This window comes from Leptosomus discolor, chromosome 2, assembly GCF_034619465.1.
Source record: "Leptosomus discolor isolate bLepDis1 chromosome 2, bLepDis1.hap2, whole genome shotgun sequence".
Taxonomy (NCBI): Eukaryota; Metazoa; Chordata; class Aves; order Leptosomiformes; family Leptosomidae; genus Leptosomus; species Leptosomus discolor.
Genome location: NC_141392.1, coordinates 36,320,908 through 36,463,200, shown reverse-complemented (window position 1 = coordinate 36,463,200; position 142,293 = coordinate 36,320,908). Strand labels below are relative to the sequence as shown.

Below are 142,293 nucleotides of genomic sequence, written 5' to 3'. Positions count from 1 at the left end.
GTTGCAGAACTTTGGATGTCCCCAGATGTCTGCCCTGTGCTGGGCTCAGTCACCTGTTGGAGCAGAGACAGCTGACTCGCTCCTGAATCAATTCAGGACCATATCTGTTTTGGCCTGGCTTTGCTTCCTGTTGCAGGCCAAAACCAGATGTGTGGCTCCCCAAAACAGGGCCTTTGTTTAGGGGGCTGTGGTTTGCTGCTCTCTGGCCTGAAGCTGATCATATCCCTCTCCCCGACAGGAAACACGTGAGGATGCTGGGCAGAGAGAAGGTGGAGGAGCTGGCCGAAATAGCGGAGTTAACAGCATCGGTAAGAAGCCATTAACACTAATGGAAGGCTCTTGGTTAAAGGATTTAGGAGGTTAAAGGATTTAGGAGGACAAAAGCTGCATGTGCTTATAGAGGAGAATGGGAATGTTTGCAACAAACATTGAAACCCAGTCTTGCTTTGAAGAACCAGCTTCATTTAATAGCTTGTCAAGTAGGGACAATTTGTGTGACAAAAGCCAGTGAAGGTCTTACAGAAGGGAAAGCGTTACTACAAAATCCCTAATGAGGTTGACTTTACCTACTTGTATTCTTTCTCCCTCCCAGTCTCAAACCCACATGCCCACAAGCCCTTGGACATGTGTGCACACAAGGTCTGGCTGGGACTGCTTGCGTGCAACATGGATGAGGGTTGCAGGCTGTTTGTTCCTCACCCTGTTCCTGGGATTCCTCATGACTGGGAACCAAAACCTGTTTTTTGGACATGCCTTTTGTACTCTTCAGGGCAATCAGCCACAGCAGGGTGGCCTTTGCTGACCCTTGCTGGCTTCAGCTTCTATTAACCTTCAGCCACAAACCTGCTGCCTGATGTCTGCTTTTCTTCTGTTGGAGGAAAGCTGTGTTGGTTGGCCATTTTCATGGGAGGCTGGCAGAGGAATGGGATGTGGGGTGTGTTGCCATCCTGCTGTTAGATGCATGCTTTCTGCTGATGTGCTATCTGTGCTGTGGTCTGGTCAGGGGATGGGCCAGAAGCTTCACCTTGCTCAGCATGACTGCTGGGAACGGTGTCCTAGGAGCACCGTCTGGGGGATGGCGCTCTTTAGTGTCAATGCAGGCTGCTCTTGTAGCCCTTACTCTGCTCTGTCGTCTGTTACTTCCACATGTGCACAAGGACACTTTTCCATTTGTACTGTATTCTTACCAATCTTAATATTTCTGCTACATGTCTGTACAATTGCTCACTGCTCCCCCTGCCCCTCCTAGTGACCTCCTCCAGGGTTGCCATCCGTGTGCGTCTTCTTACCTGGGAATGCTGTGCTTTAACTCAGCCTCTGGGCTTTGGTCAGGCTGGGAAATGAGGGCACTTGTCCTGAGTGCCCGCAAGGCCCTGCGGTGACAGTGGTGTTCCTGAGTGGGAATCCGGCAGGGACAGCGCAGGACAAGTTAAGTCACTTGCCTCTCTTTCCACCCCAAGCCTCTGTGCATGAATTGATGGGGGTTTTTTTCTCAACCTTTTCCAGAGTGACAAGAGCAAGGGGGAGGTCTCCAACGTGAATGTCAACATGCGTCAGCTGGGCCATGAACTCACTGAGCACAAGGCCAGCCACAGCGCTGGCCCTCGCATTTTGCAGCTGCAGAGTGAGAGGCTTGTGGAGGCTGACTGGCTACAAGGAGCAGAGCTGGCCACAAGGCTGGAGTACCACCAGCAGCATGCAGCATGTTGGATGGAGATGGAGCTGCTTCAGCAGCAGCTCAAGACCTCACAGAAGAAGGTGGGTGTCAGTTCAGTTGGTGGCAGGGTGGCAGGCTGCTGAGTGGTCCCTGTGATACTGTTACTGCCCTGCTCAGGGCTGTATTGGACACCTTCCCCAGGCAGAGAAGCCTGTCCTGTCCTCTTCCTCTTTGTGGGGGCCAAAGGACTTGCCCTCCCATTCAGATAGGTCTGAAGCCAGTTCAGGTGCAGCTTGACAGGTCCTTGCTCACAGCTGCCCCTGCAGGATCCCCTTTGTCCTTGTGTGCAGGCTTGGCTGGGCAGAGGAGATGCAGGCTGAGTGGAGGTGGCTCACACAGGAGTGCCAGGAGCTGTGGTTCCCCATGGCTCAGCTGACAGAGGAGCTGGAGGAGTGGTGGGATCAGGTAGGGGCTGGATAGGGAGGACAGGGCCCAGGCAGGCCACATCTGAGGGGAGGGAAACAAGGTGATCAGACCAGGGGAGCAAGGACCACTAGGATAGAGGAAAGCCAATGTGAGAAACCTCAAAATGCGTTAATATCCCTCTCCTGCCTTCTGCCCTGGGGACAGGCTCAGGGACTGGCTTTCCAGAGTACAGCTTGCCCATGCCAGCCACCCCTAGGTAGCCCTAGGGCAAAGCTGGACCAGACCTGCTTCCCAGTACCAGGTTTGCACTTTGCTGGCAGCAGGAAGCAGGGGACATGTAGTCCAAGCACAGGTTGAAGCCCAGCTTGCCTGGGATGTATCTGAGAGCAAACCCAGGTCAGCAGCCCCCTCTGCCTCCTGCCGTTGCAGCCCTTGGTGCTAGGACTCCCTCCCAGAGGATCCCTCCGGCAACTCTTGCTCCTCGCTGCTCAGCAAGGGGAGCATCTCTCAGCGAGGGGGCCCTGTTTCTTCTGCAGCTCTCAGTGCTGTCCACCTCTGGCTTTGTAGGCTACCCAGCAAGCACCACTCTCATGGTCTTGCTGCTCTGCTGTGGCCATGCTGGTGTGAGAGCCAAGGCAGGGGCTGAGGGTGCTTCCTAACATCTCCCCTCACCTGCAGCACACCCTGAGCCTGTCCCACTGCTGGCACAAAGCTGTAACTGGCTATTGGTCCTTCTGTGTTACAGCTCTTAGAAGCCAAAGCAAGCCTGAGCCTGGCCCAGACTTGGCATGCTCTGCAGTTGCAGCAGGCCAAGGCCCAGATGAACAACATGGTGCCAAAGATACAGTTTGAGCAGCTGCAAACCAGCTTAAGAGAGGAACAGTGCAAGGCTCAGCAGCTCCAAGACGACCTCCACCGGCAGGCTGAGCAGACATGCAGGCAGCTGGTCAGGACCCGGGTAAGCAGGGAATTGTGGGAACTCAGTCAAGGGTTCCAGGGAGGAAGCACTGCCAGCCTGGAAGGCAGCTGTGGTCAAAGCCACCAGAGGTTTGGGTGGAAGATGCTATATATCAAAAGCCCATGTGGAAAATGCACTTCATCTTTAAATTTAGCTGCAATTTTCATTCCACATGAACCCAGTCATCACCCTGCACTCATGCAGGAGCCCTCCCCACTCTAATCCAGCTACCGCAGACCAGACACCTTGTGCCTAGAGGAGCAGGAGTTACCCAGGGAGGCACTCTGTGTTGGCTTAGGATGGAAGAAGACAGTTTGAACCCTCTACGTGGAGATGCAGCCTGCACAGAGTGGAGTAGTGTTACATCTACAGCACTGGGCAACAGGGTATTTGGTTTTTGTAGGTTTGTCCTTTGTTTCAGGTCACTGTGATTCAACTGAACTAACCTGGGCAAAGATGGAGCAAATTACAACCTAAGGAATTAAAATGAGCAGTCACAAAAACTGCATCCAAGGAGACTATGTCTCACCCTGGACTTTTCTGGGCACAGCTGAGAGAGGGGAGGCCATTGGCTTGTTTTTATAGAAAACATTGCTGCGAAATCTGTGCCTTGTCTTAGAACTAGTTGGTGCTGACCTAGGGAAGGTTATACTGCTCTAAACATTTGTCCCGCTGCTCTTTGCATCCTGCACCACCTCCACTGATCCCCACACGCTCTCCTTCAGGGAGCGTGAAGGTCTGTGAGTGGGGTCCTGTGGAAATGCATGGTCCGGGATTGCCGGGGCCAGGTGAGCACTGGGACAACCCAATGTTAGGCTTTGTTGCCCACTACAGGAGGAACATGAGTGTCTGCTGCACGCAGCTGTGGAGCAAGCAGAGGGACTGGAGCACAGTCTGAGGAGTGCTGAAGCTGTGCTGGCAGAGAGGGCGGCTCAGCTCAAAGATGCCCAAGTAAGTGCAGGCGGGATTAGTGCTGCGCGTCCCTGTGTGGCAAGGACCCCTGTGTGAGGATGCTGAACCTTAAGCCTCCTGTCCCTGCTGTAGGCCCAGCTCTCCAGGAACAAACTGCTGATCAAAGACCTCCGTGAGGAGAACAGGGGGTTTGCAACGGCCCTTCAGGCGGCTGAGCTGAAGCAGAAGAGCACCGAGGAGAAGAACCAGCTGTTGGAGGAACAAGCCTCAGCTCTGAAGCAGCTCATTGGAAAAATCGTGCCAGCATCTCTGAGTGGGTGATGGCACACCTGCTGTGGCAGCCCTGCCCCTAGTCCTTGCTGGGGTTTGTCAGGTACGGAAGGGGAGGGATGGCAGAGTTGGGAAATCAGCCTTGTCCTCCCTGGTCTTGCCAGGATTTTCCTGGCTAGAAAGTAGAAAATGGAGAAATGAGTCCTTTAAGGAAATTGGTCCTCTGGATAGATGGATTTTCCTACTGAAAGCACCAGATTTGGTCCTTTCTCAGTAGCAGAGTGTGCTGTCATGTCAGGTCTGTCTCGGGGCAGCCAGCCCACAGGAGCTGCCTGCACTCTGGCAGTGTGTTTGGTGGTGGTGCGGATGCTCGCTCTCTGTGGAGAGTTGCTGTTGGGGCTGCACCATTAGAGCTGGGAAGCAAGGGCAGGAAGGCTTGCGGGTTCCTGTGTCTGGCTCACTGAGTGGGAAAGCTGTGTTGTGGCATTGTTTGCAATATTACAGCACTTCCTGCCATCTCCAGTCTGCTCTGTATTTCAGTAAGCCTCCCCCATGTGTTGCTGAACTTTTATTCCCTACAGCTCCTCTTGGGCTCTAGGAGACTCTGGCCCTCCTAAAGCCTGAGCCTAGGATCCAAACCAACCTGTTGTTGGATTGTTGCCTCTGTGGTGAGCAGGACCTTCTTTCAGTTTGAGCCTCCAAGGCTTGGGGCAGGGTTGGTGACCCCTACTAAGCATGCACATCTTCAGAGATCAGGAGACATGGTAAGTGAACTGCATCATCTCACCTTCCTTGTTGGCCTTCGCACACTGGCAGTGAGTAGTGCTCTTGCCAAAAGTTGTCCAAAAGGCCACAAAGCCAAGCATTCACATCAGCAAATACCAAGTTTATTGATCTGCCCAGGGTGTTGCCCTCTGCATAGAGGATACATCATTGTCATGGTGCCCCTGCCTTGCTCCATGCGGAGCAGAGAGTGTTTATGTGGGGGCTGTGGTTCCACTAGCTGTGAATGGACTCCGAGGATTTTGGGGCTATGGAGACTACTGTATGTGAGAGACTAGGCAAGCCTGAGTGGATCAGGGTAGCAAAGCAGAGGCTGGACAAAGTCAATACAAGGAAGAGGGCTTAGAAATAGCTCTAGGTGTCATTGCTTCAAGAATGAAAGGGGATAAATTGGCTGCAAGCTGATTCTTTTAAGTCCCAGCCTGCCAGGGTGGAGGGGTTCCTCAGCCCTGGGCCAGTGCCAGGAGATGGCTGGAGGCTGTGCCTGAGGGGGCTTCCTTGATCTGGGCGTGCTTTTTCTGCCCTGGTGGATGATGGCTGAGACTTCTCTTTCTTTGCCTCGGGGGCAGCCCTGATTACAAGGGCCGTGAGGGGAGCTGGGCTATTACAAGGAGGGAAGCCCCATGGAGGGTGCGGGCTAGCTCAGGGAGGTTCCTTGGCTGGGACTGGGAGAGCAATCCAGTCCCACCCCAGGCATTTACCCTATTCCTGTATTCTTTTCTTAGTAATTTGGGTTTTGGCTTCTGAGATGGGGGCTAGGCAAACCTGTAGTCTTACCCAGGGCTTATGTTTTTGGAAGTATCCTCTCTTGGCCACTACTCAAGAGAGAGCAGCTCCATTAGGAAAACCAGACAGGGAGAGCAAATCTTCAGCCTTGCTCTGGCTTTGTGCTAACTGAAATCCTTAAAACCTTCTGTTCCCTTTCCCACTCCTACTCCAAATAGCCCCTAGGCCCTGCCAGACCAGTGCTCTGGGGAAGGAGACTCTTCACAGAGGGACAGAGGTACAGCCCAAGTGTGCTGGGAGAAACCTTGGCCAGGCCCATGACCCAGACTGCAGTGCTTATTCACTCAGCACCTTAAGAAACATTTCCAGGCCTCCGATGGGAGACAAGGCTAATCCTAGAAAGAAGCTCATGTAGCCTCATCTGGCACTTACAACTGAGACACCTAAAAACCAGTTGAGCATCACCCTGCAGGATCAAGATGGGTTGGGCCAGAGCGCCAAGTCACGTGTTTAATGAACACAGTGTTAACTCTTGAAAAACACTACATTGAAGGCTGAAGCAGTTCTTTATTTTGCAACCATGGAGCTCGCCTGGCTTCTGAAGCCCAGCTGGTCAGTGTCTTACTCCCACATGCAGAGGGTGAACATAGAACTGCTCCAATCAAAAATGCATTCACAAAACCTGCTTGTAGCTGTGGGGCTTGGATAACATCCTCCCCGCCCCAATGTCACCACCCACTATGCTGGATTCCCAGGATCGCTACATTACTAGTATGCACCCTTTGGTCATAAAGAGTTGGCCAGTGTGGTTTGCATACTTTATAAACTCAGAGGTGATCTTCTTGTCAGGTATCAAAGGCTGTTAAGAGGAGTGGCAGGGTGCCCACTGCAGAAATGCTGAGGTGTCTGAGGTCCTGCACACCCCAGAGTTCAGTCCCCGTTGTGGGCAGGCCACCAAGCAAGGGTTGTCCCTCCTGTCCTGCACACTTATGACAGAATGTGCTCGAGGACTCCTTGTCTGATTAATTGCTCGCATTTCCAGCGGGGTAAAAAGTGCTGCACAGAAACAGACAAACTTTTCTTAAAACTCAGGCAGACTGAATTTGTTGTTACTTGTGGTGCTGTATGCGTGCTGCATCATGGTACTGGATCAGGCAGAGCTGAACCACAGTCCTGAGCCACACAGACAGCTTGCAGCATGTGCAAGGCATTGTGTGTGCAGGAACTGTGTGACGTGCCTCGAAGCTGGGATAAGCAGGGGGATGTCATGGGAATGAAAGGGAAGAAAGAGAATGGACCACGCTCTCTTGTTACAGGTACCTGGCTATTCTTCTTCAACAGGACAGTGGTACCATCATCGATCTCAAATTCTCCATAGTCTTTTAAACACCGCACCTGCAAAGCGGAAACAGCTCTCGGATCATCAGATCTTCCACAGAAATCACTAGACCTCCCTGCTGACTTACAGCACACATCCCAGAGCTTTACATATGGACCCATTCCTACCCGTCTGCTGAAGCCTCGATATAGAACAGACCTGGAAATGCAGAGCTGGACTGATCCCATGCTCTGTGGGCTCTGCCTGATGTTCTCTTCCTGCCTCTGCCTGGAGCAAGAAGCACACAGCGAGCAGCCCAGCCCTCCACAGAGGCTAGAGGAAGAGTGGCACAAGAGACAAGGTCTGGGGAACAGCAGCAGCATTTCCAGGAGAAACTCCCCTCACACAGACCAGAAAATGCCAATCTGTTGACAGTGAAACTGTCTTATTAAGGAGCAGGTTGATTGTCACTACGTGCTCTTTCGAAAAGAACATGAGAACAGAGCACTTCAGCTACTGCCTCTAATTTTTCATGTGCTCTTGCTTTGTGGTATCAATTGTGTAAAACGATTTGTGGTGTCATCTATCAGTCATAAATAACAACAAAGAAAACTAGTTAATGATCCTTAACAGGGGAACAAGGTTTCTAGTTGATCTCAGAGCTGGTTAAGTTTCTGCAAAATGCTGCAAAACCTTCTCACTGGGATTCAGACCACTCATCCCACCACACCAATACCCTACAGACTAGAAATGCCCTTTTTCAACATACTTTGAGCCCTCAGTAGATGAGGGAGTAAAACACTGGCAGACAGAGTGTAAAGAGTAAAATATAGAAGCTTGTGGAAGCTTCAGTGCTCTCGAAGGCTTTGCTCAATGACCTAACTTGGGATGTGGGTGAAATTCTCTAAAAGATGGTTGGGCAAAATGTTTGTTCAAAGACAGAAACCACCAATCTTGCACTTACTTCGATATACAGGCTTTTAGGAGGTTTTATGTCCTGCGTAAGGTCCAGCCCCTCCTCTCCTCCTACTGACCTCATGTAGGTAGCCAGAGACTTTTTGTACCGATTGAACCACTCCACCTGTGGACATTAACAGTGATCCCTCAGGCAAAGCCAAACAGCTAATGCTGAAAAGACAGGTCCCTGATGAATAAGATCTAGTTTTATTTATTTCAATTTAGTTTTTATTTTTATGTTCATGCCAGTCAAAGGTGAACACAAGCTCTTCTGAAGGGAAAAACTGTCCCGGAGGCAGAGCAATCTGGATTCAGAGTAGGAGGTGTGCTGCTGATGTTAGCGGCTGTGTACACTGGTCTAGAGATGGCACTTGAGAGCAGCATGTGAAGACCTAGTTCAGCTGGCTGTGAGTCTGATTTAGTGAAGACCACCTGATCCTTAAAAGTGCCAAGAATTACCTGCACTTGGTATCCATTTGGGATTGTACTCACAGACAGTGAATAAACAAATCAGTATTTACAGAAAGGCATGTTAAGTGTCATGTTTACAGCAGGGGGAGAGAAGTTTCCCCTATTTTGACTCAGAAGTAGATAATCCACCAGGACGAGTGAGTGGAAAGACGGGAAGAGTTTAAGACAAGGCTGACTTACTTCCTCAGCTGACATGTGAAACTGGACGGTGTTTGGTAGGACACTGCCATACTCCCACCTTAGTGCTCGGATCCGCAGCAACCGGTCATACCTGGGGGAAGAAATGAGGGGCAAAACCAGCATCTTTGCTGAGGCAAAAGGCTGGTGATATCCCCAAGCAACACTGATGCCCCAGGCTGCCCTCAAAGGAGAGAGCAAGAACTTGGGTCATTCCAGTCACTTTCCTTTAAAGGATGTGATTTTTGGCCTAACCAGTAACTAAAACTTTTGAAGAGCAGGAGGAAACAGGGCGTCCTTCTCTTTGAGTGTTCCGTGGTACCAGTGAGGAACACAAAGAGGGCCAACCCCGCAGCTGCCCTGCTATCGCCCCTCGCAGAGGGGGCCCAGAGCCCCAGCACCCAGCGGCTGGGGACCCTGTCTTTTGAGGCTGTCCCCCTGGGCCGGCGGGAAGGAACCGACGCCCCGTGGCCCCGGCGGGCCGCGGTATCCCGCCTCCCCCTTCCCCCGCCGCACTCACAGGTAAGCCAGGATGCAGCGCTGGTTCCGGAGCAGGCAGCAGTGCCGAAAACGGATGAGGAGAATCAGGTCCGTTCGTCCCGCCTTCGCTTCGGACCTGGAGAAGAAAAAGCCGCGTTGCAGAGCTGCGGGAGGGGGTGAGGGCGCACCGCCGAGCCTCCGCGGGACGCGCCGCTCACTCACACGTCCGCCTGGTTCCGCTCGTACAGCGCCCGCATTTCCTCCAGCGCCTGCCGCAGGCCCTCCGCCTGCAACACCGGACACAGTCAGTGACAGCGGGCCGCCACGGGGCCCCGGCCCGCCCCGCTGCGCCCTGCTCACACGGAAAGGCGGCAGGTGCCCGCCGGCGGCGCGGTGCAGCTCCTGCACCAGCTCCGCCGCCCGCTCTCCCGCCATGCCGCCGCGCTGCACCGCGCGCGCGGGAAGCCCGGCCGCTCCGCAGCCAATGGAAGGCCGGGGCGGGCCCTCGCGACGCGCCCTTCCCGCGGGCCCTACCATGGCGGATGCTGAGGGGCGCTTCCTCCCAGCACTGCCCCAGCCCTTCCCGGTGCATATCTGCCTCCCGCCAGCAGCATCCTTCAGACCTGGAGCTTGCCAAAACTAAAGGGAGAAAGAGATTAAAAAAAAAAAAAAAAAAAAAAAAAAAGAGAGGTGCGTTTCTGGATGGGACAGGAAATTTAGCACTCGAAGCCGTGGAAAGGGAATGAAAACCTCAGGACCACGGTTTGTCCTGCTCCAGGAATTCACTTCCCTGACCGTGTGTTTCTATGGTTACTAGACATAAAAAATGACCTACGAGCGGCACTCAAAACCCGGAGGAATGGGGAGAGCACAGTGGCGCTTTTACATCATGATTGAAACACCTCAGTGTGGTTTTGTAAAGGATCACAGAATGGTTTAGATTTAAGGAAGGGACCTTAAAGCTCATCTAGTTCCAACCCCCTGCCATGGGCAGGGCCACCTTCCACTAGACCAGGTTGCTCAAAGCCCCATCCAGCCTGGCCTTGAACAATGCCAGGGAGGGGGCAGCCACAGCTTCTCTGGGCAGCCTGTGCTAGTGTCTCACCACCCTCACAGTGAAGAATTTCTTCCTAATATCTAATATTAATATATCCCCTTTCAGTTTGAAACTGTTACCCCTCGTCCTATTACGGTGCTCCCTGACAAAGAGCCCCTCCCCACCTTTCCTGTAGGCCCCCTTCAAGTCCTGGAAGGCTGCTAGAGCCTTCTCCCCAGAACTTTTTCTTCTCCAGGCTGAACAACCCCAACCTGTCCTCACAGGGGAGGTGCTCCAGCCCCCTGATCATCTTCATGACCCTCCTCTGGACCTGTTCAAGTAGGTCCACATCTTTCTTGTGCTGGAGGCCCCAGAGCTTGGACATAGCACTGCAGGTGGGGTCTCACTGGAGTAGAGTAGAGGGGCAGAATCACCCCCCCTTGACCTGCTGGCCACTCTTCTTTCGATGCAGCCCAGGATGCGATTGGCTTTTCTGGGCTGCAAGCACACATTGCTGGCTCATATTCAGTTTTTCATCCACCAGCACCCCCAAGTCCTTCTCTGCAGGGCTGCTCTCGATCCACTCATTGCCCAGCCTGTATCTGTGCTTGGTATTGCCCTGACCCAGGTGCAGGATCTTGCACTTGGCCTTGTTGAACTTCATGTGTTTGGCTTGGGCCCACCTCTCCAGCCTGTCAAGGTCCCTCTGGATGGCATCCCTTCATTCTAGAGTATCCACCGCTTAGCTTGGTGTTGTCAGCAAACTTGCTGAGGGTGCGCTCAATCCCACTGTCCATGCCACCGACAAAGATGTTAAACAGCACTGGTCCCAATACCGACCCTTGAGGAACGCCCCTTGCCACTGGTCTCCACTTGGACATCGAGCTGTTGACCATGGCTCTTTGAGTGCGACCGTTCAGCCAATTCCTGATCCACCGAGCAGTCCATCCATCAAATCCATGTCCCTCCAGTTTATAGACAAGGATGTCATGCGGGACAGTGTCAAACACATTACACAAGTCCAAGTAGATGATGTCAGTTGCTTTTCCCTTATCCACCATCGCTGTAACCCCATCATAGAAGGCCACCAAATTTGTCAGGCATGATTTGTCCTTGGTGAAGCCATGTTGACTGTCACCAATCACCTCCTTATTTTCCATGTGCCGCAGTATAGTTTCCAGGAGAGTGCACTCAATGATCTTGCCGGGCATAGAGGTGAGACTGACTAGCCTGTAATTCCTCAAATTTTCCTTTTTTCCCTTTTTAAATATGCGGGTTATGTTTCCCCTTTTCCGGTCGGCGGGAATTGCCAGACTGCTGTGACTTCTCAAATATGATGGATGGTGGCTTAGCAAATTGATCCACCAGTTCCCTCAAGACCCCCACATGCATCTCATCAGGTCCCATGGACTTGTGCACCTTCAGGTTCCTTAGTTGATCTCAAACCTGATTGTCTCCCGCAGCAGGCGGTTCTTCATTCTCCCAGCCCCTGCCTTTGCCCTTGTTGACTTGGGCGGTGTGGCTGGAGCACTGGCCAGTGAAGACTGAGGCAAAAAAGTCATTGAGTACCTCATCCTTCTCCGTATCCCCGGTAGCCAGGTCTCCCATTTCCTTCTGGAGAGGGCCTACATTATCCCTAGTCTGTCTTCTGTCACTGATGTACCTATCAAAGCTTTTCTTGTTGCCCTTGACATCCCTGGCCAGGTTTAATTCCATCAGGGCCTTGGCTTTCCTGACCCGATCCCTGGCTGCTCAGGCGATTTCTCTGTATTTCTCCCAGGCTACCTGTCTTTGTTTCCACCCTCTGTAGACTTCCTTTTTTTGTTTGAGTTTGTCCAGGAGCTCCTTGTTCATCCACACAGGCCTCCTGGCATTTTTGCTTGACTTCGTCTTCCTTGGGATGCATTGCTCATGTGCTTGGAGGAGGTGATTCTTAAATATTGACCAGCTTTCTTGGGCCCCTCTTCCCTCTAGGGCTCTGTCCCACGATACTCTGCCAAGCAGTTCCCTGAAAAGTCAAAAATCTGCTCTCCTGAAGTAGGGTAGTGAGCTTGCTGTGCATCCTCCTCACTGCCCTAAGAATCTTGAAATCCACCATCTCATGGTCACTGCAGCCAAGGCTGCCCTTGAGCTTCACATTCCCCACCAGCCCCTCCTTGTTGGTGAGAACAAGGTCCACCGTGGCGTCTCTCCTCGTTGGCTCCTCTACCACTCGGAGAAGGAAGTTGTCATCAATGCATTCCAGACACCTCCTGGATTGCTTGTGCCCTGCTGTGTTGTCCCTCTAACGGATATCAGGGTGGTTGAAGTCCCCCATGAGGACCAGGGCTTGGAAATATCAGGCTGCTCCTATCTGTCTATCGAGGGCCTCGTCCGCTTGGTCCTCCTGGTCAGATGGCCTGTAGCAGACCCCCACTATGATATCACCTTCCCCTGCCTTTCCTCTAACCTTGGCCCATAAGCTCTTGGTTGGCTCCTCATCCGTCCCCAGGCAGTGCTCCGTGGACTTCAGGTGATCATTGACATAGAAGGCGACACCTCCTCCTCATCTCCCCTGCCTGTCCTTCCTGAAGAGCCTGTACCCTTCCATCCCAGCACTCCAGTCATAGGAGCCATCCCACCATGTTTCCGTGATGCTGATGGGAACACAGCCCCACAGGCGCACGCATGTCTCCAACTCCTCTGGTTTATTCCCCATGCTATGTGCATTTGCAAAGAGGCATTTAAGTTGGGCCCTCGATGAAGCTGACTTACAGGCTGGAATACCATGCCTGAAACATTTATGCTGCTTGTGTTTAGGATGATGTGGCACCTGTACAATGAGCAGGGACCGTGGCTGGCTCTGACAAGAGTGTTTTAATGCTCTCAACAACTGTTTTCTTTGGTGTTTTAGGCATAGAGGGAAAATGCCCAGAAATACTCCGGTCAGCTCAGAGTGGAGATGGACTTCTGGGGGTCTGTTACCCAAGCAGACCTGTTTCTTGGCCTCACAGTGCTGCAGCCAAGAAACACAGCCGTTATGTCTGGGGCAGGAGGGACAAGAGGGGTGACCTGGCAGACCTGGCATACCCCACTGTGGGGGGTATTGGGCCATCTCTTATCCTTGTGCTACCACTGAAACAGATTCGTGCCTACCTTGTACCGCTTCCTTCAACAGCACAGCTTGTTTTCCAAAGGATCTGACCTGTATGTGGTACGCTGGTGTCTCGATGGGGTGCACATTGCTGTTAGCCAGCTGTGGAGTAACGTGATCCCATTGCTGGAAACAAAAGCTAGGGAAAAAACCCCACGCATGGCATCAGCAGACACTGTAGGAGCCACCGTTGTGGGGGATTTTGTACGACGCAGTGTCAGGACGCCATGTTGGTCTTCAGAGACGTGCTGCAGCTGTGGGGCTAATGAAAGGACAAGATGCAGTTTTCTGGCTGGGGTCTTATGCAGGAGGGCAGATGGCACTATCTTGGGGTGCCTTGTGTAAGGAGAAAAAGCGCCTTGGAGCCAGGATTAGTAAGCAGCATCTCTCCCCTCTCTCCTCCCAGCTCTCTCGCTGTGGCAGGGACATCTACCCTCTCCCTTCCCACTCAGGCTGCGGCACAGCAGAGGTGTGGGGCCTGAAGAAGCCGCTGTAAAGCGCCTGGTCTCCAGAAGGCTGTCACTACAGAAGCATCATGTGTGGTTTGTCGTTAATCATTGTGTTCTGCTGTGATAATGGCCCGTCTGAGCCAGAAAAGGTAATAGTGATAAACATACGTCCCTAATTCCAGTTGTAGCTACTGAAAATTGGTTGTTTTGTCTTACTGAGGGATAGAAATGTAACTGAGCATTGATTGAAAAATTCAGGGGAAGCTGCCTTATCTGACTCCTTTGCCAGATTAAAAAAGCCTCGTACATAAAAATAGACAAAATGAATGAAGAATTTACAAACATCTATATTTTGTGTTAGGAAATGTGGTAAAATTATGAAAACAGCTGAAGACACTGATTTGTACAACTGACTATTTCAGGCAATGAGAGGTTTACATATCACAGTTAACAAGATAAAAGGTCTCTCACAAAATACATAGATGACAGACAACTAATCTGAATTTGACATAACATAGCATCAAGTACACATGTAATGTTATGAACAGTGCCAGGTCATTCCCCAGTTAGGTAACATACAACCTCTTGAATAAGGCAATTCAAATATACCTCTTAATTCAAATCACAACATACCCAGGCAGCATGCAGGGAAAAGTAGTTTATTTTGTACATTGGAATGACACAACTTGCAACATGGTTCCATTTTATCTAGTTAGAGCAACAGGATATAAACCATTCAAATGATATATATATATCTATCTATATATATATATCTCTATATCTCTATCTATCTCAAGTCAGCAGTTGTCTTTACTGGAATAAAGATTATCTGGTTTTGGTAAAAATAAAACTATTTTAATTCACTAATTAACAAAATGCACAGTGATCAGAAACCAAATTCTTCTCACAATTGTCTTCCCTGGCTCACTTGTATTTCCCTGTGATGCAGCAGCTGTGTAACCCCGGATTCAGAGAGCTTGTCGCACAGAGGAACTAAAAATCACGTAGCTGCAGACTGTGCCGTGTGTTTTACCGTGTGGTCGTGCGGTGCCCACACCTGATGGACACTGGTGCTCCCGTCACACCCATGTGCACCCCACAGCTCAAAAACTGCATTTCACGGCTCTGTTTCTGGGCGCCTGTCCAATAAAGCACTTTTACACATGTGCCTGGCCTTTGGTGAGTCAAAACTTGAATTGCATGTGGAAACCCATTCACTGGAACAGGGCCCTCATTTCTTTGTTACCAGTTAATTCCTCTGGACCTTTACAACCAAGAAATTTAAGAAACTGCAAATCTGCTCAGAAGCGAAAAAAAACGACGAGCCAAAAATCTGTCTGATATGGTGGAGCTTAACAGACATGGCTGAGGATGTATGTCCACTGCAATGGACCTGGGGATTGTGAAACATAATGAAGGCTTTTCCTAGCATTGAAAATTTCTTTCAAGAGGAAGAAATGAAGAAGGGAAATAAGATTGTTCCCTATTAAAAAAAAAAAAAAATTGCAATTTCTGAGCAGACTAATCTGGGCAGCTTCTCCCTGGTGAAGAGCCGTACATTCTCCTCTTTAACAGCGTACCTCCAGGGACAGTTGCTCTTGCTAAGGTATCATGTTCTGTGGTGGCCACGTTTCTCCTGCCCCTGTCCCCACGCAGGGAAGGGGACAGATCTGGGCATCAGCAGGATTAGTTCTGCCCCTGGGCTGGGGCTGCTGCTGGCACCAGACGTGTTGTGGGAATGGCTTTGGTGGGGATCAAACTCATCAGGCTGAAAAGCCCCGACGAAGGGTTATCCATGTGCCACAGGGCCTATTAAGGGCTAATAAAGGTATCATGCTCATAAATGGTGAAGAGGCAGGTTTCCTGCAATGGAGTCCAAATGCCCCGAGGCTACAAATGGGTGGTTGAGAGATTTCTCTCCTTCAGCTGAGCTACACAGCAGCAACAGCAGCTGCAGCTGAGACCTTCCTGCTAGAGAACCATCCCTGGCTTCAAAACCCATCTGTCCACAAGAGGAACTACAGGAGAAACTGGATTTTCAGAGTGATTATTATGGGATCCCGTATATCACCTTTATAAAGTTGTCTCGTGCCTCCCTACTACTCTATTTACTGCTTCAGTAAAAAAATCATTGGCATATTTCTCTGCCCTTAAAGATACAAAAAAGCAAATCTTCAAAAGATGAAGGGGAGAAAGGTGCTTTCACAATGACATTCAGAGCAAAAAGAGAGAAACAACATTTTACAGATCATTAGAGAGCTATCTTTGGCAGAATATTTAAAATAAATTATTTTTACAAATATTTCTGCAGTCGTATATTTATTTTGAATAGTTCACTTTCAGCTATAGGGTTACTGGTTCACTACTTTCTATTAATAGGAAAACATCACAAATATAAAAATATATGAGATCAGCACAATTTTTAGGCTACCACAACTGTCTCCAATTATTTCAAAAGTTGTAGATCGATACCACAGAAAATATGAAACAGATTCTCTAACAGTGTGTGTCAGGTTAGAAGATCACCGCTCGCTGCTGTTGCAGACCACGCCAGGGAGGGTGGCTGGTGCCATCGCATGGGATTAGCGTGGAAAAGAGTTGGAGGAGCCGGATGCTCAGAGCCAGTCTCTGCTGCCACCGGCCATCTCCCCCTGGGGAATCGTCTCTCTCTGACCATAAGGCTTAGAGATGTTGCGCTGGGTGGCGGCCGAAGGGTTTCCATCCTGGGCAGGAGAGGAGGAAAGTGGGTGGGGAATGCTGGGCTTGCTGCTCTGAGTTTCTGATGAACAAAGCTGTACTCGGTCCTCTGCTTTACCCCCAGAAGGGAGATCAAGTGTGGCCTCTTGCCCTCGCAAAGTTGCCTCCTTTCATCTTCGCATGGGGAAAAGCACCCAGGGAGCCGCAGGCTTTGCCCTTACACTGTGGACAGATCCTGCCCCAGGCTTTGGCTAGGACCCCACTGGGATGGTGACTCTGCCAAGGACCCTGAGCCTGAGTTGTGGTGGCCCAAGGAGGGGGCTTGCCTGGTCCCAACCTCCCCCCCAGCATGTGCCACCAAGTCCACCGAACATTTATATTTAAATATTTCACTTTGTTTATACAGCATGTACAGAATATACAGCATCGGATAATTATTTCCCAGTAGACTACAAGTGTCTCCCAAGATGACCTCTTTTATCAACAAATATATATAAATCGACAGTAATAAAAGAGTCGTACCAACAAATATTATGGCTTTTCAAATAGTGTAGCTGCATTGTGCCATTGAACTTATGAGGAACCACGAGAGAGACAGAGAGATTGGGAGGCTTCAGCCGCTAAGCCCAGGGGTGACCCTCAGCTTTGACCCACCAGCTGCCAGGGCAGCACTGGCTCACAGTGCCAGGAGTGGTGCAGGTGACGGAGGGAAAGTGGGGTTGAATTTATGACCTACACTCTGGTTTCTGTCTCCAGGCAAGCCAGTTCTTCTGCAAACTCTCCTTTCAGCCCTGCTTTGGAAAAATTTGGCTCTGCCCAGCTGGGGTCTACCTGCCTGTCAGGCTTTCGGATCTCTCTCCCTCCTTCCGTCTCTCCCTCTCTCTCTCAAGGTTTGTGCAAGACCTATGTCTGCCTTCGAGTGCCCTGCGGCTGTGAGGGGAAGGATGCACAGGATGACAGGTGACACAGAATGTCGAGGGGTGACTGTGGTGGGTGGCTGGGCTGACTGGTGCTTTGGGTGCTTCAGGAAGGGTGGTCGCAGCCTTCTCCCTGCCTGCCTCCCCTGTGCTACTCTCAGGGTGACGGCGAGCTTCCCTTGGACTGCTGAGCAGGGGGACAGTGGCTGCTGTCAGAGGACAGCAGGAAAAGTGTGAGCTATCATTTCTGGGGCACATCATTGAGGTGTCCCAGCACATCAAAAAATACCGGAGGGCAACCTTGCCTCGGCAGTGCCGTCCCCAGCCATCACCCTGTCACGGGGTGCCTGTGAGGCGGGTTGCCTGTGCCCCAGCACTGCATGCCTGCTGCCTGCCATGCCTCATGAGATGCATCTAGCCACTAGCCGTCCCCCTCACTTTTTAGGACCAGTGAGCCATTTTGAGCTCTTTCTCTCCTGCATCCTGCCATTACAGGGGGCCCTGGCTGCCTCACCTGTGGGGAGCATCCAGGGCACCCTGCCCGAGTGTCCCTCCATTCCTGAGTGGGACAGTGGAAGAAGCTGCTGATTTGAATTACACCTCTGCCCAGACAGATGCGTTTCTGTATCCTCTCCAAGCTCATAGCAACAGCCTGTTTTCTAGTCTAGAAAGAGGAGCAGATGCTTTGCCCGCGTTTCAAGAGTGAGGAAGTGGCTTTTGAGAACTGGAGCAGTCACTCAAGCATTGAGGTAACTGGACCACTTAATTACACTAGAAAATCAGTAACGGATCTAGATTACTGCTGATGTCATTTTTTGACTAATTCCCATCTCATTTCTCTTTTCTTCAGAAAATTATGGCCATTCCCTGCAGGCATCTCTGGCTGAAATCAAGGCTGATGCTCACATGAACAAGCATGGGCAGCCCCGGCCTCTTCTTCGGCTCTGCCTGCAGGATGCTGAGCTATGAGCGGCTCTGCCTGCTGCAGTAGCAATGCAGAGAGCAGTGCAGAGAGTCCCACGGGGAACCTGCTGCCTTTGAGACATGTGAGCTTTCCTGGCGACAGCTTTGCTCCCTGTGGCAGTCTGACTGCTTCTTGCTGGGAATATCCCGTGGGCTTGTTTGTTGGGATCAGGGGAGGGGGGGAGCAGGAACATGGTGTCCTTTGTGTCCTCTTCTTGCTTGATTAATGGTGGTGTTCGCACCTGGTGACCACCAGGTGTACCAGAGACCTCTCTGGATAGCCTATGGACAGTGGTAAGTATAAAGATGCCCATCACTGCTGACTGGTCTTCAGGAAGTCATGGTTTTTATTTTACAACCTCATGCCGCGTTTTTTTGGCACAGTGATCCCGGGTACAGAGGGCTGCATTGCACCAAACTCAGCATTTTGTGGCTTTTACCACCATGTATGTGTTTCTTCCAGCAGGAGCTAGGAAGCTTAGGCAAATCACCAACTTCTCCCCTGCATCCACATATAAAACCATTTTGTTGGATTGCTGAGCAACATCCCAAGCTAGTCTTGAAAGCTGGGCTATTTGCAGAGCTGTGCCTCCTAATGCTTAATGCATTACAGAAAAAAGAAGCTGGACAAGTGTTGTCAGAAGTTGAGTTGTCATCAGGGAAAAAATAAATAACATTTTCTTTCTCGCTAACGTAGCGACTGTGATATTAAAGGCATTACCGCAATCTTTTGCTCTCTAGAGCTCCTAGAAGTAGTGCATGTTTCCTGATTAAGAGCAAGACAAGCAGGTCTCCTGCATGGCTCACTGTGTGAGCGTGTTTTCTCAAGAGCTCAGAAGGTGGAGGAAGAAACATGGGGCAAACAAATGAAGACACAACAGGCATTGGTTCATTTTCATCTGCACAGGGGGAGTTCAGCCAAGGGGCATCTAATCACAGCTCTTACTGCAAGGTAAGACCAGGGCAATGCACAGGGCTATAGCTGAAAGCGAGGGGCAAGGGAGCCACCTCAGCATTACACTGAGCAAGGAGATATCTGGTTGTGCACCTCCCTACATCCCTAGGAGTCACGAAGCCACTAGTTTACAAAAGCTTTCATTGACATGCTCCCAAATAGCAAAGCCCAATAGCAACCTGGGAAACATTTATACCACCACGATCCAATCTGTCCTGTGCTAGTGCAGCAGTTTTGCAGTGACTCAGCAACTCTCCATGTTTCGAAGCATCTCTGCAAAGAAGCTAATTTGTCAGAAACTCATGTTTCTGTAAGTGAGGAGCTTGCCAGGGGCTGTGGGCTGGGGCAGAGGGGCACACACTTGTGGTGATGACAGTGCCATGGACTGCCATGGCAATTTTCGTCAAGAAAACAGAGCAAGGCTGTACTCCACGCAGGTCTTTCCCTGCTGTCATCTGTAAGGGACTCCTGAGTTACAAATAAAGAAGAAAGAAATCCAACCTCCACGGGGAGGGCAGGGTGGGCAGGCAGAGAGCCCTGTGGCAGTCCTCCATGTCCTGCAAGGGTTTAGGAGCTCTAAGTGTGAATAAGCATCCCAAGCCATTGCAGCTTGCTTTACTTAAACTCTACCCATTTTAAGTGTAGGCAGGAAAGTTTTTAGGCAGGTAGATCAGTTTTAGAATGTTTAGAGCACTGAGAACAGATTCCATTTTGAAAGAAAGTAGTTCAGGTGGATCTTGAACCCCCAGTTAAAGCAATTAGTTTGCTCTGAAAGCTTAGAGAGAGGGTTGGGGGTGTGTGTAGGGTGTGTGTGTGCAGCTGAAGCATCTGTGGGACTTGGTAGTAGAAATTCAGCAGAAATGTTTAATCTTCCAAAAACTCATGAGTGAAGGACAGCAGCACAATAAAAACAGTGCCTGTGGGTAGTGGCTGTAAGGGTGCCTGGGTGATGAGCAGGAAGAGCTCAGCGTGCTGAAGTTTGCCTCTGCTGCATGGAAACTTGCATGGTCCTTTTCTTGCAGGGGTGGAAGTCCAAGACATCTTTTGGAGTGGTTAATCTTTGCCCTGAGATACAGACAGCAAGCCTGAGCTAGCAAGAACTGCTGTTCAGTCAAGTGAGAGAGGAGACTCGTCCCACATGGGAAGCCCCTAGTTGTGAGGCAGGAGAGACACAGAAGGCTCCTCTGTGGGGAGCCTGAAGGAAGAGGGCATGTGAAGAGTCTCCACAGGGGGCACCAGCACAGAGCAAGCCCCGAGATGGGTTATCACCGTGCACAGACGACCATTTTGGGGCCTTGAGATGGCTCAAGGTGGATGCTGGAGGACCCCAACGTCAGGAAGCCTATGGTCCTCGTGCATTGCTAAAGCTCCTTCCCACCACTACCTGGAACTGCACACTGCTGGGGTGGGGTGTGTGTGCTGGGAGAGGCAGAGAGCTGTTGTAGTGCAATACAACAGATCAAGGGATGTTTTGAATCAAATAGATAAATATACTGCCTGCTCATAGCCAAAAAAGCTAGAGGCTGTGCTATAGCTGTGCAGAAATCAAGATGCATGTCCATAGCCACGGCAGCTGGGGCAGGGGTGTATTCTGTGGCAGTGCCTGAAATGGGGTTTCCAGGTCTGGGTGGGACCACACAGCACTTCTCCCTTCCCTTATGCCCTCTGATGCTGGATATTCCACTGGCAGCAACCAGCTCCACTACCCAGCAGCGCTCCACAGCATCCACTTTGGGAACTGTGTGCACTCCAGTGCCCTCTTTTACACTTCTAGAGAGGGGAACCCCAAGCTGGTGTTCACTTTGGGAGGGTGGGAAGGAGCCAAGGGAGGGTGCGGGGCGTGGGGGCACTGCTCAGAGGCAGGGCTGACCATTCTCAAGATGCTCCAGAGAGACAACAAGACCCTGCAGAGACACCTTGGATGCTCTTAGGGCCGTGCTGTAGACAGCAAATCCTGCTAGTAACAGCTATCTTCTGTCTATCTTTGCTGGTAACAGCTCCTGCTTGGCCAGACAGGCCCCTTTCCTTTGCATCATCCCTTACCTCTGCATGAGGGGTGTTGCTTGCTGGTGAGAGGCTCTCGGCACCTCTAGTTCCAATAGGAGGACGGCTCAAGTCCTTAAAAGGTGAGGAATCTCATTGTATTTATTGTCCCTCCGCACTTTTTACAAGAATACAGATGCCTCTGGATGCTTTCCTGCGCAAGTCAATTTTTAACAAGATAATCAGGCTTTTCTGCAGCTGGGCATGTGTATGTGTGTGTGTGGTTGGTCATCGCACGCTCAGAGAGGCCAGAGGGATTCCCAGTGGTCTGCAAACATGCTTCCCCAGAAAGGCCCTAAGAAGCCTACAGAAAAATAAAGCTGGGGTTTCTTTGAGAATAACACCCCCCGGCATTAAGTTTTCCCTCTTTTCTCTCTGTCACTTTCTGGCTATGCCCAGCTCTGCCCCTCTGGCAGTGCAGCTGAGCTTCCTCCTTAGGTATGTATATGGCCCCCAGTACCGTTGCACTTGATTCTTACCCAAGCATTTAAAAATAGCTGTTAACAATAACACATGGGCTCTGGTTCTCCCTTCCCTGCCCATAGCAGAAATAGCATGGTAAGTTTAGAGACTGCATCCAGCCTCACGACCAGAAAGGGCTCAAAGCCTCCCTTTTCCCTTTTGTCCTTTATGGAAGCAATGAAAGTGGGGAGAAAGATGCACAAATGACTCTTACAATCTCCCCTCGCCCCAAAGCTGCCACAGGCTGCCTGGGAATGAGTGACACATGGGCGGGTGCATTGTTTGGAGACAAGGGATTCGCATCTCTGGAGTGAGCAGTTCCCCTGCTGCCCTGGCACCGGTGCAGGTGCAGGCGGGTGGTAGCAGTTGGGTAGGCTCAGCCATGAGACGCTGCAGGTTTGTGGCTCCTGCAGGCACCAGGGACCTGCAGAATCCCCGATTTTTTTGCACCTTTTCTGTGTGTTCGTGGCTGGGATTTGCCTCTGCTCCTGTTGGCCCCTCAAGAGGTGGGGATACGGTTTTCCTAAGATGCTCAGGGCTGTCACTGCTCTGTGCGCTGCTTCCATTTGTCCCCAAGCACTTTGCACTAGCCTGTTGAGTTATTTAGACGTCCAGCTCTGAATGTCCTTTGTACCATGCTGCAACCTTTTCTGTGGTAAGGTTTCACTTGGCCTAGTGGGGTGATGAGAAGGAGCGAGAGCAGCTGGGGCAGGAGGATGGACAGAGGCCAAGGGTTTGAAGTGCTGTTTCTGGCAACCTCCCTGAGCGTGGAGCTTTACCAGAGGTGCTCGATGCCCTTCCCTTGTGAGGGAGGGTGGGGAGGCTGACAGGGATGAGGAGGAGGTGGGAGAACACTGGCATCAGACAGGGGACCCAGGGAGCTGGGCTGTGCCCCACAGGGCAGGTGGGTGCGAGGGCAGGACACTCCTGCGCTGGGGGCTATGCTCCCTCCTGCCACCCCCTGGCAGTGTGCTGCCAGGTGCGGGTGTCTCGTGGAGGAGGGTGGGTTGCTTTTGCCTTTGGAAGGTTTGTTTTAAAGGCAAGGCTGGTGCAGAAGGGCAGGCATTATACCCTTGCCAACACACACAGGTGACTGGGGCTCGGTGGAGCTGTCCTTCCCCTCCTCAGCATGGCAAGGCCACAGCCAAGTAAAAGGCTCGCTAGTCATCTGTGGCTCCTCCAGGAGCAACTGGGCAAAATACACCCTGCACTTTGCATAAGCTTGTTAAAGATGCCAAAAAGCATGCGGATGGCAGAGAATAATTGCATGAACAAGGCTGGTGTTTACTGTGTGATTTAAGCCTTGTCCTAAGCAAGAAATGCTCCATCATTTCCTTTGGAAAGCTCTGTGGGCAGAACAGTTATTTACTACCTGTTAAACCAAGCTGCTCCACAAGTCCCGTTCGACTTGTTAATGACTTCAGCGACTGCAATTCATTCTGAAGAAACAAATGATGAGAGTAAAATACCAACATCACCTTTCGGTAGATGTAATTACTGGGTCAGGAGAGCTGCTTCGCTTTCATAATTCACTGCCTGGAAAAAGCACACGGACGTGACCGGCTGCATTCGCCTGGGGTTTGACAAGCATTGAAGCTTGACCCGCACTCATCCTGGAGGGTGCTGAGCACCCGCAGGGAGAGTGGGGCCAGTGGCACTGCTGGCAAAAAGCAGCAGAGGGTGTGGGGAAGGGCCAGGTTTGTGTGAGAGCAGCTCAGAGATCATGTTAAATCCTCTGGCTGCCAGAGTGTGTTAGTTACCTGCTCTGCCACACATCCCCTCACATCAGCAGATGGGAATTTTACTGCCTCTGGGCCTCTACAGACATGATCATGCTGCAACAAAATCAACCACCTCCTCCCCTCTTTTTTTGCCTGGTGGCACGTTTCTAGCCTGGAGCTCAGGAATCAGATGCTGCTGTTGGTGCCAGTCTGAATGGCTGTGCAGCCCATCCTGACCCTACGCAGCAGACAGGCAGGAATGTGGGCAAGAGTGTGGGCAGGAGCATGGGCAGGACCCCAGGAGCGTGCCCTTCACCAGCAGGAGCAGGCAGAGCCCCACCAGATGAAGGCAGCACTTGCCTGGGACCTGTCTCTGGAACTGGTACTTCAGTTCAGCTGTCAGAGAAGGACCTTGGAAGCATCGCAGGGAGGGTTTATTTGGGGACAGCTCAACAGATGCTGGATGAAACACAGGGAGAAGCAAAATCCCTGGGCATTTTGAAACTTCTCTCCCTCAGCGCTGGCTGAGCTCTGTCGAGCCACCGTGGGTCGGAAACAGCCCACGGCACCTGGACTGGGGCACGGGCAGGCAGCTGTCCAGAGCAGCCCAAGCTCCTGGTTTGCTCAGCGACCTCGTGGGGTGTCTCAGATCTGCTTTTGCACCCATGGACCCTGCCTTGGTAACACATCTCTTGCATTCCCACTTATCGTTAGCTAGTGGCTTAACCTAGTGCAAGTCACCATGAGGCTGGAACAAGAGCAGGAGCGGTTCTATACAACTAGAGTACACAAGCAGAAATTTCTGCTAAGTACCTTGGGGGCATATGCATGGGGATCCCGGAGTCTAGGGCAAGCCAGCACTGATGCAGGGGACCCAGCACAGGAGCAGCTTCTGGCCCCAGAATGGGTTGCACCGCAGCTTTGTCCCTCGGCAGTTTCCTGCATCCACCTGAGAGCTGGGCAGGCTGCGAGCCCTGGCTCTACCGAAGCACAGCGAGCCTGAGACACAATGGAGATGGAGCAGGAGGGAACCTGTGAAATGGGGCAAGAACAGGTGTGTGGAGGCACTGTTGCCCCCTGTCAGCGGCAAAAACAGAGTGAAGGCAAACCAATGAGTAATGAAGAGATGGGTACAACATAAGGGGAGACAACAGGAGGGGAGGGAAGGGTTTGCCATAGAGAATATGCAGGAGCACTACTGGATCCATCAGGAATCATTACAAACTTTATTTGTCTGTGCATTGTGTACCATTGATAAGGATCATCACAATTAGTGGACTCACTGCCTATAGTGGTGGGCAATACACACAAAGAAAAATCAATGAAGCTGACCAGATGAAAATGAAATCATTTTACATAAAGGTAATCATAAACCTGAACAACCTGCACCTGTGTTTGATTCTTCCCCCAAAACGATGAGAAACAAAAGAAAATCCCCCCAACCCATGCAAAGTGAAAAAAAAAAGGCTTGAGAAGAAAAATAACCCCCCACAACTTCATATTCCTACAGAAAATCTTACAGTGGGTTAATTAAAATTTCCACAGATTGTTCAAAATGAGTACAAATACCTCCAGCCAATCAGTTACGACACAAGTGTCAGACGTGGTTTTCAGCTGGGCAGGAAGAGCTCACCAGCGGAGGTGCAGGCTAGGCATTTGCCTGGCTGGGACACCACGAAGCCCAGTAAAGGGTGTAGGGTAAGAAGACATCTCTCAACACCAGTGTGCAATGGCATTCCTGTACTGTGCCCAGGGCAGCTCCAGATCCACACCTTACTGGGCTTGCCTTGCTACTCCAGCCCACGCTGCTGGAGCTGGGGATTGATGCTGAGTTACACCTCCCTGTCTCATTCTTCCCATTGATTTCAGATTTGGACAGTGCAAAATGTGGCCTTTTTCCTTGGGGGGGGTGCTTCTTCCCGGTTGCGCCCAGCGGCACGGGAGATCTTGTTATGGCCCTTCAGCCCTTACACTGAATTATTCTGTCTCCAAATGGCTGTGGGAAAGGACCAGCTTTGGGGACCTATCCTGATGGCTTAACGCTCAGAAACAGGGGCTGTCACTAGACCTCTGGGGACACAGGGAATAGCAGGGGGCCACGGGGTTCTGAGGCAGCCACCTGCTATAAAGGAAGAGGCAGGCAAGGTGCTGGGAGCCAGCCATGCTCATCCTCCTTGGGCTCAGACGCTGCTCATCCCACTCGGGCTCTGTGGGACCTTGTGTAAAACCTCTTGCGGATGGTGGAGGCCTTCACACCAGCTTCAGCATGTCCTGGACTGGCCAGTGCAGGGGAGACTCTGGCCACGCGGGGGAATAGATCCTGCAGTCTCTGGGGTGTGGGTTTTCCTCCCCTGAAAACCTACATCTGCGTGGCTGTTACTGATCCTTGTGGATCCATGAACGGAGCAATAAATGGGGACAACTTTCCCTCCTTTTACCCCCACTAAGAGGAAACAAACAAACAAACAAAAACCCATGGCAAAACAAAATAAATAAAACACAGTGAAAAGAAAACACTTGTAGCTGCAATGCTCAACCCACACGGCTGGAAGGACTATCACTATAGGATGCTATATACAGATAGGGTTAATTTCATTCATGCAAATGTTACAAGTACCACGACGGCATGCCCGAGGAGGCAGAGGAGGCAGGAGGAAAGCCCCTACTGCTCTGTGCAGCCTCGGCTTAGGACACCAGCCACGAGGTTGCGGCTGCACATCCCCAAAGCATGGAGGGGAAAAGTGAGGGGCATGTCAGGGGTGGGGGGGGAAATGCTAGTTTTACACACGCCAAAACAAAACAAAAAACCCCCTCAACCCTAAATCAGTGACAAAAACGGTTTGCATTCTATCCTTAGAAAGCTCCCAATTTCCCCTTGTCTCTGGTCCGGTCTCTCTCTTCTCTCCAACAGGGCCAGAAGGGATGTTCCCGAGTGGCAAAGGCAGGTGGATCGTGGTTGGAGATCAGGACCCGCGCTCTCCTCTCTTTCCCTTGCCCGCTGATCTGTTTCTCACCAGCTACTCTGGCCTTCCCCGTACCGACACACCCTGGACGCCTTCGCATCCATCCTCCTGGGGGGGGCCAGTGCCAGGGGAGAGCGATGGGAAAGGGCTCGGTGGCTATCAGCTGCTCTTGTTAGTAGAGTTGTAGAGAGGGCCCTGCTGCTGGGCTCCTGGCCGGGGCTGCTGCCCAGGGAGAGGTCCTGCTGGCTTTGGGGTCCTGCCTAGTTCAAAGGATGCTCCAAAGCCGCTTTCTGTCAGCAGGTGTGTGAACATGGCAAATCTCTTTTATTCTTTCTCTGTTCATTATACACAGCGTTATATCTATATCTATACCTATATATCACTCTATATAGATACATATAGATATATATATATATTTACTACCTCTTATTGTCCCTTTAGAAGCCCTTTATGTGGCAGTAGGCTTCCAGAGATGAGAAGAATATGTACAAGAGCCAGAGGAGGATAAAGAGTGAGGATGTGAGCAGCTTGGAAGTCCGCGGCCCGCCCAGCTCACCTCCAATCTCGGGTCTCCGCCGGTAGAGCAGCACACCCACACTGATAAAAGCAAAAATGGTGAAGAGGGTGACGGAGAAGGCCAGGGTGCCAGGTGAGACTTGGAAGGCTTGTCCGTGTGCTGCATGGTAGATGGCTGCAATTGACCAGGCCACTCCAATGCCCAGGAAAACATTCACGGCATTGCTCCCAGTGACATTCCCAATGGAAGCATCTGCATATTGGTCCTGCGTCGCTGCTACTTTGCTGGCGAACGTGTCTGCAAAGGGAAGGTGGAGAGAAACCCTCAGGATACAACCAGTTAAGGAGGGACAGCAGCAGGCAGCTTGGGGAAAAATGTCCCCAAGGTTGTGGAGTCTCCTTCTCTGGAGATATTCAAAACTCATCTAGATGCATTCCTGTGTGACCTGCACTAGGCGAACCTGCTTTGGTGGGGGAGTTGATCTGGTGGACCAGATGATCTCCAGAGATCCTTTCCAACTCCTACCATTCTGTGTTTCTGTGATTCTGTGATTCTGTCAATGGCATCACTTAGGGAATGAAGATAGTGGGTAAGGGGACAGGGTACAGCCCTGTCTATGGGCAGTCCCAAGGAAGAGCAAATCTGGCCAGAGCCAGAGTGACAGTCAGGATCCAGAAATGCCCAGGAAGGAAATCTCAATGTTCAGAAATACAGGGCTTCCTCCAGTATGGCCCCAGATGCCCCACAGTGCTTCAAGCAAGAGACAACACTTCCCAGTACTAGACTGCATTGGTCCCTTCTCCCACATCCATTAATTTGTTGACTTGAAAAAGAACTGAAGAGGTTGGAAAAGCTTCGTGGGAGCCACAGTGTTTTGCATCTATCCTTCAGGTCCCCTCAAATTTTGTCTTTGTGTTTCTGTGTTTGCTTTAATGATGTTTCCCCAAAACATTTTGCCTCACTAAACTCCAGTGTCTTGTGCAGACCCTGACACTTTGGTAAACAAGTGATCATCTTTCACCCCTTAGGGATTAAAACCATGCAGGTGGAGGCACGCTTGCCCAGGCGCTCCACCAGCTTTAGTACCGGTGGCAAAAAAGCTGCGATGAAACTCAGCTGGTGTTTTATATGGCAGATCTTGCATCAAGTAGACCAGCATGAAGCTGCTATGCACCATAGGGAAGTGCTGATTTTACATCCAAACCCACTCTGGATCTGCAGGGTGGGTAAGCATGAGGGGAGATTAACATCTGGGTTTTGTCCAGGTGAGCACTCTCAGCTAACATTGAGAAGATGAATCCTTAACACATCTGCACTTCCACATCACCTTGGGTACAGGCAGCAGAGTGTGGCTCAGAAAAAGAAAATGGTGAGGTCAGATTTCATGGTTTTTAATTCTACGGAGTTTCCTTTACGCTCCTTCCCAGTGGTGCTCCAAGCTGAGATGGCGAAGCGCAGCCTGTCGTGAAGACCCAATTTCATGAAGACCCCCCAGGAGGGGCTGGGCATCTATAAGCACAGTGAGAGGGGCCATTTGCAGGAAAGAAATCAAAAGGCCGATTAATATTTTTTTAAAAAAAAACACCCATGGAAATTTATCTGACTGCTGAGGGAAGGAAAAGGCATTTCCCCTTGGTCACGCAGTAATGGGTTTGTGTGGGACAGTGCTGATGCCTCTGTGCCTCTCCAGCTGCCACCATGGCAGGAGGGATAGAGCACATCCGGGGTATGCTTCCAGTGTCAGCCAAAGTTTGGAAAGAACTTCTGCAAGCTTGAGCAGGGCTTTTAATGCAGGGAAGGTCCCTGTCAGTCTTGATTTCACCACAAGTTCATCTGATGCGCGCCTGCCTCCTGGAAGGCAGGTGTGGAGGACCCCAACTAGCACCCAGCTAACATGGTACAGGCCTGGGAGCATCTGCTAGTTTGAAGAACAGTAGCCAAATGTATTCTGAAAAGAACTTCTTAAATGCCACTTTTTGTCGACAAAAGCAGGAGGGAAGATTTTCACTGTCAAGGGCTGGAACAGTCCTGCAAACCCCATGCCTAAAAGCTGTCGTGCCAGAGGTCTAAAAAATTGCTGCTTCTTCCGTTCCTTGGCCAAATCTTATTCCTTTTGGTTCTGCTGCTTATTTTTTGGGCTCTGATAGCATTAGGACAATTTCAAGTTCTTTGAGCACCCGAGTGCTGATCACTGGAAGACGGGGTGGCAAGGGAAGGTGTGACCAATGCGAGGGGTGGGCAGGTTGGGTTAGAGCCTCTTGTCCAGGAACCAGGCTCTGCCTGGCCAGCACAGCCCATGGAAGAAGGTGACTGAAAGGCACAGGCCCTCTCACAAAAGCTGACACAGGACTTCCCAGGGCACCCATGTGACTGGGCCCATCCTCTCCAGTGCATCAGTTCAGCCCTAAGAGTGGCCATTTGCTGAGCCAGCAGAAAAAGAGGCTGGGTTGCAGTAAGACAATGTGCTTTGAGAAGACAAAGTGGCATGTAGGTATGGAAACATGTGTTTTTGTCTCTCCCTGATCAGTCCTTAGTCTCTGCTGTCTTCTGAGGCTGGGTGACCACTCGATCAGAGACACGTCTCGAAGCATTTGTGGGGCTGGGGCCTTCTAGGGGCTTCACAAGTCACATTTGGAGCTGCTCCCCCAGCTCAGCAACCTCTCCTTGATCCATCTGAACCAAAGCTGAACCTGGTCTCACACAAAGGTGTCCATGCTGGGCAGTGAACTCTGAGTATAGACTAGCACCTAACTCACCTGGAAGGCAAGATTAAAGGAGCAGATGCTGAGAAAGAAAGTGGAGGACTGCCAACACAGGCAGCATTTTAATCAAAGCCAAATTTCCTGCTCTGAGAGTGGATGCTGTGGAGGCTGTTCACAAAAGTAGATACTTCACAGTCTTTTCAAGGGGAAGGTCCTTGAAATAATTTCCAGGTGACTAAATCCACACCCTGGTTCAGTCCTCCTGGCCCATTTGAGACTGAAAAACAACTTCCTCAAATTGGTCCTTGGGGGTCCTGCAGAGCACAGTTGGGGACCTTGCTGTGCCCAGCTTTCCCAGCCCAAACCCAAACCCAGACTGGGCAGAGATGGACCTTTCCAACAAACCCTGCTGTTGTCCTTACCTGGCACTGATGTCCCCAGTGCGACAAACACGACTGCGGTGACCGAGTCCTTCAATCCAATGGTGCAGCCGAAGTGGGATGCCAGGTCGCCGATGAAAGCTGTCAGGAGGCCGATCATGAGGATGGAGACGACAAAGCAAGCCCAGCCATTCCAGTAGTCTGTTGGGGGCACGAAGGCAAAAAGGACCTTCCAGAAGACGGTCAGAAAGTGCATCACGTAGTCAAAGCAGGAGGGCAGCTTCTCCTCCCCACATTCATCGTCATCGTCATCTTCCCCTGGAGAAAACCACCAGTGCCTGATTAGACTCATCCATCCTGGGGGAGGTTGGGCAAAGATCCTGTGTATACTGCAGCCCCTCAAATGCCATCTCTCATGATTTTGGCCCTAAAAGGCCTTGACTTTCAAATATTTTATTTTCTGGACAATCATCAGAGGGGCTCGATGGCTTTTCCTGGCCCCTTCCCAAGGCACAGAGAGACCCGCCAAAGCCATTGGTCTCAAAAACCAAACTGCACTTCAGAAAATGCATAGCCTCACGTCAGCACCTCTGCCTGAGTTTAGCCACCAGATGCTTTCTGGGACTCAGCCCCTGCTCAGGAGACCTTTCTGCAGAAGACGTGAGGAAACGACAGGCTTCATGCTGGTTGGAGCTGATTGGGGCAGGTGAACCCACCGAGACCAACATATGCCTCATGGAGACTCCCCTAAGGATGCCCTAAGTAAGCTCTGGCGCTTCTTCATCTTTTGAGCAAACTGGGATCCAGCCATGTAGAATACCTGCCCTAAAACCTCCCTGACCTATCACTGCTAACTGTCCTTCCCAGTTGCATTTCCCTGCCCCTTCATGTGCCTCCCTATGAGCCCTGGCTGCCCATTCCTTTCTGTCTGGTCTGATCCAGGTCAGTGGGCACCCTCTGCACAAGAAAACACTTTCCCATTTGCACCCCTTCCAGGTAGCTGTCAAGCACCCCAGGTCATGAGCCAGCTACGGGGCATCGTTTGTCATAGCAAAAATGTACCTTCCTTCTCTTTATTTTCTGTCCCTGACCAAGGTCAGTGCTTCACTTCTCACCAATCCGTTGTTAATGACTTGCAGGTGTCATTTTCCTGGCATGAGCCTGTCAGCAGTCCTGGCACCATCTCTGCTCACCAGGCACATTGTGCTGGTCAGACCCTGGCTCTCCTGGTGCTGTGCTGAGCATTTGGCCCTGCAAAGTGCACCACTGCTCACAGTTAGTGTCCCCTGCAGCACTTGCACGACCTGGGTCTCCAGCACAGACAAGGAGCTGGGGATGTGAGTCCTCATGCCCATCCTGCCTGATGTCCCAGGGGTCCCGGCGGCTCTCAGACCCTGAATGGCAGCTGCTGCATGCCCCCAAAGGCTCTTGGAGAGTTATGCATCCACAGCCACGCCCCCTGGATGTGTAGACTGGCTCGTGCCCAGAAGCTCTTCTGTGGGTTGCAGGGAAAATGCTCAGCAGATGTTGGAGTTTCCTGGCCCCCTCCCCTGGTTCCTCGGCCCTTTCACCCCAGCACTGGCCCAGCACATCTTCATCTTGTTAGTCCTGGCAGGACCATGGGGATCCAGGCAGGTGTCTGGGATTCTCCCTTCCCAGATCCAGGTGTCAGCACCTCGCCTGCCTCTCCAAAGCCACTTGGCATCCAGCCTCCAGGGAGTCCCCATTGTGTGGGGCTGACTCTGCCAGTGACCCCCTTAGAGCTGGTGACCTTTTGCCTTACTGTAGCAGCTCTGATGGGGCATCTCGTGAGCCTGCTGGCCAGCCTGTCCTTTGGGTGGGCTGCATGGGCAACTGTGGAGCTCCCCCAGCCTGGCACAGTGCACAACGTCAGAGTGGTGGCACAGTCAAAAAACAACTCCTTCTCCTGCTGGAACCACCCCTGGGCATGAAGGGGAGGTAATGCTTTCCCAATGAAATCAGTGGGAGCCTTCCTGCTGCCCTCAAGGAACAAGGATATGTTCCTAAGTCACAGATGTCAGGGATCCCAAGGCCATTGCGAGCTGTTTTAAAGACATCCCTTGCACTCAGGTTGGTGATTTGTCATTGTTTTTGATGCATTTTTGTCCCTTCAAGGATGTGGACCACCGGATCTCCCTGCCTGGCTGTTGGCAGAAGCTCCTTACCAACAGGAGGACACTGTGCTGTCCATCCCCATCAGATGGCACGAGTGAGCCTAGCTCTCCTTCTTGGGAGGACACCTTGGAACGGCAGAAAAAAGGGGCCAAGTCCCACAGTAGCTGAGAGCACCATGAGCCTCTGCTCTGCTCCACCACAGTGGGCGAGGGGACAAGGTCCCACCTTGCCAGACACTGGGTTTAAGGGGATAATGGCTCTGTGCCTGGGAAAAGCCGCTTCTCCCAGCAGCCACAGTACTGATCAGCCTGGCATAAGCTTTTGAATGAGACCGTGCTGTTTTTATCTGCCTCATTGCTGGCTGGGGTGAATGTTCCTCCTTTCACATCTTCCTCCACAGTGCTGATGTTGGACTGAATAACAAAATGTATAAAGCCTGCCACAGGGAGAATAAAATGGTCTTGCTGTACGTTGTGTACCAATATGCGGGTATCAGTTAACCCCATGTTCAAGTGGGGGCTTTGTGCCGTGACAACAGAGTTACTGGGGGAAGCTGCTGGTGAGCTGCTTGCTCTGTTGCTGCTCATAACTACTGCTTTCTGCCTCATCACAGAAGCGGCGATGAAAAGCCAATTGGGGGATCAAGACATGGCACTCATCCTGGGAAAGTGGAGGCCAAACCCTGTGCACTTAAGTTTCACCTCTTGGCTATTCCCCTTTGTGGTCCTGCAGACAGTGCACGCAGCACACAGGAGCAAGAAGAGGAAAAGGCCCAGGGATAACCCAGATTCTGACCACCCTCAAGAGATTTGGTAAGCTGTAAGGGGAGCCTTGGGTTGGCCCAGCTCCAGTAAACCTTGCATTCTGCTGGCATTCTTGGGACTTTCAGCAGAGATGCAGCTGCAGGGCAGAGGGTAGTGATGGAACCAGTTAGAGCAAGGCAGGAGGGAACCTCTAATGCAGATATCTATCTGTACACAGGCAATATGGCATCCCACATGAGGGCTGGCCTGAAGCCAGAGGGATTCAGTGGGGCCACTGAGATGATTGGAGCCTGAAGGATGTTGCCTGTAGGGAGAGGTGGAAGGAGCTGGCTTGGTGAATCAGGAAGAGAGCAGGTTGGAGGGGAGCGAGCAATAGCCTACAGTGACTTGGAGGGCATGTACAGAGAGGATGGAGCAAAACTCCCCTCCGCACTGACAAGCAATACAACAAAGGGCAACGACCACAAACTGCAGCTTGGATGGCAGCATCAAGAGAAATGTCTCATCCAGGAGGGTGGTGCAGCCCTGCGACGCATACCCTGGCTGACGGACATCATCTTTGGAGGTTTTCAATATTCGGTTAAAGAAATCCATGATCAACCAGGGAAAAGTCCTACTCAGCACCATGTTGGGGTGCAACTTTGCATACATTGTTTGTCTTCAAAGTGCCTTTGCACATCAAGACCAACACCTAAGATAGAGGCAGTGGGAAACTTGGTGTCTCTACAATAACTTGACAGAAGATTATGTGTCACTTGGCTTTAAAGCTTCAAACTCACTGTGGCAGAAACAGTAGCTAATCAGTGGCATGGTGTTATTATTTTGGCAGATATAAATACCCTATTCCTGTGCATAGTTGTGAAGATGATGAACAGTTTTTCAGCCTGAGAAGCCTGTGCTGGCCTGGTTTTTTGCCTGTTGCACAAAGGCTGGTACTGGCAGGATATGCTGTAATTTTGCAGCAGGTATTTTAATCCTCTCCTAAGCTACATGGCAGCAGGACTGTCATGGATCTGAATCTTTATGGAGATGATAAAACAGACTGAAAAATGAACATGAGTACCACTGTCATAACACTCATCCAGATCTGTCTATCATTTTGTTAAGTAGCAGTAACGTCTCTCTTTGGAAGAGCTGCCCAGATCCTGTGAAGGTGACTTGAAACATGCAGTGAGGTCTGGTGACCTGGGGGGTGCATTCAGGAACAGGCTCACAAACCCCAGCACATTTTTGCTGTGGAAGAAACTTGAAGGGCTGTTGGGTGCACACTGAAGGCAGCTATGGGTGAGAGGGTCCAGCTCAGCCCTGTGGACAGTACGGGATGACATGGCACGGTGTGGCACCTGCACTGCCCTTCCACAGACCTGACCTCCTGCTGCTCCATCACTCAGCCTCCCTGCCAACATTGCTGCCAGTTGCTCATTGGGTGGGAAATGGAGTTTTAATGTTTCTTTTTTCAGCTGAGACATTACATTTTGAAGTGGGAATGTATGACTTTCACCTGATCTCCATGGTGGGCTGCAGGAAAAAACTCAGGCTCAGACTCCAGTGTTTGAGGCATTTTAACCTGCTTGGCACAAAGCTTGAGGAGGTAAATGCTGGCAAAAAAAGTAGGTTCAGAGCTCAGAGACAAACTGCTGTTGTCCAGCTGCAAGGGACAGCTCATGTCCACCAAAACATGCCACATTTATTAAGTGTTTGTTGATCATCCTGTTAGCATAGATGGTGGCTGTATATTCAAGACACGGTGGCAATGGAGCTTTCATTAACTGCAGTCTTTGCATGTGTCACAGAGATGGGATCCAAGTACCAGTGATTACCTTTGCTTAAATATGGGATGCAATTAATTAATTGATTCTGGCATAGACTAGTTTAGCTGTATTAGCTACAAAACCTGCAGCAAGGATTGTCTTGCATGATACGTTCATGCTGTATCCGAAATAATGGGAGTCTCATGGCTGGAGGCTCTAAGAATAACTATGCTACAAGAGGGGGATCGCAATCTGAGGAGATAGCTGCTGCACAATGTCCTGTCCTCGTTTTCAGAGTCAGAGGGTAAATGGTATGGCCATCACTTTTAATTATTTTGTGCTGAGCAGAGGTTACCCTGTACAGCAGAGCTAGAGGTAGGAAGTGTGAATGTTTCCCCATGCATTTCAATGCACAATTAGCCAGATGAGCTCAAATTGCCTTCCCCAGTGATTTAATTTAAGCTGGTTGATTTTGCCCAAATGCGTGCATACACGCAGCCTGGGCTGGGCTGTAAGGTTGTAACACCTGGCCAGTGAGTTATAGTGTCTCCAGCTGTTAAAACCACATCTGGAGGAGACCTTCTTTCTTTCATCTTCCACAGATGGGGGAATGTTAATATATCTTATACTGGGCATATTGGTAAACATGGCGCTGGTGCCTGGGAGAACAGTGCAACAGGGCATTTCTGAAGGAAAGGCAATTCTTCAAGAGAGGGAAGATATGATTAGATATGATCTGATATGACCACAGCTATCACATGCTGATGCAGATATCGGGCTCCTGAGCCATAACCTCCAGCCACAGCTGGCTGGAGCAACAGGAGTTCCTGAAAGCAGGGGGTCAAGGGCAAATTTTGGCCCACAGAGAGGAGGACTCAGTGGCTGTCTTCAGGGCTTGGTACCCTCCCTACCACGTTGTCCTCACTGCAGCAGTATGGGGAGCACCAGGGATGGGGAGCACTGCTGCTTCGCACCAGCATCATTTATATCACTCTGAATTTAAACACTGCATTTGCCTCCCAAAACTCTCTCACTGAAGTGGCTTTTCCCCTCTGCCATCTGGTAATGGCCAGGGTGTTTCTCTGCCTGGTGCTACAGACACTTAATGCAGGAGGTTTCCTACACATCAGGCAAGGTGCTCTCACGAAAGATTTTAATCATCAGTCTTATTTATGCAGATGCTGTAAATAACCCTGCCACCTGGTTTGCCTCCTGCTGCTCCACTGTGGTCTGTGTTTCTGATACAGCCAAGCTGAGACGTGAGCGAGGTTGGTCGTAATTCATGTGGAGCTGTGGTCCAGACTCACCTGCGCTGACAGTAATAGCCTCAATAAACTGCTCCCTCCAGCTGTTTGTGCCCACCACCAGGGCCAGGTTCGTCTTCTTAATGAGCTTGTCCACTGTGTTCTGTGGATGAAGATGCAGAGGAGAGAATTGGGGGCTATCAGACTGGAGATGCTGGGCTAAAACCCACCAGGCGCTAGTGCTTACAGCCGTGCACTTACGGAAAAAGCTTACCAGATTTTAAGCTCAGGTCAAGAGCCCCAGCAGCAAAAGCAAATGTAAGTACTTGCAATTCCCCTCACTGCCACTCAAATAGACCTTTTGTAATCTGCTCATGGTAGGAGTTTGAACCATCTCAGCTGAGGTTTAACAGCAAATAGTGCTGAGGTGCCACAGCTCTTATTGTTCCCAACGCCTTGGGAATAATTTTTACTGGGCCGCTTCAAAGCACTGACTGGATCAAGGCTCATTTGCAGAGCTGGGCTCTACCTCTCTGTGCTGCTCAGGAGCTGGAGCTCAGCACTGGCAGTGAGGGTGCTGTGGCAGCAGTGGGTAGGAGATGCTCTTGGGCAGGCGGCCTGAGGTCTGCCTCAGAAGCTATGAAGCCTCACATGCACACTGATGGTGGGCAGCAAAGCCATGGGAGAGAGGCAGCCACTGCTGTGACACAGTAAGGGTGGTCTGTTATTTTTTATACTACAGAAAAACAGAAATGATAATGAAATGGCCAGGTTTTAGCTCTTGGTCTTGCACACGCATTCATGGCAGCTTAGCTTCACAATCACTACTTGCTTTTAGGATTTCAGCCCTTTGTGCTGGGAGTCCCAGGCTCGGGGCTCACTCAAGACCGCCTGTAAGTAGAACCTGGGTATAGCACATCACTGTGAGAATGAGGTTATATTTTAAAGCAACCTGCAACATTTTGGAGCCTAGTCAGCTCTTAGGCTCACCAGATTGATGTGCCTGTATAATAGTAACCACAAGCAGTCTGTGAGTGGGACAGAAAATCTGGGATCATCCCCCAAGGACCATGGCTGTGGGCTATTGGACAGAGTGAAGATGCAGAGTGTATTTTAACCCACCGCCATCTCACTGGAGTGACCCTCACCCTTTCATCATGCCTTGGCTCAGCCACCTTTCAAGGTGTTCCTTGGTCCTGCTTTGAGACCTTGTGATGCCAGGAGCTGCCTTGCTTTGCTGCGATACCATCAACAATTGCTTGCCAATGCTGTGCAAACCCAAAAGGAGGGTCCCCAGCTGGAAGGGATGAAGAACAGGGACAGCAGACCATGGACGGTACCTTGAACTCATAGGATTCCTCAATGATGACTTCAAGCTTGGTGTGCTCCCCCAGGACTGGGCGCCCCATCTCTGCAATTCGACGCTCTTCCTCCTCTTTGCTGGTCAGTGGCTGCTTTTCTTCATTCTCTTCTGCAAAGCAAAGAGCCCACCGGTGAGCCAGGCCCAGCTGGTCACTCTCTGGAGCTGGCTTCCCGTCAGAGGAGGAGGTCAGGAAGCCTCCAGGTGGGAGCAGGAGAGACAGAGCAGCTGAGAAGGAGGAGGTCATGGAGCAATAAACAAGGTAGTTTTGCTGGGAAATACTGGAGGTCTGCAACTCATCCAACCTCAGAAGTCCAGTTCACCCTCAGGGCTGGGAAATAGCTTATCACCTGGTACCTGCTGCGTCTCCCACAGGGATGGTGGGATCATCACTGAGGCTGCACTGTTTCCCAGCTCTCCAGGTCTGCACTGGGGCATGGTGAGGGCATTTCCATCAGCCTGTTACAACAAGAGAGAGCTGCCAGCAGCCCCAGGGCTGAGATGGGCATGAAATCTTAGCTCTGCCTCCTTCCAAGCAGGGCTTCACTTTAGGGAGGGAGCTGGTAGCTGGAGAGCATGAAACTCCTGGTGAGGCTGGATGGAATAGTGCTGAGCCATGCAGGTGCAAGGAGCCTTCCACAGGGCATGGCCTGGCCCCAAACCCTGAGAGAGGAGGCAGTGGAGGGACTACAAGAGCGATGGAGCAAGTCTGCAACTCCACTGGCATCTGTGCAACCTTTGGGGCATGGGGACCCCAGGCAGCATGCTTTTGTCACTGTCCCAGCACAGACCTCCACTGAGATCCCTTCCAGTCCACCCCAGGGATGAGCAGAAGGACATCAGGGCTAAAAAGGGCTAGATTCGCTGGAGATAGGCGTTAAACTGTCAGTAGGCAAACACCTCAGTCAGTCCATGTTAGACCGCCACAGCCCTCGGGCGTCACGCTGTGGGTACCTTGGATGGTGACCACGGAGTACGGAAGAGGATGATCTCTTGCCTGGACCTTCCTGAAGACAGGTTTGCCTATCAAAGCGATCAGGAGGAGATCAGCAGGAGGGACTATACATTCTGGGCAAACCACTGCCGTGTGGTTAGTAAACTCTACTTCTACTCACACAGGGTTAGTGTTGCTCCCTTGACAGCTGCCCCTCATCTGCACCAGTGGCACCATGCTGCAGGAAAGCCCTTCTCCTCCTGCTAGTCAAAGGGACCAGCCTTGCAGCCAGAGCCTTGTTAGTCTGAATTATTGTTTCCAGGGTTCCTAAGGGGTTGGTCTGCAATGTGTGGGACCCGGGACCTTCTCTGCCTGCAGAGATGCTCGGCTGGCTAATGATGGATGAGCCAACCCTACTGCTGGGTCTCACTGGTGGGAAGAGCAGGAGCTGCATGCCTGAAGCAGCCATGGGGTCCTGCACCTCCTGCAGTGCTCAGTCACCCTGGCTGCTACCTGGGGAGTGAGGACAGGCTCCCTGTGCTGTGCAGATCCCTGTGCGCACCTCCTATGTGGGCAGCAGGGAGGGGAAGGCTGGACCAAGCAGAGAAGCCCCCCCTGCTCCAAGAGATGGAAGGGGGCTGCCTGATGTGGGTTAGGCATGTGCAGTGGGCAGAGCACTCTGTGAGAGGACACGGTATTAGCATGACCATCTGGGGCAGTGGGGCCACAGCACAGAACCTTCTTACCCTTCCAGAGTTTCCCTCCAGGACAGAACAAAAGCAAACAGGAAATCAGGAGGAAAGAGCAGGGTGAGCAGATGGCTATTAAGAAGGGAACAGGGGAGGGCAGGGGGAGAACAGAAATCCATACCTGTGATGGTGAAGCCACCTAGATGAAATAAAAAATGAGAAAGAGAGAGAGAGAGAATTATCATTGGCACAGCAACACAGACACCCTGCAGCCTGCAGGGACGTGGTGGTCCTGCCCTGCCCCATGTCCCCTATGGACATGGAGGGCTGCTCCCTGACACGCGCCCCAGGGATAGTGCAGGGAGACCTGAACCAGGTTTTTCAAACCACATCTGCAAACTGCTACCACCCCTGCCCCCACCCAGTATCTAATATACGCTGCAGAGTGGGTAAAACCAGTGCAAGCCTGCCCTGGGGCTGGGGGTGCTTCAGGGAATGGGGATGGCTTTTCTTCCTTCCATAGCTGCTCTATCCTAGAGATGGCCAGCAGGGAAATTCAGAGGATGGGTGGGCTGTAAATATCTCCAAGTCTGGAGGCAAAGCATTGGCCAGCTTTCCTGTCCAGCCAAAAGCATCCCTAAGTCACCAGGCAATCCTGTTTCTTCCATGCCAGTGTAAGAGGCGATGGGTTAATTTGCACGGTGCAGGTTTGTAACTCAGGGTGTTGGCGGGTTTACTACGGCTGTAACAACGCCACTCCCAAAAAATGCTCCTCGCCACAGTGGATTACTGCTCATGAACGTTAGTGTCTTTGGGGCTCTACTCCCAGGAAAGATGTGACATTAGATACCTGAGCTTACTTAAATAGTGCTGACCACCCTAAAAGAGAATGTCGTTAGCAAAGAAAAATGTCAAGCAAAATCAATTGTTGTTCGAAAATACAGAGACAGACTGGAAAAATGGAAAAGAAAGATTAATGCGCGCTTACCAAGCTCATTCAACAACAGGGCTGTGAAGGAGACAGACAAACACAGAAGAAGAAAAGTAAATGAACAATGAAATCAAAAGGGATATCCACAGAAAGACTCCGGATCCCAGGGCAGACATTTCAGATCTGTAAAGCTGCAGAATACCATTAGTATTGAGAGAAAGGCACTAAAAAGAAAGGAACAGAAACGTTTAATGGGATTGTGGACTTAAACTAAAAACTATTGCAAACACAGGGTGGGTATGGGATTAAATGGCACACTACAAAAATTCATTTTTCCCCTTTGAATTGTATGTGCAAGATCTTCCGTTGGTCTTGGAGGCAATTCTGCCCCGGGGGAGGACACAAGTGGTCCCACGTGTGGTGGCTACTGGCTTTGACCTCCTCCAGCTGCCTAATGGGGAGCAATAGCTCTAGCAGGCAGCTGCACTTCTGGCATATACAATGAGAGAAGAAAAGTCTGAAGCAAGGCTTGGCTCAAGGATCTTGTCGTTCAACATTTTAGATCTCCAAAACAAAAGAAAAAGCCTCTCCCTTAGTGCACCAGTGGGTTTCTGGCCCCTGAGGCGAAGATCCCACCCAGGCTACATGGCCCAAGGGTGACATTTCAGAGATGCTCTCGGCTTCAGGGTGCCAAGTACACAGCTTGCCCCGCCTTGCCGCCTCTCATACAAAATCAAGCACAGAAAAACAAGTTAAAAAAACAATCATTGCATGGCCAAAGCAGCAAATAGCGTCCTTTAAAATCTTGACTTGCCTTCCAGCTAGGCGCTTTGCAAAGCTGAGCTTTCCTCAGGTTTCCTCAGTTATCTTTGTGACCAGGAAGGTGAGGAACAAACTTTTCTTTTCCTTTTATTTTTAATTAAAAATTTCAGCTGGGATCTCATGAGTTGGTGCTATGATTTTCAAACCTGGGGCCTGGAAAGCATGTTTGCTCTTGCTGGACTCACAAGACTGAGCCCACACTGGTTCTTGTGAAGCTGGGCAAAGCCAGAGGCACCGAATTGAGTTGTCCATATGTCACTTTATCCTGGCACCACTGGCTATGCTCCATAGATGCCACCGGCACCATTTAATGATACAAATCTCACCTGCAAAGCCTGCACCATGCCAGTGTGTCTGATTTTTTAGCCCTGCTTCTGTTGGCTAGTCACATAAACCAGCAGGAAATCTGATGGAAAGGATGATGCAGCTGACCTAGACGGCACCTGTGCTGAAGGGGAAACATGGCATCACTGCCGGATGTGTTTTTAGCCTGAAATACAGCAGCATGTCCCTGCTCAGCGTGAGGACTGCTTGGGGCCCTCTCTGTCCTGAACAAATAATATATTACATCCCCACGCCTGCTGAAGGGAGAGCTTATGTCCCAGAAATTAGAAAGCAGCTCCAAGGCAGACAAGACAAAATGCTGCTGCCAATTTTTTACAAAGGCTTTAATAATGGTCTGTTGTACGGCAGCTAATTATCTTAAGTAACTCTAAAACTGCTTCTTGCTCAGCCACCAATAGCACACAGAATTAGCTGTTGCCATTAATTTTCACTTAATTTCCTAGCAGAAAAAAGTGCACGGAAAAATAAGTGAGCTCTGTCTTTTCGGGAAAGTTTGCACTTGGTTTAGAAATGTGATGAAAAAGGAAATTGTTTTTATTATTCCTATGAGAAGCTATTACCTAATGCAGACCCATGAAACTTTGTTTCAGTATAAGCTGATTTCTTCTAGACTGACTGCGTCTTATGATATTACCTGCTTGTGCTGTGATTCTCAGCTATTTTCAGATCCTGGTGCCAGTATAAAAAGGCTAAAATTACTGCTCTGGCCATACATTTTATTTCAAGCAAAGGCTATTTTATCTTCTGATAAAAATGGTGCAGCATTGCCTTTTTACTTCTTGAGACCAAATTTTCTACTCAATTAAATGAAGGTGTAGCTGCGATGTGGCAGGACAGCACTCTCAAAATGTCTCTGAGGGCTGGTGATGCTCATCGTCCCCTGCCTGGGTGCTTCAGGGCCCTCCTGGGAGCGTGCCTTGCTGCCAGGGGGCCCTCATGAGTGAAACGGAGTCCTCCCGAAATGAAAGAAGAAAGAATAGAGCAAAAAGGTGCAGCGGCCAAGCTTCGAAGGAGGAAGGGCAAAACGGCCAGGAGCCAAAGTGCGAGGAGAAAGGAGTGTGAGAGTAGGGAGACACAGAGAAAGGGGACGGCAGCGTCTCAAGAGCTGGTCTGATTTTACTCTCACACCTTTCAGTCCTCGTCGTAGCCACACCGGGTCCCCAAGCACAAGGAAGAAACTGCACTCTTTCTCATACTCCTCACGGTCAAGTACTCTAAGGGTAATGAATTTCCTGTGGGAACACAAGACAAAGGCAAACACATGATTGGCATCACACACGTATGCAGTTCATGTCCACCCGGGTGCCGTGGTGCCGGAGATGGTTGGGTGGGGGGAAGCATCTGCACATCCCCCCTGGGGAGTATGGGGAAGGGCAGGAGCATCCTCACCACCTGGCCAGGGTCGGCCCTTGGTGGGCTGAGGCAAGGCTGAGTTCAGGGGGGGTGGGAAGTGTCCTTGCTCCTGCCCTTTTCCATAGCCAACTGGGGATGCGAGCTCAGTGTTGCAGGTGCCAGGAATGAGTGAGCCAGACAGGGACACATAGGCTAGGCTCAGCCCCGGAGCACGTCCCCCACCTTTCTTCTCACTCATCTCCACCAGCCGGGGCTCCCCGATCTCTAGGTAGAAGGTCTTGTTTTTCTCATACTCCTCATCATCTATCACCTTGATTGATATCGTTTTGCTGGAACAGAGAAGAAGAAATAGAGATTCAAGAGTAAGGGGGGAAAAGGGAGGAAGGGAGACAGGGAGAGGAGGAGGAGAGTGGAAACGGCAGGAGAAGGGGGCTGCAGACAGAAAACAGTGGGTTTGGTAGCACAGGCTGGAGGGACAGCACAGCTGAAAGCAAAGGGCAGGAGCCAATGGGCCGAGCTTGCCTCATGATGAGCATGGAGCACAGGGTCTGGGCAACGAGCAGCTCGCAGGGTGCCATCCTCCCTGGCACGGAGAGAGGCCAAGGCTGGACATGACACAGCCTGGACCAGCCTTCCCCAGAGGTGCCTCAGCCTGGGGGCAGCAAGACATGTGTCCCTTTTCAAAAACCCAGGGTACACAACAGTCCCTTGACAGCTTGCACACACCGCATAGTCTCCTGGGGACCCAAGTGCTGGGAACCAGCACAGACTAAGACCCTGAAAGCATGATGCACTGCTTAAACCAGCCCCTCCGCACAGAAGAGGCTCCGTCTTGCCAGGCACAGCAGATCCATGCACAATATCATGATCAGCTGCTCAGTTTGGGCTTTGGAGGCTACAATTTGTGAGCTTGAAAAGGGTGCTGGAGTTAGGACTTTTCCTGTGGAGGGAGTATGAGGGAAAAAAATTCTTTCTGGTTAGGGCAGGGTGAAAGAAAGCTTCACTGATGGTGAGAGCTGACTTTTTAATTTTCCTTTGCAAGCAGCACATCCTTCTCCAAGCCCTGAATATTTGGTTCTTTCCTGTTTGACAGTCATGCAGCAAGTCTCTCTTTTCACATGGCTAGGGGCTGCTAAATTTGCCCCTGCAGCATGAGCAGGGCAGAACCCTTGCTCAGAGCACAGCCACAAAGCATGCACCACAAAGGGAGAAAGCCTCACAGCAGGCTGTGACCACCAGCAGAGAGATGTGCTCCTTGAGGCACGTGAAAATTGAGTGAACGAATTGTTTTACCAGGGGAAAAGAATTAGCACAGAAGTTTTCCAGTTCTTTTCAGGGACTCACCTAAGTAGCCCAGAAATACCCAGCCGAAAGCTACTCCCCAGAAGGTGACCAAATCCCCAGGTACAAGGGGCTAGTGCATGAGAGGACTACTAGGGTCTCTCCTACAGTGCAAAGCCCTTGCAAAGACAAGATGGGGCAGAAATCCAGCAGCCCCTGCTCCCATCTGGAGTGCCCTGCTCACTGTCGTGCGTGTGTAGTGTCGCTGCTGGGGCAGGACCTCCTCCTGGCTCTGACTTTATTCCAGACATGAAATAAGAAGGCAATAACAGCAAGAAATAAAAAGGCAATGAGGGGACTGTCTGCAGCCCTCTGCTTGCTGCTGACCTCCTGGCTGAGTTTGCTTTTTTCCCCACAGTTGATGGCACTGCCCTCCTGTGAATGCTCTTGCTTAAACAAGCTTCCCAGTCATTCTTCCTCTGCCCAAGCCTGTCTGTCCCATCATTCAAAGGGATGTCTCTTGTCCCATCCCTGGCTCCTCTGTGCTTTCTACGGGCAGCCAGCACAAGCTGGAGTAGCCCCGAGGCTGCTCTAATATATGATCAAGGAGGATCTGCTGTTCCTGGCAGGTCCCAGCACTGAAAACTCATAAATGTGGAAGAAAGCCACTCTCTAGGGGAGTGAAATCCAGGCCTCACTGCCATAATTTCTGGCTTTCTCCCCTCCTTGCACATCTGTACTGCCACCCAGAGCCCCTCTGTTAAGTTGACAAGTATTTGGCAGCAGAATCAACATTTTGTCCTTATTCAGAGCAAACACCGCCAAGCACTTGGAGAAACAGCCAGGATGATTTTGATTTGTTGTGCTGTTTACTATGAGTCAGAAGTGTATTAAGTTTGCCCTTCATGCTTATAATGAAACCATTTACTCAAGAGCAAGCTATGGCTGTGAAAAGGGTAACAAAGTAGCACAGCTCAGTGTAATTGTACTTTATAATGAATATCTGTAATAATTTGTTCTGTTTATAATTATTGCTGCAATAGGTTTGTACGTAGGAAAAATGGTTACCAAGCATGCAGCTGATCTTGCTTTGCATTGATGAGTTAGGGGAAATTATTGTGTATTAAAAAACTAATGAAGGATGCAAAAATGCTCTCAGCCAAGCTATCAAAGAGGACCTGACAGAATTAAAGGAATGGCACAATTTCAAAAATATTACTAACAAAATCAATAATTTTCCTGGCAACTTCCGTTAAAATGTACACTGCACCCTGCCCTGACGTGTGAAAAATACACTTTCTCAGGAAAGTTAAAAAAGCTGCCTTCGTCAGTTCTGAGGGCAGCAGAGGTATCAAGACATAAACTTCCTATGGGTGTGCTCTGGCTTGCCATGTGTGGCATTCCTCAAAGCCCCACAAAATAATTCTCTCTTACAAAAAGAAACCTGGGTGCCAATTAAAAAAGCTGCTCGTGATTCTTAGACCAAACACCAATAGGACTTTCTTGTATAATGCGGTCCCGGGGCTTAAAAGTACCACTGCCAGCAGGTGCTGCTATTATGCAGTTTTCCAAGTGATCTTTCTAGGGTGTAAGCAAGTGCTCTGTGCTGGGTAGACATGTGCACTGCTGCTGTCTCTGTTGTCAGGAAAAAGGGTGGGAGGAACAAACAGCAAGTGTGCTCTCTGGATGAATCTCCAATCAGCAAGAATTGCTGAGACAACTTTGTCAATGGGGCGAGACTGCAGTCCTGGAGAAAAGGATTTCCTCCTAATGGTGTTTGAGATCACATCTGTTTGAGAAACAGCAAGCATGTGGAGATGACACAGGCTATTCTTAGTCCATGCCTGATCTCCATCGCACTGCCTTTTGCCTGCGGCATAGCCCCTCCACAGGGTCCCACACGTGTGTGGCCGTGGGACAGGGTTTGATGGGTGGAGAAGGAGGAGGATCAGGCAACTGCACAATTTATCCTGTCTTAGAGAAAGGACTGCTTTCTACAGTAATCTGGGACATGCACTGATGACACCCTGCTCTTGCTGGACGCTCTGACATGGTCTCAGCTTCCTATTCCTCTCCCAGGCAGAAATTTTCCGGATACCATGGGCTGTGATGATGTGAGCATCATCAAACTAGCATGGGGCTGCCCGTGCAGGCTATGGATTGCAGCCCATGCTCCTGGTGGCCTCACCTAGTCCTGTGCTACTGCTGCATTGAGTGTCCAGTATTGCAAGCCTGCTGCCTGCAGTCCTCTTTTTCATGTTGCACATGTTGCTGTGCGAGCCTGATTTTCTTGCTTTACAACACATGGTGTGAATGAGACAGACCAGGAGGGCCTGGCAGAGCCAGGACAGCTTGCTAAGGCTCGCAGAGCAATGTGCGCTGCAGTGCTGAGCGCAGCAGATGAGAGGTCTGCCCCTTGGTTTCCCTAGCTGCACACAGTGGGACAAAGTATGCCAAGACCCAAAGTCCCAACAGCACAATTACCTGCTGAAATTTGCATTTATCTCTCTCTCCTGTGGCTCAGGGGCTCTTTCAGCACAAGACGCGATAGTGCTTGAGTAAACACAAAGCAAAAGGGACACTGTATAGCGCCGTGAAACCCCCACTGCTCAGTCACTGCAGGGCCAGAAATCAGGAGTCCCAAATCCATGAGACAGAGGGAAAAACCAGAAGATTAAACCAGATGGTTAAAGCAGCCTCTACACCATTATGCATTTTCTTCACCTTGTGCGAATCTGGGGTCAATCTACATGGTGTTTCCAAGCTGTCCCTCAAGTTCTCACAGAGGTCTAGAATCAGCTTTAATTTGGGGATGAAAGTGGTGTTTCTGCCATAATCTAACATCTCCAGGAGCTAGGTATTTAAGCCAAATACTCAAGATCCCATGAGTGTGCAACACCACACACCTTGAAAAAACTGGAATTTTTTTTCCTACCTTGTCCCTCAGTCACACTGCAGGAGGGAAAGAACAATTTCTGGAGCATCTCTCCAACAGATTTGGGTGCATGGGGGTAGAGGTCCTTCTGCTGAGCCAGACTAAACCACCAGGCTTGGCACACCTCCTGCCTGCCTCCCTGCGTGCTGCAGGGAGCCCCAGTGATACCACGGGGCAAATTTGAGCAAACCACTGCTGCTGCTGGCATTTTCCTTCCATTGGTGTTGAATCCATTTCACTTGAGCTCAAGAGCCTTGCTCTGGCATGAAGGCTGAGAGCTTCCGTGGCGCATCCAACTGTCTGCATTTCTGTACCAGAAATTGCTCTTCCCTGAGTCTGTAGCCAAGGCAGTTGCTGAGGGAATGAGTTTCATCTCATTTCCATGTACCCAAAATCAAAGAATAAAACAAATCTTGCAGAATTGCAGCTCCAGCTCTTCTCCTCTTGCTGACACCCAGCAGCAACAAGAGAAGGATGGTATCTTTGTGAACGCAGCACAAAAATTTCTGATCTCACTCCAAGCCTGATGCTCTCCATCAGGATTTAGTTTTTGTTTCAAACCATGATATTTCAGTTGAACTGTAAAGGTCTTTTAATAGAGCATTCCCACACAACCCTTAGTTACGACAGCCCTTGGAAAAGTCCTCTTGGTTGGTGATTCCCTAAGAATGGCTTACCAAGGGAAGAACTGCTCTACCCAATCAGACCCAACGACCATCCAGCACAGCCTCTTCTTCTAACAACTGCCAAGAGCACATTGGAGTAGGCAGATGTAAGAGCAGGATGAGCCTATAGCCAGTATTTCCAACACATGCTCTCCCAGCCCCCAGATATTTGTGCCTCTGGTTTCATAGCCAGGCCAGGTTTCTGTGTACTTAGCTGTGCTCTGCAGATTTCTCTCATTTCCCTGTGAGCTTGGGTAAGCTTTTGGCATTTGCAGTATCCTAGGTGCCGGGGAGAGCAATGCGATTGTTAATGCCAGCTCAGTCTCATGAACAGCAAATAGCTGCTCTTAGGAGGTGATGTATATTTGACACAAAGCATACAAGCCAACCTGTGTTTTCTGGGCATATCTATGGAAAGGGCAAGAGAGATGCCTGCCTGCAAGTGACTCCAGCAGGGACACAGCACTAGCAGGGCAGGGCTGAAAGTCCCCTCTCAATGGGCAGGCAAACTGGCTCTGTACAACGGCAAAGGCAGGGCAAGAAGAGAGCTAATAGTTAGAGAAAAATGCCAGCTGGGGAAGGCACCCTGTGAGCAATCTCATGTATGCACAGAGACAGGTACCTATGTAACAAGGTAGCACAGTTTAGCACAGGGTGACAGGAACAGAACAGAGACCAACAGGGAAATATTTCTCTACAAGTATTTCTTTGACCAAGACTCATGAGAAGGTGGGTGCAGCAGTAGGCAGAGGTGTAAGGTGCTGGGACTCCCAGCTCCACTACCTCCACTAGCCTTTTCTCTCATGTGGGATCAGATGGCACCAGGGGTGACTGGTGACAACCCACATGGGCCTTTCCATTCCTTTCGAACCTGAATATCTGCACAGTCGCGGTGCACCAGTGGAAATCCTCAATATACTTGCAAAAATCTTGCCATTCCCAATCTACACTGTACTTCTTAGTTACATGAAATGGCAGAAACCCCTCCCATGACTTAGACAAGTGACCAGCACTGCAAGGACTGCAGGGCATCAGCAACCAGCTTCAGAGAGATCTAGGCAGGACTTGCTGGGGGATAGGAGATGTCCTGCAGGGCACTTTTTAACAGGGCCAGTTCTCCAGGAGCAGAGATGCTGTTCGAGTTCAGCATGGTGAAAGGTGGTTTTTATTGCTGCAGAATGCATCTCTTAGCCCCCTTTCAGAACTGTAGTCATGCCTTTTTAACACTGCTTTTTTTTTTTTTTTTTTTTTTTTTTGAGTGAGAGAATGAGGCCAGGTACCTCCATCCTTGGATATATTCAAAGCTTGCCTGAGCAACATGCTTTAGCTTTGATGTTGGCCCTCTGAGAAGAGGTTGGACCAGAGACCTAATCCAAAGACCTTCCAATCCAGAGATCTTACCCACCTCAACCCTGCTGTGCGCCTAGATCAGAGATCTCACAGCTAAGAAAGCATCATTGTGCCCAGATCACCCACGAGCTGGAGCTGGAATAGTTAAGAAGTACTGCACGTAGCCAGTACTGATGTCTCCAGTGGGCCAGGAAAATGATCACCTCTAAACACACAGCCAGCCAACTGCTATAACAGTCAGTAACTAGTTTGCCCATGAGAACATGGCATGCTGTTGCTGCCTGGACAGACAGACACTTATTCCTGAATCGACAGAGGGAACAGTGTGCTTATGCAGCTTGTCACCCATCCAGATTCCACCAAATGCCCAGAAGAACTACATGAACAGCTTGGAGGACTTCCAACAGCCTCTAGGGTAGGCAGTCATGAGTGGAGTCCTATTGCCTAAGCCTGGCACTGCCAGCCCTGACCTCCCAGCAGCCAAGCCCTTCCCATCCAGAGGGTCAGCAATCACGGTGAGAGAATAGCCACAAGGGATGCACATTCTGGAGGTGACATTTGAAAGCCACATCCATCAGTGCTGCCTGTTTCAGCACATGTTCTCAGACTTCTGCAGAAAGCTGCCACATTGATTTCTCATACATCTGCTTGTCAGCCAGTCACTTAATTAGCTGAAGTTAAAGCTTGCCATGAGAGATGGGCAAGTGGCTTGGGAGACTCCCTGCCTCGCGCAGCTCATGTGAGTGCTGGGCACCGGGCAGTGCCTGTGCAGAGGGGCAAGCAGGCTGCTATAGGTGACCAGGTGCTGTGGGGGAGAAAGCTCCCAAATCATCATCAGGGCTGGGCACCACCAGGGCCACGCAAACCAGGCATGACCACAGCGAGGAGCCTGGACCAGACCCCAGGGCACAGCTGGAGCCAACCACCAAGACCAAGGCAGCTCTTTAATTTCCCATCCCTGCCTTCACTACACTTTGCTCTCCATCTTCCTGGCTGTCCTTATCTGCTTTGCGAGCCTCCCCGGAGGCTGCAGAGGCTCGAGGCCCTGTCTGTGCTGTTACAGATGCAAAGAGACCTAGCTGCTCCCATGTCTGTCTCTGCAGCACACAGCTCTTCTGACTGGGGCACCAGGGAGTGCTTTTATGCACTTAGCAGCTTCGTTGCTCAAATTTCTGACAGCTACTCGAAGAAGGAAGTTGTCTTGTTGCTGGGAAGGAAAAGGAGCAGATCAGGCTTTTCTTCTACCAGTTGACAACAAAATTGCACCTGATGGTGAGGAGGCGACAGCCTCGCATGCAGAGAAACAGTCAGGTCTGTGGTGGAGGCATTTGTCCCAGCTGCAGGGGATGTGTGCCTGGCAAGGGGACACATGAGAGGGCAAGGTGACACCTGCTCAGCCAGTGCAGGGATGCACCTTCCTGAGAGACAGAAGATGTGCAGAAATGGGCCAGATTATGCGAATGATCTTGTGTCACACAGGAATTTAACGGTTTCCCAGTGGACTCTGACAGAGGAGAGGGTCATTAGGGTTTCTGTCCCTCCTGATGTGATCCCGTCTTTATAAGGTGCCCCATGAGTCACCCATGCAGGGTCCTTTGCTGAACCAAGCCTTGCTGACATGAAATGTCTGTACTTCATGAAAATTTTGCCTGCAGTGTGCTGCAAATATGACATGGAAGGCAAAGTAAAACCTGCCTGAAGCTAAGCCTGATGCATTCTTTGGGAACTGTGGATGTGAGCTGATGTGATGTGGCAGCTTGGTTTGCTGGTCCAGCAGCCCAGGTCTGCATGGGGCTGCACAGTCCGATGCCTACCAAAACTCTATCAAGCACACTAGCCTGGGCACTGCAAACAAAGGGAGAGGGAGTCAGTCCCTCTATCCTCCCCCCACCTCTGGAGCCAAAATTCATCTGGCTGCTCTTATTTTCTTGGTTGCCCTCCACCTCTTTCTCCAAGGCTTGCTGAATCAGTCTTTGTAAGACCACAGGGCTGTGTTATCATTTCCACGGCTGCATAAACCAACTGCTCCCCTGGCCTCAGGATGCATTAAGTTTAAACGGCAACATAAGGCTCAAACATATAATGCTGGCCTGCTCCAGAGCATCGCTACCAGGAAAATCCTGGAAAAGGATCCAGCCTGCTCTTGCTTGACCTTGTGGAGATACAATAAATTGAGAGGCGGTTTGCAGAGACAGGAGAACTGAGTTCTGTTGCTGCTCAACTAGCTGGGAGATGAAAGGTACAGCTGATGCTCAGTGCCTCAGAAAATACTTTTCAGGAGCGACGATTGCCAGGTAAGATGATTTCACATGCTAGACGGAATGCTGCTCGACTCTCCTCTTAGGAAGACCATATTGGGCAGGATTTGTCAGATCAGAAATGCTTTTCTGGGGAATCCTCGATGTTTGCTCTGCCTGTGAATTTTGCACTCTGGCTAACACACGTCTTCACTCATCTCCCAGTGTCACAGCTTGCAAGGGGCCAGCTAGGCAAAGGTGCATTGCACTCTCTTGATCTGCCCTAAAACAGGGCCTGAGCCCTTGGTCACGCTTGAATGTTTCACCGTGCCAGGACAGCTGAAGGTGTGGCCTCCCCCTTCCCATGGCTCTGGATGTGGTGACAACAGGACAAAAGAGTGCTTCACTGTTCTCTTCCCAACCCCATTGCCATGCATGTCTAGTGATGGCAACCTAAAGTCCTTAAAGCTCCCAGAATGCCTGCTGGAGGCAGGATCAGTGGGGGATCAAACAGGATAGACTCCATCTACATCAGTAACCGGATCTCCAAGGACAAACAGTGCAATGCACATGACAATGTCTAGGAGTGAAAAAATGTTTGATGTGAATTTGATCAAAAACATGCCCAGCAGCAATTGCTTAAAGCACCTGGGAAAGCTGACAGAGCAGAAATAATTTCTCCCCTGGCTTTGCACAACCCTGCCCATGCCAGCTAAAAACTGCCATTAGTCCCTAAAAATTTCAGCCCGCACTGCAAGCAAAAGATTGACTGTCCAGGACTCAGCCAAGCCCAACATCCTTGCTCAATATAAAACCCTGCAAATCCCATTTCCAAGCCTTCAGGGTTCAGAGCCAAAATCTAGCATTTCCCCCCATTCTGCCTTTCTGGAATTTTTCTCCACGTGCCTGGCTAATCAGTCAGGCCTGTGAGTAATGCAGGCAGGTAATGAAGTGGACAGAAACTCATCACCAATGTTTCATCACACTCCACTGGCAAGATTTGCTCTGGTTCACAGGGAGCTGGGTGATGGGGGTAGTATTGCAGGGAAGAGACATGTACTGAGCTGAGAAGGAGTCAAGGCTGGATTTGAAGTCCCCATTGGAAAACTTGAAGTGGAAAACGAGCATGGTAAGCAATAAAGTCATGAAGGGGTTTGGGTGGGAGAGGACCTGTGGGTCAAACCGCCATCCCTGACTGTCCACATACACGTTTTCCCTAAGGAAATCAACTGGAAACTCATACAAGTGCTTCTTGCTTCTCTACGCACCCAAATATGCATGTGACTTTTCTTTACAGCCAGGTCCCCCTTACAACAATCATTGCTCTAATCTTTCAAATAAATGCAAGTTGCTTTTCCCTGTGTGCACCTGGCATAGTTGCCATGACAATGCTCCTCAAACAGGAGACATCACTCTTGCTGAAATGGCTTTGGCACTCCTCAAAATGAATTTCAATGAACAACTGCCAGCAGAGAGGACATTTCTGCAGCCCTGTAAATCATTGAGCAAACTTTGCCAGTTAAATCTGACTGAACAAAACAGTGGGGACCATGCAAAATAATAGGTCTGGGTCTAATACCATGGCTTCAGCAGCAGGAATCGGGATTCAAGGAAGCCCAAAATATGTGTGCTGTGCACGAGCTGCTCCAGTCACACCACTGCAGCAAGGTTTTGTATCAGTGACAGCACAGCTTCCCCCCCAGGGAAGGCATATTTCAAATCCCACTTTGACTGTATTTCAAGGCAAGGGAGAATTTCCCTTGTCGTTTGGGAAGACACTGGACAAGGGGTTTCAGTTGTGTCCTGTCACTCTGCCTGGGCTGCTGACAGACAGCTCTGCTGCTGGAAAAGCAGTTGTTCATGGGAAAAGAAGCAGAGGACGAGGGGATGCTCAGTGACAGTGGAGGCTGTGCAACAGAAATTCAAAGGGCAAACATCAATATCAAATGAGCATGCTCCCTTTCAGGAGCAGTATCCAGCTTTATTTTACCTCCATGCTCAGTCAGGGATGCATTTGACTCTTGTTATTTGCTGGCTGGCTCCAAAAATCAGCCCGCTCTTTTCAAGACACTCCCCCAAAACTCTTGGAGTGGTGACCCAAATGCAGGATCACAGCCTCCTGACGGTGTTGCAGAAACAAGCACTTCACCATCACTATGTTTATCATCCTTTGCCTAGCGATGCCATCGACTGACTTCAGGACTCAGAAAATACCCGCGACTGAACCATTTTTACGGTGCTGCTCACACTGGTGCCCTGCTGCTCTCAACAGCTTCTGTGCCAACTTAGCAAAACAAAAACACATGTGCATGCACACACGCATGCACGCAAGTTGCAGTCAAACTGCTGAACAAAACAACATCTGCCGCAGCACACGGTGTGTGCATGTGTGCAGATGTGATCTGTATTTGCAAGTGCAGCACACAGCCAACATCCTACCTGCTCTCCCTGCCAGGGTCAAGCTGATGCTAATGGACTCCTAAGCTACGGAAAAGCATTTTGATCTTTTATGAGCATGTCACTAAGTGTCACACTGAACTTTTATGAGAAGAAGTTGTAAGTAATCTCCTGTCAAGGGAGGTTCAAGTGAAATGCTCACATTTTAGCAATTCAAATGACTGGCTGCAGAGTTCACTCCTGGTCCAGACTCTTCAGAAAGTCACCCCTGCTGGACCAGTACTGGCGGCTACCCAACTGTGTAAAAGACATGAAGCCTCTGGATATCAGCATATGAAATGCTGTCATTCTACAGGCTTGAAGCATCAGGGATCTCATTTCTGAAGACCATAACCCAAGTTGTGAGCCAGTGCCATGCAATGTTGTTGCTATGCCACAAGGCAAGCCCTGCAAGGGAGGTAATGCAGAGCTACCCAGGGATAAGGCCAGCAAACTCAGAACAGGCTCTGTTAAGTACTCCCCAACTGCTCCCAAAGAGGGACTGCTGCTCTGGCAATGCTGCCTTAAACAGTGACCAACTGTTGCATTAAGTAAACAAGCGACCCCAAAATCTCAGCTCTTAAGTTCTGCACTAAAGGTGCTGCTTGGTGTCTTCACACTGCCATTTCCATCCTTTGGGCATGGCTCTGGCCAAGGAAGAGCATGTGCTGGGGTTGAGTGTCAACAGTGGACTTCCTCGCTGCCCCGAGCCCAGCAAGACATTACAGGGAGGGGACAAACTTGGCCCCGGGGCTTGTCTCTGAACATGGCAAAGCAATGGGGAAAGCTGGTCTGCGTCTGAAGTTTTTGTCTCTGGGCACCACTTGTTTTCTGAAAGAGGGAGTAAGTACAGGAGCTGATTTTACCTCCACTGGCTGGAAACACAGCCAAGCCTTCAGACAGTTTGGGAGTTGCTTTCATTTTATTTTTTTCTTTCCCTTTTCCTTTCCAATGAGTTGTGTCTCCAGAGGGCAGAGGAAAAAAGTGTGTCAGCTGAAAGCTGAGATGGGATATTTTTCCCCCTGCCTTTTCAAACACCTCCAGGTCTTTAGGAGCTGCCAGTGATTAATGCCCATCCCCTCACAGGGACCTTTCTGAAACTGCCCTGAGAAGACCAGGGACCCTCATGTCCTCAGGCTGCTGTGTCCTGGCAAAGGCAGGTGCTAGAAGATGTGCAGGGCTGTGGTACCTGGGTGGAGGGTGCTGCCACAGCAAGGAGCCGTTCCCCATCCCTGCTGAAGGATTTTCCCACTCCAGCAGCTACAGCACCCCAACAAGGGCCACTCCAGTAGGGGTTCCCTGCTGCTGGACACACTCGAGGTTGGAAGCACGTGGGCAACTTTGAGAGCCACCGTTCACACTGTGTGACTGACATGCCGTCTGTTTGCTGCCAAATAAACTAAATTGTGAAATAATCGTAACTGAAACTCTGTATATAAAAACCCTTTGAAAGAGACTCCAGGTCTCCTGAAAACCCCAGTGATATATGGGGTTAAAGCCTGTGGTGAGAGCACAAAAGCAAACACATATTTACTAAGGATCCCTCCCAGTGCCAGGATAGGCAGGAAACCAGCCCTACTGAGGAGAACAAAAAATTCTGCTTCTATCTCTAGTTACCAAGGAGATTGTTTAAACAAAGCTAAAATAAGAGGAAGCAAGTGGTCGAGAGAAACGTGAGTGTGGAAGAGCACTCAAGTGCTTTGTGATGGCTTGCTGCCTTACAAGCTGGGCAGCGTCCCTGCAATGGGCTCAGCCTTGGCCAGCAGCTCTTCCTCAGGGAAAAAAAGTCCACGTTATGGTTTACATGCACGTGGGTGAAAATGGCAAGGAGCTTTTAGAAATGGCAGCACAGAAAAGTCCTTGCCCACAGAGGCCTCAGCCGTGTGTCAGCCCCATTGATGGCAATTGTGGCAGCAGGACACAGCATTTGGTGTCCTCAGCCTAGACCTGCCTTTGCATGTTTAGTTCATCAGAGGAGACATATGTGTGGCAGCAAATGAAATCCAGCTATATGTGGGGCTAAAAATTGGTGGGAGCTCAGCAGCTCCAGTGCCCATCTATAAGCCTGAAGGATCGGCAGATATATAGAACACCAGGTGGAAAATCCCACTGCAGAGCCCCATGGACACACACACACTGGATTCACTCCTGTGACAGTCAAAGGTGAGAAGACAAAGCCCACTAGATTGTTTGCAAAGACAAGGCTCTCTCAAGCCCCACAGGTTGCACACCCCACACCAGGGGCTGCACAGAGGCTGCCCCAGGTCCATCTGTGCATTGCTGTCGTGCTCGAAACTGCTAATGTTACATGGAAGCGACAATTCCCATACAAACCCCAGAGCCCTGGAGCTGGTTTCCATCCCTCTGCAATCCTTAGTTAAGGCAACAAGGGGAAAAAGTTCCCAGGTGCTGTTTCTTCAGCTGATCCTCATATCTTACACATGTTCATCCAGATGCCTGATGCCCTCAGGGCTTTGAGTTAAAGGCAAAGCATGTCAAAGCGCCTGTCATTATACTTGCCCATGACTTTCCACTGTTTTAGAGTCTGTTTTAGCTGCTTGATGCATTGGCAGACTTTAGCTGTTCAGTCTGAAACTTTCCATGTGGATTGGCCACTGCTGAGAGAGTTACAAAAAGTGCCACCATCTTTGCCACTGAAGACTCAGCTTTGGGTAAAAAAATATGCTGCTTTGCCCATGCAAACATTTTTTTCCCAAACACCATATTGAGTAATTCTCTCTTCCTTATGCTTTGCTGCAGAGGATGAAACTTAGCAGAAGGATCTCTCCAGTGCTTAGGATGTGCCAATACCATAAAAATTTGCTTGAATTAGACCAAGTTCTAAGACTCTAAAAACTTGCAAAATGCTTCTTTGAACTGGCAGCTCAAGGTCTGGGAAGATTTCATCTGCTCTGGAAATGCTCCATCCTCTCCCAGTGCCAAATCTGCCATTGCACAGGCTGTGCCCTCTGCAGGGCTTTCCCTGTGCCTGGAGGCTGCTGGGGAGCTGGGAGCTCTGGCCGTGACAGGGAAGCTGGCTGGCCTGGTGTCTGTGGCAGGGGCAGCCACAGGGTCTGGGGAAATCCCACATCTGTGCCTCCCCTCCTCCTTAATGTTAGCCTCTGAGCTGTGAATGCCTCTGAGCACATGGACTCCCACTTGCTGCAAGGATGACAAGCTCTCTGCAGTAATTTTGGTAGCCCTTCTGATCAGCTTGTGCTAGGTGAGCAGTGAAGCTTGCTGGGGCATCTACACCTGCCCCCCTCATACTCAGCCTGGGATCTGCAGGGAATAATTCTCCTTTTTCGTCTATCCTGATCCTGAGCTTTACTTGGTGAGCCAGGGCTTCTGGGGAAGGCCAGAGGCACATGGCTGAAATTTAACCTTGGGTCAAAGAGCTTGGCTTGGTAGGACCATGCCTCAACCTGCTCATTGTGTTGGCTGGCTGCAGATGGAGTGATGCTACAGAAAAAAACCTGCTGGGAAGGGCAATTTAAAACCAGAAGACTTAAAGGCATTTGAAGCACAGAGAGGTAGAAACACATCTCAGTACTGTGTCCGGGAGTTTCTCCCTAGCCTGGGCCTGGTGGGAACCGCAGGGATGGTTTAGGAGCTGTTGGGTGGAAGGAGGGCAGGAAGGACCCCAAGGGAACAATGGCTGCCCAGAGAGCCCTCCCAGCGCAAAGCCAGGGAGGGGAAGAAAGAGAGAGTAACAAAGGTAGCATTAATTGCCTTTGGCTCCAGAAAGCCATGCTGATGATGGTAATTAGAGTGTTAAGAAGAAAAGATGCTTCTAAGAAGCATTCCAAAGACACTGTCAGGATTCAAGGGAACTGTAGCAAAGTGTAGTAAGAAGCAAACAAATTGACTAGAACAACCAGCCAAGAAATAAAGGCTATTTTTTTTTATTCTGCCCCTCTTCCTCTCTGAAATTCAGTAGTTTTTCCTTCAAGCATGCAGAGGTGCTGTTGTGGGGATATTAGTACTCTCAAAGAAGAGAATGAAATTCCAGCAGGAGACTTCATTCAAAGACCCTGTTTCAAACAGGCTGAGGTGACCTTCCAAATGCTCCACAATGCATCATTCACCTCTGTCATTCATCACACGAATTCACACCATCTCATCATGTTAGCTATTTTTTGACTGAATATCAGGATGCCAAACTAACGCTGAGCATGTTTATTTACTACATCCAGGCAGGGATCTTCTAGTAGCCACACAGAGCTGCAGTTCTGTTTTCTCACCAAAGCTCACATTTTTAAAGATTTTTAGGTGTTGAAGGTTACTTTAAACCTTAACCACAATAGCTGTAGCAGGGCTCAAGCGTGGTCAGGGTTTCTGGCCATGTGTCTGCAGCCTCCAGCCTGAGCCTGACCAGCCAGAAGCTGCAAGATCACCCATGGCAGCACACTTCCAAAGACTCAGCTGGTGGTACCATCATGTGCAGCAAAATGCATGGGGATCTGGACCAAATCTGGAACAAAGGGCTGTGAGGCCCCACAACAAAGTCCAATTTGCCCTCCTGCAGTTTTTAGCATGTTCTGACTGTGTTTCAAAAGGAATTGGGAAAATCTAGGCGGCAAGCAGTGAATGAGCCTCCAGAAGTGCTCAGAGGACAGCAGCACCAGGGAGCACCAGGGTGAGTCCCAGCTCAGTCGGCACAGGGCTCATGGTTTGGCCGAGCCAACTTGACCGGGTGCAGCTGCAGCAGCCTTGGACTAGGGAGCGGTCTGCGGAGGTGAGCATTTGTTTATGGTTGCTGTTTCCCCAGAGGAACCTTTGCAGAGCACATTAGCATAAGTCTCTAATTTTATTGGCACTAGTCAGGGAAGATGTCAGGGCATGGAAAAACGAACGAAAAAAAAAAAGCTTAGGAAGCTGGAATGGTGCCGCATGCATTTGCAGAGAGTGATCTTTAATTTGCTGCCTCCTTTTCTGAGAGCTACACAATGTATCAAAGAGCATGCTTTTTTTTTTTTTTTTTAAAAAAAAAAAAAAAAAAGTACCCTCTAGTACTGGTCTTTATTGTTTTCCAATTCATAGCTGCCAGAGAGCCTGGAGGATTATTCTGCACAGAGCTATATATGATGCCCCATGTTAACGATTGCTTTCATTGATCTTTAGAGGAAAATTCCAGGGTGACTTGTGAAGATGAGATTTCCATTGCTACACCTGAAATAAACAGCTTTATGTCAAAATCCTAGCAGATAGGCAGAAAAATGTGCTTCCAAGCTCCCAGAAACCTAGATCAAAATGCCCAAGGTGAATTCCAAGTGGCGGACAATTTATGTGCAATGGGCCCTGTAACAAAAGCAGCGAACAAAAATGATCTCTGGCTGAAGAGCAAAGAGGACCTTGCACCATGTCCTTGGGGCTAGGCAGCATGCTCAGGCGCAAGGGAAGACCGCAGCTTTTCCTGGGGCCAGAAAATGCCATTGTTTCCTAACTGAAACAGCTGTGCCATAAAAAACATCAGAGGGAGGCTGGTTTGAAAGCTGAAGATAATACGGATTTACATCCAATTCACACAAGATCTGAGTATAGCCACTGATTCCTCTGTGTTTCCTAAGAGGCAGAGCAAGTCACACGTCAGCCTGGTTACTTTTCTGGTACACATATGGTGTCCCACAAATAGCAGGGCCATGTATATTTAATAGGCACCAGCACACAACACACCCATGCACAGCCTAAGGGCATGCAGCAGCCTCAGACACTTGCAACCTCGAACTGGCTTGTGTTGGTTTGGCCTTTTGAAGTCCAGTAGGTGTTTGTTTTCCAGCTAACAGGCACACACAAACCCTGTAAACATAGTGTGTCAAGTAGGGAGGGTAAAGCCACAAGCAGCACAAACTTGTTTGCTGACATGACAGGAGTTATGGTCACCATGAATTTTGTCCTTTATCAGGCCTTCTGTATTCACTCTATTATTCATGAATCCAGCCTCATTTCCTCAAACTGCAGGGGAAGCCAAGAGCTAATTGGGATGAGTAATTTTGGGGCTGGTACTCTTCACCTGCCAGCACCCCATGGGGATGCACCCGATGCCAGGAGAGCCAGGATTTCCATTCTAGGGCTGTTAGAAGCACTAGGAAAATGAGCAATATCCAGGCAAATCAAGACCAGCTGCAAAAGTCACTGCAGCCGTCGGGAAAAATTTGACCGGCCCGTGGGGACTTCCCTTTTTCTAGCATGTTGATAGCTACAGGAAACAGACACTTTTTAAAGTTTTCACAACTGGGTTTCAGAAGGACTCGCCAGCCTTATTAATTATAATATTTCACTCTGCAAGCCCTTATTTATTTATTTATCTTGGCCCTGACATCCCCAGAAAGCTGCCTGGAAGTGAGGAAACACGGCCTCTCTGAATTTCAGACTGAAGCAATACTCTGAGTCTGCAAGCCAAAGAAGAACAGAAGCCAACTTAAAAAAACACATGCATATATATGTATATATATTTGCAGTTATTCTTTGTGGCAAGGACTTAGGAATTTGTTTTGTTGCTTTCATTGTGTTTATAGGCCTACTTTCCAAATCTGATATTTAGAGAAACGTATTTGTTACTATATCCAGCAACCATTATGGCATTTTGATTTGCAGTGTGACAGGCTATTCCACGAACAGGACTCCAGCCAGGCCCTGGTAAATAAGAGAAACAAGGCTGGGAAGCGAGATATGTGGAAGGCTTGTTTGTGCGGTTTGTCACTGTTTATTTAATAAAGATCTTTGCATAAGCTGGATTCCACGTATCGACACAACCAAAACAGATGCCGCTCAGTAAATAGTGCATCCAGGCAGTGGTTGATTTTTCACACTCTCTTTGCGCTGTTAACTTCAGCTATGTGCTCAGGTCACAAGTGGGTTTGTCCCGTTCCTCCATGTGGATGCTAAAAGAGCCCAAATGCCTCAGAGGAAATGAAAGTGCCCAACTTTGGAGCTGGCTGTGCACACCAGGGATTTGCACCGATTTGCATATGATTTGCATTTCATCACTAATCACTGCACAAATGTGTGGAAAATACCGTTTTAATCAGCTGACTGTGGGCAAACAAAGTAATCTCTTTGCAGTTTGGAGCTGGCGATCTCCTGTCATGGAGTCGGAAGTGATGCAAATTGCTGCTCAGATGGCCTGGGCTTTTCCCAGGGAAGCCAAGCTACCAGCCTGCGGCCATCAGGACACCCTGCACTGCCCATACACTCTCCTCTGGTTCCCTCTCCCTGGTAGCGATAATTTCTTCTAGGATAGAAGTGTGATGCTCTGTGCTACCCATTTACTTGTTACTGTCAAGTACATACCAGCATCCCAAAGCTCATGCCTGCAAGCAGAGGCTAGAGGCATCAAGGCACAGGATTCATCCCTGCCCTGCCCAAACTGATGGACTTGCTCTCAGCAAAACCCTCTTCAACACCGGAGAGACAGATACCTCCAGGGGACACCATTCAGGCTATTGGGAAGCAAATCGTTGCCAAGAAACCTGTTTTCACACCCTGGCTTGGGCAGTTCACCAGCAGTGGGCTCTGCGGGAGCACCAGCAGCTTCTCCTCCTGACCCGTCATTTTTTCTGTCTTTGCTTCGCACTTTCAACTCTTTCTATAATCTGCAAGTGGCTTTTAAAAGATGCCGTATGAAAACCTGAGCAGTTCACAAAGTACTGTGCCCTTGGACAAGCATGGAAAAGGAAACCATGGCTGCAGAGAGCTGCCTGAGGAGGATAGAGGTGGGTGCCTGTCACCAAACGGGCAGTGAATTGCAGTGATTTCAGGGGGGGAGCATGGGCCTGTCTGTTGAACTGCAGAGGCTGTCAGAGTGATATATGTGACCCTTACAAAGCCAGCCACTTTTTGGATAGGTATTTTAAAAGTTTTCTTACTAGAGAGAAATAATCTAGTAGTGATTTACATCTCTCTTCCTGTTGCTTGGCACTGCGGGAAAGATCTCCTTTCTGCTGCAGCAGTGTGAGGTGGGGCAAAGTCAGGAAAGATGGCTTTTGCCAACACCGAGTGATCTCAGACACAGAGCCAGCACCTGCTGCAGCCCCTCTCACCAGCATGACTCTGCCCTGTACCCTCAGAGGAGACGATGCTCCAGGACCTGCACTGCTGACCTGGGGGGCTATGTGATGCCCCAGGGGAGATAGTAGTCTGCTTGCTGGGAGGGTAAGGCTTATAGGATCACCAATGCACACTCATTTCCCTGACCTGCCTTCTTCCCCTCCCTCTCCTTGGGAAGTCCATGACTGTTTGAACGTTTTTAGCCATTTTCAAAAATGCATTTTGGCATAGTGTGCTTATTAGACATTAGAAAGTTATGACCTGCCAGAAGACCTTCTGCTGCTAACCACATGCAAACTCTACATGCAGCTTTTTCTGCAGCAGGATCATGCTTGATGTCTTGCTCCTGTCTGAGCTTTCAGGTGTCTAATACAGGATTGAGCTACTCCACCCTTCACATAATTCACTTGAGACATCAGTCACCCATGGGCAAACCAAGTCTCGTCAGTCAGCCAAATCACAAACTGAGCCTCATTCCTGCCAGCACGTGCAGAATGGCAGGATTTCCTTCCCAAATCTCTCAAAACCCGGTGAACCAGTTCAATTCACCTTTTATAGTTTTGCTGACGGGTTAAGACAGAAGAAGGGAAGTTCTGACCAAAAGAGGAAATTTCTGGGCAAGTCCAGTGTGACTGGGTTTCCTGAGGACAGAAGAGGACATTTGTGAGCCTGAGACTGAGATATTCAGCAGAGAAATCCCAACTTTGCTCATGACCCACTGTATGAGTTCTCAGGAGAATAAGCCAAGCCGACATTTCAGCACAGCCTTTGGAGGAGGATACTGAAGTCACCCAGTCAAACTGGCCCAGTGCCCAGTGGCCAGTGTCACCCCAGTGGGCAACAGGCCAGTTCGGCAGCTCTGTAAACACAGCCTTTTTAACAAAAGAACTGATCTTGATCTGGATGTGTGGCCTTAACAAACCCAGATTAACCAAGGGCTGACTCCACTCTGCTGCTATTTTTAGCTTCCAAAACCAGTCTGACCATGTATGCCCTATACCCCCTGCCTGTGAACCCTTTTGGCTTGATTTGACTCAGAAACTGATTTGACACGAGTGTCCCTGTATCCGTTACTCATCTCCAACGTCCCTATGGTGCTGATCTTCCACCTCGTTCCATGTCACGCCTGCTTCAGTCTGTATTTTGATTCACATGAATGAGTGGGTGTCTTCAAGCATTGGTGGACTGGTTCCCTAGAAGCTGCCTTGGAGCAACTGGGCTGCCAGGCTCAGTGGGATGCTTCCCAGCAAAACCACCTGAACATGCACGCAGTGTCTCCTCTAAGCCTCAGGTGCTTTGCTAATCTAACAAACTGATACATGCGCTGCCTCTCAGGTTCATTTTGCCACTGACAAAACACACCTCTGCAAGCAGCAGCTGTTCATGCACATGCACCAAAATCACTCAGCAGCTTTAGGGAAGGGAGACCCGATGGGGCCAAACTGGCTATGAGGCAGAAATGGCTTAGCCACATTGGATTTGATCGATCAGCCTTGGTAGGTGCCAGCTGAAATGTCCCAGCCAGCTGGTGGCACAGGGAGGGCTGCTTGCACATCAGGATGTCCAGATCTGCTTGGAGCATTCTGGAAAAATGATGTCATGCTGGGTCAAAGCCAAACGCATATGGCCCCAGCTGCCTTTCTCTCAACACCTCCAGGGCTGAGTACTGGCACTCCACGCAGAAAAGCCATGTGCCTCCTCACTGATAGGTAAGGCACTACACAGTCAGATAATCACTGATACGGAGGTGTGAAACCCAGCACTGAGCTCATGCTTAAAAACGGAGGTCCTGCAGGACTCCTTATCTCTCCTGCTCCATGAAATGCCGCCAGACGAAGCTCTGAAAAACAAGTGATGTGTTTTTTTTCCCCCACTTGTGATTCTTAGAGGAAGATGGGGTCTTTAAAAGTGTAGGCAATCAGTGGTCTGGCTTTTTTGTTTCCCAAATCTCAGACCACCAGAAGAGGACAATTAAGTTTGGATCTGGAAGTAAAAATCTACTTGAAAAAACCACATTCAACCCCACCCCACATCCCTTCCATGTGAGCTACACATCCTGCTGGACAGGGGGCTGCTCCTTTCTAACTACCAGATTGTGGTAAGGAGAAGTGGAAGGAGAAAGATTTATCCACTGCAATTCAGCAGGGAATTTCTTTTTTTTTTTTTCTTTTTTCTTCTTTTTTTTTATTTTGGTAAGAAGGTATAAGATGAAAATTTATTAAAGGTAAATATTTCCTGGAACACAGATGGGGCCCTGTTGTACAGATGTGAGCGTTACGCCTTATCTGTATCACAGTTTCCAGGAAGCTGCTCTCTTTGACTCCTCAGTCAGCAGTAACACACAGCCCATGCTTCACTGGTGGACACATCTGGCCTCGCCTTGCTGAGGACTGTGGGCACCAGCAGGCCATCCGCAAACAATGGCGGGGAGGGCGGTGGCAAGTACAGAAACTCAGCTCCAGCTCTGTCTCACCCTGGTGGCGGTGGCATAGCATGCCACAAGCTCTGAGAGGCTTTGATAGCACAAGTGAGAGTGACACTGACACTTGAGACTGGCCTGGCTCTGTTACCTCTCCCATCCTCAAAATCTCCTTGCCTCAGGGGAACAAGATGCTGAAAGAAGGGAGATCACCACAGACCCGTTTCTCAAACATGCCCTTTGTGACCCAAAATGTATACTTTCCATTTTTATCAAAAATGGCGAAATGGTCTATGTCCTAGAATGCATTTATTATGCCTTATGCTATTGGTTAAATGCCAATTAATTTACAATCTTACTTTCTACAATTCAGAACATAAAGGTCACAGTGCCCCTACAAACACCCTCACCAGATCCTTGCCGAAATGGCTGAAGGTCTCACTTGTTGTACGGAAGCAACCTTGCCACCCTAAATCAAAATATTCTTACCTGCCCATTTAAACACACACCAGTCTAACAGACCAGCAGATCACAAAGGCTGTTTGGCCTTCTGGCCAAAATAACAAAATTCAAATGCCTCTCCCCATGTCAAAGGCAAACCATGGGACTCCCATCGATGTTGCATCACTCACCATGGCTTCCAAGCAGATGAGGCCTAACTCCATCCTGCTTACATCACTCCAGCTAATCGCAGATGGACTCAGCAATCCCATCCGGCAGACATCATAAAATGAACTCCATGATATGACCAATCCTCTAAAAATACTGCAGTTTTACAAGGGGGAGGACCTGGGTGGGAAAGTGCCAGCATTTCGGCTCTGGCATATTTTAGTCTGGCCCTGCTCAGTTTTCAGCCTGTTCAGCATTACGAAACAGCAATCTCACATCACGCAATTAAATAGAAACCTCGCCTTCCTGCACGGGGTCATCTGTCATGGCGAGAATGTGTGTGAGATGGATCCCCTTCACACTCACCATCTCCAAGGAACCTGCAAAAAGATTGTGCAAATCTCTTTTCCCTCCCTGAGTAGTCCTCCCTGTCTGCTTTCTGCTAACAACCCAGCTTTTATGTGGGAGGATAGAGAATTTTACGCAGGAGGTTTGGGGAAACCAGGCAGAAATTTCCATGCCCCTGTGAAACCAGTGGGAAATGTGCTGCTGGTGCCAGGTGCGGCAGTGCTTTGTCCCTCACCTGTCGCTCTCAGGTCCTTCCTCACACCCTTTCCTTGTCAAACACACCCATGCTATTTGGCTCTCCATTTAATCTCAAAAGCAGCCAGACTGCTGTCCCTGTCCTCGCACTGCACTCCTGTCCCAGGGATGTACCCTCTCTCCAGCCTGTGGGCAGCATGCAGCACCTGTGGGTGTCTCAGACCTTGGCAGTCCCAGGCATTTTTCCCCCTGAGCTTGCAGGATCAGTAATCTTACAGAATCCCCATCCCCTTAATTAAAACCTCTTTTTATTATCCATTTCTGATCCCCACAATCCATGCAGGGAACAGTGCCACTTGCCAGGTATCGTTCAATAGAAAGCCCCCAGGGGCAGGGTAGCCTCCATTTGACATATGCCTTTCCCCAGCATGTTCACCACTGAGCCCTGTGAGCTAGGGTTGCATGCATCCCTGCTCCCTGGCACTTTTTCTCCTGCTGCTTCCATCCCTCCCTCCCAGGCAGCAGGGGCTGCGGGGCAGCCTGACACCCATCCTAGGAGGGATGCTGGATTATGCCAGTCAGCAGCAAGAGCCACCTCCTTGGCTCATTCCCAGTCTTGATCCACCAAGACAAACCCAGGCTGGTCACAGATGGATCCTGGCAGCGTGCCCAGGTGCTCCTCTTGCTTAAGTGCATTTCCTCTGAGTGCATGCCTGGTGGAAGCAAAATTAAGGGAGACCATTGCTGCCCCTTCCCTCTCTCAAGGAGCCAGGTACTTCCCACGTGCTGGCCTGCCACAGAAAGGATTATGAGCTGTAATTCATGCCTGGCCCATTTCCCAGGGTCATCTTTTCCTTCTTGGGAGGAAAAGGAAAGGGAGTTGTGTGGTCATGCCAGCCTGTCCAGGGCAACAAAAGTGCCGTTCTGCAGCTGAGCCCCAGGACGTTCCTGGAGTCCAGGAACAGGCAGAGGCACGCTCCAGCCCAGGTTGGCAGAGCAGAGAGCAGTGCTCATCCCTAGCATCATCTCCCTCTAGGCTGCAATGTCAGGGGGTGCCCTGAAACACAACCTGGGAGATGCAGTTGACCCCACCCTCTGCCCCAGCCCTTCCCCAAGCCACGGCCATGGTTTTGGGGAATGTGCAACATCACTGGGGCAGGGGAAACACCTAACTGGCAACAGCTCTTCAGGCAAGGATACCAATGGTAGAGGAGCTGTTGGGAATCACTGTGAGTTATTTCTGCACTAATAAGGAAGGCGGACAGTGCATGGGGACATGTAGAGGACTGCCATCTGGAAGATGACAGGGCATGCGATTGTTTTTCTCCAAGCCCACCCTGAATGCTGCATCCACGGCATGCTATCTTTGGAAAGATGAAGGTGACCTTGGGATGTGTTGGAGGATGTTTAAGAGCTCAGGAAGGGCCAGTCATGGAAGAGGGAAGTTTTCCTGAGAAACAGTCAGGGTATCAGAGTGAAAACACCCTGTCTGTTGGGCAGGGGAGGCAGTGGCGCTGGTGGCATGGAAGCAGGTCAGGCTGGTTGGCAAGGAAATTCTAGGGCAGTGCAGGCTAGAGGCAAGCCACAACGCAGCGGAGACCACACCGCAGCCTCTGCTGTGCCGGGGGAATGCCTGGAGGACCTACTCTTTGCCAGATCTCCCAGGTTTCCTCCCTATTTCCCCCCCCATTGCTTCATTATTTTTTGCAGCGAGGGAAACCTTTTCTCCGCCTGCATCAGCTGTCAGCTGCCCTATGAGTGAAATGAGGCCAGAGCAGGGTCTGCAGTGCTGGGAGGTTTTGGCGCAGTGAAACCTGGGGGGAAAAGAGCACATTGCAGCCTGGCCCCGAGGAGGGGATTATAACGTGCCTGTTGCATGCAGGACTTGACATCCAACATAGTTAATGCCTCCTTAATCACTCATAAGCCACTCTGCTCTGAAAGAGTAATAATAATAAAAATAATAAAAAACCCCTCTTTAGTCCCTTTGCTTTCTATTTTCCTGTTTGTAAATCCCAAGGCCTTCAACAAAACACTGTCACTGCTGAGTGAGCTTAACCGTTAACCTACAAAGAGTCACCAATGATTACGCCTCTGAAAATAGATTTTATCCATTCCCTCCACTCCCCTTTACTGATCTAGACACAAATGCTTAGTGATTGTTACTTGGCAACCATGGTAAAAATGTACTCAGCCACAAGTGGCCACAAAGGATGAAATCACTGTCATGAAATTTCCAAAATAATTACTGTAATACCAGAACACTTATTCCTAAGAGGAACAAATAAATCTCTTCCTTATATCTTTTGTTTGTTTGTTTGAAAAAACATTTTTTTCATTAGCAAGATACAATTTTTCTTCGTGCTTCTTTGTGAAGCTTCTTTGTGACTTGATTCAGCTTATTTTGCTGCAGTGAGTGTCACATATATTTCTATGCATATATGGGCACACAGCATTTGGGAAAGCACACATGCCCATTCCTGAAATCAGGTCTGAACTATACACTTGTAGAAGGGTTCAGGTGGGCAGGGACCTCTGGAGGTCTTTGGTCAAAACAAGGCCAACCCCAAAGCTAGGGCAGGGTGCTGACATATGTCTCTGTATAGACGCGTGCATGTGCACACACACCATCTGGCACACTTCCCAGACTCTCAGAAGCAAGCCCAGAACACATAATAAAAGGTTAATCCATCTGAGACTGCTTTAAACTAGATATCACTAGTGCAAGGAAAAACTGGGATGGATACCAGTTATTGATTAATCAACTGTCTGAACCTACAGTTGTCAAACATCCAACTCACATCTCCATAAATCCATTCATCTCCTATGGCTCAGCTCCTGTATTCAATGCTATGTAGCCCCAGGGACTAGTGAAAAGAAGATGCAACTTGCAGGAGATACTTTTCCAGATAATGAACATCTGAGCTTTAATCTTTGATAAAATAGTTCACAGTGAGAAAATGTATCATGACTCTCATATGGAGAACTCTGTGCCTTTTTATCTGATTATGTTGTATCTCTATGTTAGGGAGTGTCCTGACTGTCTAGAAGTTGATGATGGTGATGACAGGGTTGCATGTTTATGGATAAGAATCAGGGGGAAGGCCAACAAGGCTGATATCATGGTGGGAGTGTGTTATAAACCACCCAACCAGGATGAAGAGGTAGACAAAATATTCTATAAGCAGCAGGGAAAAGTCTCACAATTGTTAGCCCTTGTTCTTCTGGGGGACTTCAACTTATCAGATGTCTGCTGGAAATACAACAAAGCAGAGAGAAAATAGTTCAGGACGTTTCTGGAGTGTGGCAAAGATAACTTCCTGACACAGCTTGTGAATGAGCCAGCTAGGGAAGGTTCCCAGCTGGACTTGTTGCTTGTGAACAGAGAAGGACTTGTGGATGACTTGTGATGGTTGGAGGCTGTCTTGAGCAGAGTGATCACAAAATGATAGAGTTTTCGATTCTCGGAGAAGTAATGAGGGGAGTCAGCAGAACTGCTGCCTTCGACTTCTGGAGGGCTGACTTTGGACTGTTTAGGAGACTGGTTGACAGAGTCCCTTGGGGGGCAGTCCTGAAGGGCAAAGGGGTCCAGGAAGGTTGGACATTCGTCAAGAAGAAAATGTAAAATGTGAAGGAGCAGGCCGTCCCCATGTGCCAAAAGATGAGCCAGCATGGATGAAAACCATCCTGGCTGAACAGAGAGATTTGGTTGGAACTCAGGAAAAAAACGTTTAATGACCTTTGGAAGAAGGGGCAGGCAACTCAGGAGGACCAGAAGGATGCCGTGCTGAAGGAGAAAATTAGAAGGGGCAAAGCTCAACTAGAACTTAATCAGGCTACTGCCATAAAAGACAAAAAAAAAAAAGTTTCTATAAATACATTAGCAACAAAAGGAGGGCTAAGGAGAATCTCCATCCTTTATTGGATGCAGGGGGAAACATAGTGGCCAAGGATGTGGAAAAGGCTGAGGTACTTAACATCTTCTTTGCCTCAGTCTTAAATAGTAAGAGCAGTTGTTCGGGTACCCAGCCCCCTGAGGTGGAAGACAGGGACGTGGAGTGGCATGAAGCCCCCATAATCCAAAGGAAAATGATTAGTGACCTGCTACACCACTTAGACATATGCAAGTCTATGGGGCCGGATGGGATTCACCCAAGGGTACTGAGGGAGCTGGCGGAAGTGCTCAAAAAGCCACTTTCAATCATTTACCAGCAGTCCTGGCTAACCAGGAAGGTCCCTGTTGACTGGAAGTTAGCAAATGTGATGCCCACCTACAAGAAGGGCTGGAAGAAGGATCCAGGAAACTACAGGCCTGTCAGCCTGCCCTTGGTGCCAGGGAAGGTTATGGAGCAGATCACCTTGAGTGCCATCACACAGCACTTACGGGACAACCAGGTGATCAGGCCCAGTCAGCAAGGGTTTGTGAAGGGCAGATCCTGCTTGACTATCTTCATCTCCTTCTGTGACAAGGTGGCCTGCTTAGTGGATGAGGAAAAGGCTGTGGATGTTGTCTATCTGGACATTAGTAAAGCCTTTGACACCGTTACCCACAGCATCCTCCTGGAGAAACTGGTTGTTCATGACTTGGACAGTCATATGCTTTGCTGGGTAAAAAACTGGCTGCCTGGTCATAACTAGTGTTCCCCAGGGCTCAGTACTGGGGTAAGTTATGTTTAGTATCTTTATCAATGATCTGGACGCGGGGATCGAGTGCTCTCTCAGTAAGTTTGCAGACAACACCAAGTTGGGTGGAAGTGTTCATTTGCCTGAGGGTAGGAAGGCTCTTCAGAGCTCGTCTGGACAAGCTGGATCAATGAGCCAAGGCAAATTGTATGAGGTTTAACGAGGCCAAGTGCTGGGCCCACAACCCCATGCAGCACTACGGGCTTGGGGACGAGTGGCTGGAAAGCTGCCTGGCGGAAAAGGACCTGTGGGTGCTGGTCAACAGCCGGATGAACATGAGCCGGCAGTGTGCCCAGGTGGCCAAGAAGGCCAACAGCATCCTGGCCTGTATCAGAAATAGTGTGGCCAGCAGGAGTAGGGAGGTGATTGTCCCCCTGGCAATTGGCACTGGTGAGGCCGCACCTAAAATGCTGTGTGCAGTTTCGGGCCCCTCACTGCAAGAAAGAGGTTGAGGTGCTGGAGTGTGTCCAGAGAAGGACAATGAAGTTGGTGAAGGGTCTGGAGAACAAGTGCTATAAGGAGCAGCTGAGGGAACTGGGGCTGTTCAGTCTGGAGAAGAGGAGGCTGAGGGGAGACCTTATCGCTCTCTATGACTACCTGAAAGGAGGTTGTAGTGAGGTGGGGGTCCGTCTCTTCTCCCAACTAATAAGCAATAGTACAAGAGGAAATGGCCTCAAGTTGCACCAGGGGAGGTTTAGATTGAACATTAGGAAAAATTTCTTGACTGAAAGTGTTATCAAGCACTGGAACAGGCTGCTCAGGGAAGCGGTTGAGTCACCATCCCTGGAGGTATTTGAAAGGCATGTAGACGTGGTGCTTAGGGACACGGTTTAGTGGTGGAGTTGGTAGTGTTACGTTAATGGTTGGACCTGATGATCTTAAAGCTCTTTTCCAACCTAAACGGTTCTGTGATTCTATGATTGAAAGCCGTCCCTGGTAGCCTTTGATTAATATCTGTTTCTTTGTTAATAAAGCAGGGAAGAAATTAATGGGTTTGCTTTGCTCAGAGGTCCGGAAGCTGGTCTCAAAGCTTGATTATTCACACTGTTCCCCTTTTAGGGAACATACTTCTTTCAAGCTCACACATAAATTTGTGCCCACAGATCTGCTTTTGCCTCTGATCAATACCCATTAGTTCAGCTTTTCCTAGATCTGAGTAGCAAGGTTATCCATTCTTCTCCAGACCAGTGCTAGATGCGATCAGCAATCTGAAATCAAATTCACCCCAGTTTTCAACCCAGGCCAGCCTCAGCCACCATGCTGTGCTGCTGCTTCGGAAGAAGACAAGGAGCACAAGGAGGTGCTTGTCTATCTCTGCTGTGCTCCCTCTGGCAGTGGCAAAGGCTGAGAGGAGGCTTCAGCTCCCGCAGCAGGAATATCTGCTCAGCTCCCTTCTGCCCCTTAGGGTGGAATTTTATCAGCAGTGATGCAACCTGCACCATCTCTTCCTGCAAGAAAGGGCTTTGGGAGCAGGGTCTGTCACTTCCCTAGGATATTTCTGGGCTTGTTCAGCCCATCACAGCCAGTGCTCTCTACCTGAACCTGCTGGCATCCCTGGGCTCCTCCATGGCTGTGACTGGGCCCCTCTGAGCCCCCTCTTGGTGGTATGACTTGACCAATGAAAACCATGAGCCCTGGGTGGACCCTGTCGCTTGCTGACATCTCCAGTCTGCTCTCAAATGCTTCTTTCCTATATTCCTGTCTGGCTATAACACAAGTATAAGTCTGGAAAAGACATCTCCATCTCCCTAGCCTTCCCTCTGTGAGGGTTTTGGGACCAGCACCCAGAAATCTCTGGGAGACCCTTGCAGACAGTGGAGGAAGCAGTTTAACTGTGTGAAATGAGATGATGCCAAATAAACATGTTCTTCCCTCTCCTCTGGACTCACCTTCCCCACCAGTTTGGGCTCCTGGGCCAGGCAGGGTGTGGGATAGGGCTGCTGTGATGCACATAGCGTTGGCATCTGGCGCACCTTGCTGGGATTTCATCCTAGGCAAAGCCAGGGACGAGGCTCCTCAGCTTTCTGTGGCTTTTTCATGCCTCCTCCCCAAAGCATTCAAAGAACAAATCCCGTGAGCACAGGGAACAGCTCCAGATCTCCCTAGCTCAGAAAGAGGTGCTTTCATCTGTAATGTAGCATGAAACAACACTGAGAAGGTAAATGATACACGCAAACAGGGTGAGTTTTTAACTAACGTGCCCAGGCCAGCGACACAGTACTAGCCTCAGAAAAAAACATACTACAAAACCACAAACAGTGTTTTGCATCTGTTTCCCGAAGCCTGTGTTCAGCTGGGCTCCAAACTCCCCAGGAAAAATTTCTGCTTCCTACTAGCACTTTAGAAATGGGTTTGGATACTGGCTTTTTAATCAGTGAGAACTGCCAAGGTCATATCAAATTTCCCATACTTAAAAGCTGATTTTTCACAAATGCACTTTAAAAAATATTCTTTCCAAAAAATCCTCTGGCCTGCAAAATTGCATCTGCTTTCTAAACATACAGTGCAGACATGCAGAGCTATGGGTGACTAATAGGTATTTAAGCTAGCTATTATTTTCTTCTGCAAACAGTGGCAAACCACAAATGCTAATCATACGGGATTTCATTATTTCACGTGCCGAAGACATAGCACTCCAGACAGCTGATGTGCAGGGAGAAACTAAAACTCTGCATCTCAAAAATGCAAGCCGTAAATGAGCTCCTCTGAAGAAGGATGACCCAAACCCACCTCAGTAGCTCTTCTGCAGGGTCAACTTGTTAGCATTCACTTGCTGGCAAATTCCCGGCATGTGTGGTTTGGGGGTATTTATTGCTTTGGGTATTTATTTTCAGATCAATGCTTTGATTGCAAAAGAGGTGCCCAGCAGCAGGGTGATGTGACCATACAGAGACACAGCACCATCCCTGACCCTATGGCCTTCTCAAGTGCTGTCTTGCCTCAAGCGATTGCCCTTATAATTTCGCACCGTGTTCTCAGTGGCTTGGCAGTAGCTGCATTGCACTGAGGAGACGTGCGTGTAGAAAGCCACATGTGCACAGAAGTGCCTATGGGCAGGAAAGCAAAGATTGTCTGTATAAACTTAACTCTGTGCAAACACATGTGGTTGTACATCTGAAGTTCAGTGTTCACGTACAACATCTCCAGCAGCAAAATGTAATGGTTCTGCCTGCGTAAATCGTTCTCACCACACAGGAAGAGGGCCAAAACACACACACCTGAGTGCTCCTGAGAGTGCGTGTGTGAAACATTCATTTAAAACCATTTCCACACGGAGCTGCCATCACTGGGAGCATTCTGAGCTCAGCAGCACTTTCAAGATTCAGCCACAACTAAAACGCATTTTCTGGCTGACAGACAATCTTGAAATAAAAGCCAGGCCCTGCCTGCTCCTGCTCTGCAGTCCAAGGCAGACAAAGAGCAGGAGAAATCAGGTTTTTCTTCTGTCTCACAGGCAGCAAAAGCAGCCATTTCTGTGAGATTTTGGAAGGTTGGGTTTTGTTTTGGTTTTGTTTTCCCCCACACCTGGAACAAAGAAAGGGTTGCTATTTTAATCCCCCAAATGGTGATGACCTCCCTGTCTCGGGGTCAGCACATTCCCTACCTACCAGCAAGTGACAGATTAAAACAGCCACCTTCACTGTGGTTCTCAGTCTGGGAATTTTTTGAATCAAAATGAGACAGGCTATTTGACAATTCGCTTTTAAATAAAATGCGGCTTTCAGTGGGGCAGGAGGGCAGCAGGGGAAATGACAGCCTTCCCTGCCTCCTATGCTATGCTTTCAGCCAGCGGTTTGGGCATATCACACCAGGGCAAGAGGCACAGCAGCAGGGATGCAGCAAAGGACTCACTGAGGTACCAGTGCTGGTGGGTGTCCTGTGTCCACCTTCTCCTTCCACTTCTGTGTCCTGCTCCCATTTGGCTTGCCTCTGCCGTCCTCTCTGTATGCCTCAGGTTCCAGCTCTCTTAGGGACCAGAACACCAGCAAGCCACCAGGGCAAGCAGCACAGCAGCAGCCATTGGCAGGAGGGGATATCTGCTCAGCTTGGACAAGCGAGGATCAAATCCTCTCAACAGCGGGGCACAGACAAAGTAGCCTGTCCAAATACCGTGCAGATGCCTTTCTCCTTTGCCGTGCTTCTCTTTCCCTACATTTCCCTCTCTCCCTCCAGGGAGCTTAATAACCTGTCCCCAGCCTACAATAAGCATAGTGGCCCTTAAGCAACTATTCCTTGAGCCAAAAGAAGATTGCCAGTTGCCTCCAGCCTCCCAGCCAATGAGAGTGGGGATTGTAATGGGGAGCAATGAGCTGCTGCCCTGGGTGGGAGCTCTCAGTGGCACAGGCAGCACTAGGGCTGGGCTGGCACCCCTAACCCCGGCCCCACCCCAGCCTCATGTCTGCAGCTGGGTGAAGCACAGTGACACCGGCTGCACCATCGGTGCGCAGCAGCACTTCAAACTCTGCCAGCTGCTGGAAGAAATTGATTCTGTTTTAACACGGGTTATGATTCCCTCCTCTAAGAGCCATGAGGCAGCCCAGCAGTCCGCCAGGCTCTGGTCAAGGCTAGTTTAGCAATTTATCTTCGGGTATGGGACAGCATCCTACAACATTGGTGATGAGTTTCCCCGACCTCCACAGAGCATCCTGGGACACATGTTGTTCGTCCTGGATGAAAGGATATGTTGCCTCAATGGCTCTAAAACTGCTTGGAGATAAAGAAAGAGGGAAAGGCAGGAGGTGTCAGGAAGGCAGCAGCTGTTGGAGGAGCCAAGGGATGGATTAGTTTGCATAATTCATTCCCGCACCTCAAGGGGAGGCTCAGGAGCCAAGGTCTCCTCTTGCTGAAGTTGCTCTCCTCCATCAGTGTGCAGCAGAGACACAATCAATCATGGCCACTGCAGCTCCCCAGTGACATTTCTAAGTGCTTCGCTGAGAGAAGATGAATTAGAGATGGTTGCTTTGTGACTGTGGGGTGTCCAGGTCTCTCTCCTAGGCTCCTGCAGCCACCTAACTCCATCCTCGCTCTTCTTTCAACCACATTTCCTGAGACAGACGAGATCAAGGAGATAATGCCTGTACATAGCAGCACCAGCCCTGACAACAAGCTTGTTAATACAAGAGGCGTTTTTAGACTGTACCGCTTTTAACAGGAGACTGACAACTGCGGAGTAAATAACATAAAGCAGATAAACCCCAAGAGCTTCTCTGTATGTTGTACTGCTCACAGCTACAGGGCAGTGTTCCGACTGCGAGGCACACACTGGAAAACTCAGCCATGCCATCTGATCCAGCACAGATCACCTCTGTCTCAATCTTTCCATGCCTCAGTTTCCCCTACCTCTATAACAGCATGATACCAGTTGGGCTTTGTGAAGTACCTGAGGACCTCTGAGCTAGAAGTCCTGGATAGGACTCTAGATGTTGCTGCAAATTGCTGAGCTACTGCAGATTTACGCCCATGACTTCCTTGGATTAAGTATTAGATGTGGATCGCAGCATGACCAGTTGGGATTTGGCCTTTGGAGCCTAAACACGCTCCGGATTTCTTGTGTGACCATTTCAGCCCTGTCGTTATCAGCTGCCCCTCTGTAAGCAAGGATAAATCCTTTGCCAGGCTCATCCTCGTGCCAGAGGTGCACTCCCCAGGGCTGCAGCTGCTCTTCACTTTTTGCTTGTCCAACCATCTTGATCTCAAGAAGAAAGCCCTGAGCTGTGACGCATTCCTTCTCCTCTCTCTTCGGAGCCTCAGCTCCTGCACTGAAAGGACAGGAGAGCTGCGTGTGCCCTTCGCTCCCACCAAGGGCAAGGACCACTCCACCCTGCAAGCACCTGCTCACGGCATCATGGCCTCTGCCTAGAGGCTTCGCCTGCTGGAGCTGTGCTCCCCAATGCCAGGCACAGCTCCCAGCTGCAGCTGTTTTTTACGGGGTTGCTATTTTTACTCAATAATGCTTCTGCAGATCACAGGACCTTCCACTCTGCCTCTGCCCAAGGAGCCATCAATCTGCTGGGCAGCTGTTTCCACGTCTGGGAAGGAAAGAAGGAGCCCTTGGGGTGAAGCAGCACTGGGGTGGACAGTTTGAATGTGGTGTCCTCTGTTGCCTGCTACATCTGTTCCCCCAGCAGCTCGGGGGGACCTTTATTTCTCACCAGCATTACCAGGGCCACAAACCTCCCGCAGGAGGTCCAGAGCAGCGTGCAGAGGCACCTCAGGAGCATGTGGGAGCCTGTCCAGGGCATGAGGAAAGCAAAGGGGCAATTCAGCACCTCTGATGCGATGGCTGGATCCAGGAGTGATCCTGTCTCACCACCCATGCTCACGACAAGGGCAGACTTGCTCCAGCTGATGCAAAAAACATTCCCCAACAATTCAGATGCCAGCGAAACCCTGAAACTGCTAGGCTGGACCAGAGGGTCAGCATGGCAGATGTGAGTGAGAAGGCAGATGTAACCTCAGACTGCAGGGCAAACACAAGTGGCTCTCAAAAGCTGACGGAAGGAAAGATCTCTCCCGAATGAGTAAACAAGGTGTGAATTAATGAAGCCACTGAGCAGGGAGACAACGGCACTGCTCGTGCCAAGTGCTGCAGAGGTAGCTTGCAAGTGGAGAGGAGCAGATATGGTGGGAACGGGCAGCACCCAGGGAGCTGAGGGCCCTGCTGCCACACAGACACCCAGGCCCCAGCACCCAGACCTAAAAATATACCACTCCCAGCATGACAACTGGGAAAGAGTGGGATTTTCATAGCACAGCCAAAAAAACAGGGAGCATACAGGGCAGGGTGCAGTGGTACCAGTGCTGCCATGCAAATTCACCATCATCCTGGGAGGGAGCTGGGCTGGGAAACAAGAGGCTCTGGGAGGAAGCAGGAGGAAAACGTGCAAGTCATCAGTGATTCCCATCCAGGGGACAATCCAGATGCATCAAAGGCAGGTCCAGCCCTGACACTGCACCTTCAGTTGATGCCTACGGTTTGAGCTTTTTTTTACTTCCCATTGGAAGACCCTGCCTCCATCGCCAAACTTTTACTACTGCAGCTGACATCTCCCCAGGCTCAGTGTCAGCCCTGCATGGACCCTGCTGGGTGACTTGGCTCGAGCAATGCACCAGCCCTCCCTGTTCACAGACATGTGGCACTGCACTGCTGGCACGATAGAGCAGCCCTCCGCAACCCTCCCAACCAGGTCTACTGCTCATCTGAGGCCAAGGTGGATGGGGGCATGCAGGCAGGCGGGCATGGGGCAGTTGCTGCCTATAGGATGCTGACATGTTTTCTACAGGACTTGGGAGGTGCAGTGTGCATGAGATAGGGGTGGAGAGGGGGAGGGGGGAGCCCTGGGGGTGGCTCAGCTCAGCGATCCTGGCGAAGAGCACCCAGCGAAACTGGCAGCTCTGCTCTTAGCTCATTTTGGGGGGCGAGTCACTGCCAATCTACCAAGCCGCCTGCCAAGTGAGGAATTTACATATATGACATTTGTTAAACAGATGAAGAGGATGTTGCTTATGAGTGCAGGTGGTGAGATCTAGTCTCTCCACTGGAAGAAGCACAGGTTTGAGTCATGGGCAGTGGAATTTTTGAGGTTGCCCATCTACCCACTTGGGTTGGCACAAAGGCGTGTGTGCTGACTACGATTCACTTTGTTCAGAGGCGATGTTCTTGCCAATCTCAGCAATACAGGATGATGTAAGTATATCATCCATTATTACTATTTTCATTCTTGACATATGAAAAAATTAATTTTCTTTTAAAAATTGATGTATGAACAACCCAGATTTGCCTGAATAATATACGAACCTATAATCTGGCTGTTACCCTTTGTCTGAAGCATTAACATTAGCAGAAGGCAATTTAGGATGATTGCTTTTAAGTTGTAAAACCAATGTTCAATTACAGCATGAAATGAAAGACTTATCACTAGTACTGGCATACAGATTTATATTCTCAAAGTATTTCTTTTCAGCCATAAAGATACTGGTTTTGTTGAAAATGTCATGTTTAGAACAAGCCCCTTTTGTCTAATATTACTATGAAAAATGGTTTGGAATCAAACATTTACTATTTAGGATAATGACAGTGTTTTGTTAAAAAAATTCAACATCATGCTTTGAATTTCAGTTACTGAGATCAGTTTGAGGAGATTTTCATACCTCTGGTGGGTCCTGATGCACTGCGGGCTGTAGAGGATATTGTTCACCCTTTCTGACACCTCTTTCACTAGGGCAGTGGTAGTGGAAGCCACAGTGATACCACAAATGTTTTAATGACCAAACAGAGCTTCCAGCAGTCTCCTAGAAGCCTGAAGCTTTGTGGAATCCCAAAATGAACTTTCTGTGAATCAAGTCTTTGTGAAATGCTGAGGACCAGAGCCGAAGACAGCCTTCCACCCAGCAAGCAAAGAAGTAGCTGCAAGTTCGTGGCTTGTAAAAAGCAAACAAACAAAAAAAAGTGTGCTGAAGTGTGATGTGAGAGGGGTGCCCACAAGCCCAGCTGGCCGTTGACTGCACATGGGGAAAGGCTCAGGAGTGGGCAGCCAAGCTGAGCAGAGGGGGGAAGCCTGGGCTCTGCTTCGGTACCTGCCAGTGCTGCAAGCGGTGCCTCGAGTGTGGCAGGCACAGCTCGTGAACCCATGTCTGTATGCAAACCCTGGGGCTTTCAGGGAGTTTCAGAATGGTAATTCCCATTTTGTTTGCACCTTTGGATGGCCAAGACACCTGGCTTTCTGGTGAGATCTCAAGAGAGCCGTCGTGAGGGACAGATTGGTGAAGATCCAGAAACTACAGCAGGAAAAACTGCACATGGGGTTTCACTGGGGAAATAAAAGAGAAAGCAGTGACAAACAGCCTGCTGATATGTAACATTGTTACATGGCAGCCAGTCTGCACGCTGCACAGGCCTCTTCAAGTGATTGCTTTGTCCCAGATATCGCTGATTTTTTGCATGCAAAGCCATTTCTTTGCTACATGCGCCCCAGACCCCAGCGTCCCTTTGGCCCCACGCTTTCCAAAGGGAAGCAGTAAGTGGTTGAGCCACGGACTGCAGACCTGGGGTTTGTGCTGGACTAGGCACAGACAGTAACTGCTGCAGGAATTACAAAAAAAAAAGGGCACTTTGCTACTTGCTGTGCCACCAGTGCGTGGAAATATCTGGAGGGCACTGATGGGGGGTGAGCAAGCCCCAAGCCACATTTGGGGGACAGTCATGGTCAGGAGGGGTCCGGCCACCCAGCACCGGCAGTGGGGAAATGGAGGAGGTGCACATCTCTGTAGCCTGCCTCTCCCTATTTCCTCCGAAATCAAAAAGACCCCTAAGTGGAGCTTAAGGGATGCTGGGGTTCCTGGAGCTGCAAGAGAGCAAGGCCATCAGGGCTGAGCTCTGCCTGGGAGAGGGGAGCCCTCCCCTTCGCTGGCTCCTATGGAGGGCAGCCACAATTTGCCTGCTCCCAGGAAGCTCGCCAGTACGTCTTGTTCCCACTCGGCACTATTAATTTCGCTTAGCGGTCAGAGCTGGCAACTCGTCTGCACAGAGTCCTGCACTGAATAATAAGCCCCAACATCGAGACACAAGTGGGGCCAGGATGAAGCAGCCAGCAAGCTCTGTGAGCTGCTCCTCTCAGTCTGGCACTGCCCACCATGCCTGGGAGTCTGTCACTACCATGCCTCTTGCCCCTCTGAAGTGCATCACTGTCTCCCAGTTTCTTCCCCGTTTACAAGCTGTGATCCAGACACCCACATGCCTGCTCTCAGCCTGGAAGCACAGTACAGACCAGAGTTTAGCTTCCCGAGATTGCAGCTCACATCTTTCTCTCATCCTCTTGCAACACTCACACACACAATATGCGTGCAAGTAATAACACACAGAGCAGCTCTCTGCTGGCACAAAATGGCCAACCCATCACTCTCAATGGAGAGGCACTGATTTCTGCAAGGCAAAGGTCTAGACCTAAATTGCACCAGGACTTTTTGGTGGAAACATTATCCAGCCATGCTTTCATGTGCTTAGAATGGCAATTGTTTAGTTTAATGGTATGATACGGCTAGTTAGAGCAAGACAGCTGGGTATCTGCAATTAATACGTGCCTGAAAGACCGAAAATGAGCAATACAGTCTGCTTGGGTCTCAGGGTGCTGACATAGAAATCCCAGGGAAAAGGTTAAAGGAGGAAAAGGACATAATATCTCCACGGGAAGTTTATTCTCACAAAAGAAATCACTGCATTCATTTATACAAAGCTGTTTCTCAAGTCTGTAGTGATTATCACCTTGCTGAGATGTTTTCCAGCCACACTTTGCAGAGGTCTGGATGGATCAGAATTACACCTTGGTTCTAGGCAGCCTTTGGCAAAAGTTTATACAGCATCAAGAAATGGAAAAAAAGGGTACTAGAAAGTTTCTCGCAGTGAGAACATTTGTCACTGAGATGTTTCATGGAATAAACCCTGGGCATGGGACCAAGAGAAGTAATTGGACTGGCCATGCTCCATGTTTAACATACTTGTTTTGGGCTTTTCAAATATGAAAAGAATATCAGGTATTTCTTCCAGACAGCAAGGAAGAGAGGGGTTGATGGCATTTATTTCTCAGGCTCATATATCTTTTAGGCCTTTATCCTGAAGTCGTGCTGCTTCATCCCTCGAAACGCTGCCAGCATGAAAATCTGCCATTTAGTGCTGTTCTGAAAGCCCTGAAACATACCAAGCTGCCTGCACAGTGTTGCCAGAGCGGGCAGGAGCAGGCAGGAGCATACCCATGTGGGCTCACGCCCCGTGGGAGTCACACTGCAGCACATACTGAAATTAGCCCTGGAGCTGTGCAAAGGCAATGTCTCCAGAGAGGCACCTTGCCACATGCGTATGGCTCAGGAGAGCCAACAGAGATGTTTTCAGTGTGCATTTTGCTGCCAGTTACCCCAGGCTGTCCATCTGCCACCTTGGTCCCAAGGGTCCCTCCAGACTGCTGAGGAGCAGTCAAACCCTAGCCCTTTATGCACAACACCCTGTCCCTCCCCAAATTCCTGGTGGCTGTGAAAGGGAAGGAGGAAGATGGTGGGAATCATGTTGGGAACACTGACAGAGTAGAGAAGACTGTGGCCACAGCTTCCACTGTGCATCAGGACATAAGGAGACCACAGCTGGATCTAATGGAGCTGAGGACAATGAGCCAGCTCACACAACGCCAGCTCTGCACAGGGAGAAGCTAGCGTGTAAATGCCTCTGCTTCTGGTCTCTATGCTGTGGATTAAAACTTTGGGCTGGCACATGCAATGCTGCCTGCTGAGCTGAGCGCTCACCCATCTCATTTCGGGAATGACCCCCGTGAGGAACTTGGGCCACATGGATGGGCCCAGCAAGAGGCCAGGAGGGAGCTGGGGGAGAAAAAAAGCAGATCCACAGCTTCGGGGTTCACCTGGGACAGCCCTGAATTTATCCTCAAGCAGGCAGCCCCACTTGGTCTGCTGGGCTTGCAGCTGGTTTTGGGGACCCAGCTCCTGTTTCAGGTATGAGGTGGCCTGGAGAGGCAGGGGTGGGATCCGTCTGGGCAATTCAGGGTCTCTGTGTTTGGAAAAGCAACTGGCCTGGGCAGTAGGGGAGAAATGGTGCTGGCTGCATGCAGCCCAGCCTGGACTTGGGAAGCTACTTCTCACTGTGATAGTCCCTCAACCCAGTGACTTCTCAGGCTCCTCTGGCATCACATTGCCTTTCTCAGCAGTGATCTGTTGATTTGGATTTTTTTAAAATAATCTTCCATACTAATATACGCCTGGCAGGTTTTGAACTAAAATAATAGCAAGTGGAGCCACCAGTTAACCAAGCAGTAACACAGACTTAACAACAGCCCTTCGATTACAGAACCTGCTGCAGTCCCTGCTGAGATTCCCCGTGCTTCTTAGGGACCTTGTAAGGATCAGCATAGTAAAGACTGCAGCTGGCTGATGCTGTATTGCCAGGTAGGTAAGTACACAGATTAATTGCCAGCTTCAGGAGGTAATTAAAGGGACTCTGAGGCCCCCTTCCACCCCAGGCAGCACAGACCACATGTCTCAGCCCATGTGGCTGCAACTGCACAAACCCTCTGCCTCCTGAACTGTGGCCGTGGGCTGAGATGGATAGATTCACACAAGATCTATTTGCCAACAGGCGATCCGCCATCAATATTTAAAGTTGAATGAATCTCAAGAGTGGGATGAAGAGCTCTTCATAAGGCAGCATCCTTGGTTTTTAATTTTGCGCTTGCTCGCTCGCTGCACAGCATTATACACACATCGGGTAAATGAATAACGGATAAATAATTCACCAAATTGCTCAACCTCTTGGTTCTCCTAATTATCATGGAGCTTGGAGGCTTGGCACAGGGATCCTGGAAGTACCAAATGTGGGGAGATGGGTTTTGGGGTGTAGTGCCACATCGATGCATTACTCAACACTTCTGAAAGCCCTCTGCTAACAGCTGTAACACCACAACTGCCCAGCTGACTCTATAGAGGCATGTCAATGCCTCTTGTTCTCCCAACACCACTCAGATCTCAGGGGTCTCAGCAGACCCCGAGCCATGTCTCTGCTTGCTCTTCCCATGCTGTGAGCACCGGACACCCTTCCCTGCCATTCTCAGTGTGCTGCAGGAGTGCCAGCAGCACCATGTGAAAGTGCCCAGGACTTGTTGCTGCACTGCTGCACCATCTTCACACTCCAAGGGCAGCCAGAGAAATCCTGGTCCTCCTGAACCTTGTGCCGAAACTCTGCCAGCCAGGCAAGCAGAAACATCAGCCTCTGTGGCCACTGTTGAATGGAAGGGATGGGCTTCTGTTACCCACCCCGGGTTGTTTGGCACAAGGGCCTTGGACACTGTACTTCACAGTCCTCATCAGCAACTCTTAAAGTGGCACTTCCCAAGTCGAGGGTAAAAGGGACAATGCTGCCAACATCTGCTCTAGGAAAGGCAATGAAACCAAGGATGCAACGATGGTGGGAAGCACTCCCTACGCCCTCTTGTGAGGCTATGAGTTGGCTGTACCCCACTCCACAGCCATAACATATTTATTCCTCCTGTCCTTTCTGTGTACTGGGCTGCTGCCCAAGGTTTTGCAGGTCTCTTCTGCTCTAATGCAGCTCTCCACTCACCCTACACTTTCTGGAAACAATGCTGAGATCTGCAGGCCATGTATGCCTGGTTCAAATGCTGCAGGATCATTTGCTGGAGCACCCAGAAGCCTTATCTGCAAGAAATGCTAACAAATGTGTAACTGGTTGATAAGAGCATGATATGTGTGGGAGAGGCTGCAAAGCAGGGATTTACCATGTGCAGCTTTTCTGTCAAGCTTCTAGGGGGACCGGATATTCATCCTTACCAGCCCTGCCCCCCCATCACACTGACAGCATTCAAGAGATCTTCATCTGCTTCTACCCTGCCTCACCCACAACAACCTCTCCTGGTGCCCAGCTGATGTCCTGCCATTGGACTGGGGCATCGATCTCTGGTGATGAACAGTCACAGCCTTACTGGCTGTGGCCAACCAAACAGGCCCTACAAGCTGCTGGTGGCCAAAGACAGAGCCATGAACCCCCCGGAACCCCAGCACCATGGCTGGAAAGGCTCCACCTGCCCGTGTTTGGTGGGTGCTGCCATTCCCACAGCAGTGACACTGCCACACTGCTACCCCTTTGCAATGTTAGCACGGCTGGTGCTGCAGCCCAGTTCTGCCCCTCAACCATCAGCACAGCATGCACCTCTGTTTTGAGATCTTAGCCTTAGTCCTGGTAAGACTGCCCTAGCTCACCACCAGAGAAACTCAGCTCTGCTGGGAGAATCCCTCAGGACACTGGGGGAGAGCAAACCTGCTGGAAGTGCTGCAAAGTTTCCCTGGTCCAGCTTCTCCTTCTGGCCGCCAGACACACAACTGAGCTGCTTAGGACAACCTTGGTCCCCAGCCCAGCGCTGGGACTCATCTTAAGTCATGGTGGCAAACAGAAAATCAACTACATGTGTTTGGTGCAAAGGGCTCAGCAGTTCCTGCTGGAAGACGCTGTATGTGCAGGAGCTGATTTTTCTCCAATGGTGATCAGCAGGCCCTGAACCTCTGTAAAGCAGCTCGCTTTGTGCCAAAAGCTTTACAGCTACACCAGAACTTCTGCAATCTCTGGTCCCAGAGGGATGCACAGGCAGTGTCACCTGCTCTAGAGCAATCTCAGACCCTCCCTGCCTGCAGAAGTGCTGATCTGATGTGACAGTCACAATCCAGGTCTGCTCTGGCTTCAGACCTGGTTTGTCAGGGAGTTGCCTCCTTGTAGCTTTGTGCATTTCTAGGTCTCCAGATGAGATGTTAGATCTCACCAGCTTCACCTGGTCAGAGCAAGCCAGTAGGATATATGGCATGTCTTAAAGTTTAGCAACCAGATTGCTAAAACATGGATCCTGAAACGTGGAAAACTGTCTTCCTGAACATGGTCACAGTAAACCATACTTTCCCAATGCTAAACCACTTCAGCACACCCACAGTAATGCTTAGCTGGTGTTGGCGAAGGTATTTTCACACTGTAGGCCACCAACATACAAAGCTTCTGTACAAGCATGGGTCACAAGTACCCTGCACCATCAGGTGGCACAAGGGATGCAGAGAAATGCTTTTGGCTTCCCAGAAATGCTTTCTGCTCCTCTCCTCATGCCTCTTCTCCTGTATTTCTCCCAGTTGCAGTTGTCACACAGACATGCGTGGAAACTCATTGTGGCAGTAAACACGTTGCTCAGCTTCAGCAGGAAACACGCAGGGAATCCCTGGGAAGCCATGAGCACATGAGCAGTGGCAGAGGCTAGGAGACAGCCTTCCCAAACCAACCCGACACCAAAAGCCACGACTTTGTTCCAGTCCCTGCTGTGCTGCTGCAGTTTCAGCATGAGTGGTTACAGGGGACACAGAGGTGAAATACCCAAGGTATAGTGGAAGGCAAGGAGCAAGCTAGTGCTGTAGCAAGAGTGGATATCTCAAACTCCAGTACAGCCTGGTAGTAAAATTTGACAATTTTTTGGACAATTTTTATTATCCTGTTTTTTTGTTGGGGTTTTTTTGCCTTTTTTTTTTTTTTAATTTAAATTAAACAACAACAGCAAAAGTCATTCTTTGAAACATCAGGCGCATGGAGCTGTGTTTTGCCATGAGAAACAGTTCAGCACGTGGTAACTGAGTTCATGAGCAAGTGGAATGGTGTCTTTAACAAACTGCATGGGTATTTCTTTTAACAGGAAAATTTGTGGATCTGCAAATGAGCAAAGTGCAGAAAGCAGGGCTGTAAGAGACTCTTCATCAGTCCCTGTTCAGGCCCAGGTCTCTTGTCAGCACTGTGTCCAGGGCGGACTCATAGGGGTAGAAGAGGAGATGAGGCAGTTGACTCCTCTTCCTTCCCCCCACCACAATCCAAGGAAGAGAAACAAGAGCCCAGCATCAAATCAAAAGGCGACCAGATCCCTCTGCCTCCTTGCTTCGTTTTGTCCTGACCTTTAATAATTGCAGAAGGGGAAATGGGCTAGTCAGTTTGCATTAGAAATTCACTGAAGTGTCTGGTGCTTTCTCCTGCTTATCAAATCCAAGCCGCTTGGATGAGCCCAGTGAGCAATTAGTGCTGCAACCTACAGCCAGAAATTTTAGAAGTCTATTTGCATATAGTTAGGAAGGAAAATGTTGATTAATTTGTTCTGATACACTCCAGAAAAAACTGCTCAAATAGCACCAGGGAGCTCAGACAGATTATAAACTGCCTTGCTCAAGACTGTAAATACTGCATCCATGCTTTCCTGTGTGTTTTGAAGACATCTTTGTGGACTGTGCCTGTGTGGCAGAGATTTGTTTTAATATTTCACCAAGGAATGCATATTTCATCTGTGCGGTGCTTGCAAGGGGGGGATTTATTTATTTTGAAAAGCTTCTTCAGCTGTGCAGAGAGCAAGTGTGGACAATACACAGACATGCAACTGCAATAAGCCAGGATGCTGCAGCTGCCCTGAGATGTGATTAAAAATGCACAGAGCAGGAGCAAAAAAAAAAAGAAAGAAAGGAGAGCAAGAAAAATGGAGCGAGCAATGCCTCAGTGATGAGGAAAACAAGGCACAAAGCATGGCACTAAGCCTTGAGCCTCTCATGACCGCAACTGTGAGCGCACCAGGGGCCAGCTGAGACCAGGCAGAGGACATTTCAACAGCAGCTGCTGTTAATTCAAGGTGATCACCTCTTACCATCAATACCCAGGCATATACTGATCATGGCTGGCATGGCATTAACATCAAGGGATCTTATTTCTGTATTTGCATCACGAGATGGTCTGCAAAATATATTGATCCCTCCAATGCAGGATGACAAAGCTTTAAGGCACTCGGACCTACCAATGGCCTGTCATGCAATGTTAGCAGTTGATACCACATTTTCTCTTTTCCTCTAAGGAAGAAGCTTCAAACTTCAAACAATTTTTGACCATGAGGGTGACAGATTCAAGCTCCCTGGCCTTGTGGAGTGATCTTCACAGGCCCCTCAGAGGTCACCCATGGTCCCTCACAAGTCAAAAGCCATGGTGCTCAGCGCAGAATTTTGCCCGGGATGTGCAGGGCCCCATTTCTAATGTGCAGGGCTGCAGCGAGCATTTGTTTGCAGGACCGTGCTGTGCCAGCTGATGCTCTCCCAAAGGTCTGGTCTCCTTGAGCCTGGGGACTATGGGAAAAGCTACATTTTTCTTCAAACATAACCAGGTTTCACCCTATACACTGCACAGGAAAAACTGAAAGGGTGAGCTGGGTACAACCTAGCAGCTCCCATGGCCAATACAAGAGCCCTCCATTGTCACTAAACCAGATGTCTCATAAAGGGTTACTCTTACCCAGGAGGTTTCTTGCAGCACCGGGGCTGCCTGAGCTAACACTCCTGCACCAAGCTGTGAAATCTGGCTCCCCAGGAGAGTTTCTGTCTCCTGCAGCTCTTTGCCATGACAGGCTGTAGGTACACGCGCTCAGCAGTGTGCACAGCCTGCTCCGAATAACATATTTGCTGGGGGAAGCAATGAGACTGGAGCCTGTTGCGTTTGAAGACCTGAAAGCAACGCCCTGCCTCGCTGGAGCCAAGAATCTACCTGAACAGAGGGTTCCTCTTCTCAGACAGACAGCAGAAATGCCCCTGGGCCCTGCACTTCCAGTGAGACCACCACACTTGTGCTGGAGGCTGACAAAACCCCATGAGAACCTACCACAGCAACAGCTCAAAATGCCAGCAAAGCTTCAGACCTCAGCTGAAGGACTGAGAGAGAACGGGGCCCATTCTGTGCAACAAGCAGCATTTTAGGGAAAAAGTTAGGAACACAGACTGAAAGAGCTGCCTTTCAAAGAGCTGATAACATTTAAAGAATGCCTAGAAGAATTTTATCTATTTCTGTGCTGTGAGCTGAGCTCTGCTGATCTAAATCCAGATCAGCTGCACTTCAGAAACACAGCAGCTCTGAGTTCAGCCTGGTTTAGCTCTAATCTTTTATCCTTGGGAAACATGGCCTGCTCTGAAGATGGGAGGAAGCACAAAGAAGAGAACAATGCTACGAAAACTCCGGGAGTTCAGTCCCTGAAGCCAAAGAAACAGGTACGCGCTTGCAGGGGGTAAAATCCGTGTGCAGCTAAATGCAGTTGTCCTGAGACACAGCAGCAAATGCCTCGTTCAGCAGCCAGCCCATCCATCCAAGGCAGCTAAGCAGGAAGACCTAAGAGAAATTATACTGTAACTCACTCTCAATGCTACCAGGGATAGATTCAGCTTCAATGGTGATACAGTTTGCCAGTGTTCAATCTGCCAGTCACAGCAAGATACAGGACATGCTGAAGACCTTAAGTCAAAAAAGGGCCCCTTTACTCCTCTGAGACCTCTCCAGCTTCCAGCACCCGATTGCCTTTGGCCTCGCCAGCAATATCTGTGCAGGTTGAAGAGATGCTTGCAAGCCCTCTGGCAAACTGGGCTTTGCAGAGGATGCCTGCCACATGTCACGGTGCTTGCTTGGCCAGGGCAGTGACTGCGCTGCAAGGTCTTTGCAGAAAACCAGATAGAAGGGCTGCAATAACACAGACAGAGGAGACAGGGATCCCCTGCCAGGCTGCTGGCGGGCAGGTGGGGATCTCGCAGCCCTGTGGATTTGCACTGGCACCTGACCTCTGTCAAAGCCTTCAGCCTGGCTGTGCCAGGCACTGGCAAGGTTTCGGAGCAGCATGACCATCCAGCAAAGCCTGTATGCAGCTGGAAAGAGCCCAGAACATTGCTCCTTGGTGCTTACCCAGCCCTTTCCCTAAAAACCCTCCATGTTTTTTATTGCATACTGCTGTGAGGTGGAGCAATGCTGTTGTACAGAGAGGAGACATGAGACACAGCCAAGGCTTGCCTTCTGCAGGGGTCAAGACAGAGCTCAACACCCTCAGAGCTCCCTCCTAATGCACCATCAGACACATCCCTCAAGTAAGCTGCTCATGGATGAGCTGATGGCCTGGCTTTCAGTTCTCTGATTTCAACCACAGAGCACCAAAGGAAGGCGGAGCATTGCTCCACGTTGGAGCATCTCCAGGTTTGGATCACTATGCACTGAAAACCACTGCTTTGAATGCTCAACTGCACCTAAAATCAACTGCTTGTATTAAGCAGGGCCAGAAGACCCACAGCTGCCTCCTTGGGAACAGAGGAAGAAGGAAAGGTCTGCTGATGCTGCAGAGCAGCTGTCCTGCAGTGTGTCTTCCTGGTACTGAGACCTTATCTAGCAGACAGAACCTGCCTGAAATTGTCTGCATTCATGACTTTTGCTGTGGTATTTGATTGCCTTGAAATCTTTACCGGCTCTCTGTGATACAGGGAGCTGCTGCTACCTGCTGTGAGCTGGTGGGGAGCCAATGGGGATGGCTGCATGAGTCCTTGGCTTGGGAGACGTCCTCCCTCAGCCCCTCCCTGCCAGGCTTCCCAAACTCTGCTCCCCACACCCACCACTGCTGGCTCCAGAGCATGACCATCTCCATCCTGGGGTAAGCACCAAGGAGGAGAGCTTGGTTTCTGCTCCTCTTCTCTCCTAATGATCTCCCTAGTGTTTTAAAAGCTCCTGCTTCAATCTCCTCTCCTTGGCTGCCAGCAAAAAGCCTGCAGGGCACAGGAGGGGCAGCAGGCAAGTGTCCCCAGGCACCTGCTTGGAGCCTTTGGGGGATACCCATGATTCCCCCAGCTACTGGCTGTCAGCAGGAGGCCCCCAGCCCAGTGGACACCAGCAGTGGGTGAGCTTGCTGCTTCCTCTGCTGAATGCGGCTGCCCTCCTATCACAGTTTTCCTTTTCTGTGAGAAACCGCACACAATCTGGCTGCAGATGTATGGGTGGCCACACACCCTGCCTGGCCTCCAGCAGTCAGCCCCTGAGCAGAAAGCGAAATTGCTCTCCCAAACACATAACCTTGTGTCTGGAAGCGCAAGGGAGGTCTCCAGTAAAGGCCAGGCACCCCGAGCTGGGTGCTGCAGTGACCAAATATTTAGTTGTTGCATCTGCCTCTGGTTTCATCCCTGTCAAGTGGCATAAACAATCAAATCAACATTAATAAGGGCATTTGGTGGAGGCTTTTAGGTTCTTATCTTGCTTTTAATGATTCATTCAGCTTCCCTCAGCTCTTGCAACCCAAGCCCTTTCCATCTCTTCCTTCCTGAACAAAACCTGCCAGGAGCCACCCAAGGACCTCTCAGCGCTGTCTGGAGAAATTAAAGGGGCTTGGGCTATGTACCAGCTGCGAGGCCTAAAGGACTCATAAGGGGAGGATGATTTCTCTATAGAGACACACAGAAAACCACTGCGTTTGCTTGAGTGCATTATTCTTAATTAGCAGCTCCACAGACCAGAGTAACCAAGATACTCCTGCTGCTACCACATTCAGCCACACTGTGTTTTGTGATGGCATGCCAGCATCATCCTTGTCAGCCGCCAGACCCCTTCTGCCACGACCACCGAACGGGGATGTGCCACCACACTGTGGCTTTGCGGCCAGGCTGACACTCTGCTGATGCTGAGGTCACCATGGAGGGGATGGGGGAGAAGATGAGGGAGGTTTTTTGCCATGCTGCCCCCTCCATTTTCTTTTCTCAATCAAGTCCTGGCGGCACAGCAGAGAGGAAGCCCCCATGGCTGGGGGGCAGGAGCCACGGCATCTAGCCCATACCGCGGTCCCCCCGTCTGACCAGAGCAAAGGTGGGAGGGAGCTACCTTCACCTCTGGGCCATGTCAGCCTAAGCAGCTCTCACCCTGGTTCATCTGGAGCAGAGAAACCCTTTAGCACATCTCGCATCCGTCAGGCAGCTCTCCCTGCTCCTTGACGCTGATTTATGGTCTTCTTGTCCAGCTGCCAGGGGAACCCTTTATACCAGATAGCTTTTATCTCAAAATAAGCCCTGGAAAAATACCACAGGCTTTATTTGTCATTTGCTCTGGGAAAGTTTTTAGCTAATAAATAAAGTGAAGTTATTTTAAAGGGCTGCCTGCGGCTTTCCTGAAAACTTAAAGTGAGGCCTCTGATAGAAAAAACAGTACCTCCATTGGTAAATACCCATAACCTCAGCTCCTGCAAAATTAGGTTTCTCAGGCTGCAAAGAACAGAACGTTGCAAATCAAATTGCTTCACACTCATGTAATTAGCAATTATCTCCCCGGTGGAAAATTATTCCCCCACACAATATTTGGGTGAATCATAACCATGTGGGGTTTTTTTTACTTGTTTTTAGCATGTGCACACACACACAAACACAAAGGCACATCATGATCATGGTCAAGTTCTCCCCTTTAATGTGCCCTTTATTTCAGTCTGATTCAGACCAGAGGTCTCAGATCTCAAACCACAGAAGAATTCAAAGTGTTAATGATGGTATTAGCAATCCCATTGCCCCACTGACACTCAAAGAAAAGTCAAGGACGTGGTCCTCCTCCCTGATGCAGTCAGGCCAGGAGTCCCGAGGACAGCTGAAGAGTTCCTGCACAGTTTTGCAGAGCTGTTTACAGTGCTTGGGCGAAGAGGAGGGAGTGTAACTCTCTTGTAGGTATGGACATGCAGGAGGCACAGCATCATGCAGGAGAAGGACCCTTCACTGTGAGCTGGATTTTGCACCCTCATTTTCACACGGTAGATCAGGTCTATCTCACCCTCTGCCAGGACTTGCTTTTGCCTAAACCTCACTGGAGCAGCAGCCTTGTAAGACACTCCTCCAGGAACAACCATATTTCTCCTTATTCTCCTGGTCTTGTGAGAGCAGACATGGCCTTTCATCACTTTCCCAGCTGGAAAAGTTGGCAGGATGGTGAAAAAATGAATGCACCTCAGTAAATTCACCCAGTAATGTTGGTCAAGATTAATTGAGTCCTCCAGCTCAGGACACTAGCACTACCATAAGCACTCAACAGAGCCATTAGAACAATGTATATCCATGCATGTATCTATATTTTGATGGCAACTCATGAAAACTTGGACTTCGAAGCCATTTAAACTCTTGAATTGGTTCAGCTCCCAAATCAGCAAGAAAAACACAAAGAACCAGATAACATGCTAGCATAAACCAGCTCTGCCTCCACCATCCCCTGAAAAACACAGCCTTAGGGCTTTGCCCTGATAGAGAGGGTTTATATACTCTTTGGATCTAAACCAGGAATCCTTAATCATCTCTCAAAAGCAAAATCCCTGTGGCCCTCAAAGCAGCATGGCATTTGTATCCATGAGAGAAATGCAGAACGGGAGCAACAGGAGGGTTTTTGCCTTCTTTTTAGACTGGCTGAGACAGGGACCTGTAGGAGTAGTGGAAACCTACCTGCATCCAATGAAGAAAGCAAATACATCTCTGGCAGGTAGGACTGGAGGGCATTTGGAGCAGGATCACATTACACACAGAGGTGTCCCCAGATTTCATTCATCTGCGCCCTGCACCAGCCCTCTCCTATATTATTTCAGTATGCAGCTTGACCAGTTCTACTCACTTTAGGTTGCTATTGGCATTTCTGCTTGCAAAGTGAACGGTTCATGGGGTACCTAGTGCTTTTTTGTTGGGACTGGTTTCTGAGTTTGAAGGGAGACGTGACTTTGTTGAAATGTGAGAATTCTGAATTCCACCCCACACACACACATTGCAATGCTGCTCTGGGATAAAAAAAGCTCATATTCTGTTTTTATGTTCTCTTTCCCCTCTATACTGATTAACGTTGTTTCACAATGGCTCAGTAACAGCATGCCTGATACACTCCATTTCTCCCAGCATGGTAAACCAGAATTTTATGTATAAAACTATTAAGAAAGCAGCTCCTCATGCTCACTAGAGCACAACACTCGTCCCTTGGCTCATCAGGTAATATGTCACAAAGGGACTCACTGAACATGAAGTTAGCTTAATTTTTTTTTTAAAACTTCATGAAATTAAGGAATCTGGCTCCTATCAAGATGAATCTAAAGCTGAAAGGCTACAACACAAGGCAAGCAATGCAGCAGCCCTCATCGCGTTCACCAAAGAGGCTACCACTCATTTTGGGACATAGAGTGGCCAGACATCCCTGCTGCTTTACATAAATCTTGCTTGTGTTGTTCCTGGCCTCCTTAAGGATTTCCAAAGATGCCATCCATCATCCTCTGCTGAGGGAGGCTGTTCGGATCTGCAGTAGCGATATCACTTCATGGCCCACCTGGAAAACAGGGAGTCTGGCCCAGATCCTCCATGGACATCTTAATTGGCTTCAGTAGGCAGTGCTGATTTACACCCCATGAGGAGCTGGCTGTTTGCTCATGGGTGGGTTGCTGGATGAGATCTGATTGCATGCTTGCCTATTCAAGTTTCAGTGCATCAAGCAGGGCAGCTGCTCTATGGGACAGGTGGCTGATAGCCATGTAGGGCAGTGCAGCTCTGAGCCCTGGACCTTCTCAGCCTTGTTAGTTTGCTGGCAGAACAGTAACAGGCCTTTGACATTTTGGCTTCCACTCCTGCCCCCAGCTCACATGTGGCACAAAAATTTCCAACTTTTTTTTTTTTTTTTTCAGTGTATAGTGGCTTTGTGCAGTAACCAGATCAAATTTGGAGAGTGAGCCATCACCCGGAGGCGTCTGGTGTCAGAGCAGGAAATTTGAGGATAAGCATCTAAGAGCACTCTGTGCAGCACTATCTCATGTGTAGTTCGGATGGCTTCAACTTGGTCCAGGCCACGCGAAAGGATGGCAACAAAAGTCAGTGATCAATAGTTAAGAGATCTGAGAGGTTGCAGCTTTGAAAATGGCTCAGAAGTAGAAAATAAGGAGGAAGAATAAATTGTCAGGTTTCAAGACAACAAGCTTACCAGTGGGGTGCCATACAGTTGCATGGGAGGATATACAGGGCTTGGGAGGACATACAGGGCTTGGTAAATCCTTTAACAGTCTGAGAAAAAAGCCCATATACACACGCACAGACAAACAGACCCCTCCATATATGTATACATATGTATACGCATACAAAGGCATATATACGTGTATATGCATACTTGACTCAAGCTCAGAGAGAACTGTGGGAATCTTCAAAGGCACTCGAGAAGTGTGAGGGAGTAGGAAGATGAAGTCTGAAGGAATTAATGCAGAGCAATGCACACATTGATGGGAAAAAACCCAAACTACTCCTACATGCCCTACATTGTAAATCAGCCGTAGCTGTGTGTGAAAAGGACTTTGCAGCAGTCAGCCTAGTGAAGAACTCCGCTCTGACATCAAGAAAACAAAAGAAACCCTTGGACGTGCAAAGAGTAGACTGAAAAAATACTACCAAATCAAACCAGCACCATGACATTCAATAAATCTGCAGCAGTTTCTGTCATTCCACTTCAGAAAGGGAGAATATCAAGTAACAGGGTGACAACTGATAAAGGGGTGCAGAGATATCCATAGTAAGACAGGCTGCACACAGTCAACTTGTTTAGCTTGAAGATAAAACAATATATAAAATGTCTGTCTGACGCTTCTCATTTACCCTTCCTTGACACAAGAACAAGTCATCTCTTGGTAAAATTAAAAGCAACGGACTTAAAATAAACAAAAGGATTTTTATATCCTCACATAAAGCACGCCAAATTGTGGCACTAACTGACAAAGTATTTTTGAGGTCAGGAGATTGGTATGATTAAAGACAGGATCAGATGTTTAGGTGGAAAATACAGTTACTTTAAATGAAATTTTAGAAAAAAGCATGCAAACCCCAGTGTTTTTATGAGGCAGTATCAACAATATGCTTTCTCATTCAGTCCAGATCGAACAACTAGCAATAAAGAACTGGTCCAAAGGAGCTGGAGGAATATCTGTAGCTCCAAGGCAGTGATGCTGGAAATGGTGCAGCTCTCCCACCACCCTGCTGAGTGTCCTGAGCTGGATGCCTAGAAAGGGAGATGCCGGATTATGGCAGGGAGTCAGGCACATGACAGCCCAGCACCAATGAGACCATCACTGCAATATCTTCCAACTCCCATGCTCACCTTTCAGTATGGTTGTTGGAGGGCCTGATAAAGGCTGAAGACCAGCTGAGGTCTGGAAAGCTCACCTGGCAGAGCGGACCCAGAATAGGGAGGCATCTTTCTGCTCATTTGGGAGAGACTGATCTAACCTGAATGGCAACAGCGCAATTTGTGCTGAGGAGCCTGAGGAATCCAGATGGTTATTGAGACATGTGTAAACGCAAGCAAATAAGTAAGATGAACAAAAAAAAATTGCTATGTCTGTAGACAGAAAAAAGTGTTGAATTTACTGGGATAAGGGGAGTAATTTAACTCCCTTTTCTCTGGACCAAATAAGACTCAGCGTAACCCCCTGAGGAGGGTTTCCCCAGGAGATAGGATTTCATCCATCAGCTGTTTCTATCCTATGGCAGCCTTATTTCCCTATCCTCCCTCTGTAGCTTGACTTCTCTCAACCTTGTGCTTCATGGCTGCACGCTTTGGTTGGAAGAGATGGGTATGGAAATGAAATTACTGCAAGATGCAGAAGGCAAGCAGGCAGCCCAGGGTGTGCTTCCAGAGGTCAGGTCCTTGTGGCCTTTCCTATGGGAAAGTGCTCTCTAAACCTGCTTGCACCCTTCTCCAACAGTTTCAGAGCCTGAAGCCGACCACCCAGTTACATGCCTGTGATGCCTTTCCCCATTCGGGTTACCCTGGAAGGACCGCTCTGCTGCAGAGAGCAAAAGGCTTTTTTCTTTCTCCTGGCTGGGACCCTGATGGTGTTGCTCAGAGTCAGAAAGAGACTCTCCCTGGGGAAACACGAGCAAAGTGACTGCTCCATGTCAGCGGTGGGGATACAGAAAGGGACAAGTTCTTCCCATGGTGGGCTCAGCTTTGCGGTGAGAACAAAACTCCAGTTCCTTGCTGCTGTGAGGCAGGATCCACAAAGTCCAAGCAAATCACTTGCCATGGCAGGGGGATCTTTGCAGAGCGAAACAGCTTAATTTCTTAGCTTCATGTACCCTTGGATACATTGATATTTTCCTCTTGTGCCACAGAAGCATAGACAGCCTTCATATGGAGCTGCTCTGGGATGACAGACAGGCAAGGAGCAGCATTGTAGAGACAACATGACTCTGCCAAGGTCCTGCTGTAGCTTGGCACCTGGACTGGGCACAGGACTGAGCCTGTTGGTGCTCAGTGGGCTCTGCCTACCAGGCCATGCTACCTCCTTGCTGCAAAGTTGCAGGTGTGCTCTCCAGCAACAGTGACTGTAGCTGGCTCAGGACTTTCCAGCCACAGAAACAAAATTGAGTTGTCCCTCGTACTGAACAAGTACAGCCAGGGCCTAGGCAAGGCGATGCCTGCAGCAGAAGAACGGGTAGACAGAGGCCTGCTGCTAGTCACTAGAGTTGGTTACTAGCTCCCTTTCAAAGGTCCTACCAAAGGGAAAAAGACCCTAATGCTATTCCCAGCCTCTGTCCTGACCTTGGTAACCCTGATAGGCCACCATCTGTACTACTTTTCTGTTGCTATGGGGAGATGCAAATAGACGGGTGGCATGTAAAAGCCAGCCTTCTCCTGGGACTGCTCGAGCACACATGCCTGCAGGAAATCTCCATTGCAGATCTCCCTTCTGCCTCTTTATACTCAAAGAACAGTGGAATGGTAAGATCTATATACAGTTTTCAGCTGCTGCTTTGTTTTTGAAGGCAGTGTGGTTCACCAGGTGGAGATCTGCGCTTGCCTTGGCTCTCTGTAAGATGGTTTGTTCATGGGACAGCTAGCACAGTCACCCATCACAGTTACACCATAACCCTTTGGCTTGCAGTTGGTTTAGGGACCATCTTGCAGGGGACCCGTGAAGCGTGATAGAATTAGCATGTGCTGCCCCTCTGCGTTGGTGCAGGGGGTACCATATGCCTGAAATGATGAAGACGTCACTCACCTTTACAAATGGCTTTGCCAACCATGCCTGAGACCACATGTTTCCTTCTACTCATCCTTGCCATCCACAGCTCCCGTGGGCAGGCGTGGGGCAGCCAGGTGGGTCAGTGCACTGGCTGCACCTGACAGAGAGCCTGGCGCTGCTCACAGCCATTTACTCTAGCAAAGGGCTTTTCAGTGCTGCTGAAAACAAAATACTTACGCAAGCCAGAGCTGGAGAGGAAGGTGAGTGGCCACTGCTCCTCCAGTGCCAAAGCCCATGTTCCCCAACACAAGTGGGCAACATCTGGAGTGAAGGGGGAGCTTACACATCCTTGATTTCTTCCCACTGGAATCTCTTCATCCTGTTTGCCATCAACTTGAACTGGCTTGAACTTGCTTTCAGGCAATTTAAGTTTGTGATTTTTTTCCAAAGGCATCTTATGGAAAATATTTAGAGGTCTTCAGCCCCAAAGTAGCTTCCAAACACTACTGCAGAGGGGCTGGGAGGTTTCCTTCTGTGATCCCATCAGTGCTGTTTCACCAAGGGGCAATGGGAAAGCCTCCAAGCTCCTTCACTCATCTTACATTGTCCCTGAGAGACAAACAGACCCCTCCGGTACGGAAGCATCTTCACTGTTGGCCACGTGAGGGGAATCATGCCTGGCTGACACCCAGTTCCACCACTGCACTGGGGCAGGGAGAATGGCGGCAACATGTCCCCATGTAAGTTAGTGGGGTCTGAGGAGACCCCCTGGACCCTGGAGGATCCAAGGAGAGAGACTGGGCACCGTTCATGGCAAAGGGAAACTCAAGAGCTGGAACATCACTGAGAAAGAAAGAGAGCTCTGGGTATTGCATGGACAGGGACGAGGTGCATAGACACACCTAAGAGGAGGAGAGCCAGACAGTCACACTTCTAAGAAGGGGCAGAGAAATCATTGTCATTAGTGGCTGCAGGGTCCTCCCCATCCCATAAAATGCTGTTAGAAAAGCAGGGAAGGGGGAGGCAGCAACTGATAGGAGGAAGGTTCCAGAGCTTAGAGTCCAGGATACTACTCATTTGGGACGTACAGGAATGCAGCTGGCCCTGTCTCTGGAACATCCCCAGCAATTCCCCCCAAAGCTAGGGATCAGACAGATTCAAATATATGGTATCTTGATCCTTATCCAAGCTGTAACCCTACACTGGAGCCTTTTGGGATAGAAAACCAACAACCACAAGTCCCTTCCCTTTGGAGCAGGAGTCTTTGCATCCCTAAGCACGTCAACACACATCGGACATGCTCTCCTACAGCTCCAGCTACTATTTCTGTCCCTGGGTTTCTGCAGCTTCTTCCAGAGTTGCCAGTGTGGTGTCCAATTAACTCAACAGTCACAGCTCCACGATCTTTGCTGGGTGCAAACTCTCAGCTACATAAATAATAAATAGGAAAACATCTTGTTTCTATTTCTCTGCTTCTTTCAATTGCAAATGCATCTGGTGCAGGCACCTTAGTGTATACACGTGCATGTACACACACACACATGCACATGGAGAAGCTAAGTGCCTGCACTCCAGTTTGATTAATTCTGCATTTGGTGATGAGTTCAGTTTGTGGCAAGGCTGTACACACAACTAGAAAATAACACTGGCTTTAATAGACCTAATTTTCATTAATCTTGCTGCTTCTCTCTCTGCCTCACCAAAGAAAGGAACTGAGGTTAATCAGAAAAAAGGAGGCTCCTTCGCAGAGCTGGTGGGAGTTCGCAACAGTGTTGGTTATTTTCCATATTCCCTTGAGGCCCGTGTAGGAACAGACATTTAGTCCAAACTATATTAGTTGGCTAACAAGATTTACAAGCAGTTTGAGATAATGCAATAATTTCTAAAATGAAGGAAAGGCAACCTCTAAAAAGTAAAGGTGGAAGGAGGGAGATGAGGGCTCATTATCTCAAAATCCATTATGTACAGCTTGGGTTTTGCATGTGTGAGTGCATGTGTTGCTTTCAGACTATGAAGACTGAATTAAAGGCCAGCTCTGTATATTCACCGCTAGCCTTTATCTGCAGCATCATTTTTCATCTTCATTTGGATTTTTCCCCTCCCTCTGCCTCCCACAAGTCTTATACAAACAACAAAATCTAATCAGGCTGCCCAACCGCACCTTATCACTGTTGTGTGTTTTTCTACACAGCCTTTGGTTGTCAGCAGCAATGCAAGAGCAGAGCATATATCAATACAAACAGGAATGCTTAGCTAATGCAATAATGCTTTCACAGATGGATGCCTGCTTTGCAGTGTGTCAGATCCCCAGAGATCGTGCCTGCTCCTTATTCACTTGAAACTGTGGAGTAATGTGATTAGCTCTCCCAAATGATCGATGGTCATTGAATCATAGAAATGTGAGATGGAAAAAACAACTGCATCATACTGCTGTTCACCACCTCACCTATGTATGCATCCGTACATCTACACACAAGCTCCCTGCTGCCAACACAGGATCTCTCCCTAGAGCTGAATACAGTTGGGTTTTGCATTACTCCTGTTATGGGGTTTCCAGCGTCTCCCTTGGTGTCTGTGAGCTAACCAGGCAGACGTCACCCACTGTACTGACAGTCCTTCCTCCCCAAATGCCTAATTTTCACTTGCTCCATCATTCTTGTTATGCATCCAGCTGAGCAACCTGCCAGAAAGCAATCTCGTCCCAGCTCCACCAAGCTCCGCACACACATTTCTGCTGTTTCACTATAAGTGAATCCCTTAGGCTTTCTCCACCCCCATGTCCATAGTCCTTCTGAGGCTGTGCACTGGGCTGTGCTGAGCCATGCCCATGCACACAGCTGAGGTTTCACTGCAGAGGGATGAGGAGATGTGGGTGGTCATGGTGCAAGGGGCAGGATGGCCAAGGCAGAGGAACTCCAGGACAGGTCAAGGACTGTACTCAGCACAGGAGAGGATGCACTGAGTTGTGGCTGGAGGAGCAGAGGGAAAAGCAAGGGAGCAAACCTTGCTACCCCCAAAAAAGGAAGGTGGCACATTAGAAATCCTGCATGGCTTTAAAGACAAACTACGTTCATGCACTTCATTTGTCAGGCTTCATGTGCGCAACACGGTCTGGTAAGTGCACAGGCTGTTTAATATTAAATGTACTATTTATTATTTACACAGCAAAAAGTGCATGCTAAGGAGCTCTTTCAAGGCAGATGCGCTGAGCCTGGCCCCAAAAAACCTCCCTTCCTCCTCCTAGCAAGGCCAAGAGGAACAAACTCTTTAAAAGTCTGGGAATACATCCACCAGCAGCACGGGTGTATGTAGGTCATGGTGATGCAGCGGAGCCCGGGGCTGCAGCCAGGCTGGGCCACGCTGCCTCCAGCCAGCTGTGGCTGGGCCTCTTCCCCCAACCTCTTCCTGCAAACCAGGTCTGGTCACAGCTCCTTCCCACCTGAGCTACACCATGAGGGAGTTGTCCTGCCCTTGGTATTTTCTGATTTCTGACGAGGTGAAGGCAGCAAGGGGAAAACCAAACCATTTCAAAATAGGACAATGCTGTACATCAACAAAGAAAAAGGAAGAGTGAGGCTAGACTGGGAGCTCAGCACCTCAGGGTGCAAGTTTCTCTGGGGCTCTGAGCATGAGCATGGGGGGACGGGACTGCAAGGCTGTGGGGAGGGATTCTTGCCGGAGATAGCGGGAAAAGCTCCAGATCTCTTTGGAAGTCCCTCTCATTTCAAGAGGTTACACAACAGTGCCGGGTTGCCAATTAAATACAAGAGATGTTAAAGTCAAAGGTACCTGCAAAAGCCTTCGACCAAATGCCAGGCAATACTTCTTTGAAAGAAAAAAGCAGATTTCTCTTAACTGGTTAAGAGATCAGACTCCGGCTAAATTTGTAGCAGCCTACAGTAAACCTGGGGGTCAGCTAATGTTGCTGTCTGCCCGCCATCCTTGTGCCGCTGCCGGGAGCATGGGACGGTCCCTTCCCCCTGCGTCAGCTTTCTCCTGTGCCTATGGTACCAAACCAGCACTGCCATGTCCAAAACCACACTGTGGCTCAGGGCCAGGCAGGCAGGCTGCTCCCCTGCCTACCCTTGAAAGTCTTTATTGTGGAGATGTTGATAGCAGGAGTCATCTTCTGAAGCAAAGAGTGGGCTTCTGGATTATGCCACCACCAAGGCTTGTCTCCTGGCATGCCACTGTGACAGCTGTGTCATAAATGTTCGTGATGGCTTTGAGGGGTTTTTGTGTTGATGCATTCAGAGTACCTCACCACCTGCCTCCCAGACTCAGGAGCCATTTAAGACACATGACTTTTTAAATAAAGCAGCTGCGATATTTCCCCCTTGCACAGAGCAGTTTCTGGCAACTTCTAAACAGGAAAAAATTAGCAGCAACACCCAGCACACAGTGTAAGAGACTTTCAGATGATACCCTTATCCTCACCACAGCATAATCAGACAAAGTTTGACACTTTCATATCAATGTTTCTCCGAGGTAGCTTCCATCAGACTCCTCTCCAGCACTTCAGTGCTTTTCATTCCTGCACAGACTTGTATTTGTTGATAAGAAAATGGAAATCGCAGCTCCAGAAAATATATATAAAATCCTATTGCACCCAAACACCCTGCAGATCAGACAGAGACTGTGCCTCCTCATGACCAACACATGTGTGCTTAGCCCCAAAACACAGACAGATAGCTGGGGAGAATTCCTTATCCAAATCCCACCATGCTGAAAATTTCTACATATATGTGATGGAAGCCCACAGCCTTTAGCTTCCAGATACCCAGTGGTTTGCACAATGCATCTCAAAACTGCTCGCTGTTTGTCGGCAGGGCTGTATTGCACAGGGCTAGCAGAAGCTGCCTGATAAACTAAAGCAGCCCAGAGTACAAAGTCATGGAAGAAGCAGCAGGCAAAACACTGTAACTCATCAAACTATATAAGATACCATAAGTAATAAGCAGCAGCAGCAGTCTACAAAGTGGTTTATAAAGGGCTTGATGAGTAACTCAGTTGAGCCTCTGGATTACACACAAGACAAATCATTTCATTTCTGTCCTTATGCAGCAGCCCATCTGCAGTGTGCAAGAAACCATCCCTGCTCCTCACATCTCAGGGGCTTCAGATAAAAGGGTGAGAATAGCTGCTAAAACCAGGCAACACAAGGCAGATTTTTCATGTACTCCTGAAGGAGATGAGTGATTCTGCATGCTGATCTCTATAATTAGGGAGTACTCGATATGCATAGATGTGCAAAGCCCTAAACAGACACACAACTGTGGGAAGTTCAAGAAGCGGGCCATGCTGGCTGATAGCTGTTCCCAGATTCAAAACCAGATTTGGCCAGAGGCATTGATTTATGCTTATAAAGCTGCACTGATTTCTGCCCTATGCAATACCGTTGAAATTCAGGGAACAAAATATCTGCAAGTGGGATCCATGGTGAACCAGCATACTGTCAGGTGCAGAAGCTACAAGCACCCACTTCTCTGACCCCATCCAGCCACCACCTCCAACACATTAGTCCTGCTTCCTCAACAGAGCTTCCCTGGCTGCCTGCCCAGGGGGATCCTACTGACTCAGCTTCACTAATCTCCCAGGATTATTTCCCAGGCTGTCTCCATTCTGGCTTCTCATGAAGGGTCCCCAGGTAACCTACTCTCTAATTTGAATTGTGTGAATCATGCAGAGACACAGACAGGCCAACAAAGAACTTGCCTTATTCTCCTGAGGGATTTGAGTCATCGTCTTTGAAATGTTTCCTGTACTTGCAACAAGGAAACTTCTGCTGAACATATAGCATGTGTGTGTAGGACATGTTACATCTCGGGCACGTGCTTCCTTGCAGGTTCATCTGCAAATGCACAGCGAGGCTAATGTGGCCAAAAGGCACTTGGCTCCTTGCAGAGCACTTGTGCAATCAGACTGACTGTGAGCTGTGTGCACTCAGCTGGGACTGACAGGCCTCTGGGACTCCAGCCCCGATAGCCCTATTCCTCTGCTTGCACAGAGACAGCGTATTGAGAAGGTCCTGTCCAGGGAGAAGCAGATTCCTGCAGTCTGAGCCTAGCGCCTGGCTAAGAGACGACCTAATGGAAATGGCATCTGTGGTTTCAAGGTCACACAGAGAGGCCAAGCATTTGGAGTGTAACTGCCCCCAATGTTGCTCATCAAAACAACCTTAACCAATTAATTGCATTTGCAGCAAAACATACAGGTGTGTCGATCTTGCCAGCGGAGCTAGGGAATTCCTGGAGGGTGTTGAGTTTGGGATACATGTGCTGCTCATTCTCTAGTGAAGCCCAGGCTATGCTGTGGCAGGACCCATGGACACCTTTTCCCCTTTGCACGACAGACAGGCAAGCAGCTCCTGTCCCTAGGCGTGGGCCCTGCCAGTGAGCAGACCTGCCAGGCAGAGGAGCAGGGTTCCCTGCGAGGCAAGTCCTGCTAGCTGTTATCAAGCGACAATGCACTTCTGGGCTCTTGCCAGGGGAGATGGGTTCACGTCAAATGGAAAGACATCGGTAGATAACATCTTCAAATTACTTTGGATCACTGCCTTCCGTTTCAGGGAGAGTCACCCCAGCTGCCCTCCACTCTGCATCCCCGTGTGCAGTGGCACCACTGCCACTGCCTGAGAAAGCACCCAGCTGGGCTTTGGCATCTCTGATATGCCTCAGGCATGAGGACGGCGGGTCCGGGTGCACCCAAAGGAGAGCCATTGCCCACAACTCATCCATCTCTCACCTAGTGCTCTGCTGCTCGATGTAGCACAGACAACATCCCTTAGCTCCCACAAGCTCACTTGGCTCATGCTTGGCAGTAGCAGGCAGGCTTTTGGCTGCAGATTTCACCAGCAGCCCCAAAGTGGAGCTCTCCATACCATGACATTTCAAGGTGGCCCTGCCGTTTGAGCACCTCTTGCTCTACATGGTTCAGCATTACCCAGAACTGATGTTAAGCCTTAAAGGGTTGGTTTTCACCATGCCACAAAAAGCCATATAACTGCACCCTGGGAATCACCTAGTTGCTAGAGGAGAACGGTTTATTATGAAGGAGGACAGAAGTGCCTGGGAGCTTCTGGTAAAAAAATAACCCCACAACAAACAAATAGTTAATGCTGCTTTTTTTAAAACCCTGGGCTGCCATTGCTCCTGGCTGGTTGCAGGCAGGAGCCCCTGCAGCAGCCAGCTGTCTGGTCCTGCTGGAGCAAGGGCGGGGGGCGGTGCGGGAAAGGACTGAGCAGAGTTTGTGCCTTAGCTGACATTTCCAAGCACAGTTGCATCAGCAAGAATGGCTGGCTGTGAGACCAGGAGCACACTGAGCCATACTTAGGGAGCAGTCTGGCTTCCCAAAGCATGGCAAAATAACAGCCCAGTCCAGTCTTCCCTCCAAACTCATGACCGTGAGACATCTGCCCTTTGCTGCCTTCATCCATCTGCTTCAAAACAAAGACCCACATCTCTGATGGTGAATAACAAGGCACGAACAGTTCCCCTTCACCTGAGAACCCTAAAACTATCCAGAAGTATACAAACCCTGCTTCCTTCCACTCTACAGCCGGTGGGTTTTCAGTAAGGGGAGGGGAACAAAACCTTTCTGGCTGAAAGATGGCTTCCACTAGGGCTGTGGTGAGGGAGACTGTTTCTATTCTGAGCCACATCTCCCAAGGTCTCCAGCACCCGGCTGCTTTCCCAGAACTTACTTTAATTTCTCAGGAATGAAGGGAGGGAGGGGCAGGCCACAGAGACTCCCTTTCTGGGGGTCTGCCTTTTGGCACATTTGACAGTGAGCTTTCAGCTTTGAGGCGGTCACAGGGAGGCAGGGCCACATGCGTATGCCAGAGCACCTCCAGCTCTGCTGTTTGCTCAGTTAGGTACGTCTAATCCTGCACCATCAAACATCAAACATGTCAGGCTCTCCAGTTCTCTTTATTTCCTAATTTATTCTCCCAGGCAAAGATGTTGTCTGGTTTGTTCCAGTGTAACTCCTCTCCAAGGCAAGTTTGAAGACTTACCCCACCAGCTGGGTAATAAACCAGGATAATAATGCGTTGCGGCAGAGCAATTAGCAGAGGGAAAGGAAAGCAGAGCAAGGGAACAAGCGTGAATGAGAGCTGGCATGAGCCACCACGTCTGCGATGATTTATTTTCAAGCTCGCTTATTAAAACCATTCTGGGTATAGACTGACTTTCCCCACTTTGTCTTCATTATTGCTCCACCTGGCTTGAGACTGGGCGACATGGGCGCTCTGATAGACTGGAAGTCTGGCTGATTTCTTTGGTGCTTCCTCTGCGGTGTGATGAAACCACCGCTCCAGGGAGCCACAGCAGCCATGCCAGGCAAAGCTCTTCCTTTCCCCAAGGTAGGTCTGTGCTGCAGTGCCCTGAAGTACAACTGTGTCCCCACCCTTGAGGTGATCTCCATTTGCACTGGCATCTGCAGGCCATGAACACAGCAGGCAAACATGCTTCTCCTCTCCCCAGATGTCCTGCCATCAGGATCAGGGGACAGGAGGGTACAGGTGGATCCTTCTGACTTGCTGCTTCAAGTACAGCACAGGGGGCTGCCAGGGGCTGTGAAGAAATCAGGTTCCAGGAGAGACCTCTGCCCAACACAGAAATGCCCAATCAGGAGCAAACCCACACCGTCCTTCGCCCTGACTGAGAGGTTGATGCCAGCATGGAGATGGGTCAGCAGAACTGCCTGTTCTCATGGACGCAAATCAGTCCCAAGGTGGTTACTTCAGGCTGATCGCTTGAGGTATTACAGCCCTCATGTGAGCTGAAGGCTGATGTAGCCCAGATATTTGCTCCACCTAAGGCCCCCATTTCAGTACTGCGGAAGAAACGAGCTTTTGTTACAGTCTATAACTGGCACTCCCTTCAGCTTGTGCAACCTCTTCTGAACAGGATATGGAATGCCCAGTACACCTCCCACCAGTCACAGTCATACCCTGGTATTCAGCATTTACTTGAGTCATACTCGGCAGGCACCAGGGCTTGCTTTGTGCTGGAGGAAATTCAAGGCAAGGATACTTTGCACCACCAAAATTTACAGTGGTCAAAACTATCTTTCCCATAAAAAATCAAGCTGTTTCAGAGAGGCGTGTCTCAATCCCTCACCAGTGGAGAGTCTGCACACTAGTCAGCATGGGATCTGTTTGTGTAGGAAGCAAAAAGCAAACAGGGAGTTGCTCCCTCTTGCACTGATGTAGACCACGAATATCTCCCTTACAGGTGGCAAGCTGCCAATGACTCCCAAACATGCTGTGGTCTGGACCATGCTCAAGAAATCGTCCTGTCACATTAATGGCTTCATCAGTTATCAATCAGCTTTTTTTCTCTCCCGCTTTTAGGTCACCAAAGTGTTGAGGGCTGGTGCTGCTCCAAAGGGACTGATTTCCTTCCACAACAATTTTGCATCCATCATTTCTCCCCAACTCGCCCGTGTCTTCCACATCCCTCAAGGGTTTCTGAGACCTAATCAGCCAATTCAAGGCCAAATCCAGCAGCATCTGTCGTCCTGCATTTTGGACCCTGAACAGGACATACTGCAGCAAAACTAAACGAAGGGCACTGATTTCACAAGTCAAAGGCTTCTTTGGAGCAATGGAAAAACACCTACTTCCCATGCTAAACTAGGATTTGTGCATCTGCTTTCAGTGCCTCGCATGAGGAATTATGGCTGCCTCTTCGACAGGATTTAGAGCTGCAGTCAGCTCAGAAAGATCACGAGGCTGAATTTACTTTCTGACAGATGTACTGGTTTATCACATCCTCTCCCTTGAATATATATGTCCTTGAATATATATACACCCAAGGTGTCTTTGTGCAGAACCCCAAGAATATGACTGAGAGAAGATCCTGGCCTTTTTCTGGGTGGTTAAGCTTCCTGTCCAAGCAGAGCAGGATTGATAGCACAAGGCATGCTGGAGAACGGGTTTCCTCACTTGTGCAATATACCAATTTGGGTCTAATTTTCCCTGGCTGCCAGCTACTAATACGACAAGTACTTTAACCAGACACTTTCTTAGAGTGCTCCCCTTGATCACGTGTGCTGGGCTATATGGTTGCACACTGTGATTGTGCATCTAAATTTATGGCAGCTGATAAACTGAAGGCAGAAAAGGAAGTTAGAGCTCAAGCAAAAAGTCTGCCAAGATTCTAAAAAAATTCAAAACACAGCAATATTTAAGAATGTGCATGAAGCCAGCATTTGTCTGTGTTTCAGTCTGCCTTGAAATCCCCTGAGCAATCAACCCACGTGGAGGCAGCTTAAGGAATGGAAAAATCAGTCACTTCTATTCCTCATGTCTTTTTTAGTCTGCAAAGTACAATATGCAGTGGGAAAATGAGATCAAAACCACTTACTCGGCAACAAAAGCAATCTTGGTTGTTTTCAACTTGAGAAAACCAATGATACCTCTTCCTAAGGCCTCTCATGACAGAAGTCCATGGATGCTTGACCAATCACCTATCTTCAAATATGAAAGTTTCTCAAAAGAGTGCACTTGTTCACTAGCTCCCCAAATGATCATTTAGTTCCATTGTCCACAGGCACATGTGTTGTGATCCAAGAGGCTTGTTCACAAGTCTAAGTAGCAAAAAAAATCACTTCCTCCACCATTACCACTGCAGTTCCAGCTATTGAGTTCTGCACTCCCAAGCACAGGTTTTTAGTCAGTTCTTGTTAAATATCCAAAAGGGAAGAGGCCCCTGAACATCTGTAGGGTCTGTGGTTGTGTTCCCCATCTCATACAGACAAAGTTTGGGAGATCTCAGTTGCCAAGGTCCCTATTCCCCTCAGTCTTGCAATGAAAACCGTTACTCGGTGGGAGACACACACAGATACCCTGGATGAGGCAGGAGGAAGGTAAGGGTCATATTTATCTCCTGCATATCACTCTGTGTCAGTGCATCCATATGCTCTGAGCTAAGCCTGGAAGGAGCATGCAAACGTGATTCCCTGATGGTTTCCCAAGTGAGGAAGACAACGCTGCTCTCTCTAGCATAACCAGTGTCTCTGGCAGGCATTGCTGTGGGCCTGCATGAGCCAGAGCGCCACCTACACAACTTGTCGCCATGCCATGGACACCACTGGTACAGTGGAGTGAGTGGGGAGGAACGGGCCAGTCTGGCTGGGGGCGTCTACAGAAGTATCCTAAGCTGATATTCTCCTGCTGAAAGGAGGTGACAAGGTGTTCGAATCAGTCCCTACCACAGCAATGTGCAGAACAGAGTAAAAGGACTATGCTACAGCTAGCTTCCCCTAGGTGGAGAGGAAAGCTTGTAAATTCTTTATCCCAACCCTAATCAGGTTATGGCTATGAGGAGGTCCACCCTACCATACAGGGAAGAAGCGCCCATCCCAAGACAAGGTGGGACATTGCAGTTGATAACAACATAATATTTGGGTCAAAGGAGATTCAAGTCTCCTAAGCAATCTAACCTAGCTCAAGATAAGTATTTGGTGGGTGGAGAGGTACAACCCTGCAACTGCAGAGAAGTAGGAACCCAGAAAGAGGCAGGCAGGGCTGGAGTGGCTGATGGCTGTGCAGAGACCCCCTGTTTCCCTTTTCATCTGGAGCAAGCTCTTTGTCGACATTTTCAGTCATATCAACACGTTTGCAGATTTCCCCACTCTTGGAGAAAAGGGGAAAGCTCATGAGAAACATCTCTCAGCTGCAGAAAAAGTGTCTCTCAGAAGCCTTATCCAGCCCAAGATGGATAGCTAGAGAAATCCTTATGAAAGCTTTCACTAAACAAGATGCTAATGGCCCTGAGTTGCCGCTGGTATTTCCCGAGCTCTGATGCTGTTAAGTTGCATCCTGGTGTTTGGCACAACCCCTTATAATCACCATTTTGTGCAATAAGACCAGTTTTCTAAATACCATAGCTCACCTTTTATCTGCTTGTTTTATCAACTGTAATACCAGCTCACATGATATGAGAATTAGTGCCCGACAATCAGAAATACCTTTGCTTGTGACAGTTTTGGCTCCAAATTTTTTCTCTGAAGTACTAATTGCCCTTATGGTGGAGTTTTACCAGTTTTCCTTTTGAATATAAGGGATCTCGGATCTCTGGATTAAGGAAAATTTACTTCCTCTAAATGTCCACAATTCTCTTTAGATGAATAATATTTACTATCAGCCCTGTCCAAAAATGTCTCATTGGAAGGTTTTTTCCTCCATAAAATTTACCTTGAAATTATTTTCTGAAAATTTCAAGCCCTCTCTATCCTCCAAACAAAACGTTTGAATACCACATTTTCCCTGCCTATTTTTATATTATTTTTCACATTATATTATTGTTATTATTATTATTGTTGTTGTTATTATTATTATTAAGGAAATAGCTGTTTCCCTGTCATTACTTTAAGTCCTTAGTGTTGCTGTTTCCTACCCATTTCTTTGACTTTCCTTCCATCATTTCACTAATTTTTCAAAACTGTGAAAAAATGGAGGGGAAAAAAAGGAAAAACTGCTTTCTCCCTTCTTCTTGTTAAACAGACTTTCTAAAGCTGATGAAATTCTGAGATGCTACAAAGTTACCACAGCCATGGTTTTACTTTTCATTTGCCATATCAGAGATTTCTTCCCATAAACCCAAGGAATTCTGGAAAAGATGAAGAGTAGAAAAAGAGAGAAGTTTAAGAAAAAAAAGAAAGTAAAGGATTTCTTCCCCAGCCCTCCCTGTGACTTGACAGTCGCCTATAGTCCTGTCTGGAAAGATGGAATAAAAGCCAGAAAGCAAAAAGGTGAAGATTCTAGGTTTTAGTTGGTTTAGGGATTTTTCCTGAACTAATCTAGCATTTTCATATTTCAACACTGTGAGGTTTTGTGTTTTTTCAATTAAATCTCTTTTCCTCCCTCTTCAACCAGCTCTACCCAGCTCTACCCTTCAGACTATGTAATATTTTTTCCTATTTAGTATTTCTGTAGCTCATCTTGCATTTACTTCCAAAAATAGAGCTCAGCACTAATTATTTCTGGTTCTGGGAATAATTAACTCAGACAAGAGGCCTCCCCATATGTAACCTGCATCGCCCTGCCCACACAGCGCATTGTGTCTGCATTTATCTCATCCAAACACAGTTCCATAATTCTTTGTGCAAAGAAAATCGTAAGACACAGGACACCATCCTTTGCGCTGGTATTTTGGTTTCCCTCCACTCAAGATGCTCCCCAAAACCTCCATCCCGATGAACCGCTGTCTCTAAGGACACACTACCCTAGGAAGTCCGAGGGCAGGCAGTTTCCTAGTTACAAGGTATTTGTCTTCTGCATCAAGGGTCTGTTTACCAATGGTGAGATATGGAGAATGAAGGCTCTGGGGCATTATCAGCCTAAGTCAACACATACTATTAATAATCATTACTTCTGCACTGCATATTGCTTGGCACCCTCAGCCAGATTAGCTCTGCTTTTTTGCATCACATCTGTACTCATGTTTATTGCCACAGAGTTTACAACGAATGCAATTATTTGGGTGATGACTAAAAACTACAGACACGACAGAAAGACTTTTTTTAGCTCTTCAATCATCAGAAAACCTCTGGGGCTAAAAACCCAACAATGAAGTGACAGCCACAGGGATTAAATTATTTTTTCTGCCTATACTTGCTTGCGTGTTTGCTTTTTTCCTGGTTTACATGCAGAACTGTTCTAATTGAGCACATGGGAGGTGCCCCTGCCATGGCAGGGGGGTTGGAACTAGATGATCTTTGAGGTCCCTTCCAACCCAAACCATTCTATGATTCTATGACAATCATTCTGGCAGTAGCATTGCCAGGCCCCATTTCTTATGGCAAGAAGGGAAGAAGGTGAGCGTGAGCATGACCACCTGCCTGGGGGAAAATCCTCCCCACAGGCACAGCTGAGCTGGTGGAAAGCAGCAGCTCAGGGTAGGACCGGTGAGAGGTGCTGAAGTGACCTGCTCAGACAGGGACAGAGAGAATTGCTGCTCCATAATTGCAAATTTGTGGTTCTTTTCAGAGCATAACTGAATAGGTTTGTCTGCTTTTAATTCTAAAGCATAATACTTACAGTCCTTTAAATTCTTTGAATTGAGAGAGGGAAAAAAAGAAACAAAAAAGAAAACCTGGAATAAGGACAAAGCAAACAGAAATTATGTTCAGAGAAGCCATCTGATACCTCTCAACGTCCTGTGCTGGACAGAAAGATAAATGCTAAAATCTTGAACTTTCCTACTGCCAGCATGTGTCATAGGCAGAAAATTTTTTGCAAGGGGACACCAGGGACCCACCATGTTTTTGCCAAGTATCCCCCATGTTTCTGCTGTGCAGTATCCTGCCCATTCTGCCTGATACAGATGTGCCCTTGTGTGGACCAGCAAATCAGTGCTCATGGTTTTTAGAAAGCCCCGTGTCTTCCAGGTACACGGCTCAGGACCTCCAAGCTGCAAGCAGCTGCCCTGATTTTGTCCTTATAATGCACATTAAGAGACACAGACTGACTAGGAAGGAGGTGTCAAGCGAGATGAAAAAACCTCAATGAATTATTTCAAACATAGCATGCCCAAAACCATGAGCTTCTACTTCAGATTTCAGGTGCGGTGTGGAGAGCCAAATCCAGCCTTTCAGTCTAGCAATAGCTAAAGCATATTAGAAAACCTGTGAAGGTCTGTCGGTTTCCCTTGAGAGATGCTCAGCAATTGAATTGGCAGAAGGAGGCTGCAGGCAAGACATGGCTGCTGTTTTTCTCCTTCCAGCAGACTCAGTCCCACCTGTGGGTTGCTGAATTGCAGAGAGCTCACCCCAAAGCCCAGTGGCTGGCAGGGGAGCTGGAGCAATGATGCATGCCAAGAGGTTCCTGTGGGCTGGTCCCAGACCCCTGTGCCTCCATTTCTCACCTGCAAGGGCAAGATTTATGGTTTTTTTTAGGCTGGCACAAAGTCTGCAAAGTCTTTTGGGCAGGATGTGGTGTTATCGGGTGCTGGCACTGCTTTTGGTCCCTGGACATGGAAATACTGCTCTTTCATGTGAAGTGATAAGCTGCTGTGGGTGCTAAGAGAGACTGAGCGGAGAGGTGGTGCACAGGAGGGAGAATGCCGCAAAGGTTGGGGAGGGGGGAAAAAAGCATGTGGCCCCCATGGTGACAGGCAGAGACACAGCTGTGGGCTGCAGAGGAGGCAAAGGACAGCAGAGACAAAACAGGGGTAACCCATCTGACCTGGGTGGTCTCAGAAATGTGCATTGTGGTTAAACCGCCCAAAGACAGCCGATGACAACTGTGTATAAAGGATCCTGCATGTATCAAGAAGGCTGGCAAGCAGGGGGGTTCCCAGCACAGGCAAGATGATCACACAGTTGAGGAGAGCCAGGCTGGGCTGGATAAATCCAAAAGGGCCACTTCTGGAGGAGCACACGAACACAAGCAGGAGCAAGCTATTTTTTTCCTGCACAATGCTTGTGCTGGAGGACAGGAGCTGAGAGGGTAACTTTTAGGGCAGCAGCCCCCGTGCACGTGGGTTCCCATTCACAGAGTCTCAGACAAATGGGACATGCTGGATCCTGGCTCCAGCCACACACAGCAGGGCAAAGATTTTCCTTACTGCCCTGAGACATCTATTTTTAAATTATTGCATATAATTCCTTTCATTACTGGTCATCCTCATTTGCTTTGAAAGGAGGTTACAAACAAGGGGAAAGCCCCTTGTTAATTAAGTGACTGGATGGGCCCATGCCTTTGGCTGAAATGATTTATGGCCTCTTGTCTCTCTTAGCAGCCACACAGACTTAAGGGCTGCATGAGGAAGAGCTGCTCAGCTCTTGTTTGGAAATGAACTGGACAAAGATGAACGTGGAGGAGATGGAATTGACCCCAGTTTTTGGCTGCCTGTCTTTTAACCTCTAGACAGCAATTTGGAGGGGAGGTCCCCAAAAAAGGGGCCCTCCCTGCATTGTGCCAACCACAGGTCGAAACTTGCCCACAGCTCTGCTGGCACAGTGTTTGGTGTTATTTGCTCTGGAGCATTAAAATTTGCTCCCACTTGGCATTTCTGAAAGGTGTAAATACAGACAGGATAAATGGACAGAGATTTCCTAAAAATCTCATCTACAGGCATTTTTCCATACACAGAAATATCCCTACTCTCTGCTAACCCAGAGGGCAACTTTTGCCATCCTTAAAGTCAGTCCTACCAACTGAGAGAGAAGGCCAGAAAGTACCACTGGGAATTGGGCTTCCCTGGGTGACGAGAGAAGGAGGAAAACAAATAAGGAAAAAAGGTATAGGGAATAACACAACAGAAAAGGGGAGGGAAAAAAGAGGAGAAAGTGGAAACAAAGTTCAAAACAAGCTTCATTAGCCACCAGGGAAGCAGAAAATGAAATGAACCCCTGGCCTCCAACAAGGTGTTCAAATGCCTCAGTTCTGGGTATCAACAGAAGAGCTCAGACAGGCAAACCAGAGGGATGTTATTTGGAGCAGCTTGCTGGCTTTCCCTGGAGTTTAATAATAGCAACTGTATTTATACGACTAAAATGTTTTTGTTAAAAGGCTAAGTGCTGGTATGTCATGCTAGTCACTTTAATTTAAAATAAATTCTAAAAGTTCTCACTGGAAAGGCTTGCAGTTAACTATAAATATATGCAATATGCAGATGGATTTTTTGAAAGCAGATTTATGCTTCTTCAGAGGCACTAAATTGCACAACAGTGCAGCATTTATGTGGCGCAAATTTCCAGAGTCCCTGGGAGTCAGGATTTCTATCTGATCTTACCAGTACTGTTCTTCCAGCCCTTCTGCGTGGAGTGGCAGCTCTGGCTGGTTTGATGTGGGGTTTTTGATATTTGAAGAGATTTTAAAAGATAGAAGAGAGGGAGAGAAAGGGGAAAATGAAAAAGGAAGAGTCCTGGGCTGGGAGACAGGCCTCGTCCTCCTTGTTACTCTGAGCATTTGGAGGAAAAACCTGGTCAGTCAACTATGAGACTGAAGGCAGCTACCTAGATTCCAGTGCTGGGGCTTCTCTAGGTGAGTGACAATGGCACCAAATGCTCATTGTGTTCATTACTTTTCCCTAAATGGAAACCACAGAAAGTTTCCTCCAGGAATGTCCAGCCCGTGCTTCCACTGGCTGCACTCATGGCAAGATGTTACCTCATGCAATAGGGACAGCCGGGTGGTGTACTGGATGGCACGCACTTCTCCTTTATTCCCAGATACAGGGAGCTTTTTGCTGGTGGCCAGCAGAGAGCAAAGCCTGGGTGAATTGCTTGATTCCTGCAGTGCAGAGAGCACCCAGCCCCACCTCACATCCCCTATGTGGCCACACCAGGAGAAACCACAGGATGATGCGGGTGTGTTCCTTTTTATTGAACAATTCCATCTCCTTTGCAAGTCTCAGGATGGGGCAAAGGAGGTTCGTCTGCATTTCAAACCCCAGCTCCTGCAAACTGTCCCAGTCCTGGCCACTCCACCAGCCCCTTGGCCAGACTCTGGCCAGCAGCACCCTGCCAGGAAGGGAAAAGCAGACAGTCAGGTTCGAGCCTGCAAAAGGGACAGCAGTTTCCCCTCTTTTTGCACTTGCAGAGAGTCTAAAAGCATCCCCGATGGTCTTTGCATGCACTTTCTTGGGCTTGTCAACATTGCTGGACCGTGTGACATCATACATTTGCGTTGCCCTAGCAGCGGTCCCACAGCAAAGCAACAGATCTGCGGCACTGGGTGCAGAGGCCAGCAGCACTGCAGCAGGCTTTGCAGCAGAGCTGTGCCCTCACCTGAGGCTTCTGTCTGAGCGAACCCCCCAAAATGTGGCGCAGCCCCATCCCACCAGGGCAGCAGGAAGGCGTGTCCATTCACGGGCCTTTGCCAGGAGCAGTTTTCATGGCAACTGTTATAAAGGATAATTATGGTGAATTCCTTAAATGGGACTGAAGTCAGCCTGCTACCAGATAGCAGGAAATATTTATAACAATCACTTCCAACTGCAGCCTTTCATCTAAAATCTAAACAGCAAGCTGAAATCCCCAGGCCTGTAAGTTGATACCTTGGCTATATATGGTCAAAGAACTACACAGGGCAGAAAAAGTTGCTAAGTCCCTAGCAGTCCTCCTACATGCGGCACCAGTGAGATCCATTAACCTCTGTAAAATTAACAAGCCTGTGTAGTCAATCAGCTTTGAAGTATGATTGTCATGCTGTTGCATTAAGAGCTCTTCTCTCCCGGGGATGCCTCAGCATGCTGCACTCACAGCCACGTGTATGACAGGGCGCAACACACTGGAAATGCACAGGGATGTCCCCCGGCCTCACATGCCTGCAACAGCAGTTCTGAATTACAAAGCGCTATTAACTATTGCAAAGTCATCGGGTGACCCACTGCACTCTTCAAATAAAGCACTGCCAAGCAGAGGCAGGGCATTTTGCAAGACACTCACTGGCAAACAGGGGAGTGGTGTTTTCTGGTACTCAGGCTTGCAGAAATGAAAGCAAAACCAATTCCTGCATGAAAACGGACCTAGAAAATCGAAAGGCACTAAAACACATTGCTTCAGACACTAGTAGTAACCACGACTAACCCTTTGTAAAAAAGTTCTTTTGATAGCAAAAGTCCACATTTTCCACTAAAATGTCAATATTTTATTTTTAAGAATCTGCCAGGTGTCCTTCCTCAGCAGCAGGAAATGAGCTACAGAGCTTTACTCAGAGAGGTGCTTCATGTGTCACATCTTCCCGCAGCTGCCTGGCCACCCTGACTGAGAGCAATGGCCTGGCACAAGGTTCTTCTTCACTACCAGCAGATTAATGAACTGGAGTCTGGCTGGGACAGCGGTGTTTTCTTGTCACCCTCCTCTGCTTTTAGCTGAGTGTTTGCTAACCTGACACCATAGATGTCAACTCTGTCTCCCCTTCCCCCTCTTCTTGTAAACTGTTGCCTGCCTCCTAGCTTTCAGGTTTACTGTAATGCTGGAAGAGTTACTATTTCTGGATTTGCTGCATGGTTGTGAGGGCAGGGATGTTGCCTCTTAGGTGAGACACAGAGTAGGGATGTATGCTCACAGACACAGGCTTGAAAACCAGCACTGGAGGTTTCCTTTCGGGGGGGGGGGCGGGGGTGTGTGTGTGTGTGTGGAAGAACAGGTTCGCAGGCCCTGAAGAATCAACAGCTTTGGCCCCATGATATTAAGTGATTTCTCTCTCCAAGACACTGTTGTGCACGTGCACTCCACCAAGGAGATGGTCTCATGCTCAAGAGCAAAAAACTGGCATTCCTGCTCTCCGTCTGCTGCGTGTGGGCTTTTAACAGCTCACCCGTAACATCAATCGCAAACCAGTCAAGTGAGTTTGCCAACACACGTAAACCTTGAGCTGGAGCTCACAATGCTTGCTCCTCATCAAGAGATCGGCCTCTGCATAGGACATCTGACAAAGCAGTCTGACAGGCAGATGAACTCATGTGCCTCTGGGGTAGCCTGTTTCTTTTTCATTGCAGTTGAATGCCTTCCCAAGCACCCACAATTCATTACTTGAAACTCAGCTTCAAGCAAACAGCAGTGAACATCTGAATTAAAAAAATAGACATTATAAAAGAAAAGTCATGTTTCCTGTTGCGAGATCTAACATACTGTCTCAACCTGCTTATTGTTACTAGGCAAACAGCAGCAAATTCATTTCTGCATATGTCCCTGCCATATGTGGTGACAAAACCACGAGAAACATATCTATTTAAATGCAAACTCTCTTTTTGTAACTCATGCTGTATCTTGGCAGGGCATGGTCACAAAACCACCAACCAACCAAATTTTGGTCTCAGTCAGTGCCAAAGCAGCAGTAATGCCAGCTAGCTACACCACAGCAAATGGTGAGTTTGCAGGGTGGAAACAACCACCAGATGCAACAAACCTCTTTGCAGGGACAGCAAGTAAGAAGATGGGGGCTTGAGAACTGCAGTTTGAAATACAAATCCCAATAGTTTTTGCTGGTAGTTATTACGTGGGCTGTATCACAGTGGATATTTGGCTTATTTAACCACTGCTGGTGCATTCGCAGCAGGAGCTCATCCTGCAGGCAGCACCAGGCTGTATGCACATGCAGCACTGCACATCCCCATGCAGCCTGGGGCATATGCTCAAAAGGTGCTGAAGCACCCCGATTTAGATCCCAGTAAAACACAGCTCATTTATTACTTTTTGACACCTGAGTACTAAGCCCACCAGACATCGGTTCTCTCTGCAGGGATCCTGCAAGGCCAAACCGGGAGCAGCATTATGCCTGTGTAGGTACCCACAGCACATTTTGGGGCAAGATGACCCAGGCCTGCCTGGTTTGAGGCAGGGTACAAGCCATCTTCACCTGAGTCCGTGACACTCAGGAGACAAGCAGAGGAAACTGGAGTGGCAGGACAGAGAAAAGGCTGGGGTGGAAACAGGGACTATCCGAGGAAAGACAAGAGGTCTCTCTGTGAAGAAGGGGTTTTCCAACCCCAGAGGAGGTGTGGTGAGGAGAGACCTTGATGCCTGCTGACCCTTCCCAGCTTTCTTATGTGCTCCAGAGCCACTTTGCTGTCAGTCTTCTTTCTGCATGCCTCAGAAGCCTGGTTACCTCTAACCACTGGTCTGCATTCCCTGCCTGTGTGCCGTAACCAAACACAGGGTAGGAAATGCGGAAAGACAGATCTGAAAAGGAAGGCACATCTGCTTGATGTGCCCAGCCACAAGGCTGGAAAGGAAAAGGACCAAACCCCAAAACAGAGCTGTGATATTTGCATGCAGACTCAGGCAGTTGCAACCCAGCTGATTACATGCCCTAGCTGAAACGCAAGAGCCATATACACTCACTCTTTCGGGTGAGTATGCAGCATCCTCAGTAGAAATCTGAGTGTTACAAATATTTGTTGGATCTTCTCTCAACAATTTGAACAGATAGAAGCCAGGGGTTTAGCTACTGGGGAAAACTCTCCAGGTTCATCTGCAGTCTTTCATACTCCTCTAGACTTTAAAAATGCACTGCCTTGTCTGCAGCCGATAGCTTTGAGATTTGAAAAGAGCTCCTTTGCCCAAAGAGCAGCTGTGGAGCCTACCAACAGGAGCAGTGGCCAGACGATTAACCCTCCTGCTTCAAGGCATTTTCAGCCACAGCCATGGCTGATCTGGCTTCCCTCTACCAGGCTGCAGCTACCCTTGCAATTCTTCCAGTGGAAAGGGGAATTACTCTCCCTTCAGCCAGCAGGAGCTGCTCCCAAGGCCCCAGTGCCCACCTCCACAAGGCAAAGACAAAACAGCCTCGTATTCCCTGCCAATACATTCTTCTTCATCCACTCGGCAGAGTCAAAGCAAAGAGAGTTCCCATTCACAAGATAATGAGAAGGAAGAAGTACAAGACTGAAAAACACATCTCTGATGGGAGCATTTCAAAAGGTACCCACATTCCAGAAGGCAAGAACTACTCCCCACCATATCAATTATCTACACAGATGTGAAAAACTGGTTGACAATGAGAAATTAGATAATAAAAGCTCTGATTTCATAAAATCATAGAATGGTTTGGGTTGGAAGGGATATTAAAGCTCATCTAGCCACACCCCCCCCCCCGCGCCACGGATGGTCAGGGACACCTTCCATTACATCAGGTCACTCAAACCCCCATCCAACCTGGCCTTAAACACTGCCAGGGAGGGGGCAGCCACAGCTTCTCTGGGCAACCTGTTCCAGCACCTCACTACACTCACAGTAAAGAATTTCTTCCTAATATCTAACATAAATTTCCCCTCTTTCAGTTTGAAACCCCTCATCTTATCACTACACTCCCTGATCAAGAGTCCCTCCCCACCTTTCCTGTAGGCCCCCTTTAAGTACTGAAAGGCCGCTATAAGGTCTCCCCAGAGCCTTCTCTATGCTGAAGCCCAACTCTCTCAGCCTGTCATTGTAGGGGAGGCATTCCAGCCCCCTGATCATCTTTGTGGCCTCCTCTGGACCCGCTTGAGCAGGTTCATGTCTCTCTTGTGCTGGGGGCTCCAGGGCTGGACACAGCCCTGCAGGTGGGGTCTCACCAGAGGAGAGTAGAGGGGGAGAATCCCCTCCCTTGATGTGCTGGCCACTCTTCTTTCGATGCAGCCCAGGATGCGATTGGCTTTTCTGGGTAGTGAGCGCACATTGCTGGCTCATATTCAGTTTTTCATCCACCAGCACCCCCAAGTCCTTCTCCACTGGTCCCAATACTGACCCTTGAGGAATGCTCCTAGTCACTGGTCTCCACTCAGACAGCGAGCCATTGACTATGACTTCCAGCCAACTCCTGATCCACCAAGCGGTCCATCCATCAAATCTATGTCCCTCCAATTTAGAGACAAGAATGTTGTGCAGGACAGTGTTGAACGCCTTACACAAGTCCAGGTAGATGATGTCAGTTGCTTTTCCCTTATCCACCATTGCTGTAAGCCTATCTTAGAAAGCCACCAAATTTGTCAGGCATGATTTACCCTTGGTGAAGCCATGTTGGCTGTCATGAATTTAACACATTAAGGTTTCTGTTATGGCTCCAAGTATGTGTAATCTCAGTGCGTGCTGAATTTTATTTATGCCTGCATTGCCTCCACCTTTGGAGAGCACTGTTACAGGGCACAGAGTGGCAGAAGAAGAAATTAAAGGTAATTTTGTTCTGCAGCTCAAGAGATGTGAGCCATTTCCACCATCACAGTGTGCAAGCGAACATCCACCTCCCTCACAACTGAACCTCAACTAATGTGACTCCACCCCTACAGCAGGATCATGGCCCAGGGCCTTCCCAGGACAGTAAATCTCTGCAGGTAACTCTGTTAGTGTTGCTATATGGATTTCTGTCACCGAGGACTGAAGTAGGCAAGAGTGACATTTTGTTTTGTCCCAGGCGTCTTCTCTAAAAATAAGCCAACTCCACCTCTAAATCTATACGGTTTCTCCTCCTCTAACTTTTTAAATGAATAACAGGTACGCTTGTGTGGAGTTTCCAATTTTCCCCATTTTCACTGAGAGGAGAATATGCAGTGAGGTACTTCTGGGGAAAAACCCTCAATCAAACATTTCCCCAGTTCCAGCTGTTGTAGGAATGGCAACCAACAAGCCTGTATAACCTCTGTCACACAGGGAGGTAAGCCAAATGACCTTTACAGGCCATCTCTAGCAGCTTTGACATACATAGCTATGTTGTATTTGTAGTTTAGACCAGCTGTGAGATGAAGCCTTTCTCTACAGCCTATTATTTATGTTTAAAAATTGATGGCCTCCACCTCGACCAAAATCTGCCTACAGCTGGCAGAGAGATCCCACAGAGCAATGAAGAAAACTGCACTTGAATGTCACAGTCACCTGATGGCTTGGACACACCAATAGGCAGAGAAGATCCTCAGGACATATGAGCTGGGTTTTCCTTGGAGGGTTTTACCCTCTTGAGTTTTGCTTCTCCTGAAAAAACCTGAAAAGAAATCCTTACACTTGTTCCCCCTCACTTGTGAACACCAGAGCTGCGTGACCTGTTTTGTAATGGGACTCATGGAGAAACCAAGGGAGGAGCAGGAGAGAGCAATGCTCGTGCTGGCATGTCTCCAGACCCACTTTGCTCACCCTGCAGCATGCCCCCATCCTCAGGAGGATCTGCATGCGGGAAGGGCTTCCCCTTGTGGGTCAGCAAATATTTTGGCATCCGGCCTCCTAAGGGTTTAAACTCAGCCAGTTAGTCCCAGGTTTGTTACAAACTCATCATAAACTAGTCTGTCTCATCCTCTCCTTTTCATACAGTAGCTCCACACCACCTTGTCGTGTTAATGACACACTCTTCTTTCTGCGTTAGAAGTCATTAGTGCAGTGGTGCTGGGGAGATAACTGCTGCCAAATCAAGGCCTCTGCTCACAATAACTGGTGCAAAGAGAACACCATCTTGCTTCATTTTTAATGACCCAAATACAAGTCTAAAGCTACCTATGTTCAAATGCATTAGCAGAGTTCACCAGTTCTCCTCTAGTTAACACATGTGCCTAAGTTTTAAAAAAAAAAAAAAAGAATAAAACTCATGCTAGTCCCAGCAAGGACTGGTGGGCAGGCACTACGCCCCACTCCCCACGGTTGCTGGTGGAGATCACCATCACTCTGAGCTCTGGGTCCCAAGGTGGCATGTGGCTTTGTGACTCCCACTTGCTCCTTTGCAGGATTTTCCATCACATAACTAGGGTGCTAGAAGGAAATCTCTACTTGCAAGGAGCCGTTGCACAAGTTGCCTGACTTGGTATATACCTTTTCAGCCTACTGGCTTTCACAAAGAAATTGAGATGCTGAAGTGTTGTTGCTTCACCTTCTGCCATGGTTGCTGTTAACAGGGGTTTTCAAAACGCTTGGCCTGAAATCCATCCCCTGCTTAAGTTACAAGAGTTAATGAAGGAAAGTTTCATTCAAAATGCAACTTGAATTCTTGATGAAGCAATAACTAACTAACTAAACCCACAACCCCAAACTTCAATTAATTTCTTCAGACTAATTTATTCAGTTGCAACTTTCCTGAAAGGTAAAGTTTTCTTCCCTAGTTAAATAATGTTCACACAGATCAGTACATTTCCCCTCATATCCAGCCTCTGCTCTAGCTGGGAGGGAAGGGATTAACACAATATTAAATATGGAGCTCTTCATGTTTTTTCTTTCCCTCTCTCACATGTATGTACCCATCCACACAGAGTATGACTACCTTGCACCAAAATGCTAACCAATAGCAGGAAAATTCAGATGAATTAAGTTCTCCCTTTCCCATGCACAGTGATTTTTCTTGGCAAGGCCAGAAGAATTCTCTTTTCCTCATTGCTTTTACCTTTGCTGCCTAGTGCCAAGTCAGGGCTCTCCCTGCAAGCACTCTGAAGCTGAAACTTGTGCAATATCAGCTCAATGCATTTAAGACATGGATGTCAAACTCGTTCTGTAGCAAGAGCCAAAAAGCGTTTTCCAACTGGCTGTTGCAAACTTGAGCAGCCCAACCTTGCTCTAAGCTTTGATGGGACTAGGGGCCTCTCAACATGACCCTGAGCACTTTACAGCTCTGGAATTGCTCACCAGCAGCTGAGAGGAAGCACTCATATGAATCACTGTGATTTTGTCCCTCTTTCATTTTTCCTTCTACCCCTCCTTTTCCAATTTTCATCATGCATTCACTTCTCTTTTACCTTATCATGTCTTATGCCCGTACAGACACTTCCCTGGTCGGTGTTTCACCTACTCTGATTGCTGAGGCATAGCCATATGCAACCCTTGGGTTTACAGGCACCTTGAGGTATATGCATCCCTTTTGGAGATGGCTACAGTTGCTGTGTGAGTAAGTCCATCTACTCACACCAAGAAGAAAGGGCAGTGGTGTGAATTAGCTTTGTACCTGAACTGTGCAATAGCTGAAGGTGAGAAACATGCCATGCTCATGAAGCAAAGCAATGGCTGAGCAGTACCACGCTCCCTTTGATGTGCAAGTGCCTGGTTTTTACACCCTGAGAGTCTGATTGTACCTTTCAGAAGGTCCCTGTTTTATACCATGCATGTGGCTAAGTGTCCAAGTAGGCTGCTGTGGCTCTCCCTCCTCACTGGTGCTGAACTCGGCTTCTCCTCCACTTCACACCTGAGACCCCAGCACAATATCAGCATGCCTATAGCCCAGCCATGAGATTACAGCAATTGGTAGTGGAAATCAGCACCTCTCACACCCCACCTGCATGGCCTGGCTGCCTTGTCCCCATTACGAGCCAGGCCCATGCTCATGCCTGTGGAGACAATAGACATCTCCTCTTACAGGCTTCCTGCCAGCGCTGCCAAGCCTCTTGCCCTGCATCACAGCCAGCAGCTAACAGCTTTGCAGCATCTCCACTAAAAATGCACTACATTAGCAGTGTAATGAGCTCCCCAGGTTGAGTCTTTTACTGACTTCCTGCAAACCACTGAAAGGACAAACTGCTGTTTTGTTTCATTAGCCAGTGCTTTGTAGAAATCTGCTTGTGTATCTGCAAGAGACCAACATCCTCATTCACACTAGGTCTAGGAAGACTTGGATTGAGAAGCACCTTAAGCCTCCCACCTTCCCTTCCAGCTCTGCAGGATTAACAATAGAGAGCAATTCTACCCACAAAGCATGGCAAGTTCTCCCCTGGCACACCAAAGGTGAGAGAGGGCACTCTAGATGCTAGTCAGCATTTTTCTTAAAACTCCCAATCTTAGAGCTCTGGGATTCAACAAGAAATCTAATTTTCACCTAAAACCCAAGGAGTGAAGAAACCCCTGAGGCTTTAGCTCTTGGCACAGCAGAGGAAAACATCACCAGGAAGGCTAAGGGAAATAGAATGAACCTCAATGGCATTGGCATCACTTTCAGGTCTTGTAATGCTTTAAGCAGCCATATCACCAGGGAAGCTGTTTGTGAGAACACTACAGATGGCGACTCATGGGTTCTGTGCAAGGACCTAGAAGAAAGTGGGGACAAAGACCAGAGAAGAGAGGGGTACCAGGAGACAAGGATGCAGGAAGAAGAGATCCAGCCTTTTGCTTGGGCTTTTCAAAGTTACTGCCTTCAGGATATAGAAGCCCTCTGCCATTTTATATTTACAAATTAGAACAGGCACCACCTCCTTCAGCACCCAAGGCTGAATTAAAGCCTTCCTGAAGGGTTTGAAGTTGCTGAGGAAGAGGAATTTTGGAAAATTTCAGACTGGTTCTGCAGTTCTACTCTGCCAGATGATGTGAATCCATCCAGGCTTTCCCTCACTGTGGTCTTACTACTTTAACACCCAAAAGCAGCTATGGGATAAAAGCTACCGCTGCAGTCCACAAAGCTTGCTGGCTCAGCTGGCACAGAGTGCAACAGTGAATGTTTGAACAGAAGGCAGGCACTTTACAGTGAAATCAGACTGTCCTCCTGGCTTGGAGAGGGCAGGCTAAAGGACTGTAAGTCAGCAGCTATGTATATGCTGTAGCAAAGGAGCAGGGAGGGGAAGCAGCTGCTTTAGTGGCTAGAGCAAACTTCTGGAAAAATAACCTAAGATAACTCTGCATTGATTGTGGAGCAAAAGGGAACATCAGCATGGTGCTTCCTGGCGGTACCAGGAGGCCCCTGGCTGGCAGGCAGCATGGCAGGAACTTTGTCTCCTGTACATTGGGAAGGAAGGGCACAAAGACTATTTCTCTTTCTCAGGCCAAGTACTTGCAACCTCTCCAATTTCCCCTACATTTTCAGGATAGCCTCTCCTTGTGTAGGTGCCTGCAATGTCTGTGCTCAGCTGCGTGGAAAAGCAGAGCAATCCCCCATTCAGTGCCAGAGCTCTGGGTTCCCATTACCTGCTCTGGGAGAGGGAGGACACCAAACAGAAATAAGAAGCCGGTGGTCCATGGGAATATTCATAGCTCTTCTCTTCAGATGTGTTTCCCAGGTGAAGTTGAATAAACACAACCCCTAGCCCACTGCTCCCTCCAGATCTGTTCACTGGCACCTTTGTGAGGGCTTTCCAAGACTGCCAGTTCTCAGGAGGCCAAGATGTGGTGTCTTAGTTGTATATAATTAAATACTTCTCCCTTATCTAGATTTCAAAGTTTACCACTGGGGCTCCAGTACCAATGTTCTCTTCTCCTCTAATTAGCTTCCTTAATCTGTGCAGCCTTGCTTCTTCCCCCATGGGGACAGGGCTCTCCTGCAGGAAAGCTTGGATTGCATCTAATTATTAGCAAAGGAGACAGACGGCAGGCAAGCGCTGGCCATGTCCCAGATATCCGTCGTGAGAAAGAGCCCAGATTGGGTGGCCACGGGGAATCTCTGAAGGTTGCATGTATATGCACGCATTTGGTCTTTCTGCTCTGTCTATAGGTTGCTTTGCATGTTACCCCATCACAAAGTTGGGCAGAAGACCATGCAGGAGAGAGGCCACCTGACCAAAGTATAACTCATATGATGAACGCTTTTTCCTGGCTGGCACATAACAACAAGAGAGGAAGAGTTCCCAAGACCTGATCTGACTCAATCCTGTCCTGAAAGAGACAATACACCTGATATCTTCAGTAAATTTTTGAACAGTGTCTCTAAGCTGTCCTCTGCTGTTGACAGAAGTCATCCACTCCACCAGGCTACTCCTGAGTAGACCCATCTGTACTAGGAGGAAATTTTCTCTCCTGTCTAATCCGAATTGCCTCTATTGCTTCCTTAAGTCCCTGCAGACAGAGAGTATCTTATTGCCCTTTACATAGCTCAAGGCTTAGACCTTTCCTACGCCTCTGCCTTCATAAATTAAACAGCCCCAGTTCTCACAGTCTAGGTCACATTTCTCAGACCACCAATCATTTTCTGTGCTTTCTGTTGGATTCTTCCCAACTTCTTCTGTAGTTAAGCGCTCAGAGCTGTACACAGCTGGGCAAAGAGAGTGTAAGGATGGCTGCACTCCTCGTGAATATCTTCAGGATGACATCTGTCTCACTTATTGCAAGAGCATGACGTGAGCTCAGATTTGGCTGCTGGGTCACAACAGCACTCCCTGACTCAATTGTTCCCCTCCCACTTGAATTTGTGCTTACGACTATTCTTGCACAAGCACTTTACAGTGTCTTGCTTCTGCTCAGGCTGTTTCCCAGCCCATCTCTGTAAATGCCCATCCTACCTTCAATAATGCTTCCAGCCTCTCCACTCTTTCTATCTGTAAGTTTAAACACCAAACTTCTCTTTTCCATGTGCAACAAGCTCCAGTTCAGGACAAGTATCTGCTGAACACTTTTTTACCCCCATCCAGTGCCACATTTCTCTTTCCAGACAAGTTTGACCCCATCACCCCAGTGGCCCATTTAGCCAGCGCTTCCTTATGACAGTACTGAACAAGACAACATTAAAAGCCCTTCTGAAACTGAGTGATATGACAACCATTGCTTCTCCCTTATCCAAAAGGCTCACATAAAAGGAAATTAGGTTGGCTTGATATGTTTTGTTCTTGACAAATATATGCTGGCTGTTATTTTTCTCCCCATTATCTTTGAGGTACTTACAAATAACGTGCTGATTTATTCTAGGTTCCTTTAGGTACAGAAGCAGACCTAATCTGGCTGAGCTGCTTTTGAAGGCAGCTCCTGAGCTTGCCTGCAGATTTCATCTATTGCCCAGGAAACCTTCCAGGGGGGCTGCTAGCAGCTCTAAGAGCTCCTCAGGCATTCCCCTAAACACTAGGCTAGATTTCAGTATGCTCGTTAGGTCTGAGGACAGACCCCTTCCCCTTCCTCCTTTGCATTGCTAAGGCATGGACAGGACATCTCCTTCCCCTTTAACTCTCATCCAGCTCATGCTCAGCCTGACTCTGACCCAACACTCCCATGCTGCTCTGTTACAATACTCCCCACCAAACTGACCCATTTTCAGTTTTTTGTATGATTCTTTCTGAGTTCCAAGTCACTGGAGAGCTAGTGAGTCAGGTAAATCTGTTACACTTCCTTCCCTTTCCACTGTGGTACGCTCACTTTGTGCTTGTGACTTTGGTTACATCATTTTTACCCTGTGTAGGAGTGATACATTATCCCCCTAGGTCACATCACATGTCCAGTCACTAAGGAGGAACGTAAATTTCAATAACCAAACTTGAAGTGTAAATGCAAATCTACTGAACTAAGCAAATACAAAGCCCTGTACAGACTCTGGTGCCAGGTAAAACCTGCTCCCCACCTGCTTGAGCCAAAGCAACAAGTTTCATCTCAGATCCAGAGCCCCATTTTCAATTAAACCAGTAAATCTCTTCCTTGCTCATTGCAGCTCTATCTATTCCAGACTCCCTGCAGAACAGACTTTTTTTCTGCCTCATATGCTGTGACAGGGCTGTGTATTGATGTGAGAGCTGTGCGGTATTAGGACAGCAGAGCCCGGGCTGCGAAGTGGCATTGCTGAGAGTTAAAGGAGGGCTGCAGCCAAGGACACACAGCTCCTCAGAACATAATGTCTGCAGTCTCCAGACAGGCGTGTTTCTTGCCTGTATCTAAAGGCATGCCAGGATAAGTCATCTGTCACAACACCGGCAAGAGGAGTGCTCAGGCCGCACAGGTAAGGTCTTGGGTCAGAGGACAGCAGAACCAAGGCCACATGAGTGGAACAGAGATGGGAGGATGAGCGCCAGGGAGAAGGAGCAGGCAGGGCAAAACACCTGAGGAGCTGAGCCGTTAGCACTGTAAAGCTGAGACGCTGCCTGGGCAGTTTGAGGGGCTGATAAGTGCTTTAACGGGTCAATATACTTCTACCCCAAATTGTTTCCAAGGCCCCAGTGCATAACTATTTTGTCCTCCTGGAAGCAAGCAACAGAGGTTGGAAAAGAACCCAGAGCAAATCAATCCTTTTTTTTTGGTTTTATTTTGTTCTGGACCCAGCAAGAAACTTCATGTCCTTCTTACATGGGATAGCCAGTGAGACAACAGTTTTATCACCTGGTGACGGTGCATCTGGCCTCTGGGACAAGGCTCTCCTCGGGGTGTACTGGGCCTGTGGTTAATTTACAGCCATGTCACATGACCCCAAAATAGCACAGTGTGTGACTACTGCACACCTGTGTTGTAACAGGAGCAATTAACCGGAGGAATCACTCAGGCACTCCAAAGAGCAAAGCAGCGTCCTGACAACAATGCCATAAAATTTAAACCACCACTAGATAAAACCCAAAGTTAGTATCTCTGCACTGAACTCCACTTGGCCTCAGCCATCTGAGAGGATCTGCACTCAGAGGACCTTCCCCTGGAAAGGACTTTGCTCTGATGGAGCAGGCACATGCCATCAGCTCCATCTCTCTCCTTCCAGCACCCAGTTCACAGGGATCCAGTCTGTACCCCCATTCTTCGTTATTTCTTCATTTCTCATTGCCAGATACATTTTATTGTTACTTTGATTGTGTAGGAAGGAGTCCAGATACTATGTAAATGGAACCATATAGGGACTGGATGGAGGAGGCACATGCTGGTCACCCTCTTACTTGCACAGCAGTGGGAATATTTTCTCTCTTACACTAAGATATTTTTAAACCAGAGAATGCTGTTACTATTCATTGTCACCCAGGATCCAGCATTGCCATTCTTGGAAACCAGTGCAACACCTCCAGTGTCAGTGTCAGAAACATTATTAGTAGAGTTTTAGATATCTCCCAAGATGTCCTCAGGCTAAATGGCATTTATGACTTGGAGAGGACTGACCTTAACTCCAACCATGCCTGAGACTGCAAAGCAGAGAACATACCCACTAGTACCAGTGCAGCTAGGCCATGCACCCAGCCATCACAAACACTGTGGCTGTGAAAGACTAACTTTTAATCAAAGCTCCTCATCTGAGAGTACTGTAGAAATACAGGTGGTTCAGCAAGACCAGACTGTGGAGGGTAAGCTAACACAGTTATCCTATGGTGCTGGAGGAGAAAGGAAGGAGCAGAGACAAGGAATAGCATAGGTGTCCTTCCCCTTGCATGGCAGTGATGTGCATGTCCTTTCTAGTGAACACGCAATTTCATCCTTGGTGTGAGCAAAGCCAGTAGGGACACATACAAGGCAGACCCAGACGTGGAAGACTGTGCATCACCTCTGGTACACCTGCCTGCCAAGGGCAGAGCGACATCGCATCCCCTCTGCCGGCAGAGAGCCAGCCGATAGCATTCCATCCACCCACAGCATGTGGGATGATGCCTCTGGGCTCAGCTTCTCCCCCTCGAGGAGGGTCTGTTTCTGACTCAGCCAGTGGTTTGCCAGGTCCAGCTTCACCTCTCTGTTTGGCTTTGGAAGACAGCAGATGTTTCTCTGGCCATCTGCACAGATGCTTGGATGCTGGCTATGGTCAGCTGTCTGCTTTTTGTTCTGTTGCTCCAGTTTTAAGCCCACAAATGCAGCCCTGCTGCTGGAAGAAAATACTGAGTGCCATCCACCGAGGTTAAACCTGGGGGCAAAGTGTCAGAGGAAAGAAGCCTATTCCCAAGGCAGACGCACAACTTGAACTTGCATCGGGATCCTGCGTATTTACCTCTCCCTGCTCAAGAATTTGCCACAGTAAAGGATCCCACGTGCACAGGAGGGAGAGGGATGGATCCTTGCTCTGTTGACAAGACCTGCATATCACAGCTGGTGCTTATGCTGCTGCCAGCAGTGCTCAAGCACATGCCAGGGAAAGAAGAGAGTCTGCAAAGGGGGACAGGACCTCTCCTATCCCCTACACTCATCTCCCCAGCAAGGAGCTGCAGTCCAGCGTTTCACTCCAAGATAACTCTTTCCCATGCCAACAAGCTTTGCTAGGGTTGCTGCTTTAATTTCTTAAAACAAGCCTAGATCCTGTGTTTTATAAATTGCTACAATGCATTTAATAGGTAGCCTTTTCATAAAGGAGCACAGTGGATGTGTACACAAGGCCTGATGAAGCTAATAACTGCCTCTCAATGGCTTTCAGAGAGTTATTACATATTTAAGATCCAAGCTCCCTTAATCAACCACAGAGATGCAGCTGGCAGCAGCAAATTGCCAACAACAGCTCATTACAAATAAGGAAACATTGGTTTTTCAAGGACAAAGACTGTGTCAGTTCTTCAGCAAGAGCTAACCACTCTTCTCCTCACCCTTCCTCTCCATTCCCCCCAGTGATGTGCTGGCACAACTTGCTTCATCCACAAACACAACCTCGCTGTCTAATCCCCTCCAATCAAGTACCTTGATTTCATGACTTATTTGGGCAAACGGCACAGACTGCATCCCGTGCTCACTCTCCCCAAGCTATATGGGCGGAACTTGTCCCATAACACCATGATGACATACCACAGGAGCACACCCACTGGCCTTACTCTGGGGAGGAGAGGACCAGATCAGGCCATAAGACACTTAGAGACACGCTTGTGAGTATGCACTTTGCAGGCTTGAGACCTGACATGGCACTTGGGGATGATCTTTTCAGTACACACCACGTATGTGTGACTCGGTGCCCAGTCTGTGTGCACAGGACAACAGCAAGCAGGACCCAAAGCAATGATACATTTCAGCCCCAGCAAACTTCTTCTCCCCAAAACTCCACTGGAAAGGGAAACAAGCCCCTATGCCATGCCCCAGCCTGGTGTGACACACATGCTCAGCTCCCTGCTATGGGCCATAGCCAGGGCCACCCCCCATAAGATGGACCCAGGGCACTGGTTGCTTCTACCAAAGACCTAGATCATGGTGGCTGTATGAGTTGCCTGCAAGTCCCACTGAGTCAGACGGGACTGCCAGTGGTGAGGCGAAATCATGCTTTAAAACCCAAGCCATCTGCTGGAAGCAGGCCGAATGGGAGTTTAATCTTTCTTTGGTCTGTTTTGATATCTCACACTGTGCCTCTAGACTTTAACCCTGCACAAGCCAGGGCTTGCGAGGGAGGGGTTGTACACTGACCCACGCAAACAAAGTGGGACGCACAAAGCGGGAGGTAATGTGTTCCAACAATGAAATGTGAAAAGGGGAGTGTTTGTTTGCTTCACCTTCCACCTGGTTTACAGCAATCTCTGCCACATCAGAAGGCTCTCTGCTGGCTATGCTGGAGGTTTCATTTTCTTCTCTGAAGCTGCAGGCCGTGGATGCAAAACTGAGCTAGAAATGTCCCAGGGCTGAGTCGGGATTTTATTTTTGCGGTTTCTTTAGAAATACCTCACCCAACTTATTTTGGAAAAGAAAAGGGGAACTTAAAAAAGCAGTGCCACTTCGTTCCTCCCCTGCCATCATCTGTATTTATTGACATTGAGATTTTTAAAGGTCTCTTGGGAGGAAGGCTATGTGGTCTCTGGGGACACTTTCCCTAAAAAAAATCAGAGGATTTAGCTGATGTTTGTGTCACTGTCAGCATTTGGCTCCTAGATTTCTGCTTCCAGAGAAACGTCAAAGCTGGCTTGGACAAGCCAAATTCAATGGGCCAAGAGCGTCACTTCCTAAACCTGCATCAGACACCTTTTACAAAAACAGCTAAATATATTATGAATAGTAAGATCTATCGACATAAGATTCTCCATGCATTTACACGTGTAACTGCATAGGTGAAATACAAGTTTAGTTGGTTATTCATATAATTGTGTGTACCATTTTCTTCACTGACTTACTAAAAACTTTTCTTTTGGAGTGTGTAGGTGCAGACATCTGGGATGCAGATTGTAATAGATCTCTAGTTGCAATGTTATCTCTAGGGAAACCACTATTTTTTGAACATGAAAGGACAAACTGTTTTCTTATATCTTTGCAGTCACATCTGGAAGAGCTGCCCCTCATGGTGTTTTGTGACAGCAAGGAGAAGAGATCCCGTCAGCTGGGGGAAGGATTGCTTCCTCCTCTAAGATAGGAAGCTAGGCTTCTTTCAAATTATTTGGCATTCAGTCAGGAGATAAAAATACAGTGGCTAGGTGAACCAGTGACCTCTTCTGTGATCACAATAGCTGAATAGATGGGAGGGCAGGAAGAGGCTGCAACTGCACATCTCCATGTTCTCATCAAGAAAGCTTTAATCATTAACGGAGATGCAAGACAAGGCTGGAGTCCCCTTGTTGAGGGTGGCCCCTGAGGGAAGGCTCTCTTTTACACTCTAAATCATAGCACCCTGTCCTACACTGATCCCTCAGAGCCCCAGGTACCCATGCAGCATCAGTGAGACTGACCTTGCTGAGACCTAAGTCAGAGGTGTGGGTGAGCTTTCCCACACAGCTTGGAACAATCTGTTGTGCAAACCCAGCTAACCCCTTTGCAAAACACATTTAAATACTGTTTCTTTCACTTGCCGACATGCACTCATTGAATACACAAGCTGTGCTCCAGGAGCAAGGAGCAGAAAAGCATCACTCCAACAGGCCACTAGGCAGTGCTTGGATAAAATGTTCCATAGAAAGACCAACATCTTCCCCACTACACATCTTTTTTTGGTGGCATCGGAATGAGATCTTTGTTTAAATGCACAGGAGTGGCATGGCTTCAGCAGTTACCCATCTATTTTGTGTGCTCTGGGAAAGGGGACATCAACAGATTGCAGAATGGGAAAATCTCTCTGGACGCTGCAAACAAACAACATGTTACATAATTGGGCCTTTTGGGAACTGGAAGAAGGTCTCCAGAAGATCAGAAGGCCCTCCCAGAGCTTTCTAATTTTACTGGGCCTTACCAGCAAGCCAGCCCTCTAAAAATAGAGGCTTATACACAGTTTTCTTTAATCCTCATGTTCCCTTACACTGCCTTATCTTTGTTGTTAGTGCCCCAGGAAAACACATCTTAACTCAATTTTATCAAGATAGTTGATACAGCCTAGAATGGCAAAGCTGAAGAGGCACTAAAGGTGTTTAGAAAGGGCAGCAAAGCCATCTCTTGGCTGCCAGAACATGGGAAACACTGATGTTTTAGAACTTTATTGAACCAAATGGGCTGGGGAATTGCATCATTCTACATAGCTGTGATTTAGCTGAAGCACAGCACTAACAAGCAATGATATAGCAAACAGGCTTTAGCTCTATAATCCACATACTGTGCTAGCACATCTTCTTTAGTCCCATTAGAGCAAATTCTTCCAAGGGAGGATGCCTGTAAGCGGCACTTGGGTTCAGGACTACAGCGACTTTGTGCTGCAGGGCTATCCTCAACTTGTGCCCAGGCAAACACAGACCTGCAGGCAATCTGCAAGTCACGTTGTACCATCCAACACCTGAACATGGAATACGGCAGCTACGTTTTAGATGAATACCTACTGCCTTTCAGGCATGTGAACAGATTGCAATTTGTACAATATCAGCTTCATCCTTCTCCCAGAAAAATAAGGTATGTGCATGTCCTCTCCCACCTGAATGGAGCAAGCCTCTTGGTCAATATGTGGCCCTGCAGTCACCATCTGTGCCACCGTTGGCAAAAGGCAGCAGTGAATGCCTATATGGAGGAAAGGCCACCAGCAGAGATAACAGGTACAGCACAGCAGGCCCCAGCGCAACACCAGGGAGAACGCACCACCATCCCACTGCAAAACCCCGCAGACTGAGCACGAACAGGCAGTGCAGACACAGGTGACACTACCTGTCTTTGATGAAGGACAGCACAGAGATCCTGGCCAAAGTGATGAATACAAGACAAGGGGGAAGCCCAAGACCCTCTGAGCACAGAGGGTCAGAGGGTCAACACATGCAGAGCACGTGGCCATGTGTTTGGCCTGCCTTGTAAACATGTCATGTTCCAGGGGAACTGAGATCAAATGCCAAAGTCTTCCTGCCAGTAGCCCAGTTTTGCTAGTGCTGAGTGACCTGGTTAGAAAGTAAAGAGCCTTTGGGGGATATCCTTATAGCCTAGTTCACGGCATGTCTGCAGACAACTCCCTGCTTCTCCCAAAATGAAAAAAAAAAAAAAAAAAATCATCAAATAGCTGCATTCCTCTCTACTACAGTTATCATTCAGGAGCTAGAAACGATGACACACCCTGTGCTCTTGACCCTTGTGCGAGCAATATGAGTGTTCTGCTGCCCAGATTGCTGGAGCTGTGACGTTCTTGCCCTGTTTTTCCTGAGAAGTCAAAACGCCAACTGGTCTAATACTGTGCCTGAGAACAACAAATCACTTTTTTCTTTCCCCCCACTTTGAGAGGTTTTACGATTCTCCCATTTTCTTCATTTTCTTCATTGTCCCTGTACCCACAGAGCAGATACAAGTAACAGACAGAAAATAAGGCCTGCTCTCAGCACTCATCATTCGTCTGTCTCAGCTCCTAAGAGTCCAGTTGTATGATATGCAACACCCAAACCAACATATAGCTCTCCCTTGACATAGCAGTGCCCTTTTTCGGTGACTGTTCCAAATTCTATGCAGTGGTTTTGTGCTACAGAGTCTACTGTTGGCCCAGACCAATCTACTGGGCCACAGATTCACTGTAGGAAGATCCTGAGGCTGGAACAACACAACTCCCAACCCTTGCTCCTCCCAGAGCCCCAAGTGGGCAAGGAAATGTCTTCACGACATACCCAAGGATAGATGTTTTCTATCATGATTTACTGTCATAATTTATATTCTCCTCATAATGTAGTAAATAAGGCTACAGCACTAATAATTTTTCCACCATCCCCCAAGCAACACCCAGGAGTAGCCTCCAACAGCTTTCAGTTTCTTTTATTTGCAGTCAATGTGGCTGCAGTTGCATCCTAACAATGAGGCTTCTCTGCATGACAATACATTTTCAGGACATGCATTGGACAATGACCCAGGTCTGCAGCCTTTAGAAGAGGAGAAGGTGAAGTGACCTTCATCAAAACCCTGAACAGAGCATCAGTGGAACAGGCTGTGGCCCAGTCCCAGATGATGTGACCCTCAACAGGCAAGGTGAAGTAGGTACCACGATTCATACACTCAGTTTAGGCTCTTCACCAAGACAGGTCCTTGTGACTGGGTGGTAACAGCCAGCTTAGTTTTATTTTCTGCTCCACTATAAAGCTAAGGCTACAGAGATCTCGGTGCATGGGTAGAGTGTGGGAGGCTGAGATCACAAAGCAGTCCCACCTCCCTGCTGCTGGAACGGTGGAGTGCCCCTGGGCAGGCATCACTCTCTGGTCTATTAGCAAGGTAGGAACACAGCATTTCAGGCTCCCCAAAGCGCGTAAGGCCATTCATGACTTACTGCAACATGCTGCCACCCAAAGACCTCCAGTGCAGCTCTGGGAGCCATGTGCATTTAATTTCAGGAGAACCAAAGACTGTAAGTAGCAAATAAAACCTTCACTTACACTATCTCATCGTTCTGGAACTCCAGCTCCCCACAGGTGTCTTCAAAGTCCTCTCCTCCACCTTTGGCAGAGCCTTCAATGGTTTTGTAGGGCACAATAACATTTCCTCGTGCACCAGAGGTTCGCAACACTTTCACTTCCATGGTCCCCACGCTTTCACTGACGTGTGTTACTGGCTCCTCAAAGGTGAAGATGCCAGCGTGGTCATCATCAAAGATGGTCACTGTGGCAGTAGATGGTGATCCCAGGCAGGCGAGTGTTGAGACACGATTGGCCTCAAGAATGCCTTCATCCGAGGCCTCAGTGCTCACACGGACGTTGCTGAGATGGACCAGGAAGTTCTCATCCTCCTCAAATATGTCATCGTCGATTATGCCAACACGGATTTCCTTCTGGGTCTCTCCAGGCTTGAAGACCACTGTCCCTTCAGTGAACTCATAGTCTGAGCCAGCATTGGCCGTCCCATCCTCTGTCCGGAAGTCAACGTACACTGTGTTGGTCAAGTCGCCTCCCCGGCGAATGATGGTCAGGGCAACAGTGCCACAGTTCTCCAGACACTGGTAGGTACCCTGCTCAAAGTAGAGCTTGCTGATGGGGTCATTTTCTGCCACCTCACTGTTGACCTCGTGCATGCTGACAGCTTTGCGGGCCTGGTCTGCAGCATGTCTCTTCAAGATGTTGCCGGCTCCCGTCATGAGCCGAGTGGCCTGAATGCGGTAAAAGGCCCTGCTCTTCTGCTGCTGGCTCAGGACCTGGTAGTTGGCCAACTCTATAAGCTGTTCAATTTCCTTGTCAGGGTGCTTTTGCTTCAGCTCCTTCAGGATCCGAGCCATTTCCCTCCTGGCTTCCTCATCATCCTGGTCTTTCTCATCCACGTCCAACACCAGTGTCCCATCCAAAAAGTTCTCCACATGAGAATTAGCAACCTTTCCGTCCATCTCAATATCAGCTTTGGAGGAGGGCCGGTCACCCTCATGCTCAATGATCATGCCTCTCTGCTTGCCAGCTCGGTATTTCTTGTAGACATACTTGTAAAATAAAAGCCTCCTGTCAGCTATCCAGGCAAATACTACACAGATGGGGAAGAAGAAGAAGGTGAGCAAGCCTTCCCAAACCTCCACAATCCCAGGAGAAGATACAGATAAAATAATGTAAAGCCAAGTGTAGGCAAAGATGCTCCAGGCTGCTGTAACAAAAAACACTCGCAAGTGCTTGATCTTCCTTGTCTCTCCATCTGGAACAACGTAAACACAGATCGCAATGATGACAAACATGTTAAACGCAGCACTCCCCACAATTGTGCTTGGCCCCAAGTCCCCTGCCGTGAAGCCATGGCCACACACTTCGATAACAGACAGGAGGATCTCAGGGGCAGATGAGCCCAAGGCCATCAGTGTGAGGTTGGAAACGGTCTCATTCCAGATCCTCACTGTGGTTTTACTGGTCTCACCATTGGGCTTCTTGATGGTTATTTCCCGCTCTTGGGATGTAATGACTTCGATGGAGGACATGAAGCGGTCAGCTATGATAGATACTCCCAGGAACATGTATACCATTGCTACAAAATACACTGTTGCCCGAGCAATTTTGTCACCAAATGAGGGATCTTGGGGTTCCCATATTGGTAAAATAACACCCTTTTTGCAGATGTATGAGCCAGTGCACTCCTCGGTGTCATTCATAGGCAATTCACTGGGGCTCTCCGCATGTATGCCATCTGCATGGAAGAGCAACACCAGCACAATGCTCAGGAGATGGTAGCTCACTGGGAAGGTGGGTGGATAAGTTGCTCGTGACATGGCCACTTCCACCGAACAGGTCCCAGACATCCTTGACCTGCAGAGGCGAAAGGAAAGATGCATTAAGCAAGCTGACCAGAGATAACAGATTTTCCTCTACACTCTGTTTATTTCCTGTATTTCCCAAACGTACAATCAAATTGCCTTGTTACTTAAGAAGACCCATGTAATGAGCCCATTTGTGTTATGATTAAGGCAGTTTTCCACGTACAAATCATCTAGGTCAGTTATCTGAACAAGGACGGATTCAGATGCTACCAGTGGCCTAGCACCTACCCCCTTTAGCTACTACGATGTTTAATGCCACTTTCTTTCCCTTTGCTGAAAGCCTATTTGTTCAATTGCATTTCGTTGGTTTTCATCTAATTAAAGCCCATCATTCTGCTTCACAGCTGGCAGAAGTGTTTCCCATTTCAAAATTACAGTGCACTCACTGGAGTTCAGGGTAAGAGCAGGAGCAGACAGGGAAATCTACTATCCTCCCATCATTTTTAAAAAATATTTTTATGCTTGCCATTTTTAATCACTGTAAACTACATACTTCACAGCCTTTTCTTGCTCACAGTCCTCCAAGCATCTACTCTGCCTCAGAAATCTGCACAAAGTGAGCTCAAGCCCTGGCAAAACCTTATTCTTAACAGTAACTTGGTCATAAGGTGCACCAGAAGGGCAGTCTTTAATTAATGATTTTGGAGCCATTCCTTCTACAGCGCATCACTTTGCACCTTCCCAAAACTGGAAAGAGCCCTATATGCATCCAAGTCCAGCTTGCTTGGCATGCTTTGAGAGGAAACCTGTCCCTGCGCTCTTTTCCCACTAGGTCAGCTTTGACGGCTTCTCCTTCAAGGGCTTTTCTCACTCCATTTACAACATCAGTCATCAGGCATGACAGCAGTACTTGCCCTTGTCCTGCCTCAGGATTTTCCAGCAGTGTAGAGGAGCTGTTAAAGAGGTTTGCAGTTAGTTAACAGCGCATAAACGGACAGAACAGATGCCTTTAAGTACATAGAGATGCTTAGTGCAAAAACGTGAGCATGCTCAGTGCTACATTCTCAATTTTACTAGCCAATAAAAGCCAGATTCCTCGTTATTAAAGCTATACTTTCTTCTTAAGGAGAGCCTTTGCCATACCACACTTCTCCATTCCAAGTTAATTAAATCACATGGTACTTAAAAACGTTTCTACAAAGATAGGGAAATGAGTATGTCAATACTTTTACTTTGCTGGAGATTACAAAAGGCTGAACTGGACTTGCTCATAAAAAAATCTACACCCCAGAAAGAAAGAAAAAAAAAGAGCTCAACTATGAAAAGTTTAAACTTCTAAGAGAAGGATGGTATTCTCAGGTCCATATCAGAGATGAGACACAAGCAGGAGATCCAGTCAATGCTTCCCAAAGTCCAGCCTCTGCAATGCCTGACAGGTCTTGCCCTACCATTTGCCATCTGCCTGGTCTCCAGGAAACACAACGTCACGTCTGACAGCTGCACAGCTGCATGCACTGAGAGACACAGACCAACCCATCCATGCTAAAGGCTGTATGCAGTGACAGCATCCCAGCTGTCACCTGCACCCGGTCACAGCAAGTATGACCCAGGCAGGATGGCTAAGCACACCCTTCCCTCTTCCTCCTGAAAGTGGGCTTGTTTTACAGCACAGCTGGAAGCCAGGCTGGCTCTCCAGCCACACAGCAGGCAACATATGCTGCATTGCTGACTGCAAAAGTACAGCCAGGCAGGCATTCCTTGGGAAAAGCATTCACCCTCCTAAACAGGGAGAGACCAATGCCCCCTCGACGAAAAGCACCTGGTCACCACCACCCATCTCCTTATCGCCCATGACACAGAAATTACCTCTTCTCATTAGGGCAGGGTCATATTACGCAGGGACAGGGCTGCGTGCAAGTGAAGAACTGGCTGGAGGAAGCAATGGGTACCATCCTTCACCCACGTTACAGGATCTACTCCACAAAGAAACATTGTAATGATGGATCAAAGCCCTCTCCTCCATTTGCATTTATTTGAGGATGCTGTAGTAGGATTATTGGTGTGGAAGAACAATACTGAAAATTTATCAAGACAGTTTTACATAAATGGCATTTCCTCACCAGGAACTGTTGGTCTGCCTCTTCCCATCCCCTCCACCCCCACCCAGTTTTCTAATTAAGAAAAGGAAAAGATACACAGAGCAGGAAGTGAGCAAGTCAGAGAGCTGGGTGATAAGAACAGATAAGATGAACAAGAAAAAGTAAGTCTGCTGTTTGAAGACAGATTTAAAAGACAGGGGTTGTTTGCACTGGAAATCCTGCTAATGCTACAAAAAGCTCTTACTGCTGGAGTAAGAAGCCCTGAACATTGCTCCCATGATCACAGTTCCTGGGTACCTTCTGCTTCCCAGACTGCAGGCTGTAGCCACCACTTACAAATCCGAAGTAAAAAACTGAACATGCGATGTTTGCAAAGAAGAGTACCTTGTTGTAGGCCATTTGGTGGATAGCTAACTTGAAACAGATGTGTGTTCATGGTTGTTGAAGTTTAGCCGAAGCATGAATTAGTCACCCAACATCTGTACTCCTGTGTTTCACACTGCTCCAAACTAAGTCTTGGAGATATTTCATAAAGGGGCTGTCAAAACACAGGCTGACTGGTATCTACTGTGTTTATCCCAGATAGATCCTAAGAGTAGTTCTGGGGCTTTTTCAAATATGTAGACTTAAAAAAAAAATTAGTGTGGGCATTAAATATTACTCAGCTGCATGGTTCTTCACCTCTCTTTCTGAAGGGTAGTAGTTTCAACAGAAAACTCAAGAGCATCCACCTGCCCTTGTTCAGTTAATTTTCTCCCTGTGGCAAGTCATATCCTTGCACATGTACAATTATTCAGAGCAACCAGGCATTGTGAAATCCCCTTGGCAAGAAGAGGAAACAGATGGTTCTAGAGAAAATATTATGCTTTGGGTCACTTGTTTAGGTCGTAAAGAAAAGGAGAGTCCCATCACACTTTGGACCTACTCTACAGTCTTAAAAGGATTTGAGCACTGGAAGTCTCAGCCAGAAAAAAAGACACCCACTAAATCAGATAAATTAAGTCACTTGAACTTCATTTGCCATGTTCTTCCCTTTCAAACTTTCTAATATAAGTTGGTTTAGGGTTTGGTTTTGGTGGGTTTTGTTTTGTTTTGTTTTAAATCAAGTCCCATATTATGTTAAACAGGAGGAAAAAAAGGCCTAGAGGCTTGCATCTGAGAAATCCATCTTTCTGGCCTTCCCATCCAGCTCTTCATGTACAAACGACATTTTTCCCTCAAACAGCAGGAGATAAGAAACATGGAGGGTTTTTTGAGAGTTCAGATGGGTGGGGAAAAGCTAGAGCTTTGGATGAAAAACCCTCTGGCCTTGGCAATGCACCAAGACCCTTCTTTGAGCAGCAGCAGCAGCATCCCCCAACTCTATATTGGCCTTTCTCCAGCATTTTGTGGTGCAGTTGTCAAGCGAGATTCACATAACCTCACCAGCTTTCCAGCTTGAACCAATTCACAATGAGTGTTATTAACACCAGACCCGGGAATTATGGAGGGCTAGAAAATGCTTGGCCACAACATGCTGGTTACACACACACAATCAGAGCCTGACACTCAAAATATCTTTGAGAAACAGCTGCTATAAAATTAGAAGCATTTCTTTATTTGTACAATCCAAAATAAACAGCTTGGTTCCCAGAGTCCCTCTTACTCTGCATTTGCATAGGGTCTCGGCCCGTGGTCAGCACACTGCTGCAGGTGCATCTGTAGGAATATTCCCAGACAAATCATTCATATTATTCTCTAACAAGAAGCAAGGCCACCAGAATGTCAGCCCTCCCTCCAAACCCAACTTTGTAAGCTTTTCATTAAGGTGTCTCAATTACATTTCCCATCCCAGCTATCAACAATAAAAGCAAATGTGGTAGCTAATTCACAGCGTGCCAGGTTACCTTGCCTGCCACAGTGCTCGTGGCCTCAGCATCACTCCCCCAATGCCTCTTGGGTCAGATTTATCACAGAGCACAAGGCAGGACCGCAAGCTGCTCTTGGGCTCTGTGCTGGCCATATACGTGTGATGAAGAGCTCCAAACTACCGCCCCAGGCCAGCACAACCCTGCCTATAAGCACTACCCAATGCCCAGGGGCAGCACCCAGAGCCCTTTTTACCACAGAGGGAGCAGAGCTGTCCTGAGGCTTGCTGGAACTAGCTGCCTGAGACCTTTCAGGTAGAGCTGAAGCTAACCAGGAGTGCCGGATCCCAACTCAGGCTCTCCTGAGGTCACAGCTCTGCCCCTTCCCTTTGCGGACAAGCTCCCCCAGGGCACTAGCGGTTGGTTTTGCACAGTCATGGAGGAAAGCCTGCAACAGGCTCTGCACAGTCTCTTCAAGGCAAGTTCAGTTTAGATGCAGGTCCCAGCCAAAGGAGCCTTTATTCCAACCATTGGTGTTGTGAAACACGAGGAGGGCAGTCATTGCCCACAGCAGGGCTAGGAGGGTTGCAGAGATACTTGCCTCCCTGATGGACATGGGAGCTCTAGTTTTTACAAATTGGTAGGAGAAAGCTCCTGCTGCCAGCTCATGCTCCAGCACCCCAGCTCAGGAACTGCCAGATGGGGAGAAAATAGCCTTTTAGACTCTGCTCTGACCTTTCCCTGGCAGCAACGCTCCTTCAGGCTGGCTGGTTGCTGCATGCAAAGTGAGCCTGAAAGCTGCTCTGCGTTTCAACAAAGCACAGCTTTTCTTTTGCAGCAGCCTCCCAAAAGTCCCATCTCTACTTGGGCACTTTGCCCTTGAAATATCCACTGTAAGACCCGTCCTGTCATTTTCCTACACCTTTGTATCACACACAGGTTTATGACCATCTGCAACAAGCTGGTAGCACCACTAATTTTCAGAATACTGAAAAAACACTGCTAGCCCAGACACTTTCATTGTAGAAGAAGGATTGGGCAAGGAAGAAAATGCCCTGAACTCACAAGGAATGAGTGGCCACACAAAGAGAGGATGAGAGATTTTCCATGGAGAATTTTTTTCACAGAATTCGACAGAAAACCTGTACAGAGAGGCTGTAACACAGCAGCATTCACACCGTTACAGCCACCACCGATGCTACCCGGCAGTGCCTATCCCACTGCGACATCAGCTTCATAATAAACATCATTACTGTGATTTTACTGCCAGCTTGAATAGGAGAGAGTGTTCCTATGGCCACGTCGCTGGTGTATGGGAGGTGAAAGCAGCACCCTCTCCCTACAGGGTGACTGGTTGCTTGCTGGGGGGCAGAAGGAGGTTCACATGAGAGCTCTCACTCCCCTGCCAGTGACTCCCCTTCCCTGATGAAAAGTGGAAGGACAGGCTCTCCTAGCCCCTCTCCTGGCAAAAAATGGTTGTTTCAAGTTATGTGCTTTCTGCTCCTACCCCAAGGTCAGACCTGAAGTCTCCAAGTCACAGCACTCATTTCCCAGTTTCTCTTGCAGGAGAGAAGAACTTAAGAGTCTGCTGCAAGCAATAACCAGCCTTCCCTTGGGAAAGAAGCACTGCACACCTCGCCTCCACTGGTGGCACTCACACCCACTGCCCCATCTCCAGAAGGCTAGCAAACCTCTCCCACTGACCCTTCCCGGCCATGCTGAAGCCTGTACACCCATGCCTCATTGAAAGCAGCAATCTATTTCACAGAAAGGCAGCTTGAGCAAAGCCTGTACTGGGAAAAGACATGACTGTAGGGAAAAAATAGCCCTAACAAATTGTCTGGTCTCTGACCATCAATCAATAAATCAGCCAAGAGCCTAGGTCCAGCTCCTACAGCCGAGGGACACAAAACAGATGCCAACAGCCCTGCAAGGTACAGGGTGCTTGAAGGTTTGTCTAGGCAGCCACATGCTCCACTACCTTCACTTCTGATCTTGACACTGACCTGTGGCACAGCTTTGGTAAAAACTAGCTCCTACCACCTGTGATATTTAGCCATCAAAGCAGGAGAAGGACCCTACTGCCATGCTGGCTGTACATCTGGACCCGTGGAGGAAAGATGCTATGCCCAAATACTGTGTTGCCGCTCAGGGCTGCACAGTGTGATGGCACTTTAAACACAGCTTGGAAAACCCTTGGCTCACAGCCTGCTCCAGCTCTGCCCGGCTCCTTCTCACTTCCATCCAGTTCTGCCACTCCAAGACAGGCACGGCCTGTTGGCATCCCCTGCCCATGACCCTCCAGATCTCCACATCAGGAAAATGATTTACAGGCCATCAGCAACCTGATTGTATCGGTACAAAAAGACATCAAAACCTTTCCAAATATAGTCAGAGGCACAAACCCTTCATGAAGCCAATCAAGTAAAATATACATCAGGCCACCCTGTTTTCTGTAAAGAACATTAAAAAGTTAGAACAATTATCAGCCTGCAACTGATTTTTTCAAGTATCCTGTCTCTTCGATGAAGCATCCAATCTCCTCCCACAATCTCCTCAGCAACTTTCCAAAATAAACAGATAAATAGAGAAAATAAAACATCCCCGATATAAAATTTCAGCCAGATTGGATGAATATGGAGGCAGCTTGTAGAGACTGAGCTTGGAAGTGTTTGTCAGGGAGATTCCAGCATTGCTTTTTAATACATGGAGACAAAGTGGCAAGTTGTCCCTTTCCCCCATGATTCAAGATCTCAGCATGGAAAATGCCAGGAAATGAGAAGCAAGGGAGAAATAATACATTTCTTTTGGGGTTGGTTTTTTGGTTTTTTTTTTACATCTCCCCTCCTTGCTGCTGTCTCTCTATCCCTAACACCTGCTTTTGGTCTCTTCTTTATCAAGCAGCACCAGGC

At 48.9% G+C, this 142,293-nt stretch overlaps 3 protein-coding genes across 23 annotated transcripts in view; 1 reads left to right on the top strand and 2 right to left on the bottom strand.

The window, feature by feature from the left end:
* NINL (ninein like) overlaps positions 1 to 7,665 on the top strand; it is a 17,489-nt gene extending 9,824 nt beyond the window's left edge. Inside the window, exons 10-16 of the mRNA XM_086460390.1 lie at positions 239 to 308; positions 1,507 to 1,758; positions 2,829 to 3,041; positions 3,876 to 3,992; positions 4,086 to 4,326; positions 4,805 to 4,987; positions 7,074 to 7,665. Of these exons, the coding sequence (XP_086316516.1) occupies positions 239 to 308; positions 1,507 to 1,758; positions 2,829 to 3,041; positions 3,876 to 3,992; positions 4,086 to 4,274 (841 nt within the window). The 3' untranslated portion in view covers positions 4,275 to 4,326; positions 4,805 to 4,987; positions 7,074 to 7,665. The remainder of the gene's footprint in view (positions 1 to 238; positions 309 to 1,506; positions 1,759 to 2,828; positions 3,042 to 3,875; positions 3,993 to 4,085; positions 4,327 to 4,804; positions 4,988 to 7,073) is intronic.
* GINS1 (GINS complex subunit 1) lies at positions 6,148 to 9,570 on the bottom strand. 3 transcript variants are annotated; one of them, XM_086482306.1, is made up of 7 exons: positions 9,496 to 9,570; positions 9,358 to 9,422; positions 9,176 to 9,271; positions 8,659 to 8,749; positions 8,015 to 8,131; positions 7,053 to 7,127; positions 6,148 to 6,788 (listed from the first exon to the last, which is right to left on the bottom strand). In XM_086482306.1, the coding sequence occupies exons 1-7, from the start codon at positions 9,568 to 9,570 to the stop codon at positions 6,720 to 6,722; spliced, it is 588 nt and encodes a 195-aa protein (XP_086338432.1). In that variant the 3' UTR covers positions 6,148 to 6,719. The 3 variants fall into 3 exon arrangements, with proteins under 3 accessions (XP_086338432.1, XP_086338433.1, XP_086338434.1); XM_086482307.1 differs by lacking the exon at positions 8,015 to 8,131; XM_086482308.1 differs by lacking the exons at positions 8,659 to 8,749; positions 9,176 to 9,271; positions 9,358 to 9,422.
* A 17,341-nt stretch (positions 9,571 to 26,911) lies between these two features.
* On the bottom strand, positions 26,912 to 135,477 carry SLC8A1 (solute carrier family 8 member A1). 19 transcript variants are annotated; one of them, XM_086460896.1, is made up of 10 exons: positions 133,649 to 135,447; positions 42,625 to 42,731; positions 39,940 to 39,960; positions 39,121 to 39,150; positions 38,970 to 38,972; positions 38,283 to 38,351; positions 37,309 to 37,439; positions 36,032 to 36,131; positions 30,116 to 30,391; positions 26,912 to 27,288 (listed from the first exon to the last, which is right to left on the bottom strand). In XM_086460896.1, exons 1-10 carry the CDS (start codon positions 135,445 to 135,447, stop codon positions 26,912 to 26,914), a joined length of 2,913 nt encoding a protein of 970 aa, XP_086317022.1. The 19 variants fall into 19 exon arrangements, with proteins under 19 accessions (XP_086317022.1, XP_009954258.2, XP_086317029.1 ...); XM_009955956.2 differs by lacking the exon at positions 38,970 to 38,972 and adding an exon at positions 39,009 to 39,023 and having other exon boundaries at positions 39,133 to 39,150; XM_086460903.1 differs by lacking the exon at positions 42,625 to 42,731 and adding an exon at positions 42,178 to 42,281 and having other exon boundaries at positions 133,649 to 135,174.
* Positions 135,478 to 142,293: the final 6,816 nt, after the last annotated feature.

What these genes read in the sequence shown, in the direction of transcription:
- SLC8A1 (XM_086460896.1), bottom strand. Translation starts at nt 135,447, where the DNA reads ATGTCACGAGCAACTTATCCACCCACCTTCCCAGTGAGCTACCATCTC. An exon ending in GGAGATGAGTGAGAAGAAAG is followed by an intron (nt 39,961 to 42,624) that starts GTGGGGGACGTG and finishes TCTCCTTCACAG; the next exon opens with CCCTGTTGTTGAATGAGCTT. An exon ending in GGCTATTACTGTCAGCGCAG is followed by an intron (nt 30,392 to 36,031) that starts GTGAGTCTGGAC and finishes GGTTTTCTCCAG; the next exon opens with GGGAAGATGACGATGACGAT.
- GINS1 (XM_086482306.1), bottom strand. Translation starts at nt 9,570, where the DNA reads ATGGCGGGAGAGCGGGCGGCGGAGCTGGTGCAGGAGCTGCACCGCGCC. An exon ending in GAGCGGAACCAGGCGGACGT is followed by an intron (nt 9,272 to 9,357) that starts GTGAGTGAGCGG and finishes TTTCTTCTCCAG; the next exon opens with GTCCGAAGCGAAGGCGGGAC. An exon ending in TTCACATGTCAGCTGAGGAA is followed by an intron (nt 8,132 to 8,658) that starts GTAAGTCAGCCT and finishes TAATGTCCACAG; the next exon opens with GTGGAGTGGTTCAATCGGTA.